Source organism: Oryzias latipes, chromosome 11 (assembly GCF_002234675.1).
Source record: "Oryzias latipes chromosome 11, ASM223467v1".
Lineage (NCBI taxonomy): Eukaryota > Metazoa > Chordata > Actinopteri > Beloniformes > Adrianichthyidae > Oryzias > Oryzias latipes.
Genome location: NC_019869.2, coordinates 15,399,470 through 15,509,516, shown reverse-complemented (window position 1 = coordinate 15,509,516; position 110,047 = coordinate 15,399,470). Strand labels below are relative to the sequence as shown.

At 38.7% G+C, this 110,047-nt stretch overlaps 2 protein-coding genes across 4 annotated transcripts; one reads left to right on the top strand and one right to left on the bottom strand.

Annotated features, from left to right (window-relative positions):
* The first annotated feature begins 16,545 nt into the window (after positions 1-16,545).
* On the top strand, positions 16,546-75,438 carry LOC101164166 (protein FAM131B). Of its 3 annotated transcripts, none has more exons than XM_011480980.3 (11): positions 16,546-16,804; positions 40,750-40,787; positions 60,313-60,348; positions 64,972-65,077; positions 68,224-68,442; positions 69,004-69,144; positions 70,876-71,031; positions 71,117-71,289; positions 72,440-72,574; positions 73,738-73,872; positions 73,983-75,438. In XM_011480980.3, the coding sequence occupies exons 1-11, from the start codon at positions 16,777-16,779 to the stop codon at positions 74,199-74,201; spliced, it is 1,386 nt and encodes a 461-aa protein (XP_011479282.1). In that variant the 5' UTR covers positions 16,546-16,776; the 3' UTR covers positions 74,202-75,438. The 3 variants fall into 3 exon arrangements, with proteins under 3 accessions (XP_011479282.1, XP_011479283.1, XP_004074098.1); XM_011480981.3 differs by having other exon boundaries at positions 16,547-16,804; positions 64,972-65,068; XM_004074050.4 differs by lacking the exon at positions 60,313-60,348 and having other exon boundaries at positions 16,547-16,804.
* A 2,150-nt stretch (positions 75,439-77,588) lies between these two features.
* Positions 77,589-108,765, bottom strand: LOC101174115 (chloride channel protein 1). The gene is made up of 24 exons (XM_011480979.3): positions 108,698-108,765; positions 101,051-101,321; positions 100,837-100,968; positions 100,637-100,765; positions 99,592-99,725; positions 99,442-99,519; positions 99,267-99,345; positions 98,082-98,207; positions 97,442-97,526; positions 96,171-96,272; positions 95,981-96,065; positions 93,652-93,807; positions 90,315-90,384; positions 89,669-89,779; positions 88,621-88,834; positions 88,350-88,483; positions 88,148-88,239; positions 87,323-87,415; positions 86,702-86,789; positions 85,232-85,326; positions 84,311-84,355; positions 82,137-82,241; positions 80,609-80,695; positions 77,589-78,842 (listed from the first exon to the last, which is right to left on the bottom strand). Exons 1-24 carry the CDS (start codon positions 108,746-108,748, stop codon positions 78,393-78,395), a joined length of 3,012 nt encoding a protein of 1,003 aa, XP_011479281.2. The 5' UTR covers positions 108,749-108,765; the 3' UTR covers positions 77,589-78,392.
* Between the last annotated feature and the right edge of the window lie 1,282 nt (positions 108,766-110,047).

The following is a 110,047-nucleotide window of genomic DNA, read 5'->3' as shown; positions in this document are numbered from 1 at the left end:
TCACATGAGCTCTGGGCCAAATGTACTTGATCACAAAGGAAAACAACTGGATTAACAGCTGGCTCGAAACTAGAAGAATGGTTTCACCGTCACCCCATAAACTGCTATTTTAACCCATCTCACCCCCTCAGGATGAAACCATCTGTCTTCATCCCGCCACAGCCTGTGCTTCGGCTGGATCTAAGGGCTCTCCTGGCAGACGGGGAGCGAGCTGACCTTGTCTTGTCCTTTGTTACAGGAAGGAGCCTTTAATCAGCTCTGCAGGGACGATGCAGGAGTAACTGGCATGAAACCAGGTAAGAAAAAGGTAAATGAGATGTTGCTAAGAATGGTGCTGGTTCTCTGTGGGGGTTTGCATTAATAATTGAACAGCCTCTTGTTTGTGTGTCTAGACAGTATATGTAGCATAAAACAAACGAGTGTCTGTGACATTTGAAAGTCACAGAATGGCATTTAAAGAATTGTTTATTCACATAAACAAGCAACAAACAGAAAAAGAGCAAATTACTAATGAACCTTCGCAAAGTGACAGATTATGTTTAATATTAGGGTCAGTTTTTCTACTTTGTGAAAATAAAATATGAAATGTTTTAGTAGCAACCAAATTAAAAGAACAATTTCCAATAAAGTAGAGAATGCTTATCTCACCCCTACAATTGTTGTGAGTCTTTCAGAAGCCTGTGTAGTCCTTCACTGCAAAATGAAGTATCCTAAAAATATGAAAAGAACACTAATCTTATGAAAAAATAAACACTTTAAAGTAGTAAAATTATTTGTGCATGTGGCAAGTCAGTTTTGCCCAATAATACGTTTTTTTCTAGTTCTAAGCAAATGGTTTGTATATTTTAAGTTTTTATGTACATAAATTTAGTTTATTTTGGTAATAGTGACAAAAACTAGTGTAATAAGTAGAAATTACTCATTTTAGAACAAAATGAGAATAAACTAAGAATACAAGTTTAGTACAAGTTGGCCAATGTTAGGTAATCCTCATAAAATCTAAAACTAGCACTTATTCTCAGAACATAAACCAAAATCTTTGTTTTCAAAATAACAATGAATAGCTCTAAAATTTATTGAACTTTAAAATAACACTAATACCAGTTTGAACCAAAATCATTTTGCTTCATAGTAATAATAATTTCCTTATTTCTAGATCCAGCTCTGTAGCTTGTAAAGGTGTAGAGCAAAGAAAAGTTAAATCCACTTCAAATATACAAAGCAAGGTTTTGAATCTTTGCAAGTATCAAATAGCAGGAAACTCTTGCAAACATTGGTGGTGGACGTGAGAACTTCATTAACCAAGATAACTGGTTAATTAAAGCCTGGAATCACAGGAACATTAAAAGCAGTGCTTACCACGTCCATGGTGGGACTTTTCTTTAACATGTTTTACTCGTCAACCAAACCAAATTTCCCTTGTCAAATGATAAAGGCAGCTATAAACACCAGTTTAAAGAGAGGACAGTGAGCTCTGAGGACCAGGATGGGAAACCATTTGAGCCTAATGTGCAAACAGGTGCAAACTTTTGCAGGTCTGTCACTCAGATCCCTGCCGTACAGAAATCTGTGTCAGATTGTTTATTATACAGTAAGTTAGCTTGAACACAGTCACCAGAGCTGCTTATTACGTATCTTTTAATGTTTCCCTCTCTGCAGTGGACTCCTCTGTCAGTATCTCCTCCTCTGCATCATTTCTCATTCCTTCCAGCAGGTTGTCACTAATCATCTCTGGGATCGTATACCATGTCTGCTGTCTGTTCTGTCCTCTCCATTTTTTTCTGACAGTCTCATGCTCACACCGTTGCACAACTATATTTCTACTCCTGTTCCTATTTTCAGAGAAATATGAACATCCTGCGTCTCACAGTGTCATTTTCAGCGGTCCAAATTTGAACGTCTGTACTCATCATCTGCTGCTAAAAGCTATTTTGTTCAGCAATGAAACTTTTTGGACTGGTGTAAGCTTTTTAAAATAAAAATAAAAGATATAAATCAGCACTCCTTGTAAAATCACAGAGAATCTTTCACAGCGCCACCTGCAGGCTTTATTGTTCAAGCCACTGGAACAATAAGGCCTTGGCAAAACGTAGTTTAAGGGAAGTTCTTGTTGTTCACTAGCCGTTCAGTAGTGAACCACAAGTAGTTCAGTCCTTAGTCTACACTAAAAGTGAGGCAGTTTACTTAAAGTTGACTTTTTAAATACTAGCTATATATTGTTAACTCAAAATGTCCCAATTTAGTCTAAAGAAGTACTTGGTTCGTGTACTTCCTTGATGACATGTACAAAGTCTGTAGTAAACTTGCATGTACTTATACTTAATTATACTTCATTCAATTTCAATTCAATTCAATTCTATTTGTATAGCCCAAAATAACAACAGTCGTCTCGATGGGGTTTGTGCGGATAAATGTTGGGTAAAGCATAAAATAAAAAGGATCATGAATACATACATTTCAACAGAAAATTCTAAACTGAACTAACTAAACTAAACGGGCATCCCTGCCATTAGACTCTCCTACACAGTAATAAAAACCTCCAAAAAAAAAAGATTCCGGAAAAAAAGAAGAAAACCTCAGGGGTGTCCTCGTGAAGGAGGGATCCTCCCCCAGGACGGACAGGCAATGCCAGAACTCATAGAGAAGAGTTAACTTGTCTAACTCTACAACTACATGTGTAAAGTCCAGCTGACAAGCTTCATCCAGATGGAGTCGGTAGACGGCTGGGGCCGCGAGACGAGCCAGAGGCAGGATCCACAGCCAAGAGCATGAGCAGCAAGAATAAAATGCACTTCAAATTTAATTCTTTTGTTTTTATGATGAGCTGCTGCTGTGCAGACAAAAACAACAAGTTATTGATCTGGTTTCATGCTCATTCAAAGATGGCAGCCATGTCATTTGTGCCGGCTCAGCGCATTTCTTTGCAAGCGATCATTATCCACTGATGACTTCATCGATTTGATGCGACTCTACATTTGCCATTTCGAGACAGACAGTGATACTACAGTGTGACGATGATGATGAAGCTCAGATAAACGTCGCTGAGGCTCAGCGGCTCATTTTCAGCATCTTTTAAGTAGAACTGGAAAAACAGATCTCGTGGAATGGAGTCAAATTTTTCAGCTTTCTAAAAGGAAAAAGAAAGAAAAAGATGTCAGACTTGGTGTTATGTTTAACTTAATGCCAACAACCGTTCTGTTAAAGATGGTCAAATTTATGGATTTTTATTTAAAATTTGTGGATTAGTCACAAATTCTCTTTACAGGATCAATTTTAATTTGATATTTTTGTTGCTTAACAAGTTTTTGTGTTGATTTCAGGTATTTATTTTAAGTAAAATAAGAATTTCCTATTAGAGTTTGTCATCACAATTTTTATATTTATTATTTATTTCAAAAAATAGTTGTTTTTAGAATGTAATTTTAAAAAAAATTAAGAAAAGACATTTTTTGAAAAACATTTTTTTTTGCTTATATTACAAGTCGTTGCATTTGTGGACATCCTTTTTTGTTTCTCAAAACGGAAAAACAACTGTGGAAGAATCACACAACTTTAGATTTTTTGTGTAAATAGATTTTATTTTTTGTAGTCATTCTTTCAGAGTAATCCTTGCTAGGATGCTGCATTTCTATAAGAGGTGTGTTATGGATATATTAGTTTTAAACTTTGATTTAGCTGTAATAATCTCTGGCTTTTTAAATGATTTGATAAAGAAATTCATTTTTCTGATCAACTAAACTCTCTGATTCTGTGTTCTGATCGACCCTGAAGATGTGTGAAAGGATTAGGGGTGGTTTTGATTCCATTCACTGACGTCACTGGGAAGTAGCGTTCTCTGAAATAGTTCACGCTGCTGGTGGAAGTCTGACTGCAGCGGAAGGATGACACACAGCTGTGAATCACAGCAGCTATTCTGACGAGGCTAAAAAACAAAAGAAAAGCTGTCAGATTTCATGAAAACAGTACAGACACACGGATTCTGGCTCCAAATCTGTCACTGTTGTGTTTCACTAATTTCATCTTCGCTCTTTATCTATAGAATATAGAAAGATCCATCACCATAACCCAATTCCTCTATTCTGTTGAAATTGTTTTGAAGGTAAACGTTGTTTAGAATATTTTTGAAGTATATCTTTTTGGTTTTACAAATATTGTTTTAAAAGATTTGCTCTTTTCTCATCAGCATTTTAGGCAATTTTATTAATATTTCCATGAAAAACAATTGATCAGATGTTATATAAAAACCTTAAAAAAGCTTTAACAGATGTAAACTCTGTTTTCCTTTCTTGAGATTTGAATGCACATCATGTTTCCATGAACAGACTTGGGTGGGAAAAAGGGGGGGGGACCCAGTAAAAGATCATAATTTCTTTTTTTTAAAAGTCTGTTTTAAACAACTAAACACAATTTTAGATCTATAAATGTCACACACTTTCCTGTGTTGTCACTCATGTGATTTAGACAAGAACCGGTCTGAAAGGAGCTATTATAAGAAACTTTACAGAAAAGAATAAAAATAAAAAGTTGATGAGAGAAAAGTTCAATATTAAAATAAATAAATAAGAACAGATCAGAGTTTAATATGAGATTAAAAGTCCAGATAGAACAGAAGCAAATCAATAATTGAAAGAGCTAAAATGTTGCAGATGTTTCTAACTAACGCTAAAACAACCGCACAAAGTTCACATAATTTAAAGGTTCAGAAAACCTTTGCAGGTGTTCAGAGTTAATTAGCTGGTTAGGGTGTGATGCATAGAGTTCCCCCATTAAATCTTTTCCAAAATATAGCTGAATTTTATGTCTTCATTGCCTACAATAAGCCAATTTCCTTTTCTGAAAAGAGTGACTACATATTCAACTTTTTCCCAGAGTGCTACCTTCAAATAAAAAGTCTACGCACGTGATTGTTCGTTTTGGGCTTCCGTGCTCAAAACGTTTGCGTTTAAGCATCGCTACTCAAGTTTCTACCACCGTTTATTTTATGCTTTATGTACAAAACTTTGAAAGTTAAACCAGGCTAAACTTTGACCAATCAGGGACTCTGATTTGACTTGGTAGTGACTATGGATGACATCCCCCTTTCATTCACAGAAGTGCCAATTGTTTGAAAATTGATCATGAAGAAGAAATGAAAGTTTGTGGTTTGTGCCCGGATGGAATTATATGACAAAGTCTTTCATTTATTGGAATGCAGCTGTTGGAGAAAAAGCCTGGAGAAAGAATTGCGAGATTTGGACTAGATCCCTATTGGATCCCTGGAACCAAGATTCTTCCAAATGCAAATGGCCGACATGCACTAGTAAATAGTAGAAAAAGAAAAAAAGAAGAAGCCCCTGCCTGCTTGGCCAATGTAAACAGCATCTGCTAAATGTGTGTTCAAAAACGTGTTTTTAGCGTGCTCTTGAACACACATCACATACTTAGAGTAAACATTGTTTTAGACTTATAGAGCTCTCAGACATGCTTTTATTTTGTTAACAGTAAAAAAGGGAAATGATCTCTTTAAAAGTGACACACACTTTCACACACTGATGGTGGCGCCGCTACCCAACACTGGCACCAACCTTCCACTGGAAGAGTTCAGTATCTTGTCCAAGGTCGAAGTGGGCAGGACAGGCGGGAATCAAACCTGCAAACTTCTGCAGAGGTAAATCATACAAAATGAAGAGAAAAAAAATATAATCTGTCAAATAATGTGAAGAAAAGTTTATCAGATTTTTAGGAGCCCAGCATCTTTGTGAAGCTTTAACCAGCAGCTGTTTTGCTTGGTTTAATCTGGCCTGGCGGGCATTCTTAATGCAGCCTTAGAGGCTTGTGAAGCATAAAACTAACAGCATCGATTCTGCTGGACGCAGCTCAGGGATCGATGCTTATGACATTTACTGTGAGCTCTGTGGCGCTACAAGCTGCTGGACGGCGTACTGTGTCCCTTTGAGTGTGTGTTACCACATGATGTTACCCATGCTGTTTGTTTTTGCCAGAAGGTCATTCAGAAATTGCACCGTGCAGAGCTACAGAAAAGCCTTTGACCTGTTCCAATTATTCTTTTTTCTGCACATTTCTCTGATATTTCTTTTAAATATCCAGATATGTATCCAACGAAAATACCACAATTAATAGAAATATATTTTGATTTGGGATTTTTCAAGCAAATGCTGTGTAATCAGTCAAACTTGAAGCTTGATTTCTGGATCCTCACTGAACCTATCACCTTCACTTTTCTCTTTCATGGTAAAATGTGCCGTTGAATCAATGATGACAACTTCCAAGCAACCCCTGTCACACTTTTAAGAGCTTTTCCTCAGTCAGCACTCACTCTGCCATGAGAACGAGTGAAGTGACAAAAAAAAAATGTTTTTTTTTCTATTTCTTTAACAATAGTCATTCAACAGCTTTCAGCAAGACATTAACTGGATTAAATTGATCAAAGTAACCTGCTTAATGTGCTCCCCTGTTCCCCCGGCTCACCTCCCATCTGTGCTCCAGAAAAAGCCCTGAATTCAGAGGTCAGCCGTTCAGCAGTGAGTCCTCCGGTCCAACACCAAGAACCAGATTCACTGCAGACGTCTTTGCTTCCACTTTCACCCCCCCCCTGACCTACACGCCGTTTGAGGAGAGACTCTTCCACTCCCGCCTGAACTGACCAAAAACCCCACACTTAGGTAAGCTTAAAACCTCCTGTGAACAGCCAGGGGGCGACGCCTCAAACGGTAACGACAGCTTTCCGTGATCCTCTGAAGCAAGGAAATCAACTGGGAAGTGAGGGAACAATCTACTGCAGTCATTATTAAAGTACTTATGCAGTCTAGCACATGATTATTGTATGCACACACTTCCTGTTACCATTCAGAGCCTTGACTGCAGAGGTCTGAGAAAACAGATACTGAAGGGGTCACTGACTCAGTTAGAACTCTGATTTTGGACCACCCACCTTGGCCTTTACCTAAAAAAACACATTTTTCCGGCCTGTTCAGAATGATTCTGTGCTGCTTTGAAATAAATGGTTATTTCAATAAATGGTTATTTACATCCACAGATAAGAAGGAAAATATCATTACAATTCTAAAACGGTCCATTTCCCTCACATTTCTTGAGAATAATTCAAAATCAAACAAAGACATCTAAATGATGTATGGAAAAGAGGCACTGAAGTCCCACATGGCTGCATCTTCTAACATTACTGTGTTGTATGATAAATCACACCGTTAAAAGATCTGCTGCAAGTGATTATGAAAAGCATCTGTTTTAATTTAGTTTGCCATCATGACTGATGAACAAAAAGAGAAGATGACGTGACAGACAGGAGAGAGTAATCCCAGGTTTTAGAATTGAAAAGCAGAGCAAATTAAAATAATTTAAACGATACTTTTTTATTTATCAGTGTAACATTTTGCAATCAGACCGGCTAGTGAGAGGCATCAGGCTGATGGGTGACTTGCAGACAGAATGCGCTGATTGGTTTAGACTGAATATTTGTGTCAAAAGTCTAAAGTTGTAACTTGAGTTTTTACAAACGCTTTTAACGTCTATTTGGCTTCCAATTCAATTTCATTTTCCAGTTTTCCAGCATTCTGCGTGTTTTATAATTTCATTTTTAATTTTTTTAAGGCTGTAAACCACTTTACGTTACTGTTGCCTGAAAAGTGCTTTATAAATAAAGTTCGATTTGATTTAATCTGAGGATGTGAAAAATATTTCTGAAGTTTTTGCATGATTGCAAAACATTTTTTAACTGTTTTTATAATGCAAAAATATTTTTACAGTGACAATTTTTTTTTTGTACACACAAACTAAATGATTTTTGCAGAAAGGCACCACATTTTTCCGCACTTGTACCATTTTTTTCTACAGATATTTTCCTTTTGTTTACAGATGCAAAAGTTTGTTACAGTTGTGGACATTGATTTATGACCATAAACTAATACAGCTCTATAGGGACAGACAGGTGTTTTGGAAGGGTCCTGCACCTTTTGTCTTTATGAATCCCTTCAAACCTACACAACTCTATAACTATTGTCGCACACTAACATTCAGAGAAACTGTTGCTGCGATTAAAAGTTGGCTCAGTGCTTGTCTTAAGGACACATCTCCTCCTATCATATCCTATTAATATTTGTCTTTTTCTCAATATACCTCACCTGGTTTTCTCGTCCACCCTTCACCAGCTCCCTCAGAGGGAATAATAATTCTCTTTTTCTCGTTCCTTCTTCCTCCATTTTCCTTCTGCTCATCTCAAGACTTTTATTTACTTCTACAGCAGCTTTCATTCCCCATAAATTTTCTCTGCTTGAATTCTTTCTCTTCATCTCCAGTATGAGTCATAGACCGCCCCCCTCCTCTGTCCTCTTTCCTCCTTTATCCCTCCATCTCTCCAGTTTCTTGGGTGACGCTCAGATTTTACCTCCCTGTTCTCTTTCTGACTCTTACTTTCTTTCTAAAGCTTCTTCTCACTTTCTGCCTTTTTTTCTTCATCTTCTTTAAAAAAACGTTCCAGCGTGCCCCTTATGTCCTCCACAAACCAACTTTAACTGTGAGCTGAGATGGTTGTCTGCTCCACAGGGCATGCAGCCCCCAGGATGCGGTGTCGTCATTTTAATGTACGTCTTACAAAGGAATCAGTTAGTTCAAAAGGGGCCCAAGTCCAAGAGGTTTGTTTTTCCAGGAAATGATTTTAATTGCATAGCTTAAAGGGAGGCTACACAAAAAGATTAATACTTTACCCAGATTTAGCACCAGTAGCTTATAAATGCTATAATATGAAAGCAACTCACTTTTGTCATTTCAGAGGACTAGCGAGCTAAAGTCTCTGGACTTGGGCCCTTCTTGAATTAAACAGGGGTGCTGCCATATTGGATAACTAGTGCTGCCATCTATGGGATAAAGCAAAACCCATGCAAGAGAGGCCCAAGTCCAGGAATTTTGCACTTAATGCATTTTAAATGTTGGGACCTTTTTTGCACATAATCAGATAGTTTTCCCTTGAAGATCATATCTCTGTTTTGAAAAATTGTGGACTTGGGCCCCTTTTGAACTAACCCATTCAAATGTCAGCCTGAAATCTGTTTCCAATTTTACATTTCTGACACATCTCTGCTTCCTTTGATTTTAGTTTCTTCCATAGCTGTGACGACAAGTCCTTCACTCTCAATGGGGAACAGATTCATCTCTTTTTTGGCTGTCAGGTGGCTTCAAGCAAAATGAGTCACTGTGTCTAAGGAAGTGGTAGAGCTTTGTCTGAGCTGATCTTCAGCAAAGAACATGTGTGTGCTTCTTTCAAGAACCCAAAGTAAATCCTTATCTCTAGATTTCAGATGCTATTTAACTCATTCTGAAAGAATCAATTCAGGAGAAAGATCTTAAAGTGTTAAAAATACGAGTGTTTTTCTATGAAAATTAACATTTCTACATAACTGTACTGTGATTTTATTTTTCCAAAAACATAAAAATTTAAAGGATCTGTTTTAGGATTTTTTTATTCATTATTTTGTTGATTAATAATAGTTAAACCTCTGTCTGAAAAGTGTTCATGCTGCCCTTTATTAGACAAAATGACATGATAAAGTTGCAAAAAAAAAGAATTAGGGCACGTCATATTAAACATGACAAGCAATAAACTGCTACATGCAAGAACAAATACAAAACAAAAGCTTGGTGTTGCTGAAGTTAAAGGTGCCCCAATCCTCTCTGTAAAAACGACCACTCTGTTTCAGTGGCAAAGAGCAACACAATAAACATTTTAATTCTTGGAATTGGTCTTTCCTTTAATGTCACTCCACTGACAAATCTTTGTTTCTGAAATTCTAAAGTTTTTTTCAGCTAAAAAGCTTGTCAGCTCACAGTAACAGTCAGCCAGAGGTCAGTCTATGATTCATGCCAAACACATACACAATAGATTTGCAGCAAAGTCATTTCGACACTGGAAGAAATCAAAATAAATCTTTTAAATGGCCCAACATTATTTGAAGTGAGCACATACCTTTTCTTTTACTTGTTACCCATATTCTTACAGATTTGGTGTTGTCTTACCTGTGTTGTCATTGTTGTAACGTCGCTTCATTGAAATAGACTTGATGGACTAATTATTAGAATTAGGATTCGTTTTTGAAAATAAATTTGAATTCAAAGTCTCATATACAGTACAGAGGTTCTTGAATCTGAAATGTTTTTCAGCTTTTTTTAAAACAGCATAATTTCTTTGAGTCCTATGTTTCTCTCTGACCTCTTCAAGGTCTTTGACGTGTGCCATCTGTGTGATGTGCACTCCAACACCCTCATGCCATCATGTTGGCTGGTTTTAGAGCATCTGGAAATGTGGACGCGGCTTCTGTCGCTTTTCCTGAGTGACTCCTTGTCAATAACTAAGAAAAAAAATCACGCCAGCATAAACTTTGTTCTTTTTAACTGCATTTTATCCTTGTTTAATATTGAATACCTTTTTGTCACATTTCATTGCGGATTAAGTAACACCGAACAGAAAATAGCAAGCAGACCTAAGAGTTTGTTGATTATGAAATCTATATTGTAATAAAACAACAGTAAGTTATTGATCTGATTTCTGGTTTCATGTTCATTTAAAAGCAGCAGTGAATGTTCCTTTGCCTCTGATTATTTTCCACTGATTGCCATATTGATTTGATGTGACTGCACACGTTCCCTTTCTGTGACAGACAGTGATACTACAGTGTCATGATGATGATGAGGCACTGATAAACATCGCTGAGCCTCAGCAGCATCTAGAACAGGAAAACAGATCTTGTGCTTGCTTCTGTGCTGCTGGGGGGTTGCATTTGCAGATGACACATCTTTTTGTTTTAGAAAAAAATGGCTGTAAAGTCAGTCTGTTTAAGAAACTGGCTTCAACAATTAGTTCCTGCTTCACAAGAAAAACATCTTGCCTGGTGTCTGTGCAGCTCTGCGGCTCATTTGTGTGGATTTATTGAGTGTGAAGCTGCGAGACTGAGATCCAGGGTCTCTGCTCCCTGTCTGAAATGGAGATGCAAGTTAATAGAATCAGGAGCGGCCGCTGTCCGTGCCGGCCCGCTCTCTGCAGCTGAATGATTGTGTGTTTTCTTTTTATGTGAGATGAAGGAGGGGCAGCTGGAGAGGCAGAGAGGAGGTGAGGGCAGAGATGTCAGGGCCAGGGGAACAGCTGTGCTGTATTGTTAGGCAGAGAAAGGAGGGCAAAGAAGGCCTGGCTGCACACTCAAACTACATGCAGAGTTCATGCAGCAGAGATGTAGAGTAGAGTCACATTTCCAGACTGTCTGGTGACAATATAAACCAGTGGCCTGAGCATGGAGGTACAGGGCAGACCAGACATCCTCAGGAAGAGTTTTTTATCACACGTAGAACAGCTGGAGCATTGCTGAACCTTCAAAGAGACTGAGTAACCAACATGACTGCAAGGACTCGATGAGGACTCATCCAGGAGATCATTTAAGAACCAGAACCACATGGAAAGAACTACCGGACTCAGAAAAACAACTCATAATCTCATCTCACATTTGACCAAAACGTCATCCCCCAAAACTTTAAAATATCTTAATCATTTTATCATTGTGAACATCTAAATGTAGACTGCTTTAAGGAAATAACTCTTTGCAGTGTTGTACTTGAGGCAGCATCCATACAATCCCACTCTTTTTTTTTCTTGCTGTTGTCTTCTGTTTGGTTGACCAATCTTGCTTTTCAGTATTTGCACATTTATTTCTTATTAGCATGATTCTCCTGTGGATAAATAAATGGAGAGAAGATTGCTTAAAAACATGCTGTCATGCTTTCTTAAATTGGAAAATGTATAATCTTTAAAGTCATCAAAAAAAAAACATTGTTGCATGAACGACGCTGCAGAAGAACTTGACAACAGAAAAATTAATTTGAATCTCTTTTGGGGGAAAATCCTAAATTAAAATGTCTTCCATCCATTCATGAGGCTGAAGAACACCTTTGTGTCAGGAAAAGGGTGGAGAAAAACAAACTTTACTAAATTACCTTAATCCTATAGAACCACTCGTATCACCCAATTCTTAGACCCATGTCTCATTAGAATGATCTAAACTTTCATATCCCTTGTGCTATCCTAGCCACTATAACATTGGGAGTCGGGTCATCTAGACCAGTGTTTTTCAACCAGTGTGCCGCGGCACACTAGTGTGCCGAGGGAGATGGTCAAGTGTGCCGTGGAAAATTGCCCTCATTAACTGATCTAAAAGTATTTCCCATCTCCAGGAAATCCGCTCTTTGTTCATCCAAACAGGTCCTGATAAAACACTGAGTAGTTAGGAATATAAACGATCATAAAATACTTTTTTCTTTGTGTTTATTTGATTCTATTAAAGACATTTTGATAAGAATGACGGTAACGCGAAATAGCTGCAGCTATAACTGTGTAGGAAAAGTCCCGCAGCTTTTACTGTCTCCACGACTCCACCAATCATTCTTGAAGGCTTAATCACATGTCATCAGTCTGACCAATCAGAAGTGGTTAAAGTCTCCACTTCCTTGTTCCAAATTAGCTCATAACTCAGTCAGTTCCGACAAAAACACCAGCTAAAGCTCGTCTTTAGCGGTGTAGCTTTCCACAGAATCCGGTATCAGACCGTGGAACAAGTGAACAAAACCATGAAGCTCAGAGACGCGAGTCTTTCTGCCGTTTTCTCGCAGTTTTCACACTACATCTCCCATGATGCATTGGCTTAAAGGGACAGCGTCTTGAAAACACAACAAACATACAGCTTGTATGTAACTTAACTTTTATTACATCTTTTAGAAAAACATCTGCAACTTCCTGCTTTTTCTGCCACAATTATCACAAAAATGCAAGTCAGATTGCCGGGGGGGGGGGGGGGGGGTTGTAGATCAAAACAGACTATGAGTTTCTGCTTTTTTTTTTTTTTTGGGATGCTGGTGTGCCGCGGGATTTTTGTCAAGGTTAAAGTGTGCCGTGGCTCAAAAAAGGTTGAAAAACACTGATCTAGACCCTTCAAGACAGTGTGCTGAAGCTCTTTTCTTCAATGATTTGTGATCTTCACTGGTGTCCATGGATTACAAGAAACACTCTCCACATTTATCCACCTTTGTCATGGTAGGGAGAACACGTCAACATAGGGTTGGGGTCATAGGATGGCACAAGGGTTAAAAACCCATAACTTGTTTTCTGCCCTGTAGTTCATCATTATTCCACTAGTGGCAGTAGAGGGTCTTTTTGGTGGAAAACTTTTGCTAATTTTCCAAACTTTATGGTAAGGATAACTCATCAATTGTTATTCAGTTTTTTAAATGACTACTTGGTGTACTGAAAAAAGATGATTCATTTTTATTTTTATAAAATATTTACACCATGTTAAAACTGTGTGGATCAAATTTGAGACAGTGTGTAAATGAGGTGATTTTTTTCTGAACACTCATGTCAACATTTTTACATCTGAAATTAACATTGTTGTGAGCAAAAACTAATCCAATTACAAAATATGTCATAACTGATAGTATCTATATCTTTTATACAATAAATATTATTTTATGGATTCCATCAAAGGATTTAAATAACATCTCAATAAAAAAACACTTTTTTGATCAATTTAACAGGGTTAGATAAAAGCTAAACTTTAACTTAAACGTGTACAAAACATTTAAACTTAAACATGACAAAACTGAACTGTGATAAACATGAAAAAAGTGGTATGAAAGACCGACAAAAGAGTTGACCTGATAATAAAATAACAGTTTTAAACCCTATAAGTTTAAGGAAATAACATAAAGCAGCTGAGTTGGTTCAAAAATGTTTTCAAATACATCTTTAAAAAAAAATCACATACCTTATACCTGAGGAGTTTTAATTCCATCTTTTCATTAAAATCTACAATTAAACCATTTAGTTCTCATAACTGTGTGACTCATACTCACATTCATTCTCTGTGATCATAATAAAAGGTCTCAAAATGTGAGATTACTGAATCAAAGGCTCAAAAGACATGATTTTTACTAGAAAGGAAAATGCCTTTTTTCTCAGTTATTGTCAGTAATTACCATGAGGGTTCCACCACTGTAATCACAAAAGACAGGAGAGTCTATCACTGTCCTAAAAATGAGCCACTCAAAGGAGCTTCACAGGCAGGTGGGTTAGAATGTAATTGGGAAAAGAAAGAGTGTGCTTCCTGATCAGATGGAAATGTTTATGTTAAGAACTGCTGTCATTTTAAAGATCGTTTTATAAGCAAATGAGTCTTTAAGTTCAAGAAAATTCAAAAATTAAGGTGAAAATACGTTTGGAACAGTTTTTAAATTCAGTATTTTTCTTTTTTAATCACTGTTTTCACCCCCCTCAAAAATAACGTTTTTGTTTTTCAAACAAAAACACAAAAATTACAAGTAAAACCCCTGATTCAAACCCTAAATCCCTCAGTGCTCCCTTATGATAATTTTTGGAAACTTTACTTGTTAGTATAACTGAATATTAGGGCAAACACAGCAGCAGGGAATGGGGGGAATTTCATGATAAGGTCCTTAACAGACGAAAATCCTAGGGGTCAGTTTGTGCTGCCTTTGTTAAAACCTAGCAACAATCAGAAGACTATTCAACTCGACATCTGTGCAGGTTGCCGTGACAACAAACAGTCAGGGCTGCAGGACAGTATGATGTTCATGTACCTTTTTCACATTAAAATAAGCACGAGGATCAGAAAATTCTTGTGCTCACAAAGGTTATTGCTTTCAAATATTTGCCTATACATTTAGACATTTACTGAGACTTCATTTTAGCAACACTGCTATGTCAGTAAATATTTGGAGAAAGCCGGGCGTTAGATCAACCTTCAAAAAAAAGGCCTTCAAATCGGTATGAGAAAAGTGAATGGGAGTGTGACACTCCATCTCTCAGTGAGCGAGGCGATGGCAGCAGTTGCATCAGCCTGTGGCTGCAGGGGCTGCTCATCGTTGAAACCATGACAGCGTTATGAAATGGAACAGAAACCAGAGTTTAATGTTGACGTGTGGTTTTAATGGTAAGGAGGCTGAACGTGGAGGCTGAACCAGGTGGATACTCGTGATGATGAAAACCAGAGAGTGAAGCGACAAGGCGAGGTAAGTACGAGAGAAACTTGAATCACAAGGCTTAACTTGGTGACCAGGCATAAGCACCGATTAGAAGAAACGAACTGGCGATGAATGCTGGATCTCCTTAACCCTTGTGCTATCTTAGATGACCCCACCCTTACATTGACGTGTTCTCCCTACCATGACAAAGGTGGATAAAGGTGGAAAGATTTCATGTAATCCATGAACACCAGTGAAGATCACAAATCATTGAAGAAAAAAGGTTCAGAGCACTGTCTAGTGGGTCTAGATCACCCAACTCCCAATGTTAAAGTGCCTAGGATAGCACAAGGGTTAAGAAGGATGATGAGGTGAGTATCCACAGCTGGTTCCAAATCAGCAGAGCAGAGAGGGGAGGGGAAGAGTAGGCTGCCAGAGGCACCATGACATGGGGAAAATTATAGTCACTGATTCTGCAAGTTGTCCCACTTAAAATCTATGTTTATGATATAAAAAGTATGCAATTCATTAAGCATAATTTTTAAGGATATGATTTGTATAAAGATGCAGAAAATAAATATTAAACAAAATAATTCTGTTCACAAACCTGTAAAGCTCTTCTATTTACTTGTTCCTGTTGTCATCTGTTTGAACAGTTTTTCTGTATAAAAGCAGCTCTAAACTCCATTAAACAGTCAGACCGACATGTCTCCACAACAAACAAGACCAAAGAGCCATCAAAGGACACCAAGGATGAGGGTGAAAGATGAGAAAAAGGATGAGATTTTGTCTAAAACCTCCTTCCATCAGTGCGAGCACTGGAAATAAAACATGATGGATCATCCAGCATGTATTTTGTGGATTTTAATGATCACAATAGTCTATCTTTTCATCTCCACAACATTCACGTCTTTCTTTACTCAACTTTGTTGCTTCAGCCTTTTGTGAAGTCTAAGCTTTGTTCTTTCTTAAAAGGGACTTCTTCAGTAAGTGTCAGATAAGACAAACAAGATGTGAGTTTTGGAACAGAGATCCACAAAACTCATGAGAATCTCCTCCCAAAATTCCTGCAAGGTGGCTAAACCTGAAAATAATCAATGATGCCAATCAGCTGAAAACCTTTAAGATTGTCATAACAAGTATGAATTTAGGCAAATATTTATTTGCTTAATGTTTAAAATTCAACTAATACAGAAAAGACATTAGATTGTCTTGCAGCTTAAAAGTAGGAGCAAAGCTGTAAAACCTTATTAAAAGAGGCACAGTTTTCAGAAGAAAAGAATGGAGGGAATCTAAAAAAACTATAGGTGTGAGGCTTTTGTTTTCCTCCTGATTTCATTCAGATTTTATAGTAATTATTGTTTGATATTTAAAAAAAGAAATTCAATTTGAACTGTTTTGGATGCTGACCTGCGTCCTCTCATGTGACGTACCGCAAGTGTTTGTTCGTTTTGCGTCACATTAAAACAGGAAAGTTGGACGCGTCAGTGAATGTCAGTTTGCAGCCCTACTCCCTCTGAGTTCCAGAGACCAGAGGGGGAGAGAAAGCGACGCGGATGACACACTCGCTCACACACACACACACACACACACACCCTCCCCGCTTCTCACGTACAGAGGTAAGGAGGACGGAGAGGAGGACAGGGTGGAGAACACGGGAGACCAGGACAACGAGATTGGGGGGAGATGCCCGCTGGACTGATGGATTTTATTCCCCCCGAGCTGCACGAGCCTCTGTAAGACAACATGGGCTGCATAGGATCCCGGACGATCAGTAAGGACACGCCGCCTCACAGAGATGTGCAGGGACGCGTGGATGCGAGCGTGCGTGCATGCGGGGAATGAAAAGCAGTGGAATGCGTGGTTTCAAGGCACTTTGGCGCGGAGTTGCGGCGCAGCCGCTGCGCTTCCCCCCCATGTTATGGGTCTTTATCCTGACAAAAGAGGTGGACAGAGGGATGAGTGTGGGGAGGTAGGACAGACAGGCGGCGAGGATGTGAGCGGAAGATGCGGCTTGACGTGTGCGCGTCCACATGGATGAAAACCGGGGCCGTGTGCGCGCGAGACAGGGACAGAGAGGAGAGAGACCCCCGCCTTGACATGAAGCTAAGGTCAATGGGTGTCTGAAATAATCCCCTATCTTTCCCCCCATTTTCTGCCTCCTCCTCTCAGCTCTCCTTCCCTCCATCCTCTCTTGTCTCTTTACTGTGCGTCATGGAGCGACGTAATAAATTGAGGATGCAAGCAGAGCACACAGGGCTTCTCTGACAGGCTGGCTCGTGCAGGATGACTCAGAAGCTGGATGGTAAACTCAGGTGTGAGTTTGGTCTGCTTTTGCACATTTAGGTCATTTCTGAAAAGCCAGGGGTGCCCTCTGCTACCACAAGCGAACTGCACCCCCCTGCACGAACAAACAGTTTAAATGTATGCTGATCATTTTAGTTCTACATCTGTGCTCACAGCCAAGACACTGAATCTCTACTTAATTTTTGGACTCCAATTGGGCTTTTAGAAAAGTTTCACAAGTATTGACTGCTGCAGGAGAGGATTCACATCGAGAGAAGGGTTTTTGTGCACCCAAAAGAAAAAGAAAAAGATTTATTTGGGTGTGGTTGGACAACACAAAAAGGTTTTACACTTACAACTGTTAAATGGCCTTTTGATAAGATGTTCACCTGGTTGGCCCCTTTTATGCATCCTTTATGGATTTAGAAGTGCAGATTTATTTTTGAGTTTTTTTGGATATAAGATGCAAGCAGGATGCATCAAGAGAATGATGCAGATTTGTGTTGCTGCTTGTGTGAGTTTCAGAGGATATCTTGTCTTGCAGCTTTGTCAGGAAAAGTCTGCTTTTCTTAAACGACTTGAAATTTAAAATTTTAATTTTGAATTCTAATTAATTGATAGTTATAAGTAAACAGTTGAAAAAACTGTTTTTTTTTCCTACTTCAACATCAAAGTGTTAAACGTATAAAGTCTCATGTCTTTGAGTTTAAAGCCCTATTTTAGGCTTTAAATATTTGAGTTCTTAACACGCAGCGAGAGTCCGGCTTTCTCGTGTTCATATGAACGCACCAGCAAAGCTTTGTCTCCTTTCTCGTGAAGGAAAATAGCAGCTGGGAAGGTAAGTGTGACCTTTGTGAAGTAAGACGCAGCGTAAAAGTAACTTAATAATTAAGAATGCACACGTTCAGAATTGATAAAACTCATAGAATTTAAAAACATTTCTGATTAGCGTGTAGTTTTAGATTTTTGACTCCCATGTTTGAGTTCGATTGAAGCTGCAGCTTAAATGCATTTAAAGCCAATCTCCAACTATTTTGTTTGAGTCTGTTTTTAGAGATGTTTTATCCATTTCCACGGATAGCCCCTTTTGTTCAACAGGTGGGAAAGCTCACCTGGACTTTGGTGTGGAACTTACAAGTGAATCCTGGTCAGTCTCCACTAAGTTTTTCCGCTGTATTTATGCAAACAGACTACTCAGTGGACCAAAGCTTGAAAGTAAAGGAAACAGTCATTTGCATACAGCAGTGAATTTAAAAGGCGTGATAATTAAAGGACTACCAGGTTCCATGTGTTGTTTTTTCCTGGTTGGGTATTATTTCAGGAAAAACAAGCAGCTATTTTTGACAACCAGCTGTTTCCAGGTCTGCTTTTAAAAATGTTCACTGTGGAAGCAAAGCAGATTTAATGAAGGCATAAAAATGTGTTGTTACTCCCCCTTTTACATGAACAAAGTCTGCCAGACCATCCTAGTTAGAAGTCAAGATTCAAGATTCAAGATTCAAGTTTTATTGCCGTTTGCACATGCGGTACATCGGAATTTTTCTTTGGCATCTCTCATGTCAGGATAAGTTAAAAAAGGACAAAAGAAAAATTTGAAGAAGAAATAATAAAGAAAATAAAAATAAATAGAATAAAGTTAAAAGTCAAAATTAGACAACAAATTTACATGGTGTATAAAAATATAAATATCAGTAAAATATGATAATGGATATTGCAGAGACCCAATCTGTACAGAAGCATTATTGCACATAGAATTATTGCACATATTATTGTTTATTGCACTTAGTATTTTAGTCCAGTCTTCTCTCTCTGATGTCCTTAGCCAGCATTCTGATTGCAGCTGGGAAGAAGCTGTCGTGGAAGCGTGTGGTGTGTACGTGGATGCTTTCAGGCCTGCGACGCCTGAGGTTGTGGCCTGAGTCCACGCATTGGATCAGTCCATGAGCAGGGTGGTGTCTGTCTCTGATGATCTTAGTCACTCTCCTCCTGCAGCGCTGTTTGTAGATGGTGTCCATGGATGGAAGGTTGCAACCTATGATTTTTCCAGCTGTATTAATGACCCTCTGCAGCATCTTCTTCTCTTTTAAGGTGGTGTTACTGAACCAGGCTGTTAGTCCGCTTGTGAGGATGCTTTCCACAAGCCCCCTGTAGGCTTGGGTGAGGGTCCGGCGCTTGAGACCGGCCTTCTTCAGCAGCCTGATGAAGTACAGCCTCTGCTGGGCTTTCTTCACTGTGGCAGCAGTGTTTCTTTCCCAGCTGAGGCTGTTTGTGATCTGCAGACCAAGGAACCGGTGGCAGTCGGTCCGCTCCACCACAGTCCCGTTGATGATGAGCGGTTGATGTGGCGGTGCTTTCCTTCTGTAGTCCACGATTATCTCTTTTGTTTTCTCTACGTTGAGAACAAGGTCGTTGTCCTCTCCGTAGATGGTGATCCTGTGCACAAGGTCTCTGTATGCAGACTCGTCCCCTCCTCTGATGAGGCCGAGGACGGTTGTGTCGTCTGCATACTTAATGATGATGTTGTTGGAGTCGGGGGAGGTGCAGTCGTGGGTGTAAAGTGAGAAGAGCTTTGGACTGAGGCAGCACCCCTGTGGTGTACCAGTGCTAACTGTCAGCTCAGCAGAGACCTGCTTTCCCATCCTCACCACCTGTGGTCGGTCAGTGAGAAAGTCAAGGATCCAGTTTCTGGTGGGTGTTGGTATTCCCAGATCTGCGAGTCAACCTAAAAGAAACTTTTTTAATGGTTAGGGTTGGTCAAATACAGCATTAAAAATCACTACTGGCCTGCTAAAGCCATCCATCAAGCACAAGGAAAAGAAAAACACGGGGCAGAGGTATTATGGTGTGGGGATTTGCTACTGTAGAGACTTGAAACTTTGTTTTTGCGTTGGGGATCAAGAAAAATTAAGATTTTGTTTAGAAATGAAAGGGAAACAGTAAAAATGTCGGCTACTGATAAAGCTTAAGATCATCAAAAAAAAGAAATAAATAAAAATAAAATCAAGGCCTGATTTTGGGTTCTGCCAAAGTGCAGACCTCAGTCTGGCTGCTTACGGCTGGAAGGGTAAAACATGCATGCCTGCAAAACATGAAATTTAGAAAACTTAAAACAAGGGAGGGGTGGGGATCATTGAAAGTTAGGAATACACCGAAGATTTTCAAAATTGCATTTTCAAAATTCATATTTTGGGATAGAGACAGCGAAATGTGTAAATTTCTCAGTGGCAAATAAATAAAAGCTTCATCCAGGAACAAGAACAAGAAACATCGATCAATTGTAAATACAGTCTAATAGCTCAGCACAAATCAGCTGCGTCCTAATAGCTGTTCTTGGCACCAAACTATTTTCAATTTGAAAAACCAAACCTCCTTGTTCTGGTTTTTGAGTTTATTAACATGGTGAGTTTGAATCCAAAGCATGTCAGGCTCTGTCAGTAAAAGGTCAATGATAAGAGTGGGAGCAATTTATTTAGCAGAAAAACCATAAAGCTTTTAAAATACTGGCTAAACTATTATCAATTAGGATAATTGCATGTGTACATGTACACATATAAGTAGTAAAGGAGCACTCTTGTTCTGAGCGCTAAATCTGCCAAGACACACATTATCCTAAAAATCCCAATTTACTGACATGGGTTTTTCCTTTGAGTTCACAACATTTCCAGTTTTCTTTCCTTGACTTCTTCAATCAAAATCAAGGAGAGAAAGAACAGAGGCAGATGTTTTTTGGAGAAATCTGAACCCATACTTCAGAAAAATAAAAGTGTTGGTTTAAAAGCAACTTGTTCATGTTCTTGAGCTAAATTAACTAAATACCTCAATAGGGGTTGAGTTAGGTGGTTGCTATTGTTGAAGAAAAGCTGTGTGACCCTGGTCCCCTCTTTCTTCCTCTCGTCGCCTGCACAATATTTCCAGCTGTATTTTCTGTGAGGAGAATCTATTCTTATATTAGGGCTAAGTGAGTGTGAGTGCTGCTAAAAATAGATGTGGGTAAAAGAGGGAGGTCAATGAAAGACGGACGAGCAGCATGTTACTGTAAATATTGGACAATGGCTCTCGCACATCTCTGCTCATCAGACGTCTGGTGTTCTGCAGACGCTCTGCTAATGAGGAGCCACATTTAGTTAAAGTTGTTCCTGTATTCTCTATTATTGCTGTGACTCTGCTGTATGGGGGAGGTTTGGTCTTTCCAAACTCAATCTCGTCCCACAGCTGTGTTTCCATCAGAGTGCTGTTTAACCAAATCATCGCTGCCTGTTATTACCTCCGATCATCCTTCACTTTGAGTAGAGCTCATGCTTGCTGCAGTACTCAACACTCAGACAGCAGGACTTTTATATAGAGAGGGTTCCAGGCAGTTTGTGCCGCCACTTTCTGCAAGCTGGCTTTGAAAGGCAATGCAGAAAACACATACTTACAGAAATGACCAAAGCGATCGATTTGCTGCAGCATTCTTTTTGTTCAGAAACTCCAACATTGCAATATTTGTAATCACAGATGAGGATTCTTTATAGTGAAACCTTGTCCTCACTTACAGTGTCAGTTTAAGCTGCTTGGGCTTCGCCTATGTTTGTTGGGAAGTGTCGATTTAACCTTCAACACAGGAGCTGTCGCCGTAACTCTTCGACCATTTACGTGATCAACAGGAATCACCTGATTCTGACTCAGAGAAAAGCGGCTTACGTTGGTTAATGTAAAGTGTTGCATGTCGGCGCAAAATCGCTTTTCTCCATGTCAGAATCAGCTGATTCACGCTGATTGCGTAAGCACTTTACTACTGTACAGTGTTGCATTTCAGTGCAAAGCTGTGTTTTCTCAGCCTCAAAATCAGCTGGATTTAAATTAATTGCGTCAACAATTGAAGAGTTATGGTAGTTACAATAATGTTAACACTGGAGCTAAAGCTTTGGTGTTAAACGGTTAAAGTTTGGTTTATGTTAAAACAAGGGCACTGCTTTGCTTGCAATGCAATCTTGGTGCCATTTACTACAATGTAAATGGACAAAACTAACTATCAAACAGGTAAAAAGTTAAAACAGGTGTAAGTGGTACAAGGAAATTTGGAGTGCAAATCAAGACAAGTTAGGAACTGCAATGGAGGAGTTTAGAAAAGAGGTTTAATGACATAATATATATATATATATATATATATATATATATATATATATATATATATATATATATATATATATATATATATATATATATATATATATATATATATATATATATATATATATATATATATATATATATATATATATAAATTTATATATATATTTATTAAGCTTATTTTGCTTATACCTGTCTTGGATAAAATCACCCTGATAATGCTACGGTCACACCGGGCATGTGTTGTGCGTTCAGGAACGTGCTATGCGCAATTTAATGACACGCATTCTGCCCGTGGTGTTGACACCGTTCCTGAACTGGACAAGCAGGGAGTGGCAATTTTCTACTGTTTTCTAGTTCCTGTCCGCCATGTATTTGGAAAAGGTTTGGTGTGAAATGTTGAAATGGTTCAAATCTTCTGAATCTTGCTCCAGGGTTTTTCCTTCACGGCTCAATTCGGATATATGAAAGACTTTCGGTGTCGCACAAGTGTGGCAAGGCACTAACCACAGTTAATGAATGTCTTCTCCTCCATATTCAGTACAATGGTTGGCACTTCTGTTTTTTGAATAGGATAGTATCCACAAGTTACAACCAAATTAGACTCCGTGTTTGGGTTCGGCTGTTTGAAGTTCAAGCGGTCGACAGTTCAGCTGGTTGAGGTTTCAGCATGCAGTCATTAATCACCGGTTTGCATGTAGAGCCTGAAAACTGACTTAAAAACTCGCTAGCGTTGCATGAACTCAAAGGTTTTTGAATGTGGAAGCCCGAAACACGGTTTTACGGGCGTTTGCGTAAATTTTCTTCAAAAGTGGCTGCTTAAACCCAAGTTGCTAGGGCCGGTGTGACTGTAGCTTAAGAGCAGCTGCTTAAACTGCAGTGTGACAGCAGAAATGAATGCCTTGGTAATTCTTACTCAAGTGCATTGAGCCTATGACTGTCTATATGAGCTGCAATGTCAATTCTGGGACAACGGCATAGACAACCCAGTTAAAAGCTCAGTTGGACAACAAAATCCACAGACTTAAGGACACAAACATAATTTCTTTTTAAGGTATTTGTCAGGAACTGGAGGTGTGGCACCTAAAAAGCAGGAGGATGGGTTTGGTGGCAGAGCCTTAAACATTTAATAAACAAACCCAAACATACCAAAACTAAGGGAGCAACAAAACTTGTGACAGAGAAGCTGATCTGAACTGAAAACCAGACCCTTAAAAGTTCTGCGGACAATTAAAAGAAATGAAGATAGCTGTGGATGATTATTAACATGAACCTGGAGAGACTGATAAGGGAAAACTCAAAACAAAACATAACTGAAAAACTAGAGAGCACAATCCTCACACTTTTGATCTGGCCGCACAAAAAAATCTCATGAATTTTGCTTCCACTTACAGATTTTGGTTGAAAAACCAATAAATGAACCTCAAATTCAGAAGGAACAGAGTTGGATTCATGCATTCAGTTGTTCCACAGTGATGACAAACTGGGGTTGGTGGTTGTCTTTTTTGAATAGTACCAATCAGTCATTAAGTCCAAGATGATACCCCCAAAATTACTGGCAAAGCCTTGACAGTTGGTCCAGTGTATAGATGCTGAGTCACTGCTGCCATCTGTCACTGACTGTTTTCGTACCTTACACAGATGATATTGTCTTGAGGCCTTCAGACTGTCGTCATTGGGTCTACAACTGAGTATGAAGCTGCTGGGATGTGGGTCACCATTAGAACTATAGAATGAATGGACTTTGCATTGCAGTTTACCTAAATATTGTTGGAATTTTGGTCAAGAGTTGCAGGTTCCAACTCTTATATGTATGAATGTTTGACATTTTTTATAAATATAGCTAATTTTAAGATATAAGAACTTTGTGACAATGGGATGGTTCTGTGACTTTTATTTGCTTTCGGGCAAATAATGACTATGAAACGGAAATTGTCATTACAGTGAGAGCTGTTCAAATGTTTATGTTACCTTCATGAGGTTATGAATGTCAACACCTGCCCATTATACGGACATTTGTTTGTGGTATTTGAGCTGCGCAGCGATTCATTACTGAGCACACGGTTGTTTTTACTCCTGGGTTTCATTTAACAGGGACAGAGTAAAGAACGCTCTCAGTTTGGCAGATGGCAGCTTGATTTCCACATAAACAAATGCAGGTTGGATAAGTTAGGTTGCATCTGATGTGACACTCAGCCTGTGCGGTCTTCATCAGATGCAGATCAGAGTCCTGCTGCTTTTATTTTTAGCCATATTGATTTAGGGAAGTAATGGAAGCTGAAGCCGACGCCTCCTTCGGGCTCCGTTTTTTTTTAGGCCCTTGTTTTTCAGTGTCTCCTCTGGAATTGAGCTGCATCGAGTCTGCAGCTTCGGCTTCAGGTTGTCAGGGGAAGCGCTGCACTGCCCGATGAATGTCAGCTCCGGCAGGGAGAAGAAGTTTAAAGTTTTAAAACTGTAAGCTAAAGAAAAACATTTAGACAAAAAAATAATCCTGCACAGTGACGTCTGGAAATTGCACTGCACTGTGGGTTTTTTGATAAAGCGACAACACAATTTGCATCATGTAAAAGGGAGAGTTTGGCTTGAGATCTTCTGAAGCCAAAACTGCCCTCGGACATATCTTAATTAATTGAAAGAACCCACTCGCCCTCCTGAAGGGCACAGAGGGTCTGGAGCCAAATCCTCACACACACTGTGCTCCAAAGACAGCCGTCAAGACAAACACCACATCTCTCCACACACTTCAACTCTTTTCTGTGGTCTTACTGTCTGATGTTTTTGTCACATGTAAGCTCTGAGACGGACATTTTCTGTCTTTGACTGACGATGAAGAGTGGCAGGTTTCCAGCTTTGTGTTCGCAGTGAATGTATATGCTTGTAGATAAAGACACTGATGAACTTACAGAGGAAAGAACTCTGTCTACTGAGAAATCTATTAGTAACAAATCTTTAAAGAGGCAGAATACGTTTAGGGAACTCTACAAGCAGCAAGTCATTAAAATGCCAGAGTTTTTCATTTTTACAAAATAATTGTAACCTTTTTCGAAGCCGTTATGAATAAAAAAAATCCTCCATGTTTCTAGTTCAGAGACGTAAACCAATCTCTGCAATGATTTTTGGTTCCAGCAGCTTCTGCATCTTGGGATCTGAGGGGTCAGACTTCAACCTGGGTTTGTCCAAATGCTGTGAAACTCTAACTTCTATCTTTTTTGTTCCTTTGTTTTCTATTTAAACTGTTGGATTTAAATGACTGGCACCTTGAGATGAAGCATCTCATTTTGCAAAAGGGTCCTTTATTCCAGATAGATACAAGCACAAATGGCAAAAACAAAAGGATAACAAACAAACAAATAAACCAAAAATTTAAATCACAACCCCTTCATGTTGTATGTCACTAATTTGCAACTTACCATTAAATCTAGCATTTCATTAAATTTAGCATCACCTTGAATGGAAAAACATTGAAGAATATTTTTTACATAATTGGACATAAAGTCAGGCATGAAGGGGCACATTTGAAAAAGCCTTCTGAAGACAATTAAAGACAAACTGCTGGCTAACAACAGAAACTCAAGATCTTACAAAGGGTTTTGTCACATTTTTTGAGAGATTTTCTGATCTTCCTTTATGGAAGTCACTACCTCTTAAAAGGTAATTTCCCCCTAAGATGAAAAGACTTCAACATGCCTTCTTAAAGCTGTCGCTGTAAGAAATGAAAACAAAGGATTGGATTATTTTTTATCCTAAAGTTTCCCTTAAACAAGGGATTGGAGCAAATATGATCAGCATAAAATAAAATTGAGACAAAATGAGGCAAATGTTCTTGGGAGTGTTTTTATAAATATTATCTAATTTTACATTTACATTTACAGTTACATATAGGGCTTTAACGATTCAATTCATGCCATAAATTGTGGTTGCTGATACGTTTCATAGTCAATATTGGTTCATTTTGAATGACCCAAGACATCTTTAGCCAAAACTTCAACCACTGTGACTCAGAGATAAACACCTGGGTACTAAACAGTGCAGTTTTCCAGATTCCTTTTATAATTTTGCATAATGTAGAATCTCTTTTCAAGTGAGTCCTGACTAGGAGGAAACAATGAATTACATTTACAATAAAACTGTAAACATTAAAAACATAAAATTAATCAAATTTGACTTAAAACAGTTACAGTTAAAAGTGACTTTTTTGATTCATTGATTAATCGATTTATTGTTACACCCCTAATTACCAATATTCATCAAGAATCATCACAAAAAATATCTGTGTCATATTTTCCCCAAATTTCTTTAAACATTGTGTCTGGAAAAAATATTTTGTGCTAAAGTTCACGAGTGAAACCAGAGGCAGGTGGATTTGTCCCCCTTTCTGCTCCGTGTGTGTTTCCTCTGAGAAGCAGCACTCCTGCAGTGACAGTGATCCAGAGCGAAGTCTGGAGTCTGACTCACCTCCGCTTCAGCGCCGGGCCAAGTGAGCCAACACTGAACTCTAAAGCCGCCTTGCTCAGAATGACTCCATTGGGGTAATACTTTCCATCCCTTCATTTATTCCTCTGACTTTATGGTTATGTCCTGATAGATAACACGTTTTGCATGATAAATTATACAAGATGGAAGTGGTTGGGAAAACAGCCAAAGCATATTCCGCTTCCAAACTTTATTTATGTAGATTTTCTAAATTACCAGGCATTTTCCATTTTATCTTTTGCTTTGCTGGCTAATTTAGTCAAAACAAGTCCAAGCTTGGACTGAAAATATGCTTCGAGGTCTTCACTCCTGCAGTACGAGGACGTTCCAGTTGTCAAAGTTGTTCAGATCTCCACATCCAAAATGATGAATACGAGAACTGTTGAGCGACTGAAGGAGGCTGACATGTGTCCGTGCTTCACTTCCTTTCTGAGTGGTTATAAAATCTGACAAGTCCTGATGGCTCTCTGCTTTACCTGATTTTACCACAATCTGATGATGTCCTTATTAAAATTTATACAGGGAAGGTAAGAATTTGCATATCTGCTGCACAAAACTGCAACTCTCTCAGCTCTTGCCCTACAGTGCAAGCTGTTAGCGCTCTGCAGCAAAGCACTCATTCCTTGGCCGGATGAAATACAGCCTGTCCTACGTCCATCCATAAGTGACAGATATGTTGTGAGTGGTCAGTATTGGAGATGACAGCCGTCGAAGAGCATCTCTGAAGGACAAGACGTGCACATAGGAGTTTTAAAAATAAAAAATGATCTCATCTGTCACTCTGGAAACCTGCAGGATTGTGTAAACCGTTTGAAGATGCTGCAGAGTGAACAGATCTGGTGCTGAAACAGCCTGCACTCATCTGTCTTAAAGCAGTTCATCTGGTTTGAACCTGACTGCCTGGGCTTCTCTCCGTTTCAGTCACTAGAGCATTACAGGTGATAAGAGCTTCCTCACAGTCAGAGCTCCATAAGTGAGGAAGGTCATCCTAAAGGTGTGGAAAAACCTGCTGGACCCTTGAGTTTCATAGGAGGAAACTCCTCAAACTCCAGACACGCACAAGTAAAACAAATATTCTAAACTTTTTTGTAGTTGAAATGATCAAAACCTTTCTGAAAGAGATTGTAAAAAACAAAATATGAAAATGGAACAGATTAAATAAAGAGAAAACACAGTTTCTGAGTGAACCTTAGTCTTTTTGGAGTGGCTTTAAGACCATTATGTCTTTCTTATAAGAATTTTCATGAAATTATAACTCTTTTTAGTCTCACACCAAAGCTTTGACTTCTCTGTTTTAACTTGGAAAGCATGTTACATTTCATCACTTTTTCCCTATAAATTTTTTTTTTTTTTTTTTTTTTAAAAAAAAACAGCTTCTATTTTTAATCAAATCCCAACCATTACCTAAGCCGTCCTTACATTTTAATTCTGCTATTGTGCACCTTCACTTCATTTATTTGGTCCATCCATCCATCCATCCATCCATCCATCCATCCATCCATCCATCCATCCATCCATCCATCCATCCATCCATCCATCCATCCATCCATCCATCCATCCATCCATCCTCTTAATCCGCTGAATCCATTTCGGGGTCACGGGGTTGCCAGTACCTGTCCTGTCTACTGTTGGGCGGAGGCGGTGTACACCTGGGACAGGTTCCCAATTTCTCACAGGGGGTTTATTTTTGTAAAATGTTAATGTTGTCTGTAGGGACTTCCTGATGCTTTTTCATCATCTAAATTAAGATCATATTTGGAGATTTCAACATTAAACTCCTAGCTTTGATAGTAATATACATTTGTTTTCTTGCAATTTCATATAAAGAAATCAAAATTCCTTTTTTTTCAGGGATTAGTAATGCTTTTTTTGGCTGCAAATTAATAACGGCAATATGAAAAAATTCAAATAACTATATAATTGCTGGATTATCAAATGTCTTTCATTGGAATTCTCATGAGTAGCGTTAAAAAGGCTTTTTTCTGTATCTAGGCACTTAGAGTTTTTTCACAGTTTGAGGAAAGGACAGTAAATGTGTTGCTTTCCCTAAAAAGGAAGACAAACAGAACCTACTAATGCTTTCAGGACTTTGGTAACATCTGAGATGTTGTATAAAATAGTAAAGAGGTGGGAAGGAGTGGATGGCTGATGGGGATTACCCCGACCAACTGTCCAGAGTAAGACTCGCTTAGCGTTCAGAGTGGGCTCAGAGCGTCGGCCACTGAAGCGGAGGTGAGTCAGACTCTAGACTTCACTTTGGATCATTGTCACAGACTGTGTGTCACTTTACACGCAACAGAGTGCAAGCATGCACACGAGAACACACAGAATTCCCAGAGCAGTGGCAGCTGACAGGCCAGGCTCTGCTGGAGAGAGCTGTCAGGACCTATTGTTGGTGCGTGACACAGTGCCACCCTTCCTCAGACGCACACTTGAGTGTTTGTTCAGTAACGTGCAAGTGCAGGTGCAAGTGTCTTTTTTTAAATATCGCTTGAGGAGTTTACTTCCAAATTTTTTGTCTCCTCTCATCAATATGTTGCATTCCCATCTTCTGTTCTCCTACCAAAAATGAATGTATTTGAGTTCATTAGCCCTCAGGGAGAAGCTGAAAGTTTTGTACCCTCTGTCCTTAACATTATGCCCTCTGTTCCCCTTTTCTCTGCAAGCACTAAATACAATAGATTTTTCTTGGATAATTATCAGAAAAGCTTTATCATAAGTGCTTTTAAAGAAAAGCTGTTGAACGAATGTAAAACATTATTCAGTAAGATATGGAAATAAGAGCTCCTTCTGGAGGTGTGGCAAGTGTTCTGATATGTCTGATCTTTTGCCACCAACACTGCAAAAACAAAATTTAAAAAAAGAACCTTATTTTAAGAAAAAAACATCTCATTTTCTGTCTTGCAAGAAAAATAATCTTATCAAGGAAAATGAAAATGACAATACTTTGAAAAAAAAACAAGTCTTAGAGACTATTATTTTTATCCTAAAATAGAAATACTTGGTAAGACCATTAGTCGTACCCCCTTAGAAGATTGTTTTTTTCTGTAAGAAAATCTCCTAATAGGGGAAATTTTTTTACTTATTTCGAAGGAGCTTGTTTTTGCAGTGCAGTAGTCTGACCAAAGCATATTTATTTTTGTATAATTAAATTGATATTATATGTTATATTACTGACTAAGCAAAAACCAGCCTGACCGCTGGCATTGCAAACCGATAAATGGTTGGACTGGCTCCAAAGACTTCTGATGTGATGATCAGGGACCTTTTCTTCCTGCAGAGGAAGTTGTCACTGGTCTTTTATTAGTTCCCAGTTTATTTTAGGGTTGAAAGTCCCACACCAATCATCTTTTGATCTATTTTAAATGTGTTCCCAGTGGTCTTTTAATTATGATTATGCCATTTTTAGCCAAAATAAACAAAAATTTGGTGTCATTTTCAAGGACATAATTTTCTGCAGAGCGTTGGCGAGGAGGAAGCCCACCTCCACATCCCAACATCTATCTGTTTAGATTCACCCCAGCTAGCTGTCTGTCACAACCCTGACTTAACATTACCGGTGCAGCAAAAATGGCGAGCAATATTGGAGCTATCCAACAAACATTGATCTATTTGTTTGCAATAAAAGAGCAGAGCTGGGAGCTTGTAGCCTCTGATTGTAGTTTGTATGTAACAACTACAGACTTTTTCAAACCACATTTTTTTCTTCTGCTTCTGATTCATCATGATTTGAATAACTAAATACTGAGAAAAAAAAGTAAATCTTAATACATGTCCCCCATCATGAGAATAAAGGACACAAAAACATGTTAAAACACTAAGAACACAATTTTCATCGGCGTAATCTTTAAAAAGCAAAGTAAAAATCTGACATAGCTGTCTAGCTCACAAATCGATGTGAAAATCCTACGCTGGAAATGACAAGGCACTAAAACACAGTTATTCATTCTCCTGTAATTCTTTCCTTTTTTTCCCTTATTAAATTATTTCCAGTCTTATCATTTAAATGAATGAGCTATTCTAAAGAAAAGCAACCTTTATTTCAAAGAGAGAGAAATCTTGAAAGGACAACCAGAAAAACAGCTTTGTCAGAGGATCTGTGAATGTTACTCGGCTACTCTTCTTTCTGGGAGACTTCGCTGCAGACTGTGTGGATTCATGCACAAAAAGCTCATGACCTCCTTTTTCCAAAGGTTAAAAGCCTTGCACACATTGTTCTGAAACTTGGAAGCTCTGAGTTTCATCTAACAAGCCAACACCCCCCTGCAGCCTCTGCAATTCATCATCTGAATCACATTCATTACCAGATTTTTACAGTTATTGAACAAACATGAACGTCAGTTTTTATAAGGAAAAATCTCATTTCAGTGTGAAAAGATCATGTGATCTAAAGATGGATGGTTTCAATTTTTTAAGATGTTTTCGATAATTCTCCTTGTTACTTCAAATGAAATCTTCATGCTTTGTTTTTTTTGTCCCTGTACCAGGATAAAGTTTTTTTTAATATTCTACTTTAGAGGAGCACTTTCTTCTTCTTCTTTTTCATTTAATTATAAATTTTACACTCTTTAATAGTGCACCTCATAAATTTAAGGGATGGATAAAGCTCCTCTGAAAACATCATTTGGATCAGTACCAGAAAGAAATTATTCAAATAGCCAACATTAGCCGTAATGAAAACTCAACAACAGAAACATAATGAAGACCTCTGCTTTGTTTTTCTTTGTAGAAACATTAAGCCTGTTAATGAATTGTTTTACTCCCCCAGACTTTCACTAAAGACTTAAACAGACTTTGTTAGCTCAAGACCCTTCAGGGGACTCCGGATAAATGTCCATCAAACCTCATCCAAGCAGCTGTTAAGATATTTTCAGTAAAATATATTAAGTAAAATATTTTTTTCCTCAAAGGACATTTGGTATGTTTGGTTCTGGATTAACATCTTCAAGCAACACTAAAACTTTATCTTATACCCACACATTTTTATCATGTTTATTGTGTTTCTTTTTTTGCCGAACTTCCTTCGGTTTAGCGGATTAACTTTAAAACAATATCAGATTTTGCAATGAAAAATTGACTGGTGGTTTACCATAGAACAATAAAAAGAGTTGAGCCTGATATCGATGCAGACATTCAAAATTGGTCAGCAAAATATAAAGTTTGATTAAGTGAACTATCTCAACAACGATTGCAAAGCGCAGGACTTCCATAATTTCTCCCTCCAGTTGCTTTGCGCCACCCTTGTAATTCCTGGTGATTGAATGAAGAGATCTTTACTCACATGGTTTTGTTTACAAAGTTTGGTCTGGAAAGTCCCCTTGATGGCAGTCTGAATTCAGACCAAACGCAAGGTTCGGGACTAAATCTGGACCAAATTAAGCGGAATTTTTTCCAGTTCTTGCAAAACAGAAAATAGAACAGTTTTTCTTGAAATGAGGGTCTTTTTTACTTTCTTAAGATTTAGTTTTTGAAGTATAATGTTTTACCTTTTATTAATTAATAACAAAGATCCTTAAAAGCAAACTTTTTCGTCCTAGCTCATTTTACCAAGAGCCAGTTTCTGGTTTCTTCTCTCCAGCTCTGACATTTCCTCTCCGGTTCTTAGACTTTTCTCTCCCCCTCACCGGCTCACCTCCCTTCTGTGACTCTGACAGGAAGCTCCATCAACCCCATAGGTCCAGAGGTGTGCGTTCAGGAGACTTGATGATTTCGTATGTGTCTGCATGAGTGTGGATGGCTTCCGTAAATGGCTTTCAGGATCCTTTGGGTTTTCTTTGAACTGTGCTCACAGAGAGTTGCCATGACTAACCCAGCATGCCTTATATTAACACTGAGGAGGAAGTTGAAGATGTCAGGAAAAAGGGTCCCTTTTCAGTTGAAGTGAAGTGAGGCAATGACCAGCCAGTGCTACCGCTGTGTTGATAAGGAAGTGGCAGTCTGGAGAAGAGTAAACATTCTTCAAAACAAGCTGAAGACTTTTTCTCATTTACTGAAAAGATTGCCTGTAAAATGAGAGATCTCTCTCACATTTCAATTAATGGTGCAGAAAACAAAACAAAATAAATTATTTTGATCATATTCTAACCCATTTGGGTCGCACGATCTGAAAATATTGTCATGGTTCATATATTTTTTTATGTTGTTGTGAAACAAAGCCAAGTCCACAACACATGTTTTTTCCTGAGAAAACGTCATCAATTGAAAGACCACTTTCAAAATAGTTTAAAAGATGACATGAAAGTCACGTGTCACTAAGATGCAGAGATGCTGGTAGGAAGTTTGACTTTAGATAAAATATTACTTTTAGATGAAGGAAGCCCATTTTTAATTGTTTTCTAAATATACTAAATATTAAGCTTTGCAGGGCTGCACGGTGGCGCAGTGGTTAGCGCTCTTGCCTCACAGCAAGAAGGCCCCGGTTCAAGTCCCGGCTGGGGGACATGATAAACTACATCAACGGGGGACCTTTCTGTGTGGAGCCTGCATGTTCTCCCCGTGCATGCGTGGGTTTTCTCCGGGATCTCCGGCTTCCTCCCACTGTCCAAAAACATGCTACATAGGTTAATTGGCAACTCTAAAATGTCCATAGGTGTGAGTGTGAGAGTGAATGGATGTGTGATTGAAGACATTCTACCCTGCGACAGACTGGCGACCAGTCCAGGGTATCCCTTGCCTACGCCCAAGTGGCCGGGATAGGCTCCGGCAACCCTGTGACCCCGAAAGGGAATAAACGGTCAAGAAGATGAATGAATGAATGAATTAAGCTTTGCAGCTTCACTGGCAGTTAATCAAGCAATAAATCAAGCTCTTTATGACTTTCTTTAATGATCACTATATTTAATTAAAAAAATGTTACTAAACTGTCTTAATTTTTTTCTGTTTTTTAATCTATGTATTTCATCATTTCTGTAATGTGTTTGATACATCTGTGTGATTTTTTTTATTGAATTGTCCACAATTAATGCTTGAAATCAATCAATCAATATACAGAAGGTCTAAGGATTAAAAAATCTTTGCAGATTTATGAAAAAGTTCTCTTTTTTTGAAAAACATGTCCTAATAGGAAAAAAACACCAATAAACATTTAAGTGGTGACGTAGTGTATATCTCTGACCTTCAAACCTCAAAGTGGTCAAAGACAAATATTACATCACAGCTGGCAATGATCCACAAACCACATATTCAACTTAAGTGCATAAAATAAATCTCCCAAAACAAAACATCAAAGTGGGCAGAGAGGCTGTTAAATCTTAGAAGGATGGTACAAAAAATTGTTTGTTTTGAAGTGAAATAAGTTTTTCGGTAACTTAAAGTGACAACTATCTGTACAATGCATCATTAAAAAATACAGTTCTGTGTTTAAAGCTACAATCCAACTGTGATTAATGATCAAAATATACCATAAAGACGACACAAGAGCTCCTCCAACAGTTCCAGAAAGGCCATATCCTTTTAACCCTTGCGTTATCCTATGGGGTCCAGATGACCCGATCCTTACATTGACGTGTTATCCGTACCATGAAACAGGTGGATAAAGGTGAAGAGGATTTCATGTAATCCATGGACACCAGTGAAGATCACAAATCATGGAATAAAAAAAGTTCAGCTCACTGTCTTGTGGGGTCTAGATGACCAAACTCCCAATATTAAAGTGCCTAGGATAGAACAAGGGATACACTGATGAAAGCATTTATGCCCACATGTAGTGTTGCATGATATTCTTGTCCCATTCTAAAGAAGAGATCTACTTCAACTATAACTGTTTTTGCTTTTCTCTTATTTCCTCCAGTATTTTTCTGGTATTATCACCCATTTAAAAAAAAACCATCTTTATTCCGGTTCCGGTTCCGGAACACCTTCCCATTCATTTGAATGAGAAGGTGTGTCCAAACTTTTAGTCTGTACTGTATGTTCGTTTATTAAGCCAAAAAGCCAATTTATCATCCCTCAAAAACATGTTGCTATTTAGAAACTTTTCTGTTCCACATCATTTTAAAGAAAATGATGATCCACTTCACTCAAAGCTGCCCTATGGTCTTCTAGTTGAAGCTGTGCAGCAAATAGATTCAATGATAGTCCTTTTTTTCTTTACTTCAGTCTAAATCCTTTTATGCTCTTTTCTCAGATGAAAAAAAGAAAAAGTCACTTCAACCTGAAAGCAAATCTTACTTGGAAGAAAACACATTTTTGAAATCCAAGTTAAAAACTGAAAGACTACATCCTTTAAATACGTAGGTGGGTCTTTTTCAAAAAGGACTTGACTGGCATTCACAATATTATAGCTGGTTCTTAGCATCCCACTCTAAAAACCCTTAAAGGGGAAAAAGCACATATATAATAAGAGAAAAGTAGGGAAATCTAATACTATTTGATGACTTATTTTTTCAAATAAGTCATCCTCAAAAGTATCTTTTGATTACCCACTTCATTGTTAAATATCAGAGCAGCATTGCCTCTCTGCTTCCTTTCAAGTGTGGCAAAAAATTTGAAAGAGTCATTTTGCTTTTGATGTTACAATGAAAAGACGGCACAATGCGGGCAGAGAAATTATGCTTTACTGCAATGGAAACAGGACAAAAACCTGTGGAAATACTTTTTTTTATCACAGTTTGCTTGTTTACCAAGAGTATAGAAGCTCCTCGACTCAAATGTGAATCTGAGCCATCGCTATTTCCACTTTGGGACTACAGGTGAACTTTGCCAAACTGAATCCTAGAACTCTGAGCCATTGTGAAAAAATGCACCCCACCACCGTCTGCAGCCATTGCCTTGTATAGTTTATTAACACCAAAGTGGATTGAAAGCTTTGGCCTCTAGTGAGGTATTTTTAGCCGCTCCCTTTTGTGGGAGTGGGACTGGTGCAGAGCATGAAATCGATGAAGGTGGCATGGGTGAAGATGTTGAAGTATTTGTTGAGACTAAAGTACATTTGATACACTGGCACTTAGCACAAGGTAGACTGATAAGTGAGTCATTATTGATTTCAGCTGTTAGATTCACTTCCATCAACCTTTAACAAAGAACTGAAAGGAAGAAAAGGGACTGATATTTAGGTTGGGATGACTGGATTTACCAAAACGTAGTTTTATTCATTTAAAAGTGTCAGGGTGACATTCAACTGTTTAATTTGTGTTGCATGCAGTCTCAAGGAAGGACCTTGTAGAAAACTTAAAGCTTATGTACCTCAGTTCTCCTGCAGATTTGAAACAGGAGCTCAGCAGCAGCAGTTTCTTCAGCTCTTCCTTCCACTGAATATTACAGATGTGGGCTATTATTTCCTTTCATTTCATGCAGGTTGTAGCAACCTGCCACCAAGTCATGGTAGGGATAATCTAACTCCAGGACTGGCTTTTAGAGGTACAATGTACATATTTATACATCTACTGCTTTTAGATATACATTGTATTTTTATCCACTTACAATGTTTATCAGTAACTACTGCTCTATTAACGTTAAGATGTTACCCGTTAATATTGTTTCTGTTGCTCATTTATATTTATACTGTATTTTTACCCTTTAACAATGTTGATACTTTTGACCTAGGAGAGAACTGGACTAAACGACCCCTCACTCGCACTCCAAATAGAAAGTACCTGCTGGCTCCAAGAACTTCTATTGAGAAATAAACAGTTATTACTCAGTCATTATGTTTGTCAGAATAACCATTCTTGCTCTGATGCCTCTTTTTAACATGTTCTTGCTTATCTAGATTTTTTTCATGATGTTTTTTCTTTATTGCAAGTTATGCAAGTTATAAACTGACCAATCAGAAGCCTCAGTAAAAGCATGTGGTGACCGCTGGCCCCCACGTTGAACGTTTGATTGACAGATTCTCCTGAGCCCACTTTCAATAGAATGATTGTGGACTTCCAACATGCTTACTCCTGATTGGTTACAGCAGTTGCCGTAGAATCTTTAACTCAGACAAATTACTTTTGCCTGGCTCCAAAATGGTGATGTCTGTATGAAAGCGCGTTCAAGACTGCGTGGGGTGAACATAACATTAATGAAAGAACATACAAGATCCAGGTAATCATTAGCAGGTAAATCAGGTAAATTGGAAAACCAAGTGGGACAGTGATCGTTGAGTTCTCAATAATGGGTTTGAGCTTTGGGTACTGGATTATTCTTCATAGAAATTATGCCACTACATTCAATAAATTAAAAACAAATTTGGTTTTAAGCATGAAATTATTCATCTGCAAACTATAAATTGTGTCATAAATCCGGTGCAGACACACAGACTGAAGCACTAAACTACCACAGAGTCTGCATTGCCGTCTGCACACAACCACAGCTGCCCGGTGACCGCACTGGCATTCTCACCTTTGGTCCTGCACTTGCCAAATGGCTGTAACCAGAAGTGACAATGCCAGCAGCTGCTGAAGGGGCCTTTTCTGAAAGAATGCTGGACAGACTGCAGTAATCTCTGCAGGTTTAAAAATAGCAACACTCAAACCTGCGTTCAAGTAAACGGGTCTAGGTGTGTGTTTGTAATGGGCAGATTCATTTTGTGAGCCCTTTTCTGGTTTTTGTGGTCCTGGACCTGTGCTTTGTCTTTACTGAAGACCTCAAACAGTACTTGGAGCAACATTTGATTGCAACTTTATTCTGTCACTTTGGATATTCATTGGGTTTGCTCCAGGGCTTTGGCCTACAAAGGACCATTTGTCTACAAACAGGAAAAAGAATTGGGTTGCATTGGTGTCATTAAGATGACTTGTGTCTTGCGTGTTGGACCTCCTTTAGGGTTTCTTGGTCTGATGGACACAAGTTGCTACTGACAAAATAAGTAGGTGAGGTATAGGACTCAGAGGATCTGTTTTTTCTTTATGCAGATCGATTGGTTTTGTTATGAAAGCAGTTTGGAACCAACTGTAAAGCTGCTTTGAGAAAAAACAGCACCTTTTAAATGACCGTGCTTCCTTTGGACCAGGAATGAGTCACTCAGAAGTCATTAAGTAGAGATGTTTAAACCAGTAAGTTTGATGTCTTTGTTTGATGTCTTTTGAGTTTTGTGTGGGACAGATGCACATAAGGATTATTGTCTGCAGATATTCAAATTCTGCTGGTCAGAGAGAAAAAGCTCAGCAATATTTGGCAGGGCAAGATCATTTACGGAATTATACAAATAAATCAATTCTAAAAAGAACTGTAAAATGCACAGGAGGCCAATGGGTGGAAGCCAGTAGTGGTATATGTGGTTCTAAATTACTACATTCAACTGTGTCATTGACCATTTGGAGAGACAAAAGGGATCGCTGTAGGACTCCAATATAAAGTGAACTGGGCAAGATGTTAGGAAAGCCTGGATAATTGGAATGGGATAAAAACTGTAAAGACTTTATTGACATAATTGTTGTAAAATATAATTTAAAAGCAGTTCTCTTAAAAGTGGACACATACTTTAAAGCCTCATTTTGATTTAAAACAATTGCTTCACCTTTTACTAACTGTCTTATGCAAAAGAAGCTAGACTTAATCTGATCTAATTTGAAGATCAAGTTTAAAAAAACTCTCCAGAACATCAGTTCTGATTTAAAACCAGACTGGTTCACAAACAGTTCTGTCTGCAAAAGTCTGATTTAAACTAATCAAATGCTGCACTGCAAACCCTAGCAAGTTATGAAGCCTAGACATTCAGACCTTAATGATGTATCAAATGCAGCAGATGAGTCCAGCAGTGCACAGATCACATAATATCTTGCATGGGTTCTCCAGAGAACTTAATATAAAACCATCAGCAAAGCAGATTCTACTCTGCAAAGGATTTTGAAGGCAGACTGACACACTTTCAGAACATTGATCTTGACCATTTTTATGTTAAATGTAGTTTGAGCCTTAAATTAGACAACACAGAGAAATCCAATCTCATGTTAAACATCATGTGTAAAATTTGCAGGTACCAAATCAAAAAATTATAATTTGGTAAATAATTGTCAGAAATGGCTGCTCAAAACCAAGAAAGATGTTGGTGGTGGAGTGTCCACCAATCTCCAGAGGCAGATGGTTAAATATGGCTGACAAATTCTCTAAAACGCTCAAACTTCCTAAATACAGAGGGAGTAACATGAGAGGAGTTAGTCTGGGCAGCAGCAGAGATCACTGTTGCTAAAGTGATGAAGATGTTCAAAAGGTTATCTCACATTTCAGGAAATGCATCCCGACACACAGATAAAACATGCAAGTAAATACTTTCTTATTATGTTTGAGAGATTTTCTTTTTAGTCTTCTGTCACTGATGCAGCTTGTGACACATTCTGCTTTGTGACACTACTCTTATTGAACCAAGTCCCTATGATAGATTATCAAGTAAAAAAGTCACATCTTGTCGGTTTGTAATTTTGTTGCAACATTGCTTTTTGTTTTCCTTCACTCATCCATCTCCCTCATTAGGGGATGTGGCTTTCTGTTGTTTCTGCAGACCTGCTTAGAAAGGCCATTAGGAGAGTGAATGGATTGTGTGATATGCTCTTAAGTGCTTTTGGACAAAACTTCTGCAAACTGATCAATGGGGAAATTAGATCTTAAATGTTCCATTTTCTTCTGAGGCTGGCATGGCGATGGGTGTGAAAAAAGTATTAAAGTGGTGCATTCTGAGAAATTTGTGGATTAGTAAGAACTGAAGTTTATAAATGATAAAATACGTAGTACTGTACCAAGAGTCTAAAGGAGCGTGTTGGTTAAAAATGCCTTTTAATAACAAAAAAACAAAAACAGAATGAAGTCATGAAAATTGTAATTATTTTGTGATCAGGAAGAGCCCACATCGTCACACTCTGACTGCCAAATTTATTTGCTGTTTTAATGCTCTTGATTTTTCTCTGTGCTTTTCTGGAGTCTCAAAGCTGCAGAAAGCTAATTCATTAATATGTCAGGGACTTTGTTCTTAACCCCTTTACACTGGAGATGTAGCCAACGACACCTAATTAACACACATTCTTTGACATGCCGTAACTCCTCCACCGTTTATACCATCATCATGAATTTGTTATGTTGTGAGGTTGGTGCAGGACCCAAATGCAGAGACGGGAGGCAGGTGGTTCCAAAAAACAAGGGATTTTTAAAATAACAAAAGGCGCTGCCAAGCAGGGAAACCAGAAAACCAACTGACGGGGTACACTGACAGATTTTTTTGTGAGTAGAGATTACCGGTAATAAACTTGCTCTCAGAGCGGTATATTTTCACCCTGTTTGTTGTGCAAAACCCATATATTTCATGATTTAGGAGTACTGAAGCCAACAGACATTTAATGTGGACTATTCACCATAAAGTATTTGCCAATGATCAGATGTGGTCTGATTTTGGATTTTCAGTTTGATATACAGGCTGCTGCCACACATTTACTTTTGAACTTTGCAGTTAATGTGTTAAAAATGAAATTCCTACTTCTCATGGAATTTTCTTGTCTGCCTTTTGTGCTTTAGCAGAAACTGCAGTTACTAAATCATTAAAGCGGTCTTCCTGACAATATCAGAGAAAAGGAAAAATATTTGGGGGTGATTAAGCCAATTTGTTCTAAGACTTGGCTGGATCTTTTCTGCATGGACAATTGGTCTAATTTAAGCCCTTTGTGTGTATGTGTAAGTGTGTATCAGAGACATGCTGGACAGTGCTGTCATTTCCTCTCAGTGAGGATGCTGCAGGCGGCCTCAGCTTGACACACTGTAATCTGCCTCTCTGTCAGTGTTTCTGCCTCAGCTCTCTCATGGACAATTCAGACAAAACAATGCTCAGCTTATCTTGTCTACTTCTGTGCATCCATGTGTTTTTTCTATGCTTGATACCTGTAGCACCAAATCAGTCTGATACTAGCTAATAACTACACTTTCTTTCTCTCTCCCCAGCGGCGGATGCTGTGCCAGTTCGGAAAGATGGGGATCAGGTGAATATTTCAGACTTTTTAGTGCGTCTCAGCCTGTTTTTCTAATTTACTGGAAGAATCAGTAAGAATCTGAAAACTCTGTTGTGAGCAGTGTAACGTTGATGAAAGATTTGAGGTTTGGAAGTATTAAAAAAAATCCACTTCAAATACATGCTTAAAACATTGAAACTCAAATAGTTTGGTGTTTAACAAGTGTTTCTGTGAGGGAAGTGAGGGCAAACCTGAAACATTCTATGTTGTTGTTTTGTGGTAACTTATGCCATAACCTACAACAAAAGCATTTCACTTCCAACAGCTTGAATGGCCTTTATGTGATGCTGTTTATATGTTAGGCTAACTGTTTGAATTTCATGCATGGCATTCAATATTCTCTGTTCAGCGTTTGTATGATTGAATGTCAAAGCTTTGGACAGCTGAGACTGTTGAGTGTCATGCAGTTCTACCTGAATGAGCATCATATCATTTTTCTACATTTTGTAATGAAACAGAAATTAACTTAAAAACTTAAGAAATGCAGAACTAAGCTTACTTTGGAAATTTTCTGCATTACTCATCCAATCAAATTAGGTTTGCTGGAATTTGCTTGTTTAAAAACATCCCTAAACTGATACAATCTGTTTGTCTAACCCCTATGTGAGCATTATTTTTTTGTGTGCCCAAAACGCTGTGTTGTATTCTGTTGTATTTCTGTTGTCTTTATCCATCAGCACTAACAGAGGGGATTTTCCACTGTGTAATGGCCCGGAATGTGCATGCATTGAGTTCAGGAATTGAACATGTTTACTGAATTATAACTGAAAAACTACACATTTTTACACTAGAAACACTTTTTTTTCTAAATTGTTGTGCTCTTAATGTCCCACTCTGATCATCTTTTGATCTATTGTAAAAGAGTACCCAGTGGTCTTTTAAGTATGATTATGCTGTTTTTTGGCAAAATTAAAAAAAAAAAAAACTTGTCATTTTCTTGGACAAAGTTTCTGCAGAGCAGCAGGAGTTCATTAGTATTTTGCCTGTCCATGTTTCCCATCATCCATCTGTTAACACAATCTCCCACGTGCTATAGCATCAACCTAACATTAGTGGTACAACGAAAATGTTGAGCAATTTTGGCGAATCCAGTTGCATGTTTTTGAGCCAGATACCAGCTTAGACGAGGAAAACAAAGACGTACATGGATCTATGTGTCTGCAAGTGGATGAACGGAGTGGAGCAAGGAGCTTGTGGTCCACCGATTGTAGCTTTTACATCATAGCTGCAAGCCTTTTCCAACTGGATTTATCGTCTGCTCTTTATTTACAGAAATGCTATTTTAATCTTAATTTTCCTTATACATGTCCTCCATCATAAAAAAATTAAACAAAACTATGTTAAAAACACCAAAAACACAATTCTCGTTGGACTGGGTTTGTAAATTGCTGGTTAGGTCATTCAGAAATTAGGTTTGTCCCCAGAAATCCTCAGTTTTGAAAGCAAGCACATGATGCACTGAAGCAATGTTCAGTTAACTGGACTGATCTGAGAGCAGGGTCATTCGAAGTGAACGGCGTGATTGAGTGAGATGCATTTAGCTCCTGCAGTGAGCTGGTTTTGCAATCTGTTGTTGCTGAAAAAGGTAATAGCACTCAAACACAAATCTAACTTATTTGCAGAAGAAGCTAGTGAGTTATTTCATTCTGATGCTTGATCTGCAGGATGTCTTTACCAGGCTGAAACTAGTGAACTGACCCCTATTCAAACGATTATTTTTAACTCTGAAGAAAAGCCCTGGAAGCCTGTCTGCTCTGAGGGTCTGGCAGCATCACTGGGGATGTCTGCAGCACACACTCAATATAATATTATTAGTTGAATGTTCCAAGATTAACAGTTAACGCATATGAAGAACTCTTACAGGAGGCCTCCTTCTCTGTTTTGCACAGTTAGCAAGTTATGTGCAGCAGTTTTGTTATGGGGGCCTCTTTTTGGGGTATCTTTGCCTCGTTTGAAATGTGCTTTTTGTAAAATTTTCACACAGATTTTAAAATCCATAAACAAAGCTATCACAGATGAAATTTAAAGCTGCATAGCTCAATGGCTAACTGGTTTTGTGTCTACTCAGAAACTGGTCAAATCACATTTCTCATCATCACACAGTGAAATGAAACACACTGTTTTATGCAGATGCATAAGAGCACTTTTTAAAAGTAGAATTTACATGTTCAAAGTTGTACTTTCCCTTTTTTTTGAGTAGGATTTTTTTTGTTTTAAATGTGAGGCTTTACTCTAACAACATATGACACAAAGTGCCTCACAGTCCTGAAATCAGCTGCTTTAACCCTTGTGCTATCTTAGACACTTTAACATTGGGAGTTGGGTCATCTAGACCCACTAGACAGTGCTGTGAACCTTTTTACTTCAATGATTTGTGATCTTCACTGGTGTCCATGGATTACATGAAATCTTTCCACCTTTATCCACCTTTGTCATGGTAGGGAGAACACGTCAATGTAAGGGTGGGGTCATCTAAGATAGCACAAGGGTTAAGATTATTGACAGACTGCTGCGTCAGTACATCAATAAAAAACACAGAATCTGTCTGAACCCTGAAACTTTAATTCTAACAAAGATTAAAAACTGACTCTGAAACAGTTACAGTGCAGACCAAAAGTTTGGACCTTCCCATTCAGATGAATGGTCTGTTTTTTACGTTTTATCACATTATGGAACAGAACAAACGGAAAAATGTGTCAAATCACATCAGATCTGATATCTTATATCCACATGTGAGGAGGCATTCATTTTAGTTACAGTTGTTTTTTGTTCCAACCTTTTCATTTTGATATCTGTCCTGATGAAGACTTACATCAAAGCCTTAAAACAACTGATTTTCTGCTGTCACACTGGATCTCAGTGTCAGAAATAAATCATTGGTGCAAATATAAAAGGTTGTTAATCCAATGCATTTAGTATACTCTGTAAGGCAGAACATTTTACTGTAGGAAACACAGGGATCTATTTCAAGTTCCACTCTTGTCCTCATAATATTTCTTCAAACTATTAAAATTATTGTAGTTATTTGAAAACGATGTCTAAATCTATCTGCTAGAAGCTTTTTCTTGATAAGTTTTCTATGATGCAAGTTTAATTTTTCTTTTTTCTAGGGTAGGTCAATTTTTAATGATTAGATGAAACTGATGCAAATATACCTTTATTATAACTATAACTATATTTGCATTATTTTTGGAGTCATTCAGTCATTTCAATAAGGAGAGATCTTCGGAATGCAAATAAAGAAATTTTATTTGAGACACCAAAGATTTTGGTAGAAGTAAGTCCATAGTTGTTGGTGCTTGGCCTCTGGGCCGATGGCGTCCCGCATTCATAGATGAATAAACTCTACAGCCGAGACACTGATGGTGGTTGAGGGGTAGTGGATGTCAAAGTTTTCTTCCAGGAGGAGGACGGGGTGGAGGAGCGCCAGCAAAACCGCCTAGAAAAAAGTAATATAAACGTCCGTGAACTTCAAAGCAAAAATATGACTGATTGGCTGAGAAGAAAAGGTGAGGGATTTAGTGATTGGTTTGACCCTTGTGCTATCCTATGACCCCACCCTTACATTGACGTGTTCTCCCTACCATGACAAAGGTGGAGAAAGGTTGAAAGATTTCATGTAATCCATGGACAACAGTGAAGATCACAAATCATTGAAGAAAAAAAGTTCAGCGCTCTTGTGGGGTCTAGATGACCCAACTCCCAATGTTAAAGTGCCTAAGATAGCATAAGGGTTACAGTGATGGCTTAATGGATAAGTGGCGTACAGAGTGAATGACGTAAGAATGCAGTTTACCTGGAGGTGAGGTAGATCTTCCTTATTAAAATTGTGTCAAAGCCTCACTTATTTGCTGTTGACATTTAAATATGGAACTTTATCAATATGTGGCTTAAAAAGTGTGTGATCAAACTTGCTTATAATATTCTTATCTTAACCTAACTTGTTTTAATTTTCCAAAATTAATTATCTGACTTGTGTCTTTTAATTTTTAATTGTGAAAATTGAAATAAAAACATAAAGAAATATACTATTTTGTGCTTCTACCATATCTGATGGTATAGAGCCTCTGGGTGCTTAAACTTTTAAATTACAGCATAGTTAATTTACTTAATCCAAATTTCCATTTGAGAAGCAGCATATTGTTGAATTTTTGGATCATATTTCCTTTTTTTAATTTTATCTTTAACATCTGCAAATAAATTCCTGTGTTTCAGCTTTTTAGTGTCTCAATAGCAACAAAAGAGTTGATTTTTGTGGCATCACAGGTCTTATTAATATATGCTGCATGTTCCCTGCTGCTCTCTGGAGTCTGGTTGTGCTTGACTTAAAGTGAAGGTGGGTCTGTTGATAGCGTCTTACCAGGGCCACAAAGCCGCTCTCTCCTGGGCTTAGACTATTACTGAGCCATGTATCAATTCTCAGTCGCAAACTCTGAAGAGACACAGTTGAGAGGAAGGCTTTGTAAGCCGAGGAAATGACTTACATTCTCTTTTTCACACAAACTTTGTTGCTTTGAGCCTCATCCCTGAAAGGAAAGACAGGCGTTACAAATGATTCCTGTCTTTTGGCCGTCACAAGAAGCCTTGACACATTTGACACGTTTCAATTTCAGCCTCAGTCTGGGCATTTGGTGGTGTCAGAGGCAGTTTTCAGTTTTGATTAAGTGCCGATCCCTCGGCAGCCTTGAAGTTGTTTACCACGCAAACATGCCTCCTTTTTGTAATTTATAGGCCCACAGAGAGAGGGAGGCTAGCAGGTGGGGGGTGGGGTGGGGGTTGGAGGTATTGACAGAATCGAACACAGAAGATGTAATTCCCGCTATGATGCAGAAATTTAACCAGCAGACTGAAATACATCACAGCTCAAAGGCATCACCAGTTTCATCAGGACAATAACTGAACGTCAAAGAGATTATTCAAAATGAATAAACAATCTTCAATGAAGTAGCTCCATTTTAAAGTTATTTCTTCCTCTTTTGGCTTTTTCAATGTGTGATAGCAGTGGCTTAATTTATAGATTTTTGCATGCGTTTCTATCATCAGACAGTTGTTATGAATCTTGTTTAAAAAACAAGATGGTTTTAAGGGAAAATCCGTCCATACCCGAGTTAAACATGTTTCTTTAAGTGTTTAAGTATGATCAAGGTGTCTAATATTTGTGGAAAAAAGTAGTTTCACATGGATCTTCTGCTAGAGGATAGAAATCCTGGATCCATCAGAGATAACAAGTCGCCCATGTCCTCAAGCTAAAAAGCAGCCCCATACCATGAAAGTTCTTTTTTGCAGTGCATGTTAACAGGACACACCTCTTCTAGAAAGTTCCTCTTTTGTAACAGAAGTCCAAAATTTTCTGCAGCAATCCAGATATTGTTTTGTCAGTGGTGTCGTTTTTTACCCAACTTCTCCTTTTTCGGAAGTATTGTTTTCATAACAGCTCTTGGAGTTATGTAATAGCTTGATTTAATCAGAAAGCCTTTGCTCACAGGATTTCTTGATTTAACAAATCTGACAGTTGTCAGGTCTCAGTGTAACAAGAGAAATTTGACTCAATTTTAAAAAAATGGTGGAGTATGATGGATCGTGTAGAAGAGATATAACTTTTTAACACAGGGCGAAGCAAGTTTAAACAACTATATTTCAAAAATTATCTTTTAAAGTTGCATGAGAAATACATGAAGGGTACACATCTGTTTCACGGCACCAAATAACAGACATTCAACTGAAAGTTCTAGCATTTCATTTCATGTCTTTGTGCAGATGAAAATCAAAGGTTTGAACTGTTCGTTTTGTTCCCGTCTCAAAAGAAACTGAAGTGACAAAATTTTCCTCCAGAATCAGAGAAAAATGAAGGAGCTGAAACAAAGACTGTTCCACATCAAACTTTCGATTCATGTCCAATTTCTACAAACAAACAAAAATTAGACTCAAAGGAAGCAGAGATATGACTTATTTCAACTTAAATTAAACTACATTTTATCTTTGTTGGACTTTTCTTCTTTTATAAAAACATTATCATTACAATATTACAATTCAAGACTTACTTTCCTTTCAAATCTCCACATCCTTTGGGATTTGAATAAAACATGAAAGTCCTATTAAACCACACTTTACTCTCAAACAAAGAAGAAAAAACTAAGAATAAAACTATAAATATGACACCACTGCATGGGTTGGTGCCATCCTTCTGGAGTCACTGCAGCACATGTTCAGGGTAGAAACATTCTCCGTCACTTTGCAGTTTTTCCTCTGACATCCTTGAACCCCTTGCTTCTTCAAACAGATTTAACCATCATAAATCACCACATACCTATAATTATTTGTTTGTCTATTTAAAATGACCTTCATCACTGCTGGATTTACCTGATCTGAATTATTTAGAGGGGAGAGCAGCGGCTTTCTGCTCAATGGAACTGAAACTTATCTGCCAGAGTGAACGTAGTGATTGATCAGCATTTCAGCCCCACTGGTTCACAGCAGCACAAATCACAGCCATAAAAAAACAAAAAGTGGTAAGCCATCATAAAATGTAAATAATAATGATAATAATAATAAAAACTGCAGTGATTTGATTAAAAAGGACATCATTTGATAAAAGCCAAGTGAGAAACGTGGGGCATACACGCTCTACCTGGACAAGACAAACCACTTAGAGAATTGTGGCCTCTGACTTGATGTTTCACACTCAACTGCAAAGTCCTTCAGTGCCCAATGGAGGTCCTGGTATGATAAAACCAGTAGTAAAACATAATCTGCAAAAAGGACGGCCCTTTGAAAGCCCCAGACCTTGTATTCCCATAGCACATCCTACAGATAACCTAGGGCAGGGGTCGGCAACCTTTTTTTACTCGAAGAGCCATTTGGGACCGCCCCTAATAAAAAAGAAAGCACCCGGAGCCACGACCCGTTTTGACATCATTATATATATTATTCATGTATATATTATATCAAGGGTGCTCATTACGTCGATCTTCAAGGACATGAGTGTAGATCGCGGGCCAGAAAATATATTTTTTTTAAAAAGTACTTCTTTAAAATCCACCAAAGTCCTCACTGAGAAGTACGGGACTTGATTGACATGTACATTGGCCAATTGGACATCGTCTGAAGCATACGTCGCTGCAAATGCACATTATGTTCTCTAAGGGTTGATACCGCGGCCGCGTGTGGGAGGAGCTACTGGTTCTGGTCTGATCGCTGCATGGAGCGATGTGTTTGTCAATGCATGGTAGACACTGAGAATGTGGAGAGATCAGGTTTATTATTTTGAAGAGTTCTACTTGGTAATCATGTTTCCATGTTTGAGTTCATAAAATCATCCCAGGGAAAGTCTCTGCTTCAACTCCCGCAGTGAAAGCTGCGTCTCAATCTGACGCTGTGTTTCCATCTCTGACAGAGTTTGAAGGTAAAGCCCCTCCTCCGCCTCTCCACCTGCTTTTCCTCTCTACCTGTTCAGCTGTTCACATCCTCTGCAGCTGAGATTTTTTTCCCCCGCGCTCCTCAGTGTGTCCTACACAGAGAGCGCTAAATACGATAGTCGGGTCGCTCCAGCGCCGCACAAGGATGAAAGAGCCGGACGCAGGTTATAGCGGGGGATAGAGCGGGTTAAGCAAATGAATGAAAGAAGGCGCTCCGGTGAAGAAATATTCAATATTGTACACATTTTATTATTAGTCTGAACTATCTTTTATTTAGAAAAATCTTTTATTTTATCAGTCCAGTACGGAAAAAAACATCAACAAAAGCTGTTTTGGGCGGTTTTTGGCTGGGTCTGGCGGTTTTCAGATGACTTTTCGGCTGGAAAACTGTGACTCTATCTGGCAACACTGGCGCGAACTCTCAGTCTGTCATCAGCGAGTTGGTCTCTGCCCCACGGCACGTCAAGTTCCCGGCAGAAGATCGGAGTGTTTATTGAAGCCACCCCGATAAATACGAGCTCATTACGAAGCTGTTTTTTACGTGGCTCGCGCTTCGTGCGGGGCCATCTGCGCCTTTTGAAATGCCATGAAAAATGAAAAAACTAAAATAAAATTTAATTATTATAAAATACTCATTATTTTCCAAAGTCACAGGGAGCCACAACAGATGGATGAAAGAGCCACATGTGGCTCCGGAGCCATGGGTTGCCGACCCCTGACCTAGGAGGATATGATCGAATGTTTTCTCCAAATTCTCAAAGAACTGAATGGGAGAACTCCCTTTAATCCTCAAATGCTTTGTGTAAGGTTTAGGGATGATACTATGTTCTATGATAGGAGCAAAGGCACATTGGTCCTCTTGATTTTGATTTTTGATTACTGGACTCTTTCTCTTCTCCAGCACTCTGAAAAAAACTTTCCTCCGTGTAACCCCCCCTTTTGTCCTCCAGTTCCCTTTCTTGCAAGGAGGGTTCACCACCCTGGTCTGCCAATCCAAAGGAATTGTCCTCCACTGTCTATGTCCATGCAATGGTACATCATCCACAGCCCCACAACATTCAGACCTCATCCACCTCTGGTATCTTCCCCTGAGGAGCTTTTTGAGTACGTATGTGACTTCAGTTAAAGTGATAGAGTGTTCCACTTGGGTTTGAAGACAGTTCACCTCTCACAAAGATCTTCAAGTTGGGTCAATAAAGCACCACCAGCACTGTAGACCGTGTTGGCAGAATTTCTTTAAGGCTGACCAATAGTTCTTCTCTGTGACCACTCCAAACTTCCCTCAGGCAAGAGTTTTTGCCTCTGAATTTTCTGGCACTGCATGCTACCTGGTCTGCCAAGACCTGAAGCATCACTTATTTGCTGCAACCACAGCTGGGTTTGTGTATTGCCCCCCTGACTGGTACCAGAGACCTGACAGCCACAGCTTTGAACAGCACCATTGACAATGGAGGTAGATGAAATAGACTCGGTATCCAGCCTCTCTTGATACCTGTTTAATGTTCTCTCTGATGTGATCAATGAAGCTTGGATGGGTGGTGAAAGGTTTCAAGAAAGAACATTTTAAGTCCAGTTCCTTTGACTCAATTTTAAGACAACTCCACTTAGATGAAAGAGAACCTTCACCGACTCAGATATGAGAGTTCAAGACCCTGTTGACAGTAGCCTTTGCCAAATGTACTCTACAGACTCACAAAATACATTTGGGCCGATTATGTCCACTGTTTTCCTTGATCAGTGAATCATACTCATGACCAGTTGGTGATCAGTAGACAGTTCCGGCCTTTTCTTAAAAGTTAAAGTTATAGTCCCATTATCTGTCACACACCTAGGTGTGCAAAATTTTTTCTCCGCATTTGACCCATCCCCTGGGGGAGCAGTGAGCTGCAGAACAGTCGTGCTAGGGAACCATTTGGTGGCTTAACCCCCAATCCAACCCCTTAATGCTGAGTGTCAAGCAGGGAGGCATTGGGTATGACTCGGCCTGGGTTTGAACTCCCGCTCCTACACCTGGCTGTGGATCCTGCCTTTGGCTCGTCTCTGCTCTGTACCTGACCGAGTACCTCGTCTCTGCTCCTGCTCCTACACCTGGCTGGGGTTCCTGTCTCCGGCTCGACTCGCGCCCTTGACTGTCCCCCCAACCACGGCTGGATGAAGCTCGTCTGCTGGACTTTAAATATGAAGTTGTAGAGTTAGATAAGTTAATTCTTCTCTAAGAGTTCTGGTAAATCGCCTGTCCGTCCTGTGGGAGGATCCCTCCTTCATGTGGGCACCCCTGAGGTTTCTTCGTTTTTTTTCCGGAATCCGTTTTTTTAGGAGTTTTTCCTTACCGCGAAGGGGGGTCTAAGGGCAGGGTTGCCAGTATAGCTTAGTCAGTTTGTTAGTTCATTTTAGTATTTTCCTATTGAACTCTCTGTATTCATGATCCTTTTGAGTTCATGTTTCACTTCGAAACCCATCGAGACGACTGTTGTTGTGATTTTGGGCTATACAAATAAAATTGAATTGAATTGAACAACCTTCCACTCTAACCACAAGGCCACTGTGCTGGCTCGCCTGAATCTCGAAGACACAGCCATAAGTTAAATGACACAACTACAAAGTTGATCATTGACTTCCTGTTTCGGACTTTCTGGTGCCACATGCTCTGTAAGATCCTCCTGCTCATTATTCCTTTACCATGGAAACAAACATCCTCCATGGATTCACACTGATGCTTCAGAGGCAGAGAATGAAGCCAACAGCTGACAGGCAGAATTAAACTTTCAATTTGCCAAATCCTCCAGACTTTGAAACCAGATTAAAAATGTTAAACAGATGAACAAGGCCTAAAACCAAGTCAGATCCAAACCCACAATCACACATGAAGACACTGAGCCTGGAGAGTAACTATGCCCTGATTAAAGCACAAACGAATGCTTATACACAGGCCAAACTCTTCTTTTGTGTTTTTAATCACTGCCACTAGCATTTACTTTGTTTTAATGAAAACTTTAATTGAGGATAAATATGGTCAGTAGACTTTTTGTATTCATTTTATATATCAAAATCTTTTTTCGCTGTCTTCCAGTCAAGTATATTTGAGAATATGAAACGTCTAGCTGTAAAATTTTGATTTCCTTTGTGGGTTAAAAAATGACACTAAGAACATAACAAGGACTTGCTCAAGAAATCCTTAAAGAACCAGAAGAAGATGGAAAGAGCCGCTGGACTCACTTGACTCAGTTAAAGTCAAAGTTTAGGATACAACAAGAAGAAAGAGACTTTTGAACAGAAATGGAACCATGGGAGAAATCGAGGAGAGAAACCTTGTTGATCAAAAAGAACACAAATACTCATCTCACATTTAATAAAAAGGGATAATCTCCAAAGCCTTTGAACAAATATTCTGTCAGCTGAAGAGACAAAGGTGAAACCTTGTTCAGTCCTAAGGGGGAATGTCCTGATCTGCAGCAGAACTGTGACCGAGCACAGTGGCAAGTTCACATCTGAATGGATTAAAAAAATGAAATGGTGGACTGTTTTTTCCCCCAGCTACATTTTACAGGTCTGCACTCAAATTGCACTTTCCTGCCTGTTTGGTACTCAAAGAGCTTATACACTGTTTCTCAATTACCTATTCACACGCAAATTGAATGGTGAACAATCTGGTTAGTGCCTTGCCCAAGGACAATTTGACATATGACTGTGGTAGCCTGGAATTAAACTACTGGCCCTCAGCTAAGAGATCCAGATCCAAGCTATCGCAGGCATCATTGGTCCCAGCACTTCAGAAAAAACACGGTAACATAGACATGTTGATAATACAAAAGATTCTGTAAATGCTTTGATATTTAGATGCTGTTTTGTTTTATAAAAACAATGTTTACCTTAAGGGAAACAAGATTTCTTTTTTATTATTAATCTTTTTTAAACCAGGAAAAGGCCACCAAGATTACCAATCAATTTTTCAAGGGAGTCCTGGCCTTGATGAAGGGACCAATCAATGCAAAGCTTTAAAAGACAACAATACAACTCAAAGATTATTTGTAGTATTTACAAATTAAAGATCTAAATTTCTCAGCCTTTGACCAAAAGTTTGAGCTTATTCCGACCAGATTTTTCAATTTCCAGTCCTTGTGTACATTATTCCAGGGTGTGGGGGCAGAGTACTAAAATGCAACCTTACCAGCTTCTGTGTGAACACTTGGTACAGTCAATAACAGTAGTCTTGAGAACATAAAGAGTACTGTCCAGCTGCTCTTGGTTTGATGTATTCACAAAGGTATTGGGGGAGCAGATTAATAACTTGGTTACATTAAGTCAACACTCAAGCTTGTCTGATGAGGTTGGAATGAAGGTTGTAGGTGTGATGTGTGACAAAAGAATGTGAGATATATAAGAAAGGAGTGAGCAGAAACGTCAGTGGGATTAGGAAGTAGAAGAAGAAGGAGGATAAAGTTTTAGATTTACTCTGATATGATGTAAAGGAAAAAAAATTCTTGCATCTCTCATGCACTCTGATGTGTGCTGTTAAAGGGTGCATATACACTAGCAAGCTTACAATGTGAGGGGAGAAGCTCTGCAGGACACAGTGACAAAGGCCCCGAAGGGAAAAAAGTAAACAAACAAATAAAAAATTACATAAATAAATGAAAACCCTTTGACAGCTGTCTGCTCAGATGACTTAGACTGGAGCATCCACACATGCCGACTGTGCTCCTGTGACTCTGTTCTGGCTTCCAAGTGATGAATATGCATTACTGTGCATGTATGTCATTTGAGGATAGAAAACAAATAGTGTGAAGGTTTGGTTACCCAGTTTTAATGTTGCCCCTAGCAACAGGATCACTTCAGAGTGGTATCCAATGGATACCTAAACAACGCAATGAGTGTGGAGAGACAGAGGAACGATGCAGCATCTGTATCACTGCTACTGTGCTTCATTTAAAATTTGAATGTAGAGCAACTTTCCAGTGGATCAAATTATGGATATGCTGTAAATGTGTGCTTTTTGATAACATCAACGACCTACAGTTTTTATACATACTTTATGAATTAAATTCATTTTAAGAAACTTCCTGGTGGCAGATGTCTATAACTTAATATGAACTTCAGCCAGGCTGTTACCTATGTAATGTTTTTTCATCCTTGTCAGTTTTTCATGACAAGGATGGCAGTGTTCATGACCTTTGCAGGCAGTTTGGTTCATGTGTTTAAAAAAAAAGAAAAGAAAAGATGAGCCAAAATAATAGATGAAGATTTAATAGATGAAGTGTTGGAAAAAAAGATGAAGCCCACTGGTGTTAATGAATGACGATTTATCGTATTTCGGGCAGATACTCGAAGCAGTGTTTTCAGGTAAATACCCCAGGGCGGTTCAGTTAATTAACTCACCTGCTCAGCGTCCTATTTAAGCCAGGTGCGCAGTTGTTCATTCTTTCTTACCTTCAGCGCTCATTCTTCGCCGGTCTCCGAGGCCGCGGGTCTCCGTCTCTTTCGGCGTCTTGCTGTGTTCCCACGTCCTTCGGATGGATGATCCCCATCTTTCTGATGTGGGGGTTTCGTTTCGCCGCGTCTGCTCTCCTTAATTTCTCCTCCGATCCGCGGGCGGCTGACGGCGCACAGCGCGTTCGTTTCGCCGCAGTCGCGTGCATCTGCAAGGGGTGTGCTTTCCGCGATGTTCTGGATGTCCGTGCCCCCCGATCAGGGGTAGTCCGGGTCTTCTCGTCTGCCGTGGTCACCCCAATTATCCACGGTGAGCGTCATGCAATACTTTTCCCGTGTAGTTTTCTATGGCTGCGTCTCACTTCCTGTTTACTTCGGTGACGTCACGCCCCTAAGGACCCTGGGAATTGTGGTTTTGACTCCGGGTCCTTCATGATGCACTTCTGATTCCTTTTCTGCTGCGTAGTTCTGTGTCGTCCGGTTGTTTTTTTCAGGGGTTGTGGGGTCCTTTCTGTGGTTGTGAAGGCTGGCAGTCCTCGTTTGGACAAGTTTCTCATGCTGGCTGAATTTATCGTGGCTTTTAGCATTTGTTTTCTGTTGCTCATTTGTTCTTTGGGAGCTGTGTGTAAATCTTATCTTTAATTTGATGCTGGCTTTATTATTATGGCGTTTCTTCTGTTTGTTTTCTTCGTTGTTGTAGCTGCTGGTTAGTTAGAATGTGAATCAGTGTCTCTTGGACCCGTCTCTGCTCTGTGGACATTTTTCCCTATGATTGGTCTCTCTTATGCAGCGTCTATGGCTCATTTTATTCACTCAGCGATCCTCGTTCATTGCCCCCGCACGTTCTGCATCTGGTTCTGCTTCGCCTGTTTTTTCCCCGCTCTGTGTACCCCAGTGGGTCCTGCCCTGTCCTCAGGGACTTGCGTCGGCCGCATTAGTGAGTGTGTCGGTCTCGTCGCGGCCTTGTTTTCTCGGCTGGACAGTTAATTTGTTATTCTCTCTCTAGTTTGGTTGGAGGTTTGTGGGGCCTATGTGATGGATTCTTCCGGGGCATCGTTTTCAAAGCCGCCACTGAGGGTGGCCCCTAGGAAGTGTTCAGGTTGACGTGACTTGATCTGGACCTGTTAGCGCCTCGCAGTTAATCTTCTGGGCATCAGTGGCCTGGTTCCCCATGCGCCTTCAGGATTAGTATACATTTTCTTCAGCTCCCCATGCTGTCTCCACGATTTTCCTCCGAACGCGATATAAGGCTGAGGATTACTGTCACTGATGGTCTCACTGTTCTGCCTCTATGCCTCTCAGTTGCGTCTCTTGGCCTTCAGTTGGCGCTCGAGGTGTTTGCCGGTTTTACCTTTCCGTTGTCGTGGCAGTCCTCATAAAATCGACTTTATCGCCCTGTACTGGATATTTGTAGGCGATGGGTGCCCTTCATTTTGCATGTTATCGATGATTTCTTGGTGGCCAACTTTCCTCTGTATCCCTGGTCTTTTGAATCTCTGTGAAAAAAAAAAAAAAAAAAAAAAAAAAATTATTTTCAAAAATTGGGTTTCCACGTTATCTATAATGTACGGTCCTCCACCCGTCCGGATTTCTTTTTCTTCTATAGATTTGGGTGGTTCATTGATGCTTGTCTCTCCCCATTATGTCATCTCTAGCTTTTGTGCAGCATGTCGTTTATTCAAATTTTGGTTGGATATGATTCGTCAATGATTGGGCCACCTGACATTTGCTGTAGCTTTGGTCCTATGGTCATCCGTTCATCTTGTGTTCTTGTTCTGGGTTGTTCGATCCTGGGCCACGTGTTCCTGTTCTGGATTTTCGTGTTTTGTTTGAGCTTTCCCTCTCTATGCCTGGAGTGGTTTTGTGATACCTGTTGTGTCTTCAGGCTCCCTCCACTTGTTCTCCTGAGTCTGCGCCTTCTGGTTTGGGGGAAAAGGATTTAAGAAGAGTGGTTTGTGTTTGTCCGGCCGCCAGAACCTACGGCTCTGATGGTTCTTAAGGGGTCGTCTGGTTATTTCATCCTTGGAGATTATATTAAGGCTGTTTCAATATTAAATGATAGTATTGTGTCATCGGTTGACTTGGTTAATGTTTAAATAACACCTTGAGCAACTTCTACCCTGACCGTAGGAAATATATATCACTTGCGCTCTCAAGCTTAGTTCAAGAGTTAAATCTTGTGTCCGCAAGTCAGTCTTCTATCTGCTTTTTTTTTTTAAGCAGATGGCACTCTGCTAGATGCATCCCCATTTAGAGGCTTGTTATACTCCGCCTCTAAATGCTTAAGGTTCAGTCTAGCAAAAAAAAAAAAAAAAAAAAAAAAAAAATACTATCAAAACCTATGATCCCTCATGGCTCTCAAGTTCTCTTTTGCAGTATCCAGTCACCCTTGGCTAATTAAAAAAATTTGAGAACCACTTATATCAATTACAAGGCATCAAATCCAGCCGAGCTGTAATCCTTTGCCACGTGGGATGTTGACCTTCCTCATCTACAAATCTCCTTGGCTACTCTTCCCATCTACTACTCCTCGATGGCCTCCTGAAGGTGCGTCCCTCTGAAACTGTCAAAGGTTACTTTTCTCATCATTGGAATATATAAAAAATTGGTGTTAAGATTTCGTGCAGGTTATATATTTCACTATCATTTCACTGTTGGAATTTGTAATTATGGTGGTTTCTAGGGTGCGATAAATCCACAATGGGTCTTTACCTTTACTATCTACTAAATTTCACTTTCTCAGATTTGTTTTTTAAAAGCACTGTTATTTAATTTATCTCAATCATTTTGAAACTGATCAGTTTCTGGGTTATTTATATATTCTTGTCAAGACTAATACTGCTTTGTTTTTATCTATGCATCGCATCCTGAGCCTGCGAACACCTACGCCCCGATCAGCTTCTCCGTTTCCAGGAAATGATGTCACCCATGCATTCCCTTGATCTGGTGCTGCAACGATGACTGCTCGACGTACCTATTGCTGCACTGAAAGTGACGGGGCGTTGGACCTCCTCTGCATTCCAATGACCCTTCTGACTGAATTAATGAATCAATGTCAACCGCAGAATGAATGTAAATTCTTCGATTATAGATGTTAAAAGAAAATTATAGCCAGGTGGAAGCCTCAAAATTTAGGTTGCTCTAAGTTGTATCATAGTCTGCGAGGAGCTCGAATCTGGTTCTTAAGCTCATTTGTTTGTAGTATGCCAAAGAAGCATAGTAATTATGGGCGTTGAACTCGTTCTTAATATTGGGATGGAACCTCATTATATGGATGTTCCTTGAGCGCTTATAATTGGTATGCCAAATGGAGAAAATTATGGCTATTAAGCTCGTTCGTGGTACTGTCGTTGGGAGCTTCGAAATAATGGATGTTACTTAAGCGCGTGTATATATAGTTGCCAAAAATGGAAGAGTTTATGGCCATCAAACTTGTTCTTGGTTTAATAGAAGTTCCAATAATGGCTGTTAAGCATGTCATACGCCATCGGAAGCTTTGGATTGGATGTTAAGTTAGTGTATCATACGGGTTGTTTGGCGGTTTAAATTATAGTTCTGCACAGCGTTTTGCGGAAGTGAGCTTACGTTCTAAGATCACGTATAAGTAATTTTATGTTGGCTCCCCTTTTATTTCTTTCCCTCTCTCTTTCAGATAGTATGTTCCTCTAGTGGTTTCCACGAACGGGAGCGACCCTACGGTCAATGGTGCCGGGTCACACATAGCAGATCCACTAGATAGCATGTCCCCTTCGTGGCGCTGTACTCGAACGGGGCGGCCCAACGGTCAATGGTGCCGGGTCACACATAGCAGATCCACTAGATAGCATGTCCCCTTCGTGGCGCTGTACTCGAACGGGGGCGGCCCAACGGTCAATGGTGCCGGGTCACACATAGCAAATCCACTAGATAGCATGTTCCCTTCGTGGCGCTGTACTCGAACGGGGGCGGCCCAACGGTCAATGGTGCCGGGTCACACATAGTAGATCCACTAGTTAGCATGTTCCCTTCGTGGCGCTGTACTCGAACGGGGGCGGCCCAAACGGTCAATGGTGCCGGGTCACACATAGCAGATCCACTAGATAGCATGTTCCCTTTGTGGCGCTGTACTCGAACGGGGGCGGCCCAAACGGTCAATGGTGCCGGGTCACACATAGCAGATCCACTAGATAGCATGTTCCCTTCGTGGCGCTGTACTCGAACGGGGGCGGCCCAAACGGTCAATGGTGCCGGGTCACACTTAGCAGTCATACTGGGAAATGAAATGAAAATGGAATGCTGCCGAAAACACACCCCATTTTATTACACACTGATTATACATTCACATTTTCTCTTCTTCTGGATGATTTTAGTGTTGGGGGTTTTGTTACCCGAAAGTTTTATGGAAATTTTATGGAATTTTATGGAAGTTTTATGGAATTGAACGGAGCCTTATGCCAAACGAAAATATGTGAATGCCAACTTAAAGAATGTGGAAAAATGTCAAATAAATATTTCTTACTGCAAGAGTTGTCTGACTGAAATGACGATTTATCGTATTTCGGGCAGATACTCGAAGCAGTGTTTTCAGGTAAATACCCCAGGGCGGTTCAGTTAATTAACTCACCTGCTCAGCGTCCTATTTAAGCCAGGTGCGCAGTTGTTCATTCTTTCTTACCTTCAGCGCTCATTCTTCGCCCCACCCTCCTCCCCGGCTTCCACCTGTGGGCTCCGTAAAGGGGGGTTTTGTTACCCGAAAGTTTTATGGAAATTTTATGGAATTTTATGGAAGTTTTATGGAATTGAACGGAGCCTTATGCCAAACGAAAATATGTGAATGCCAACTTAAAGAATGTGGAAAAATGTCAAATAAATATTTCTTACTGCAAGAGTTGTCTGACTGAAAGTTATTTATGCAAATGGCACCAATGGATTATGCCCCTTGTTTTTATTACTGTAAATAATTTCCCTCTGGTATTAGGTAGCAGAATACCCAAATAACATATTTTGTTTTATGAAAATCAACCAAAAGCTACAGTGGTATTGCTGCTGTTACCATCTGCAAATCCAAAGGGACTTTTTATATTTAGTTCTCATGTTTTTTTTTTTTAGATAGGATGCTATACACCAACCCAAGTGCTAGTTTGACTCAGTTAAAGTTGGAGTGAATTACTAAATAACCCAAAAGGAAAAAAAATGAAACCATTGAAAGTTTAACAACATTTCTGAGGAAAATGAACATCTCACAATTTTTTTTTTCACAAACCAATCTAGAATCTCTTCAAGAAGTCTGGACTAATATTCTGTGGACTGATGAGACAGAAGTAGAACTTATTTCTGTTGTAAAACTAAAAGCATTTTACAGAGCAACATTAAAACACAGTGGTGGTAGTATGATGATGTGGGGCTGAAGGAACTGCAAGTTCTGTTCACTAAAAATATATCCTGAATGAGAATGTCCTCCATTAGTTCATGAACTCAAGAGCTCCTAAATTCTGCTGTGGAATTATAAACCAAACACAGCAGAGCGTCCACCTCTGTTCAACATCTACACTTAAATTAGATTTAAACTCTGTTTTTTGTCACAAAATATTTTTGTCACATTTAAAGGCAATCAATGATCTAAATTAGTTAGGTACAGTCATTGGTCCATAACCTCCAGTCTGCAGACAGGTACCAGTCTGTGAGGAAAAAAAGAAAAAAAAAACATTTTTTCAGTTTTATTTTTAATTTGATTCTGAAGGAAGTTTCATTTCAGAAAACTACTGGATTCTCCCAACCACATTCTACTGACTATCGACCCTATGTCAAGTTGCCTGATCACGTGTCAAAAATCCCCCCACTACTTTCCAAAAGCAGCTGCGCCAACCGCTAAATTGAAACCCCCAAGGTAGCAAAGTTAACAAAAGACAACTATTTTTGGAAAGTTTCTTCTTTGAGAAAAGAATTGGTGAGTAAACAAAAGAGGTGACTTCCACTACAAAAAACAAAGAAATCTGCATTTAACAGACAAAAACCAGGAGCTTCTACTCCAGTTAAAGATTTATTACGACAGTTGTTCCTGCACACCCCAATAATAATGCATAATATTCAGTGACCGGCTGTCTATGTTATGAGGATGCTGCTAATAAAGTTGCTCAAACTGTGTTTTCAAGTTTATGATTACATTTAGAAAATCGTTTCGTTTCTGTTTTTTTATCTGTCACACCTCTAAAGTTGGACATGTCTGAACTCTTTGTCCGATGTTTTAGCTTCCACTTAGATAGTTATGGGTTAAGGGAAAATCTATATCACATCTTAAGGTTCCATCACAAGATAGTTGGACCGTGAGGGAGCTGCAGATACTCTACAGAGGACAGAGATCAACTTTCCCCTTAAAAGTCAAGGGAAACGGAGGCTTAAAAAAAAATGGACGCCCTCTTCAGCCTCATACTGGTCTGTGAAAATATTGTCTGACATTAAACCTGTCCGTGGCCAGAAGTAAAAGTTAGGAACCACTGAGTTAGTTGACAAATATATTAAAAAAAGAAGAGGTAGAATGATTTTCCAGCACTTAGCAAAATCTTCAGTTCTATAAGCTCATTATTCCTCAGCTACTGAAGTGTCCCATTTTTAAATCTCCTTGTTCTCTTTCCTCCTTCGTTTTACCTCTTCGCCCTTCCTTTCATCTCCCCCAGCATGGTCGTACCGAGTTTTCCTGGGAGGGAATCAATGTAAGTCTCCTCACTTAACTCTCCTCACACCCATTTCCCCTTCCATCACTCACCGGCTACCTGAGTGTGAGCTTTGAGTGCAGACTGGTGAGTTGACATCCTTCCAGTATCTCCATCCGCCTCTTCGAGCCGCTCATTTGCTCTTGTTTATCTTTCTCTGCCACTGCCTCCCTCTAAACCCAATTTTTTCTTCCTTTTCTGTATCCCTAAACCCTTTTCCACCCATTCTCTCTTTCAGCCCTCTGCTAATCTACTCTACTGCTAGCTCCACATACACAGACCCACAGATAACAGGCTGTAATAAGCTTATCTTTCCCGAAAACAGGGAACAAAAAACAAGCTCTGCAGCCCAACTATATGTGTACCGTCAGCAGCGTTATTTGTGCTTGGAAAGCTTGTTTGTCTCCAAACCCCCTTGAAGCACAAAGCCTCACAAAGCTGCACGTTACTGTTGCAACACAGATTTGAACCCAAAAGGTTTGAAATGCAACAAAGAAAATAAATGTTTTGGAAAGGAAAAACTTGTCATTGTGTGTAAGAATCACTCTTAGGCTACAATTGTCATCATCAGATTTGAAAGTTTTTGAAAAACAGTTTTTAGAAAGTGCCTTTTCTCTTTTCCCAATTTAATGCTGTGTATTCAAAATGTACGGTATTTGGCAGCTACAAGGTTTACATGGTAAACAAAAACATTCATGTCTTCACTTTTAAACCAGGGTTTTTGAATGTTTAATAATGAATACAATTTCAAAATAAGTCAGAAAAAGCATAGCAGAAATCACAATGACATATTTTTAAAAGACTTTGCTAGTGGTGGTTGTACTGGAACTTTTGTCACATTCATTTTTGGAATATTACATGAGGTTTTTGGGAGATGAAGTCCATCTAAAGCTTTTCAGCTCCAACAACTCCGGACTTTGAAAAGATTTAACAGTTTCAAACTGGGTTATTTTGGTTTGTGGAATTTTAAGAATCAGAAAGTGACCAGGATCCAAGCCCTTATCATGAATCCCCCACCACTTCTTGTTCCTGTATTTCCTAAATCAAACTCCTTTGGAGTATTATCTAAATGATATAATCTAATTAAAGTCACACTCTGATCATATTTTGATCTGTTGTAAAAGCATTTCCAGTAGTGTTTTAATTATCATTAGGCAGTTTTTGACCAAATTTTAAAACCTGTGTTGTTTTCTAGGACATTGTTTCTGGAGAGCAGGAGAAGTTAATCAGAAAAAAAAAAATAAGCTGGCCCCTTCTTTCCAACAGCCATCAGTTTACTTGCTCTCAGCTCTTCTCTTACAGCCCCTCACATCCCACCCTAACATTACCGGTGCATATAAAAAGGTGAGCAATATTGGAGCTATCCAGTCGCATATTTTGATCCAGATGCACGCTTGGATAAGGAAAATGGAGACATTCATGGATCTAGTCATTTACAAGTGGATGTATCAGGATGGAGCAGAGCATGGAGCTTGTGGCCTGCTGTTGTAGGTTCTACATCACATCTACGTGCTTTTCCGAACTGCATTTATTTGTCTGCTTTTTATTCACAACCGTTTGAATAAATAAATGTTCTTGATGTGTCGTCTATCATGAGAAAATGCCACAAGAACATGTTAAAAAAAAGAAAAATCTGATTTTCCTCTGTGTGGGTCTTAAGGAATCCAAAACAAACTGGAAAAACAAATAAATTGCTGACCATCACCTGTAAATTAGATTGAATTTTGCCCTTAAAATATCAACCACATGGGGGCGTGCTTCCTGTCAGGTTTTAACAGAAAGTGGTTTTCCTACATAGTTATAATTGTCAGTTTGGATTGAAGGAGATGCAGTTAATGCTTATTAGAAGTTTCTAGTGGCAGACCAATGTTCTCTGCCTTCTGACTTGAAGACAAGTAACTTCAAGCTGACAAAAAATGAAAAAATTAAATAAAAATAAAAAACACAATTTAAAGCAGATTCAAGAAGGTGGCAAAGCAGATGCCCTGAAAAGGACAAACTGAAATAGCAGTCACTTAAATACAGTGATGACCATTAGCATAAATCAGGACAGCCGTGGATAATTGACAACCTGAACCTGGTGTGACCGACAGAGGAAGAACATGAAAACAGAAAATGACAAAAACCTGAAATAAATAAATGCATCCTCTTTTGTTTTATCCGTGGATTTCATCTTAAGCCTTCCTCCTTTTTTTGTCAGACTAATGTCAGCTTTAAATGTCGCTCTAAGTGCTTGCTCTTGATCCTCTTAATCCTTGTTATTTCCTCCAAAAAACTTCAACATCTTCAGTCCTTCTACCTCCAGCTCTACCTTATGTGCTTTAATCAAAGCCCTTATCCTGCTCAATCACAATGGTATATTCAGTAAACCATATAGCATCACTGCGCCTAACTTCCTATAGAGACCTGCCATAGTCTGCTGACACTCTCCTCTTGCTTACTTTTCCACATTCTCTTCAAGTTTGGATTTTTAATCCTGTTATTTCTGAAACGTTCACCTCCGTTCTCTGTAACTGCAACATCATCTTTATATACATCCAAATGCTCTTTCTTACTTCTCTGAGCAAACCTGCACCTCCATAGATTTTTCTCCTCCTGCTTTCTTTCTTCATTGCTGATATTGTCATCCTCAAATCTGTCAACCAGTCTGTGGTGCAGCACATTGAATTTTAACAACTTCAATATAGCCTGATCTGTCCACAGAATGTTACTCTGCAGTATGTATCGACAGTGAAGCCTGAAATTCTTCATCCTCCTGACAAATTCGGACTTAAAAATATATATTTTTTCCAAAGAAGCAAGTTCATTCTTGATTATGACTAAAACGTCCCCCAGAAAATATTCTGACGATGTACAAGAGGTGTAATTGAAAACAAAAATCCATGCTTTCATTTATTTAAAGAAAAACACAATAATCTTTTAAAAAAAACAACAACATTTGTTTCAACTTTTTTCAGCTATTGTAAGGAACCTTACCTTTGTAGAGTCTAAAATCAAGAATTTGTGTTTTAGATTTGTGTCTCTTGTTTTGGACAAAGCAGTTTATTTGATGTCAACACCTGGGAAGACTAAATACGTTTGAAATGAAAACTTGTTTCATGGAAGGATCAGTTCATCTGATTGACTAAAATGCAGCTCTTTTTTTCTTGTAGAACGGGTACAGAGGTAAAAAGTTCATGGTGACCAACCAGTCGATCATTTGAGATATTTTTTTTCTAAATGGATCCTAGAAGATAATTGATTTGTTCATAATTCTGATGCTTCTAAGAATGCATTTCTCTTGAAATGCTCACACGATACAAATAATTTTCTAAAATCTTCTTTCTTTGTTCTTAAATTATCTAGATTATCTAAAACTTTAGGATCCAGAGTAAGTTCTTCAGTGAAGATTCTATTTCTGAAACCTTTGGAGGCCTGATGATAAAAACCCCATCAGTAAGCTTTCAACGTGTTGTACTCAGTACTCAGAGAATAAAGGAGAAGTTCTTCTGTTTTTATACTATATTTTAGCATAGTAGGAATAAGTAGTAGAAGTTAGATGCGGTGGTGTGCAGAGGATGTGCAGCAGGTTGAACACCACAGTCCCTTTCAGAGGCCGGGTAGAAGCTCAAAACCTTCATTTTGTTCTGTAAACAATACCAGTGTTTCATGCTGTAATTAGCTGCTGGAAGGAGATCATTAAGAACCAGACTCTGTCTCTGTGCTCCTTGGTTCTGGGATTAGTTTGACATAATCTCTGGCGCCAGAGAAAACAATAGAAATCACAGAAGGACATGCAGATCTGATGCTGCTCGGACCAAAAGGAAATCTCATATTTCTGACAGCTCATAAGTGATACGCTGCCAACACGAATATTCACGCTTCACTCTGCAAAAACTCAACCGTAAGAAAGTAAAAAGACCCTTGATTAAAAAAAAAAAAATCTTTTGGCTTGAAAAAAAAAGAAAATAACAAAAAGGTTTTCAATAGCAAAATTATCTTATTTTACTTTTTTTTTTTTTTACAAGGGGCCTGTTTTTGAGGTGCTAACTTGTTTTAGATGCTGTTTATTTATTGGGGCTTCTTACTTTTTGTGTTTGAATAGAATAAAATAAGCGATCGTCTGGTCTGATCGAATGAACTACAAAAACAGAACGATCCAATAGTTTTTTCATGGCAAGGCCTTCCTGTTGTTGCTCTGAAAAACGTCATTAACAAATATCTTTGTTTGTTTCATTCATTCATCATGAAGCACTACTTTTACACTTGTAATGTTTGTTGGTTGCTGTTCAAGTTAAGTTCCTTTTTCATCAGTGAGCAATTATCTATCTTCAGAATAACTTCATAACAAAACACAAGCTGTGCTGTTTTTCCTGCCACTTCATTTTAAACAATTTTCTCTGAAGGCAAAATAGACCTATGACTCCCCTCTCCTCATAGTGATCCCCTTTTTCCTCAAACTGCATCTTTAATCTTCAATAACCTGCAAACTTCAGCCCCTAATTTTTTTCGTCCTGCATTTTTTTGTTGCTTTTCTTTCCTTCATTGTTTTCTCTGTCCCATCACATCATTTTCTGTGGAATCAAAATTTTCCGTCTTCATCCGTCTACCCTCCCTCTTCTCCTCCCTGTCCTCTCTCTTCAGCTGTCCGTGGAGGACACAACGTCCATTCTGCCTCGTCTCAAGAGAAAGCCTGCCAACACCTATGGGATCGGTGCCCTGGCTAAGTCCTCTCTGTCAGGTGTGTCAGGTGTGTGTCTGTGCTGCTAGATGGTAAAACAGCCCCCATGTCGGCCCTCAGCCTCCCGGTCGGGTCAGTTGTGAAGTTGTTGCTGCTGAGCTCAGACAGTGCTCAGACTCCCTGTGGAGTCACAGATAATTTTGGGATTTCTTTGTGTGTTTTCTTTTTCCTTCAAATACTCGTTAGTTATTGATTTTGGATTTAATAAATTGAACTGAATAAAACTTTTGACCAAGCAATGTGTTATTAATGAAAAGACTGTAGTGCAGAGTCAGTGCTCTGCAAAAATCCTAATAATCTTGTAATGAAATCTTTTAGTTTATATTATCCAAAAAAAAAACACAAACGTACATTTTTATTTTTTAAATTAGATTTTTACTTCATGTTTGTTGAATAAAATAAGGCTAATTTAACCCTCCAACTAATGAAAATGTTTCCAGGCAATGACTCAAACTAAAGTCTAATGTTTAAAAATGTAAAAATATATGTATTTGGTCTCTTTAAAAAAATTAAATATGTACAGTTATGAAAATAATCATGTAGTGTGATATACAAATAGAAATTCATGCAAACCAACTTCAATAATGTGGAAACATTTAGTTATATCTATAGATTTTTTAATCTAACATGTATTATTTTATACATAAATAGGCGTAATTTGGGGTATTATATGAAGAATATTTAACATACATGGAAACATTTAGCCAATAAATATGATTCAATTTTTTTTTTTTTTGCATTACCTTATAGTCACTTTTTCTGCTTCTAGTCAAACTTTTTAAAAATTACTTTCAAACCAGGGGAGCAAGTCTGACAGTTACTTTAACTTTGCTTTTATTTGATTTTTTTAAATGTTTTTGAAGGTTGAAAAAAAACTTACAAAGAAGTCTCAGAAATGGTTTACATTTCAAAGTTTGTTCAACTTAATCCTGACTCAATGGACAACTTCACTGTTGAACAGAAGGAGGAGGAGCTTGGAGCCAACATGCCCACCCCTGTGGGTGCCCCTCTTCTATATCAACCCCTACTTTCCCTCCTCTTCCATTGATACCAACAGCTGATGTCAATGAAACCTTCGGGGTCATTGATGGAAATCCATTTGGATCTTTGAGTTCAGACAAACTAAAGTAAGTGAGGTTGCTTACTTTGAAGTCCTCCTGAAGCATCTCCACAGGCGTGTTGGGGAATGTGCTCTGTGTTGTTAACGTGGCGGTGGTGCTGGTGGTGGTATCTCTGTGCCGTCTCTCGACCAAAATTGTGTTTTGTGCTTTAGACTGTAGCTCTGTGCGCTTGTTGTGTCTAGTCCTTAAAGCAAGTATCTTGTTTTTTCTTTTTAAAGCGACACTTTTTGAGCCTTTTGGAGTGATCTGGGCCCCAACACCCTCCCTCATACTTCATTCCAATTTTTTCCATTCCTATTTTCACCGCCAATTAGTGGAAGATTTGATTTTTATTTGAGATTGGTTCTCTTTGTCCTGGGTGGGGATGGGGGGGGACACTGTGTCTATTTATAATTTTCCCCCCTTAGACCAGGGGAGCAATTTACAAAGCTCTGCCTATTCATGCCAGCTTGATTTAAATTAAATGTTTAATCGATCAGCCGCTGCACGCAGGATAAATCTCAAATTTGCATCTTAATTGGGCAGAGATTTGCTGGTGAACCTTTCCTAATATTTTACTTACACTCTAGGAATTACTAAAGCTTTTTTCAATTATAAAAAGTTTAATGAGTTTTTTTTTCTCCAAATAAGCAGGTTTATTCTTGATTATAAATGACAAAAAAGTCCCCCAGAACGTATTAAGACAATTTCTAGGAGAAAATAATTGATTCAGTATTTTTGACTGTTTCCGTCAAAGTCTGTGTGTTTCAGTTAGAATCATGCGAGTTGCTTCAATTGTGCTGACTCATACTTCCGTCCCATATAGTATGTCCAGGATACATATTGAACAAATTTATTATTCTAGACCTAAAACAACAGGTACAAATGTTTACATTTAACATGATGAGGTAAATGGTTAAAAGGCATTTAGGAAATGTTTATCCTCTTCCAGTTTCCAGTTTAGATTTGCATGTTTGCAACTTATATGACTTGGATCATACAATGTTTTAAATGATAATTTTATTTAATAAAAGAACAAAATAAAACAGTCCAAACATCCCTGGATGTGAAAACTGACCAAATCTTGTTTGTATTTTCCTCAACAGCAGAAAATGCAGTTGAGACTTTCTAATATTGGTTGGTGAGGGTTTCTTTTACACTCTTCTTTGCTAGTTTGTCTAAATCCAGACACATCTGAAAATCTTCCAGCATTAACTGTTTACAGTCATAAAGCAGAAACTCATTTAGGAAATATATACTCCTAAACCTTAATGTTGATCCATTAAGGGATGTTTAGATCATTGGCTTGCTTCAGAACACAAGTTCTTTTTAGCTCATGACCGGAAGGAAGATTGTTGATTATTCCTTCAAGTCCTTTAAGCCCCACACCATCACACCACCACCACATTTGACTGTTCCTCTCAAGTTCTTTCTCTGAAATGTTCCTGTTTGTTATTAAAGGGGACTCATTCTTTTTCAGAAAGATTCCTTTTATTGACCAAGTCTTGGAGATGATACAGAAGTTTTTGACAAATACAAAAGAACTCTTTAAATTGTTTTTTGCCAGCAGGATCTTTTTGCTAAAACTCTTCCATAAATCCAATTTAAATTTGGAGAGGATGCATTTAGTTTTCTACAAAGATTCAAGGAGGTTTAACAGCTATAAATTATAATAAATAATATGCATTTTCTATAAATTTTAGTCATTTTTGAACATTTCAAAACAAGAACTTAGAAATCTGAATCATTAATCATTTAAAATTACCTAGAGGGGCAAATACTTTTATATGGGATTGTTATATGTTTTTGCACTGCGTTTGTACTGTTTTACTGACAAATTATTTTAAATCCTTCATCTTATAATTGTCAAATTGTTCTGAATTTAGTTGTACCAAACCTTTCTCACCATCACCTTATAGTTTGCATTTTTTCAACATTTCAAACATCCCCATTCTACTCCCCTCAGAGCCTCGGTTGGAGGGGCATTCAGCTCCACAGGCCAGTAGTGATATTAATGGCATTTGTTTCTTGGCATACTCCTTATACCTGTTGTAGGTGTGACCCGCTCCATGAAGGACAAGGTGACCAAGCCCACTGCCATGGCCCAGGGTCGAGTGGCTCACATGATCGAGTGGCAGAGCTGGGGGAAACCCTCTGCAGGGCCGCCTGGAAGCGCGGGACGCAACAACCTGCTGAGGGAAAAGGAGAGGAGATTGGAGAACGACTTCTACAGCGACCTCAGCGATGGCGAAAAAGAGGCTCGCTTTGCTGCAGGTGAGGCACCAAAATCTTGTTCTGCGACATTTCAGTGCCACTACTTTGTGTTGTTGGTGACACTGGATTGATGGTTTTCTATAACGAAGATAGAAGTTTTACTTAAGATTACATTACTGTAAGTGCTGTGATAATTGTGACAATTGAACAATAGGTGGCAATTAAAAATGGTGCCAAAACAATCCATTTTTTTACTGTTATTTCTAAATAATGTTGAGCTATTGCCTTCTTTGTGTTATGACAAGCTTTAACTAAGTCCAAGAAAGTCTAACCTTCAGAGCAAACAATCTTCTTCGTTGGCTTTATTTGTGGAAAATTGATTTTTACTGCCATCTAGTGTCTGAAGTTTTTATGCGAGCAATAATAAGACAAAAATGTATGGCTTTTTAATAGGTAGCAGATCCTGTTTTTTCCATAGGCTCCGCCCACAAATTAATCATAACTGTTTAAATGTGGACAGAAATGTTTTCTGCACTTTCTCTTCAATGACTACTTCTTGTGTCACACTAATTTGGCATCACTCATGTGGGCACAGCAGCTCTTTGTTGTCATACCTCCCAGGAATCATGCAACAGTTTGCAATCTCTGAGGCAACCCTGTTTGGCTGGAACTCCATGGACGGTGACAGTATGGGAGCTGGCTCCAATCAGGGCAGCGTAGCTCACCTTAGTGAGGTCAACCAGGAGAGCATCACCAGCAGAGGTAAACTACAGAAACCTGACCCTGAAAGACAGATGGTTTGACCTGCTATTTTCTATTTCGGTTGGTTTAGAAGACCTACCTGATTTGATCAGACGAACAGAGATCAACTGACGCTTTCCTCTCAGTAAACTGGCAGTATTTCTGGTATGTTTTGCTTGGCTGTTCTGATGCAGATGAAAGTCAGTCGTGTCATTTACACCCTCATCCGGCAGTCAAGAACTTTTAGAGGACAGACACTCAGCTGCATTTATCCGCCTTTCACTCCTACAGGCCATTCAGATCCAGATTATGCCCCATCATATCAGGAACAGCAGATGGGATTTCAGTTCATCAGAGAAGGAAGAAAAAGCTATAGATGTCAAAAAATGTGATGCTTAAATGTTGGGGGTTTTTAGGAGTCCGCTTTCTTTGTGGCTCTGCTAAATGAAAGTGATGAAGCCATTTCATTTGTTACCGTGGTTACTGCCTCCTCTTCCCAATACAACAAACTGGTTCATCTTTATTTACTGTTTGTGTTTGGGAACTCAGGCCCTGTTGAGCTTTGGAGGTTAGAACAAGGGCTCTTCTCTGTTCCCACCACAGCATGGGCTGTGCTCTCACAAAAACTAAAACAATGTCTGCAGGGACCGTCTGATTACTTACAGAATGCAACAAATTAAACATCAGCTTTCTTAACTTTGACCACCAAACCTCAACCGTCAATCGAGGGACATTTTTAGGGGTGGTTGGCAAACATTTTATCCACCAAAGATCTTGTTCTTTTACCATGTTAAGCAGAAAGAAACACAACTTTTTAAAAAAAATTAAAAAGAAATATTTTAAAAAAGTAAAGAATGTGATGGACATGCACAGTGCCGAATCTATATGTCGTAATATCTCCTTTTAAATATGTATTTTTGGCCATTTAACTCCTTGTGGTCTTAAATAGAGCATAAAATAAGTTCAGAATCTTCAACAAGGTCATCCTGGAAAGCTCAGCAGTCAGGAGAGGCTTAATCAAAGAGTCAGTTGAGGAGGTTCTAACATCTGGACAGGATGACTCCAGGACATCTTTATGGTTGTGTTAAGAGAATGTCTACCCTTAAAGGCTTTACTGAGGAACACAAATACTGTTGAGGAATCTCACATCCTCCCTTTAAATGCTTGTTTTCCCTTGCCTATTCTTTGTCGATGGATATGTTGATCTGACATTAGTTTATCCATAGAATTATATGACAGGCTTTTAATGTTAACTTTAATTAAAGCAAAATTATTAAGCTTTTTCTTGCATCAATTAAATTGTTGAGCTTTTCTGCAAACTGAGCTCTCATTTCCATGTAATACAGTCTTAGATCAATCAAATCTAAAGGCTAGTCAAATTAATCTAAAAGATAGTTTCTGTATGTATCATCTCTAACTGGGGTATCAGTCACAGTCATCTGCACTTTCTTACAGTAAACTACCAAGTTTAGGATTAAAAGCCCACAGTTTGCCCGCTAACAGGAAATAAAGCGGCGCACAGTGTACAAAGGCAAGACTTTCAAAATAAACCAAGAACTCAGATGTTCAAAGCTGCAAAAATGTTTTTAAAAACTGAAATAGTTTCATGCAGATTGCTTCTCTGTTATAATCTTCCTTATTGAAATGCATAAATGCTTTTAAGGTTGGGATCAAGTCAATCCCAAAATATTTGATTTCTCAGGAAATGAATTAATGATTTTGTGGCTTTTGCACATAATCTCCCCCAAACAGACCAGGTGCTACATCACTCCTCTGCAGATGTCTGGCCTCACACCTACATCTCACAAGGGTTATACTGCCTGTCATCTTCTGACGGCTGGGACCCAATCACCAGCCAGCCCTCGGGCGTGGCCTCGCCTGCTGCAGGCTCTTTCATCATGGCTGCTGGTGAGGAATTGTCCCCCTTATACACCTTCTTTTTTACATCACAGTCTGTACTCAACTGTTGCTAAATGATTTATGGCTGTTCCAGGCGGCAGTGGGGCGGGAGTTACACCTGGCGATGGCTATGAAGGGACAGTGGGCGGTTACCTTCAGCAGCACCATGCTCAGCTGGCCTTCCAACAGCAAGGTCAACTCCAGCAGCTCCAGCAGCTTCATCATTATCAACAGCACCAGTATCTGCAGTATCAACAACAGCAACAGGTTTGTGGGCCAAAGCGTTGCAGAAAATGTAGAAAACATGGATGTGCATAGACACAACAAAGTGGAGAGCAAAGGCTAACTGTTGCTAACGTGGAAAACATTCAGTTCTTATAGACCCAGTCTGATTAAAAAAGGTGTTTTGGGTGTTTTTAACATGTTCTTGTGGCATTTTTAGATGCTGATGGACATGAAAAAAAATTCAAAATTGTATTTCTGAGTATTTCTTTATTTAAATAATGAAATCAGAAGCAGATGAAAAATATTCTGTTTGAAAAGACCTTACTTGTGATGTAGAAAATATGCTTGGCGGGCCACAAACTTCAAGCCCTCAGCAATGGAGAGGGGACTCGGGGGTGGGGTTGCTCTGCACAATGGTCCCACAACTTAGAGGTGAACTTCTAATGAATTTCTAATTTCATAGAACATGACAAAATTTTTTTAGCTAAAAACAGCCTCATCATAATTAATAGAACACTGGGAACGCTTTTACAATAGATCAAAAGATGATTGGAGTGGGACTTTGTTGTAATTATAATGTAAATCCCCACTGACTAATATGTAGATTGTTAAAAACATGATACATTTTGTGTTATTGCACGGAGTGTTACATCAACCCCTACATAAATGCTTGCACTGACTGAAACTCTTTCAAGTTCTTCCAAACCTTTTCCCTACCTTTTTTCTGTAGATAGTTAGTGATGATAAACGGTGACACCAGAGCAGTCTGTGACTTCATTTCTCAGAGCTCATTAAAGCACCTGTGCGATCACTTTAAAAGGTCAGGGATTGTTTCTTGGAAAAAGTGTCCTGATCTGACACCTGAAAAAAATAACTTCATTCTGGACATTATGTGGCTCTGATGAAAAATAACGAGTCTGGATTTTTGGTCAATTTCCTTGACATTTCTTGATACACACAAGCCTGAAATATTTCTTCAAACGTTGCTGATGGAACCATCTTATGATTTAAAAAGAAATATGAATTCTCAGGAGCCTTAGGGATACAAAAGTAAACCCACTTTTAGACTCGACAGTGCGGAAAATAAGATACCCAAGCATTTGGCAACATGCTTCTAGTTGAAAGTATCTCCTCAGTTCTGATTTTAAGGATATATTTCATTCTTTCTTTCTTTCCTTCTATCTGACTTCAGTCTTTGGAGCCCAGGCTACACAGCAACTCCCATTCTCTCCAAGCCACTCCCAACAGCACCATCCACAGCCTTGGCCCACCTGCTCATCCTCGGCTAGCTGACCTCTGGGGAGCAGCGCAGGTCGAGGCACACCAGGTAGGCACAGCCCCTCTTGAATCCAAATGATGGGATATAGAGCTGGCAGACTAGGTGTTGCTCTGATGCAGCAGGTTTTACTGTAATACAAGGACATGGAAGGTCAACACAAGGAGATGTGATCTGCTTTCACATAAAGCCCAGTTTTTTATTGTTTGATCCATCAATAAATTGATAACATAAAGATGCGAGACAAATATATTTTACTTTGATATCCATATATTTTTGTCTTATGGATCTGGCTTTGTTTACATCAGCAGGCCTTAATGGCTACATCTGTAGAGCAGTGAATGGTGAGTTGCCAGGGAGGCCTTCAAGGTAGGAGACAGGCATGGAGCACCCCCCAAGGCCTGCATGAAAGCCTGACATGGAACTGATGAATTTTGAGTAAAGCCATGGGGGTATCAACTTGGTTGCCAAGGTGGCATGTCCCAAAGCCAGCAGGTTTTTACAACTCTACGGGTTGATATTTTGCTGCACTTGCCTGAACATCTGTCTTTTCTCATTGACGGTCAAGCTGGAGAAACCAATCATGCCAGAAGTGAGGAATTTGTCGTCTGCTTGCACATCTTTATTTCTGATATTGTTTATTTTTCTCTTGCTTGTTGTGAAGGAATTCGGGAATTCAAGAATGATGTATGTTTAATAAATAGAAACACCTGTACAGTGCTTCAAAAAAAAGTATTTGACCAGTTTTAAAAATTCATTCCTAAAAATCCTTTTCAACAAAAACTGTGTAAAACTACTGGGAAAGAACTTAAATTGGCAGAGAATGTTTTGTCTTAGTATTTTTGGTGAAGAACACAATTGAAAGTTGCATCAAAACACAAAATTTTAAAGTTCATTAAAGTGAAAAGCTGCCCCTCTCTGTACTACACTACCACTCCCATGCTTGAATGTTCTTTTGGTTGTCTTTTCCAAAATACTCTGTAATTAGGGGAAAGTACTTTTTATTTGAACCCAGGTAAGGTCGTTTTTTGATGCATAAAAAACATAGGCTCAGTTTTTTTTTAAATTATACTTTAAAAGGGTTATTTATGAAAAAAAAACAAGAAAAAATCTGAAAGAGAGCAAATACTTTTTTGGCAAGCACTGTATACACAAAAGTGACAAGCAGTTGAAAAGTTTATCTTTTGTTTGTTTGTAATGTGACCTTTAACCAGGTGGAGATTGTTGGACAGCTGAACTCACAGATGGTGGACATGGTTGGAGGAATGGTGGATATGGTTGGAGAGGAACCAGAGCTCAAATCTGGAGGCATACCAGAGCATGAAGAGGAAGAAGATGAATACACAAGAGTGAGTTATCAACTTTAGTTTTCCCTTTTTGAAATGTTCTCACTTCAGCATAATTGAAGAGGATCCACCTCTTCAGCAGCTCTCACAGCCTCCAATTCTTGTGACTGCAGCTCGAAGAGGTGACTTTAACCCTGGAGCCAGAGCCGTGTTCTCTGACGCCGTCCCCACTGAAGGAGGAGGCGTCGTCCACCAGAGGTTCCAGCCCAGGAATACCAGCACAGACTACTGAATCCATTGCAGAGAGAATACCATTTGACGTCTTGCCATGTGGCATTGCCAAAGATGAGGAGGCAGAAGAAGGCTCCATGGTCATTGTTGCAACCAACTGAACTACAAAAATACAAAACTGCAAATGCCCCAGTAATCAGTCAAGCTATTATCCCCCACCCTCACCCGTATATTTACCCACATGGAGCCACATGGAGGAATTTTTAGGGAACGTTGGGATGTAATGTACACAACTGTTTTTCTCTTCCCAATTTAGTGTGAAAAATGGGAAACAGACAACAGGATGTGAACTGAGTAATGGACTCTTCCAAATGTCTGGGACAAAGTCAACCGAAGAGCCAGGACTGAAATGCAATATCCTCAAGAAAACAAAAACATGAAAAGCAAACAAAACAAAAAAGATAAAAAGAAACTTTTAAGGGCCTATCTGAGATTTCAATGCAATATATTAAAAAAACCACACAAACCTGGATTGGATTCAGAGTGCTTGGTTCCATGCAGAAACAGAAGTGTTCAGCGGATCCAGCAGGGGTATGGACGTTTTTCTGCTCCATCAGATTCTGATTTTTGTAAACATTTGAATTTTCTTTCTGAATTTAAAAATAAAAATAAATGTTTAAACATTTCAGACAGAAAATTTAAGGGTTCAAAAAATTTAGATGGAACAGAAAAACATCCATATAATGCCAGGAAAACCTGATTTGCTGCATATTGTGTTTTGGTTGGAATGCAGAACATGTGAGTGATGCACCTGCACACACAAAGAAGCTGACCACAACCCCCAAAACATGCATGCTTTTTAACAGTGACCCTGCCCCAACATTATAACGCAGTATACAAAGTAATACCATAACAAATTGCTTTTTTTCTTTTTTTTTTTTTTTTTAGAAAAAAAAGGTGGAAAACCCCCCGGATGTATTTGTATGAATGTCAGACAGTATGTAAGGTTGTATGAATGTAGCTGCTTTGTTTATGTGTAAAATATATATTTATTCTGAAAAACAAACACAGAGCCTTCCTCTTTCAGTGATGCAAAGGATCAAACTCATGCGTGTTTTACTTCGAAAGATGTTTCTAAATAAGGGACATAATACACAGGAAGTGATTAAAAATAGATTTAATTGATCAATGCGACAGGAAAATTTATATTCAAATAAAAAGGAAATATGATCACTTAAATCCAGTAATTCAGTGTTGTTTACATTAATTTTTCATCGTTTGCAGAGTTAATCACATTTTTCACTTAAGTGGTCTGCAGGGGGAAACCATCAATAACCAAGAGGAAATTTTATTCAGATTTAAAAAGAGGGAAAATATGAGTAGTGAGATAAAGTGAAAGAAAAAAAAAATATGACGTTAGTTAAAACATATATACAGGTTTAATTGGTTACAAATGAAAGAAACCCTCCACCACCACTACTGACAACAGATCATCCCCACCTTTTAATATAAACCACTTTCTCATTTGAAATGTAAAAAAATTTGGGGGGAATTTTTGAATTGCCATCCTTTTTTTCTTGGGAAGAGCAGGCAAAAACCAACATTTTTAACAAACTATTTTTCAAGCGCTAAAGGAAGTGTTTTTCAACGTTTTTTGAGCCAAGGCACACTTTAACCTTGACAAAAATCCCGCGGCACACCAGCATTCAAAAATAAAAATAAAAAAAGAGGACAAATTCATAGTCTTTACTGATCTACAGTCCCTCCACAATCTCACCTGCATTTTTGTGATAATTGTGGCAGAAAAAGCTGGAAGCTGCAGCTGTTTTTTTCTAAAAGATGTAATAAAAGTTAAGTTAGAAGATTTAAAAACTGTTTGATTTGTGTTCGTTGTGGTTTCAAGATGTTAAGAGAAACTCGTTTTGCGCCGAGACGCTCACGCTGTCACTTTTAACCCAATGCATCATGGGAGATGTAGTTCAATAATCCGCCGACCGCAAAAAGACAAGCGTCTCTGAGCTTCATTGTTTTGTTCACTTGTTCCACGGTCTGACACAGGATTCTGTGGAAAGCTGCACCGCTAAAGACGAGCTTTAGCTGGTATTTTTGTTAGAACTGAGCGACTTTATCAGCAAAATTAAGAACAAAGAAGTGAGGACTTTAATCACTTCTGATTGGTCAGACTGATGACATGTGATTAAGAATCCAAGAATGATTGGTGGAGACATTTAAAGGGGCGGGGCTTTTCCTAAAACAGCTGAAGTTGCGGCTAAATCGCGGTACCGTCATTCTTATCAAATCATATCTTTAATAGAATCAAATAAACACAAAGAAAAAAAGTATTTTACGATCTTTCATATTCTGAATTTCTAAGTGTTTTATCAGGACTTGTAACGATGAACAAAGAGCTGAAATCCTGGAGATGGAAAATGTTGTTAAATCAGTTAATGAGGGCAATTTCCCACGGCACACTTGACCATCTCCCACGGCACACTAGTGTGCCGTGGCACACTGGTTGAAAAACACTGCGCTAGAGGTTATAGATGGCTTAATAGGGGAAAAGAAGGATTTTGTGGGTGATCCGGTAGGTAATGGGTAGCAACTAAGTGATGATGCGGGTGGCAGAGTTTTGAACCACTTGAAGTCTGCGGAAAGTTTTTTCTGGGAGTCTGAAAAGATGTCACAAGAACCCTAAAAAAAGTTTCCTATCATGTTTTTTTTTCAGTTTTAGAGAGTGATTTAAAACACTCAAAAATTTTTTGACCTTTTTTTGGTCCATATCTCAAGCTACACACACACACCGCCTTCGGAAAAGCGTGTTCAAGAAACCCCTTTCAATGAAAAGTGTATGTAAAGGCCGGAAATGTGCGTTTTGAGCTTCCACATTTACAATTCTCTCATTTATGCATCACTATGCCAGTTTCTACTTACAAAACCAGGTTGAACTTTGACCAATCATGGACTTGGATTGGGAGTGATGTTTGGATTTAATTTCATTTCACTGAAGTTCCAACAATTGATCATGGAGGAGAATTTAATAATTGCAGTTTATGAACAGCTAGAATTCTATGACACCAAGTCTTTTATCAGAATAGAGCTGTGAAAGAAAAAGCCTGGAGCAAGATTTGGGAGATTTGCACCACTCTGACCAAGCCCCTTCCAGTGGCGGACATGTGCCAGTATTGGGTAGCGACAGTCCAGTGTGAACACCGTAACAAAGTGCTTTTAGCATCACATGCCTGATGTGAATGTAGCATCAAAATGTTGTTCTGCCTCTCAGGCTAGCATGCACTTTATGTGGCTGAAAGCGATCAACAGTAGAAACCGTCAACTCAAGAGAAGATGATGTCCACACCGTAGACAGGCTTTTATGTAATAGATTTTTTTGTAAAGTTTTTTAGTAATGAAAATTATGGGAAATTCCACTTTATCATAAATATTGTGTTGAGTTATCATCGTAGCAACAATATCTGAGCACTTTAGAGTGTAAAAAAAGCTTTTCAAAAAAGATATTATTTTTATGGTCAAGTTTGCTAAGTACAAAAATCTCAAATTTGAAGGGACATTTTTATTCTGCCATATTGTTCACCGTTCTATGAGCTTCAAAAACCCATTTGCTAAAGTACACTTAAAACAATTGTTGGCAAACAAAAGAGCTTTGGGGAAAAACATTACACTTAACAAATAAATATATTTATTCACTCATAAAAACTACTTCACAATACATGATGTTAAAGACTTATGGCAGCACCTGAGAAACCTGGGGATGCATCCTGTTGGACAAAAATGCTCTGCATGTAGCTGCTTTCTTCATTAAGTAAAACATGATGGCATAAGCTCTGAGGATGCATTGTGGAGGTCAAAACAGCCAAACGTCACCTACCACTCCATCACTTTTCTTCTGTCTGGATGCTGACACTCAAAAGGATGATTCACCTCTGCTTCTCTACTCAGAGCAAACCCCTTCTTTAAACTTTTAATAATCAGGTATTGAAGAGAAAATATAAAGTTATAGACAACAATCTTCGTATACGAAATGTTTGAAGAACTGGGACTGAAATGGGATGAATGTCTACCTCATAAAGTCTTTGAGATGAGATGAGCTCAACTATCAGCGAGCTGATGAAGCGATTTGGTACAAAGGGAAAAATAGTAAAACCCTGAAAATGCTTAACTTAGTAAATAAACTGAAAGTAAAACAGAGCAAAAAGTTAAAAAAATAAAATAAAAAATACAACACAGATCTTTTTATAAGATGGAGATTTGAGGAGTGGACCAACTGAGTTTGGAACCTAAGAGGTATAAGAAAAGAAGAAGCAAGACGTTAAAAAAAGCCTTTCCATTATAAAAAGCTATACCATTGGCTCATCATCGCTGCCTTCATCCCCCTCGCAGAGTCCTTGTGTGACCCTCAAGGTAGAGAGGGGGAGGGAGGATGAAGGAGAGGGAGGGGGGGATGTGGAGGGAGCAGGGACTGGGGGAGGAGTTGATGAAGGAGGCACATTGAGGTTGCTCGTGAGGCTGCTGTCTTCTGAGCTGGCCCTCGCCTCCCTGTCCACCCCCTCGATCCACACCTCAGTTTCATGCTCATGGTCGAGAGGATGGTGATGGTGGCCGGTGGTTGATGCAGAGGGATTGTCAGGTACCTCTTGGAGGGAGAGAGGGGAGGTCAAGGTTGGAGAAGGAGCAGGGGAAGAGGCGGAAGGTTTGGGGACAGGCTTGTGGTTGCTGTCGCGGAAGCTGGCCAGGGGTGGGCGGAGGCGCACGCCGTAACGCGTGGAGCCTTCGATGGCCCTCTGAAGCTTTTGTGAAGGAAAGCAGGTGGGGGGAAACAAACAAACGAGGATAAGAAAGGTTAACATGCACTTTTTCTTTAAAAGCTACTTACCAAGCCTCCCTGCTGTTTCAAGGCAGGAATTTCAGACTCAAGACCTCGAGGGCCAACATCCTGCTGGTAAGAAATCCTGCTTCATCTGGTGCTGATTACCTGACTCAGGTGTTTTTAGCCAATAAGGAGCTTTAATGGCAGGTTAGTTGGAAAAGATGTAGGACACCTTGAAGACTAAAGTTTGAGACCTGCATTTTAAGGGGTTTGAACAACTACTGGACTTTAATTTGCCCTGAAACTGCAGGGATGCTATGATATCTATCAAAAAGTGCTGCTTCTGAAAGGGAAAAAACCCACAGAAGTCTGTTTTTTTTTGTATCTGGAGTTCCAACAGCTTTTTAAGTCTTCATATCAAGCTGAATATGACAATAATATTTAGTAACTAACTTTGCTGCATCGTGATCATGCAAACATTCAATAAAATATGGATGCTTGTAGGTGTTTCCTCCTTGCCGCTTGGTATCAGTGTGTTGGAGAATGTGAGTTAAAACTGAAAAACTGTCAGAATGATGCAAATGTTTATTTAGTTTTAATGCCTCCATTAAAAGTTAAATCATAAACATTTATACTCTAACCAGTTCTGATGTCACTTATAGTTTACCGAAGCCTGGAACGGCCAGATTAATTGGACTCATCTAAGAACATCACTAAAACACCTCTTGTGGTTATGTGAGGCACTGCAGCATTCAGTACTTCTGGGTTAAAGGGAACAGAATGTGGAGCTTGAACAGAACAAAGGGTGTAGGTGTTATATCTGTTGAGTTTTTATTATTATTGTGTTATGGGGGTTCTGAGCTGCTGCTTCTGTCTTTGCTGCTCCGCTTGGACTCAGAGCCGCCAGAATTGTTTAGGGACCAAGCAACTTCTCCTGTGACAAGAGTCACATTGGTTACAGCTGTCAGGAACTGGAGGTTTTTCATTGGTAGTTTATTTTTTAAATTTCAGAGATGTTTAAAAGGCCTTTTGTGCCCCTTCCCCTCTAAAATCCTGTGCACGGCCCTGCAAAATGCCATTAACTTTCATATCTGGCGCACAATAGTTATGTTTCAAAATGTCCAACATGTCTACATATTTTTAAAACTTTGGGTAAATTAGATGTTTTGTTATCTCCAAAGACGACAAAAATGTTGGTGTTTCATTGCAGATAGTCACAGAAGCACAACTATGGGGATGAGGCCTAACTAACGGACCTCACTAACTAAGGCCCAAATAAAAGAGTTTCAAAATCGGTTAAACATAGTTAATTTATGGTTTAACAAAGGTGGTAAGTAACTTTTTCACTCAGGCTGGCACCTGTTGTCTTAACAAATCAATGCAAGTATAAATATATATTTATTTTATAAAATTCCAATGGAATTTACCACTGTAATCTCTCTCTAATATTGAAGTTTTACTATCTGAATTAATCAATAATTCCAGTCAATTTCAAAAAAGATCTTTGAGGTTAATTACTTCTTCACACAAAGCCTCTCTGGCATCTAGAAAAAACTGCTCCTGATTAGTGGTTTGAGTGTTTAAGTTCAAGCGTTTAATCCTTTTATTAAATCCTTTCAAATGTGCTGAATGACATGAATATTACTTTGCTGAATTAAAGAAAGAAAATCGAAGGAAAAAGCAGTGAGTAAAAGCTGGTGGTAAAAGCTGCAGGCAGTGTTGTAAAAATCAAACTTGGTTCCTTACTTCTTTCAGGGCCACCACTCCCACCAGTTTGCCGATGCTGGTCACATAAGCGTGACTGAGTCCGAGCAGAGAGAACAGCGTGTGGGTCTGTAGAGACGCAGCAAGAGGGAGAGCTCAGCACACTTAACAGAACTTTCCTCACACTTGCACATCCATGTTTCTATTCTTTTTGCCACCTTTGAGAATTCACAGTCTCTGTGCATCTTTAAGCGTTCTGTCAAAGACAAAGGAAAATGGTCTCCTGGTGAAAAGAATACTGGAGAGTCCTTGAGTGCATTTAAATTGCAAACTATTGTACTTATAACCCAGCTGAGGTCACACTGTGGATCAGCTCTCTGTATGCATCAGCACATCCCATCTCCTCTGCCTCTTTTCCACACGGATACACAGAACACCATGAGGATTACTACCAGAACGAGTTTACAGGGATGCAAAAAAAAGAAAAGAAAAAAAGAGTGAAGGGTGTTCATATGCCTCAACATCATGAAAATATGAGGTCACTTTCAGGTTTGTCCCAATAAGATTGAGTCAAAGACGAAACACAACCGAGGAAGAAATAAGAATAAATGAGACAGTGTGCAAAAGTACCAAACATCAACAGATCTGCAGGAATGTAGAACATTTATAGGAACCTGTGAAAATAGTCTGACAAGTATATAAAAATTATAAAGAAATGTGATGACTATTCTATTGTCAACATTAAACAAGTGTTAAACAAGTATCTATTCTATACAATCTATGATTAACTTTTTAAATTTGTGAATTAAACGCAATAATGTTGTACATTATCAAGAAAAAAAGGCAATGCACGGTAAAGGTGAAAGAACACAAAAATTTACCGGTACTCAAAAAATGATCAACAAGGTTTGTTAATGAGTATGAAGAAAATCTTTGGTTTAACACTCCGTGGATCGACAGGACAAAAGAGGACATTTCTAACTTAACGAATTAGTATAATTAATAGAACAATGATTTCTGTTCTCTAGAAGAAAATCCTGAAGCAGGATGCCCTCCATCAGTCAATAAACCCAAGCTCACATCACTCTGGTTCTGCAACAGAACTTTGAGTCCACCCCTGAGTGGATGAAAAAATGAAGAATCTGGAGTGTTCTGGTGAAAGACTGGACTTAAATCTGAGATTCTGCTTAAAGCCCTCAAACAGTGAGAGTGAGAATGTATGTAGAGGTTATGTGAGTGGTTCAGAATGAAATCTGTCTTTTACGACCCCTCAAAGTCCTCTGTGTCTGATTTTAAACGACTCAAACTACATTTTTCCACAAACCTCAAAAATACAATTATGAAAACAGGATTTAAGTTGTTTTCAGTGATGGTGACACAAATGAGCTACCAGGTTAAAGGTCAAACACTTTTCATAAAAAATGTAAAGATTTGGACAGGTTTCTTTCCTAAAAAAGAAAATCTCTAAATAAAAACTGCTTTGTTACATTTATCAGGCAAAAATAAATTTAAGAAACCTTCAAAACATGAAGATGCATGAGCTTTAATGATTGTGTGGAAGCAGATGTACCTTGTGTAGCGACGTCCTCTCCACCAGCTGGAAAGGCGATGGATCGACACGTATCTCATCGATTTCGACTGGTTTGTCCATCTCTGCCTCCTCCCATGCTCTGATCTGAAGCAGCAGAGACCAAGGCCACAGAGAAGGGAACCATAATGAATCATGAAACAAATAAATCAAGCAACAACAGTTTCATAGGATGCATGTCCTGTATGGTACCTGCAGTTTGTGGTTTTAGGAAGCTGACAACAATCATCTACGACTAAGAAGATCCTTGAAAACTTAGTTTTGTCCTTAAATGTCCAGTTCCCCCCTTTGAGATTTAAGATGTCTGACACCTTTTAGCTTTTCCATTGATTTTTCCTACGAGGTCCGACTGTTGTGACAAGGACAGCAGTCTCGTGGAATTACAGACCGATGTTATGTCTTTTTGTGGGAGTGTGCTGCCTAAGGGAAGGGTAGGTAACAAAAAAGGAGTGGAAGATATTTTTGAAGGGTGCTGAAATAAAAAAAAAGTTTCAGCTAAAAGTTGCGATTAAAAAATGTTGAATTCAACCTTAAATTTTGACAACAGGGACATTTGTTTGACACCTTGATGCTGTATCTTCTCTAATAGCATTACCACTACTGATAATGAAGGTAGAATAAAGGAAAATACATTTTTTCATGAAACCCTGATGTCAACAAAGTCCAGGTTAATCTTAACTAGAGAAAAACAAAATGAGCAACGTTTAAGTCAGAAATCTAAATTGGAGTTGTTCAATGTTTGTCATTAGATGACGTGAAAATGCTTCACAATGGCTCATATTGAACTCATATAATTGGTGGTAAACTATACAAGTGGCAGGTGTGGTTGATTTAGATGCTACTGCGTACTTTTAGGGTCTAATATGGGATCTAAACCAGTTCTAGAGCAATGAACACCTCCTGCTTAGTTTAATATTTGGAAGGCACCTGAAGAAATCTGAGAAATTCAGCTTTCAGGCAGACAGCAGGCTCTATGCTCAGTGAAAACAGTGATATCTAATAGCAAAGGTGATTCGGCCGATAAAAAAGGAAAAATGTCAAGTTTGTCACAATACTACTATTGTTCATGACAGAGCAGCCCTACTCCTTCAAAGAAAACCAATAAAAGGTGATAAAAACAGTTAAGCTTTTAGTTGGGAATTGAAGGGGGCTAAAGTTGGGTCATTTATGGGTCTTAAATTACCTAAAAAACACTTCAGCGGAAGCATGAGTCCCACCTGGTACGTTTCAAAAGTGTTGCAGTGCTGTCTATTTGGCTGGTGTTGTAAAATATTTTTACTCTTTAGTCACACAAAGCAAAGCAATGTTAAGGTTTCTTTAAAGTTTTCTTGTCCTCTAACATTTTGGCTTTCAAATAAGAATTTTTACCCATAACCCAGTAAGTCAGGAACATAGATGTTCAACTGTGTCTTTGTTTTGTGTCCTAATGGGGACTGTGACCTGATGTTATGTGCATGTGTGTTTTCATATTATCATGGGGACAACAGGCCAGGACACCACCATATGGGACCTCTTGCAAAGTAGAATGTAAACATTTTTGGGCATAACAAAGTTGACGGTCAGTGTGCTCCAACTTAAGAAATATGTGTTATGGCTGCAATCAATCAATCAAGAAATACATTAACAACAAGCAGATTATTTTTAAGGTTTAAATCCCAGCATCGAAGGGGGGGGACCCAGCCTCACCACACCAAGGTGGCGATGCAGGTCCCCATATAGAGCTGCAGTGGCTGAACAGCAACCGACCCAGAATAATACTGTGTAAAAGAACAAAACATAAATACAAAAAAAAACAAATAAATAAATAAATACATAAATGTATAGATTAATTTATTAAAATTAATTCATTAAACAGCCTCATGGAATGCCTGCACAAATCTAAGAATTTAATTATCATGTCTCTGACTGATCACAAAACTCATGCCGCTACATTTCTGCCTTGAGAAAACACTGCATACAGTGATTATACTCTTTTTTTATTTTTTTATTATTTTAATTTATTATGTATGTTGTATTTGCATCTTCTTCTATGGACCGCACCTGAGTCTGATATAAAGTGAATTATTATTAATTAGAGCGGAAAGTATTTATTTATTGCAAATAAGCATAAATTCAGCAAAAATGTGAAGATGTTTTGAGGTTTGTCTTTTTCATACCTCATCTGGTGTCATGGTGTCGGAGAGGGGGGGAGAACAGGGCTCCTGGAAACAAAGAACCAAAGAGCACAAATGTACACATTTATAAAGCTTTTTCAGCATTGAGATGTTCTCTAATTTATAGAACTGAGATTGTAAATGGATTATATGGGAGAAGCAGAAAATAGAATTTTGAAGTAAAGTCTTTAAAAAAGAATAAAAAAAAGAATTGAACCTTGGCAATAAGATTCCCAGTGCATTAATTTAAGTGAGCAGGGCTATTCAATTTAAAAGTTTACAATCTAGTCTTAAAATGATGACCTGACATGTTTGAGATCAGATGGAAATTGTCCATTTAATCTTTATATATTAATAACACAGTTTTTGCATTCAATGTGAGTACAATTTTCCATAATAAAAAGAAGCTAGGAAGGAGGGACAGACTCCAAAAACGTCAATGATAATCAGATTTTTAAATTCAAGAGGCGTGGAAGGAGGGGATGTAGAAATGAAATTCTGGTTTCCCAATTTCCAAAGCTCTCGCATCTCATTCCTGCAGGTGTTTTGTTTTTCTTCACACTCACTGCTGAACTGAATAAAATAACTCTGCCTCCTCAATGCAGTTTTTAAATTTCCATATGAGAGAGGAAAAAAAATACACTCCACCCGTGGGAGTTAGTCTGAGGCAAAGGAAGCAGCTGCGTGTTTGCAAGTCCTCGTCAATCAGATGCAGTACGTATGCATGAGTGGGGAGAAAAAAGCCCTGTGCTAAAAAGTTGACAGAACAGAGCTACAATGGAATCATTTTTATAGAAAGGCGTTGCTGTATTGCAGGATTTCTTCAAAATGTGTTGATCAAAACTATAAAAAAGAAAAGGTGGATGTCAAAAAGGTTTAATCTGACACGTAGACATGCAATAAGGTCAGCACTCACACACAGACCTGTGGCTCTTTCTCCAGCCGCCTGCTGTTGGAGGTGAACAGATTATGGAGCGTTTCCCTCACAGACCGAAGAGGATTTTTCTCGGCACAGGCATCTAGAGAAGCACAGCAGGAGTTAGTAACCTCCTGCAAACATACCCTAATTGCTAGAGGGATTTTTTAGAGTCTGTCAAAAATAAAGAGACCCCTCATTGTTGCGCCCTGGAAACAATTTCTCTGGGAGGCAGTTACTTGTTGAGTGTGACAGGCTAATGATGAGTTCCACCGCAATGAAAACAGCATCTGGTTTGTTGAACAAATCCCAGCTGATGTTAGGGTTACAGAGGTATTGGCTCCGATCATTTGGCATCTGTTGGGCTCATGGAAGCAAATGTGTTTGTATTCATTTTGCAAAAGGAGAAAGAAAAGTAGTCAAAGCATTGACTTGTGAGCAGTAGCTTAAATATTGTATAATTTTTCCAAAGTTTGAATAGAAATAAGGCCTGAACACCATCTGGGATAGGACTAAATATCTAGTCATCTGTTCTTTTTTGGTGAATTATCGAGACATAGCAAGAAGCTAATTCTATAAAACCCCTTTTTAGGCAAATTGTGTAAAAAACAATCAATCTTGTGGAGAAATGCAAACTCCAAATCTTCACCAAAAGCACAATAAAACACGAAAACTGTCATCTACCTTTGCTTTGAATCACGGGAAATTGATTAATGTCTTTGCTGCTTTTTACGTATTTTTGCTAAATTTCTCCAGCTTCATACATGTCTGGTACATCAATGCCCAATAATAGTACAGCACAAATGTCAAATGCAAATTATTATCTCCAGAGAATCAGAACTTAGTTTCAATGACTCACAAGGTTTCTGGAAATTCCCACAGTTTGAAACATTTTGGAAAATCAATTGGCTACCAAAAGGTCGAGCAGCTTCTTCTCGCATGAGCAGCAAAATATCTTCTAGATGAACTTTTTTAATCCTGTTGCCCTGAAGGACTAACATATGTATTAAAATTGCTCTCTTCTGAAACCAGCCCCACATAATTCTTTGGTGAAGTGCAACATTTGTCACTTTGGGGTTTGCTTCAGACTTGGGAACAGACTGTCAGAGCTTGCTATGGTGGTAACAGACTGAATGGGTGCATCTGAAATATGGGGTTTCTTTCTACTCATGTATCCTCTTTCTCTGGGGAAGCTGGTGCAGAATGCTACATGCAAATTGTCTCATGCAGCTTATTACCACATGCTAATCTTTGAACAAAAGAATTAAAAATTTGGCAAATTAAAACAATGTGCCTATACTTAGCCTTGCTGTTAATTCCACTAGTTCGCATTAGTTAAAAATGTCGCCCCTTTTTAAGACAGATAAGGAGCTTTTCAGTGGAGCTAAATTATTCTAAATAAAAAAGTAATGCAGCTGTTGTTCTAGTTTGTTAAAAATAGGATTTTTTTTTAATCCACCAAACGGTTTGATCCTCACCTGCAGCTGATGCAGTGTGGTTTGATGAAGGCTCTTGTGGTTTTGGTGAGGTCAGAGGGCCGTTCCTCTCCTCCTGAACCAAATTATCCTGCAGTCAAAGGAAGGTGGAACATCAGCTCTGTCAGAGTTTACAGTTTTACAAATACAAGAAGAGTGAAGGCAAAGCAACCTACAAATGCCAAACATTGATGAGAACTTCTGAAGAATATTTCATTTCTATTGTAGAAAGATTGTCATAATTGGGTTAGAAGGTGTCTACTTTATAGATTTAGAAGTTTAAAGTACAGTTTGGTTTCTAAATGAAAAAATAAATGTACATTTTAAATATAAATAGATTCAAATTTCTTTTATTTGTAACTTCAGTGGCTTGTTTATACCATTTTACAACTTTCAGAAATATCGTGGGGTGTTCTGAAACAAATTGCGCACAAACACACGGTCACAGAATACTACTGGTCTGTATTTATTCCTAGTAAAATAATTTGAATTTCTATCAGTATAACAGTTTTTAACAACTGCCAGAGCAGATGGCAAATGGATCAGGACACTGAAATGATGAAAATCAATTATGACTATATTACAAAAACAAATATATTCACAAATCAAAATTTAGAGTGACACCTTCTCTTTTTCATCTTCTTCTTCCTCATCCACGAAGGCAAAGGACTCCCAGCTGTGTCTTGGACACGGATTCTGCTCCTGTAGACTGCGACCCTAAACTCCCGTCCAGAAGAAAACACACTGAAATGTAAAGAGTATTTATCATTCTGAACGGCTCATGACAGCCACCCATCACCTGTTGTGGAAAGTGTCAACTGTGCTCAGTTTGAGTGCAAACTAAAGGAAACATTGTTGAATTTCATTTAGCATTCAAAAAGAATTCAGTGTATGTTCACCCCCTTAACATATTCTTTATGTAAGTTTGCATTTAGTAAAGATTTATCAACATTGGATTACCACATTTAGCATCCATTTTTAATGCCAGTTTGGATTTTTATTAGCTAATGTAGTATTTAGCGAAAGACTAACCTTTGTTTCAATAATTGTTTTAATCTTTTTTTCCAGCTGTTCCTAACCAAACATTTAAGAATAATTTTTTTAAAGCCTTGGTCTCTTTTTATGTGTTTTTTTATTTAGGAATTTAGCTTTAAAAGAAAAAAAAAGATAATTAATTCAGCTGACTTTTACCTTTTTAGGTGATGAGGGATTTTATTCTGTTTGTTATTCCATCACCTGAAATCTTTTCAATGCAACACATTTTGTAATCTAGTTTTAGTTTAGTTTTTCTCTCTAATCATTCTCACGACATTTACTGGATACACCACATTTTTAACCATTGACCATGAGGTCTATAGTTTTAGTTTTTTAATCTAGATTAGTTTACGTGGAATAAAATATTTGAGCTCTAAGGAAAGGACTTGACAAGAAAAAGGCGAGCGTTCTCACCAGCATCAGGAGTCTCCTCTCCGGTGACAACCACCAATCACAAAGAGCCAGAAGCTCCAAGCGGTCGATGCTGCCCAGCAGGATCATGGAGTCTTGAAGGACAAATGTCAAAATTGTATTTTGCAGAGTTGTAGATATTGTAAATTAAATGTGTATCTTCATTTTTAAAAAAAGATTCACTCAATTTAGAATATTTTTTAACCTTTTGAGTCCACCAGGGGGATAGTTTTAAGTGAGGAGGAGTCCAGCAGGTGTTTGACTTCTCTGTATGTGGACTGAGAAGAAATGAACTTCACCTTTCGGACCATAATGTTCTCCACAAAGGTGTTGTACTGGCTGTGGAGGAATGCACACAAATACTGCATTAAATGAAACCATTTCTATTTTATCTAATTCTATTCCAGGACTAATGTTTTGTATGATGTATGCGTTAATCTGCCGGGACGTTTTTCCTCTGTGGCGTTCAGACCGACCTCATGTGTCCAAAGCCGAGCTCAGGCAGGTAGGGGAGCTTTTTGACCTGGATGATGGAGTCGTACAGGGAGGGCTGCAGTCCCTGGGCCACCATGTTGGCCAGGATTACCGCCACCATCATGGGGAGGATGTGCGAGATTTGACCGGTCAACTCAAAGCAGATGACAGCTGTGGACACAGTGTGAGTCACCGCTCCAGTCAGTGCTGCCGCTCCTGGAGGAGAAACAGAGGCATGGACGGTGTACAACCAACATGGGTGGAAGGTATGATAAAGGCCAGTTTAGACACTAATGTTTTAAGGCCAGGATTATGAAACTGTAAAATATAGAAAAAAGTTGAAAATACAAAAAAGAGTAAACATGTAGAGACTGAACGTCATCAAAGAGGATACACCTGAAAAACAAACACACCTTATATTCAGAGAATAAAAAGATATCAGGGGAGTAAAAGGAGGAAGAGATCAAAAGATGAAGAAGAGAAACAACCTTTGCAGGACTGCTGGATTGAGAGTGACTGAAGGCCACATTTCTGGGTCATCGGCTGAGGTGAGAAAGGTAAAACAAACCTGCGGTGGCATTTAACTGTCAGAGCAAAGCAACCTCGGATGGAAGGCAGGAGGGAGAGGAGGACCAACTGGGAGAAGGGGGGAAATTAGATGAGGAGGGGGGGAAAGAGCATGAAGGATGACTGTGGAGTTAAAGAAAAAGGACACTCGACCTCTGGCTGGTCGATTTAAGACACTGACGGTCAGGAGGGGAAGGAGAACTAACCAAGCATAGTGGGCATATTTATAATCCAGAAAAATACCTTCCAGAATAATACCTTATACTTTAATAATACCTTTGCAGTCAAAAGGGAGTACCACTTCTCATTTTTAGGTTAATTTGGGTTGGATGCTTTAAATCAAACTAAAGATGAACCATAAATGCACATTGCTCACACCTTAATAAACTCCAACACTTCTAAAATAATGAAAATCGAACCAATTAGACCAAACTTTTTTTACAGGTCCAATCCCAGATGTAGAAACAAAAACTGGAGACTAACCGATGACTGCGTACCCTCCAGGGATGATGCGGTACAGAATGTCATCAAACACAATCCCATCGGGAAACAAAGTGGCCATGATCTCCCCCACCAGCCTGCCAAACGCAGCTCCTGCAGGAAGGAAATATGGAGGAAAAAGAGAAAACCTCAAGATTTCACAGAATTTATGTCTATATCCTTGGAGGTATAGAACAATAGGTGATCTGGTTATTGGAAGATGATACAGAAATGCAAGGATTAATCTAAAAGATTACGAAAAAACAAAACAGACAAAAATACTCTGGGCAATGTATGATGTGGGATAGTTTGTCATCAAAAAGGCTGGTAAACTGAAACTATTTTATAGTGCATTTTACGACTATGAATAAAGGAAGAAATAAAGTTAGCTGCTGTAAAAAATGCAGAAACAAAGCTGGAAATTTAAACTTTGTGCTGTCAGACACCAAACGCACACCAATAGGATGTTTGTTGTTTAACCTGGAAATGTTCAAGTATTTAGTTACATCAGAATTTCAAAATAAGAGAAAAGTAATCAAATTATGATGTATAACGAACGTATCATTTAAAAAAAAAAACTGAAGCTGTTGTGCAGGAATTTATTTTTGAAATGAATTATTCTGTTTTTTGAAGAGAAGCTATTTCTCACCAAGGATGAAGACCGGCATGAAAGCCCCGGATGGGATGGGCATTGTCGTGGCAACAGCAGACATCCAGAACTAGACAGGAAAAAGGAAAAAAAAAATCTTCTTTTTAAAAATAACTATGTTTGTGACCAAAAAACCCCCACACATTCAAAACGTCAGAGTAGTTTTTCTAACCACACTTTCATTTTATGTAAAGCGCTACATTAACATTTTTGCAATTCATTTTATGATTTACACATCCTTTTTTATTATTGTCTGGCACTGAACCTTCAAAATAAAACTTCAGGGTTGCTGTCCTGAAGACAGAACTGAGCTCAGATTTCTTTTCTTTTAATCCTGAAAGTCAAAAATCAATCAGTCCCAGACACACAGCTTTAGTCAGTCCATCAGCTCCCAAATCCTCAAACAGATGGCTGATGCAGCACAAAGCAGAGATGCTGCCGAAGACTCAGAGAGAAGAAAGCAGGAAGACTGGAAGAGCTGCAGATGAAGGGATGGACAGGAAAACGAAATGTAGGAAAGTATTAACCCCTTCAGTTGTTTGTATCTTCAAACATAGTATAAAACAACTACATTAACTTTTATAGGTAATGTCAAATTAGGTTTGTATAACAAGTTAATGTCTTTACAAAAACCTGTTTATATTCCTTACATGAATGTGAAAAAGTAACCGATCCTTTTGCAAAATTGCAATCAAATCGAACTTATAATTTCTTCAAAACGGATTTAATTCGCTTTTTTTCACACCAAGACATGGTTTCTGTCAAATTTGTTAAAATATGAAATCACTGTAACAACAGACTGTCTTACAGAAAGTCAGGTCAGTGTAAAGAGTACAAATAAGAACCCAGTCACAGGCGTCCCTCACCCTAAAAGGGTTACAAAGGTATCTAAGCAGTTTTCACAGAACCACAGCAAGATTGATTCTATTCAATTACAGGAACCCTCAGGAGTAACCAAAAGGATTCCAAAAGAACACAAACCTAAGGAAGAAGCAGAACCACACAGACAGAACTGAAGTGACACAGGAGACCAGGATTCAACATGAAAGAAACTTCTGAACAAACATAGGAGGCAAATAGGGGGCCGGTTATGAAAGTAATCATACATTTTGAAAAAAAGCATCAAACTTGGCATGAATGCCCCGTAGGATCCCTTTTTTTCAGAGAAGCGTGTTATTCACAAGAAAATCTAAGTGTAAGTGCAGTGTATACAAATAAAATCAATGGGTTCACAGGTTCAGGACCTATAGTCTCGTTACAAATGGCGTTCTCTAGTAGAAAACGCTAAAGGAGAACGTTCTCTATCAGTTGAGCTGAAGATTATTTGGGCCCTGCAGCAGAACAATTATCCAAATGCAGCAGAGTTCCCCTCATCATGGATAAGCAAATGTTCTGGAGGATTTCAGTTAGAGTGAGGACCCTCAATGTGTCTGAATTTAAACATATCTCCAAAGAAGATCTAGAAGACGAATGACTAAAGATGATGACTTCTGGATTCCACTAGTTTCTGCTTCAGTGGTGCAACATATATTAATTTTTCAGCTTGTTTCAGGCACAGCATTTTTTAAAATTCTGTTTAATCTTCTTTTGTAGTCACGCAGGCGTTTATTTAAAATTTAGTTTGATATTCGAAAATTGTAAATAACTAAAACAATCCACAAACATTTCACAATGGATTAACAGAATTACATCCTAAGGAAAAGTTCAACTCTATTGGAGATTAGAGGGGAGTAGTCAGCACTCACACTTGTCACTGAGTGAGCGTCAGTCCTTTACAAGCTGGAAAAATGGTTTCTCACTACCATGCAGCGCCTGGATAAACCTGATCTGAAGCTTTGAAGCACTTTGCTTCTGAACAACAGGATTCAAGCAGATTCATCAGCAGTCCCTTCATCAAGAGGATATGTTGTTGTTTTTTTTAAATGAAATAATAAATTTAGCCTTTTCATAGAGAGTTTGCTCTTTTGGTTTAGAATAACTCCAGCCAAACTCCAGCCAAACAGACTCCAGCCAAACAGACCTTGCGTGTCCTCCTCAGGAGGACACGCAAGGTCTGTGCGTGTCCTCCTGAGGAGCAGAAGGCAGCAGAAGATGACAGGAAGGCAGATGAACGTGGTGGATAAGTTGAGTTTGAACAGAGAGCTGCGCTCCGCTTCAGAGGAATTAAAGTTTCCCGGCTGGGTGCCGCTCTGCACAACCGACGAGCTCCATGATCTAGCTGCTGCTTGACACTGAGCGAAGGGCTTTAATACGCTCCTACAAATATTTATATATACAGGCCTGTGCATTTCAACCAGAAGTTGTTTTTTTATGTGTTTGAAAGCTAAATACCCTAGAAATGCATCTCGGGATATTGGAACAACAATAATAATGATAATAATGCATCTGAAGGGGTCATGAATATCTTTTTTAAAAAGTGTATGGTTTTCCAAGACAGTCTCTGTAGAACGGCAGTAGTTCATTAAAAATTCACCTCTTAGTTGTGGGCGGGATTGTTGGTGTGGAGCAACCCCGCCCCTTTTCCCCCACCCGTTGCAACGAGCTCAGAGCTGGGAATTCGGGGCCAATCCAGTGTATTTTCTGTCACAAAACGCTCTTCTTCAAATCTTATCTCAGCAGATGACTTCTATTCTGCATAAAACGGTTTGTAGGGATGCATGTCATTTTCCACATATGCTATTTAGCTTCAAGTTATGCAGCAAATACTGTAAAAAATATTGGTTTTCAAATTTCAAAGAAAAAACAACAATGAAAAAAAAGCCCTCTGTCTCATTTTCAAACACGCATGGCAGAATTGGACGTCTGTGCATCTGCCTGAGGACTTAGGCCTTAAAAAAACCTTAAGCACCTTTTTTTTATTATGGGATGAGTGGAGGTGTCTTGTTGTCTTTAGTGTGAAACTGAAGGGATACATCAACCAGCTTGTAAGTTTTAGTGACAGTACAGCTGCAGTTTCTGCTTTTTCTTTACTTCTTTACTGTAAACAACAGCTGCTTAATGTAAACCTTTCACTGAGTTTAACAAATATTTTGCTGACTCATTTAACAAATTACGTATTTTGCAAATGTGCATTAATAAAAATCTACAACGATTAGGATTCTCCAGGTTGCGGGATTGCAAGTTTGACCTTGAAGAAGGAGAAAATGAAGACACCCACACCCACACTCACAGATGCTCCTCACCACCACATAAAATGAGTGACCTGCAACAAAAGTCCCTAATGAAGGAGATGATGACGAGAGTTCTGACGTCAACAGGAACCAGACTTCTCCACAAGAGGGAGGCGGGAGGTGGCTTGTCCTCAAACAACACCCACATTTTCTCAGCAGCCGCATACCTTCATTACAAAGAAGAGCAGCAGCACCACAAAGACGCTGACATCGGGGTGCAGCCAGGCAGCTGAGCGGCCCAAACCCACAGGCGGGGGCGACCCCCAAATCTTTGTCCATGTGAAGTTGTCAAACAGCGAGTTGATGCACTCTCTGGGCATCAGCTGGAGACAAAAACGACAGAAGGAGAAGGAGTTAAAATCTAGAAGGATGATGAGCAGTCAGTGAGAAAAGATAGTGAATGAAAATATCTATAAAAGCAATAAAAAGAAGTGATAATAATGAAGGAAAATAATGGAGTCTAATGAAGGGACAGAGGAGTAAAAGGAATAAAACTGTGTGAGTTGGGGGGGGTCAGACGACACAAAGAAGCTGAAGAAAGTGGTGAAATCTGAATCGGAATGACTCATTCTCCTTAGATGACTCACATGATGAAGCACTTAAATTATGTTGCTCCACATTTGCATAAATGTGTCTTTGCTCACGGACACTAAATGCTGTTGCTTTGGTCCAAAAGCACCATTCAGATGACTCAGCGCTGAGTCAAGATCCTTTATATTTGTGTTATGTGTGGAAACACAGAGGAGAACCAGAATTTAGTTTAACATCTGAAATTTGCACTTAAAGTCTCTAAAGCTACAGAAGTGGAACACACACATATTCTGGCTTCACTGTTGTGTGGAAAGGATCAGGATTTGAAGGTGTGAACATTTTTTTCAATGAGGCCTTGAAGCATGTTCAGACGCTACTGAATGACATATGCAGAAACGCACACACCTGGTTCTCACCTAGGGATCAATTCTGAGCATGTGCGAGACGCACGGCGAGCTCTGCGCTCTGGGTTGGTGAGCTGTTGATGCAGAGATATCTAAAATTTCACCTTGAAACTCTGCAGAGACGTCTGCAAAGCAAACTGACAGCACTTGTGAAACATCTGCTGTAGAGACGTATTTACTCAGGTCTGGTGTTTGTTTGCTTTATTCTGAAGGGAGAAGTGATTAAATAAGGACAATTTTCCATGATACCATGGAGTGAAAACGGTGTGCCTAAACAAAAAATATGGTGTTGTTTTATGATTTAGTGTCTTACAAAGAATAATTTCAAGATTAAACTATCAAGAGACAGAAAAAGTGAAAAATAAGGCTTGTGTAATTTGATACAAGTCCAAAAAATGTAAAATTGTTGGATTTTCTTTTAAATGTATATTCACTTGAGTTTAAAGCTATCAAAAACAGTTTTTGTTTTTTCTAGGCAAAAATCCCTTTCGGCCCTGCACGGTATCAACAGTATACAGTGTATAAAGTAAAGTTTTTAAAATTCACGTGCCTGCCAATTGAGAAACCCCGCCCCTAAACATGCTTGAAGTGGACACCCCCACCCCATGAATAATAAAAAAGCTTTAAACATCAAAAGGTGTTTGACAGCAGGCTGGTAACATGTTTATCTTTAGTGTGAAGTTGGAATTTTTAATAGCTTTATTTCTTCTGCAACCAGCCTCCAGTGATTCTCTGAGGAGCTGCAACACTCGGCACTTCCCGGTTTGTTTCAAGTTTAAAAGAGAGTTCGGGGGACTAGCTTTGAAACAATCACAGAAAGCCACACCCACCTCTCTCCTTCTAAGTCAAAAGCCACACCCACCTCTCTCCTTCTAAGTCAAAAGCCACACCCATCTTGTCTATTTGGGGTGGGGTGACTCCAATGAGCCTGTCTTCAGGCATTGGTGCAATTAGACTTTCAACCAAACTCTCTTTAAGGTTTGATCAGAGATTCTGCAGTTGTTGGAATCCTCTCTTCATTCTACCTTTTGTAAAAATGGAGACCAGTTCATTCATTAAACCCCTTTACAGAACTTTGTGCAAGTTTTCTCGGAAGCATTTAACTTTGAAGATGAAGATCAATCTGATACAAAGATCCACATTTGTAATAATTAGCAGCTCTTAATGTTAAAAAAAAAAACTATAGTTTGTTGCTGTTTGATACTCATTGAAGCAGCAGGTAAGCTTTGGATTTATTCTAACAAAGAAAGGTCACAGTTTGATCTTCAGTGCTCCTGTGATGTGAGGCCTGCTAGGGGAAAGCTGCAGGCTCATCTTCACCAGGTCAAAAAAAAAAGATGCCCTCAGTTTACTTTGTACTGCTTTAGTTATGCATTAAGTTCACTTATATATAATTCAGCAAATAAACTTCCCTGGCCATGCTTTTGAAGTCGTGTAAATAAGTTGTTGGCGCTGCAGACAGGTGAGCATGTGAAGCATTCTCCTGCTCTGCAGACCGCCCCAATAAAAGCTGAGAGGATTTCTGAGTGACGGGATGAGTTGGCATGATTTAAAGTCTGACCTCTCCTGCCATGAACTGTCCAAAGCCAGGTGGGAAAGTCAAAGAGGCGATGACGAGGGTCACCACCGCGGGAAATATGAGCCGGCTGGGAGGGAGAACACAGAGATGTGAGGAGTTCATTTCCTACAAACAATACATCCAAGCTCAGAATGAAAAAAAAAGACTTTTGGATTCAAAGACTCAGACTCACTGTTTGATGAGGAAGCGGGTCATGGCGTTCGGCCGTCGCATGAACAACACAACCTGTCTGTTGAGATAGACGAAAAAAGCTCCCAGAAACCCACAGGATATCCTGCAGAAAAATGGATCGTGCAAGAAAAAAAAGATAAACCTATTGCCATGTATTTGTTTGCAAAATGGCAAAAGTATATGTCAAAAGGAAGAGTGTAACAAGTCTGTTGATGCAAAACAGTAAAGGGGAAGAATAACAACTGACTTAAAAACTTAATCATTTCTGATTAACTGTATGTTTGACTTTTAAGAAGAAATGTTGTAAATTTGAGTTTAAACACGTCCAGACTTTAAGTAGAGCTATCTAGGACCTTCATTCATTTATTTGATTTATTCTGGTGAGTTTGAACCTTTGTTCTGCGGCATTACATAAGTGCTCTTGAGCTCAGCAACTGATGTCTCCTTCAAGAATTATTGGAATAAAAGACATTTTTTGCTCCATCATTCATAAGAAGTCCTCCAGGTCCTGAAGCTGTAAGGTAGCCCACACCATCACACTACCACCGCCTGTTTGACTGTTGCTTCGATGCTCTCTTTTTTAAATGATGTTTGATTGACTGCATGGTGTAACTGCACACAAACTTTCTGGTTTTGTCTCATCAATTCTCCGAACAAAATTCCTAAAGTCTTGGAGGCAATCCAGATGTTTTTGTCAAAAGTGAGACGAGTCTTTGAAGAGTAATTCTCATGGATCTCTTTCGTCTAAAAGTCTCCCTCTTAATTTGGGATCATCATCTCTAACTTTAGCAAAGTCAAAAGGGACGTGCAGTTTTTTCCAATTGGTTCTGCTTGTTTTATGTTATCCTGGATCCGTATTTTGTCTAACAGTTCTGGGTCTGACATATCTGAGTCAGATATCATATCTGAGTCCAGAATTGCACTTTACAGAATAAAAAGTTAATCAGGTTAGATTTTTTCCTCTCTAATCATAAACTCAGTTATGTACTCAAATTATATTTTGACACATAACTGATTGTTGGCACATTTCTTCAGGCATTTTAAGCAAAAATAAAAAATAAAAAAAACATCGAAAGGCATGCTTTTGCATAGCAGAAAATGACTTTTTTTTCAAAAAAATCACACTAATACCTGAAAAAGTAAATAGAAGAAAACGTCTAATTTGATTTTGAATTTAAATGCTGAAGCTCTGCCACACTTAGACACATCATTAGGCATTCACTGAAGCCATTTTCCTCTGTGAAAAATGGCTTCAATGGATCAATAACTCACCCAATAATAGCAAATGCTGGAAGCTCCTGCAGGTCAAAGGGAAAATCCATACGAAAATTGGTCCTAAACAGAGCTGTGATGGTGACTGCCGTAAAAAGAAAAAAGAAAGGCCCAAAAAATTTTGATAATAAAATCGAGTATTTTACAATCAGAATAACTCTCATAACTATTAATTACTCCCCAGCAACCTACTCCTTTTTGATTTTTTTAAGGAACTTAAATTTCTGCTTCAGAAATCTGAGATTTTTGGACAAAAGTTTGTTTTTGGAAACTGGAGTAAGGGTGCCCCCTAGTGGATATATTTATATATTTTTACTAATTAGAATATAAAAAGCATCTGGTTCTCTTTTATAATACTTTCTTATAATGACACAAACTATCTTTAAGTTATAGTTGAAAAAACACTAACAACATTATCTGAAGTAAAGTCACATAGAAAACATAAGAGCCTGGTACAATAAAGTCAATGACAGTTTGGTCTGGTTTTAATATAATTTCATAATTTCTGAAGCCAAACCCATTGTATCAGTTGTCCTGTTAGATTTTAAGATGAAATGTTGATTTCCATCAGTAGATCTTATTAAATATTGAAAAACAACCCAAACAAACAAACAAACAAAAAAAACATGACAATCTGGACCTGCATCTTTGTTGAACACAGACAGCACTCTGAAAATGAAGGCGCTGAACGTAGCGGCAAAGTATCCTCTCCAATAGTTCCTCACTGCAAAGTATGTGGATGTTACCTCAATACTGAAGAGCACGCCTGCAAATAAATAAAGATGAAAAGTCAGAAAGTGGCCTCAAACAAAACAGTTCTGATACACTTTGTTTGGCTAATCACAAAATAAGGTAGATAAACCCACCATTCTTTCAAATGACCAACACAAAAATTACTATTGCTGATGAAAACTTTAGTTAAAACTACTGCTAAGAAACTTTTATATATAGTTTTATATTTTCAGGAAATTCCACAGAAAAGAATATTTACTGATGCCCTACTGGATCCTGTTGGACCTCCTGTGGATCGTCTTAGTCTGAAACCATTGCTTTTGTCACTCAATCCTTTTTTAATAGAAACACAGTTTCTACTCATATATTTTGTTTGTTTGAAAGGCATGTTCACCTGTTCTAAAGAGGAGCTCCTCCTGTTTCTTATAAGATATCACTTATGACACAAAATGTATTTTGGTGAGAAATCTACCAACCAACCTTTTGTGTGTACCTACATGTTTTTAGGCCTACTACCATTTTTGCTTTATTTTGTCAATACTGTCTTAGTATCGTGCTGACATTTTGTTTTGACTAATCTTGTGACTCTGTTCTTATCTAATAAATCCCCAATAGATGAAATCAATTAATGAAAAAAATAGTTGACTTTTCGACCAAAAATAAAACAATCTCCAGCATTGTTTTTTTATTATTGATTAATTTTCTGGCTGTTGCTTTTGTACGTCTCTCTGTTTAAATAATGTAGAACTTAAAAAATGTGCAGAATGGCTTTTCCTCATCAACTGCCTGTCGCTGGACTCCTGAGCTGTGAAATAAGACAATAAATACAAAGATTGTGATTATTCTCTATTTGCCTTTATATTTATTTCACTGAAACTTGTCAAAATTAAAGTGAACTTAATAAGACCAAAGATGTTTTGCAGCCAGCGTCTTTTTTTTCAGTTTCAAACTGTAAAGGTCAAACTTAAGCTTGTAAGATGCTCCCAAGGGGCGTTTGAGGAACTGCAACTATATGGTTTTTCCTTCTTCAAGATCTTAATGCACAGACACTCCTAGCATACATGGATTTCACCAGAATGGACACCATGTTTACCTCCAAGCGGAGTACCAAAGCAGCAGCCCACCCCAACAGCACAGCCCACCGTCAGGATGTCTGTGTAACAGTATGGGTTCTACTGATCCAAAGAGAGAGAGGGGGGAGATTAAGGGGTCAACCAGAGGTCATCAAAGACAAGATGGGATTTAAGTAAATGTTGCCCTCAGCTCACCTGATAAACCCCTGAAAAGAAGGACATAAAGCGGCTAAGAACAGCTGCACAGATGCTGGCTATGTGGACAAAAGGACCCTGAGAGAGAAGAACATTTCATTCAAATAAACAACAAGAAGAGAAGAGGTAATAAAGAAGAACACTTATCACCTCCTTTCCGACTGGCATGCCGCTGCCCAGAGCGGCAGTCAGACCGATGACTTTAGCAATAAAGGCCTTGAGGGTCAGATATTCCTTAAGTACCACCCCTCTCAGGATGGTCTTCAGCTCTGGAATACCAGAACCTTCACCAGAGGGTGAGGCAGAAACGAAAAATTAAAATAGAGCACTTCAATCAACTTACATTTGCCACTAATTATGTCAGTGGTTGTCTTATAACACGCTCTTTCATAGACTTTAATGTTTGGCTTTCTGCAGTGTTTGAGTGAATTGATTTGTAAATGTTATAAAAATACAACAAGTACATGACGGATTTGGTCAAACTTAGGGAACATAATAAAGAATATTAAATAGTAATTTTTACTTTGTAAGTCCGAGCATTATTGCCAATTGGCTGGTTGGGGAATCAAATCCCAAACCCAACACTTTCAATAAAAGCATATCCATCATTTTTAAATGTGAATGCTTCGGAATTTCCATGAAGTCAAATTTTATGCAAAACAATCTAGATAATCTATTAAATATTTGGACAATTTTTCTGTGCAATACTGAGACAAAAGAGATCCTGTGTTCCACTACAACTAAACTTCATTAAAGAACATCAGAGCTATTGTCAAACAAGGTGGTGATAGTGTGATGGTGTTGGTTTATGGAGCTGAATCCTGTTCTACTAGTAAAAAATTCTAAAAAAGAAAAATGGCCTCAGGTCATGTAATCTCATCAAAGCAGTCATGACAGAAAAATGAACATTTACGAAAAAAGTGCAGCACTTCCTATTGGCCTGGTGATGAATGATGTGTCAACCAGCTCAGACTTTTGTACATTCAAATAAATTATATATATTATCCATCTTGGTGGGATGAAGGAGCAAAAGTGGTGAAGTATGAAACCAAATGAAGCAAAGCAATGATAAGGAGCAATTGATCTCCTTTAGGTGTCATCACATCAAACCCACAGGATGCTAAATAAGGAAACAAGAGAAGTTTGCTTGATTGATGGCATGTCTGGATAGAGACAAAAAGTAGCTGGTACTGACCTATAGCTTGAGGAGAAACCAGGTGACAAAAAAGGGAGGCGAACAGAACAAATATCAAAGGATAAGCGACCCAGGCCAGGTACTGCAGGGGGATGTTCCCCCTCAGCTCTCCATGGATCCATTTATACGCTGAAGAAAATTAACATGAGAAAATAAAGTCAAGAAACAGAGACATTCTATGATCAAATGAATAGTTTTACCTTGTAGACTCTTCGCACTGGCGTAGTCCATCGTCCAGCTGACCAGCGCCATTGTGATCCCAAGCAGAACCAGGAAAATCCAGTCCTCCCCCAGCCTTGTGACAAGGAACCGTTGCACCCGGGCTATGCAGTCTGTCCAAACCAAACAGCAGAGCCAATCACAGAAAAGGGAGTGAGACAGCATCACCTCACTGCCTTCCTCAGCAGCTCTCACCTCTGCATTTGGAGTAGGAGCGCTTCTTCTTCAGGGAAAAGATGAAGTCTTCTTCAGGCGGTTGCTCATCGATGTTGTCGTTGTCCATGTTGGCATTATGTTTAGCCCGCTGCCTGCTGTGATAGCCATGCTGATGTCCGTGGCTGTGATGGGCGTGGCGTGTCTTCCTGTGGTCGTGTCTGCCGTGTTTCTTGATCTGTCTCTCAGTCAGCAGCCTCGTGGCCTCCCGTCTCCCCGATGCCCCGTGGTGCTCCTGGTACTCCCCATAGAGCTGTGAGCCAATGAGCAAATGGATCAATGACAGTCACAGTTCAAAGAGTACGTACATGCACAAAGATGTACATGACCATCAACAGAACCTCTGTTATGGATCAATGAGGTTCCATGACCCCAAATGTTTAATTCTAATGAAATGTGGATCTTAGTGATCTTTCTTTGTGCCAATTTTTCTGTTTCTCCTCAGGAAATCAAAAGCATATTTTGAATTTGCATTGATAATTATGCTCATTGGGGGGGGGTTCAAATTACTTGGCACAAAATATGCAATAATATAATCCCGGGAAAAAATGTAAGTTCTAAAAATTGCATTACATGTTCTCTTAACAGAAAAAAAAATAAATAAAAGCTTTTATGTAAATCGTGTCAACGCCCCCAGGCTCTCAAAACCATTTGCTCGTGGCTCATGCCCCTTCTTGGCATTGAAACCGCGGTGTGGACAAAAGCACTTCAGGAAGCAGCTTCTGATTTAGCAGGTTCGTGGACCGGCAGGTTGAAGGATTAATGGTTTGAGCCAGTGTCCCACACACAAACACACACAGATGCTTCAGTCAGGATGCTGTGCTCGTGTGCAGAGATGCCAGTCGTTGCAGAGTGAAACATGAGCAGCAGAAAAGCACTGTGAGCTGCAACTGCCCACCTCCAGACCGAGAAACAATGAAAGCCGCAGCTGCTTTGACTCGGCAGGAAGTCAGTCGACACAAACAACACATTGCTTATACGGCTATGAGAGATTAATCATTGAGCTTGTATTTGTTTACTTCTGTCAGCTGTCTTATGTTTAAAGCTAAGCTTATGTTTTTATTTTTGTTGGATTTTATTTGCTTTTTGTGATGCAGCTTAACATATTCTGAGGCTTCAGAATAGATATTAGATTTAAAAAAATGAGTTAAAGATATTCAAAAAACACAGAAATGAAAAACATGTCAACCGTCGAAGTTGGTACTAACACTGAAGGTCGGAACCACAAGCTGGAGGGGCTCACAATAAGGAAGAAGGTTAGAAAAACATTGTCATGTCAGATCATGACCATGACCAAAAAGGCATGAATCCATTCTGCATTGCATCAGTGGTTCAGGTTGCTGATGGTGGGGTGATGGTCTGCTGATTGTTTAGCTACAGAGCATGTCCATCCTTCCAGAACCACAGAACATCCAATGGCGGCTACCAGCAGGAGGATGCACAATAAAACAAAGAGTTGATTAAACACCAACTGCATCCACTGTCACCACCTATCAGTCCACTTGAGGGATGTGATGGAACCAATTACTTTACTCAGCTCATTTCCACAAGCCCTGCTCTACACTAGTTTACCAAGCGAACAAAATATTTCACAAAATATTCCACCAAATGCAGTCAATTCAGTCGTCATTTATTCACGGTTTTGGCGCAAAACATTTTAAACATTTGACGTGGCTGCCAGCAGGCAACACATACGTTTATGAAGGCATCTGATTGGTCAGTTTAAGATTCTAACAACTTGCAATACAGACAAAAAAAACATTAAAAATGAATTTAGCAAGAAATGGGCCAAAACAAAGGTACCAGAACAAGAATGGTTACTCTGACAACTGTAATGTGCGAGTAGTGCCTGTTTATTTCTTAATGGATGTCTGTGGGATTTTGGCTTCTAGAAGTAAGCGGGTATTTCTTTTTTGGAACGTGAGGGGGGAGGAGTCAATGGGGGGGGGGGGGGGGGGTCACCCTGTCCAGTTCTCATATACAGTCAATGAGAGAAACCATTTCAGATAAAGACATTTACTTTGTCTTGGAATGAATGAAGACTGACTTGCTTGTGAAACAAGCCTCGTAGTGGTTTATTAAAGAACTGACCAGGTTTATACTAATTTCGGTTTGGGGGTGCTTTAATCTGTAATATAAGGAATTTCTAAGCATTGATGCACCACAAAGACAGTGTTTAAGAATCCGCCATTACGCCTTTGAAAACAGTACTTACAGGCTTATAAACTCAGCAGTAGAGCTCAGCCATTTTATGTATTATGATCACATTCTGGAGCTTTTTTCCAAAAAAAAAAACAAAAAAAGGCAATAGAGCACTTGGTTTGTTTTTAAATTAAAATATTTTGATTAGGTGATTGGATTAGATTGAGTTTCATTGTGCTCTCTGGTTTTCTTAGTTTTATAATCTAAAATTCCATCACAGATTCATCCAAATGCAGCCTGCAGATCAAGCAATCTCCATGTGTCGCCCTGGCCCACCTTCTTCTTGTTTGTCTCTTGGACTGGTGAAACTCTAATGTGTGCTACTCTCTTGAACCCGTCCACTCTTGCCCTTCATTGCAGTTTACTCCTGATCCTTTCTTCCTCTCACACTCTGCGTACGGCTGAAACTCTACTCGACTCTAAACTTAGCAGCCGTGTGATCCAATATTCCTCATCAGACTTCCCTCACCATCAGGATACCTTTCAGAGCTTCCTCGTGTTTCTCAGTTCCTCCATGTCTCGCCTTCTTTTGCACAATATTTTTGTCGCAGTTTGGTCTCTCAATAACTTTTCTCAGGCAGACAAAATCATAGAAGCTTCATTAAGCTACAAAATATCTCAGTTTTTTAACATAAAATGTCCCAAACAATGTTATTGTGTCAGTTAGTTAATGGTTTATCTAAAATCTTTGGAGACAACATTTAAAATCAGAAAAAAATGATATTTTTTTAAAAACTCCTTTTCATTATCCTTATAGATTGACCAAACTATGGAAAGTTAGTTTAGTCCTTTAGTGTTTTAAAACAACGACACATTTTACCTTCCATATTCAAAGTGAACTTATCAACTATTCCAAGAGAAAAATAGATGGATATGTTTCCAAAAATGTAAATGATTTGCTCTGTTTCAGGTTGGATTTCAGATAAACACAAAAGCACATTTTTGTTGAAGATTAGGGAAAAGAAATAGAAAATATTTGTATTGTATGACTTAATCAAATAAATTAATTATTCACTGAAAGGTTACATTTTAAAGCACAAGGAGAAGTTTAAATGCTGATATAATTTTATTGCGTTACCAAGAACAGTATCCTCAAAATTACATCGTCTCCTTGCTTTGCTTTATTTGGGCCTTGGCCACCCAAAGTCTATAAGTTTGTCTTTGCCTTTAACCAACAATAGAAAACAGTACATTGGATCTTTTCTGTGCCAGTCAGAGATTCATCACAGGAGCTGCTCTTTATTTTTGCATTTATAAGGACCGCACAGGTTGCCATATTTGGTTTGCAAAACCCTAAAACAAATGTTTATTGATATACCTGCATTAATTTGTGTGTTTCTTTTTTGTGTATGTGAGTGTGTAAGGAATGTCAGGTGGTTTTGTGATTCGAAATATATGAAAAAGTTTGCTCGGTCCAATGAGCCCAACATTGCAGAAAGCCTGAGACCTCAAACAAAGTTTCAGTTAAATAGAAGAGTGTTTTCTGTGTTGAGTAATAAACTACTGCATACAAAATTACTTTTTTTTGACCAAGTATTTCATTTTATCTCACAGCTGCCATGATGACAATACGCCCTTAGCAACCATAAAGTATTTTGCACGTCTGGGACTCATGAATATGTTTTCCAATTTTGTGCTTTTACTCTAAACTAAATTTTCATTTCCCATTGCAACTATAAATTGGATTTGGCTTTTATATGTTGTTGTGTTGTAAGTTTGAGTTGTTTTTCATTGCGTAACATTTTGACTCAAGATAACATTGCCAAAATCATGCGAGGAACATGTTTTTCTTGTTGCTGTTTTTGTGTGAGACTGTTGAGGCGACAACATGAAAGCAACAGGTTTAGTAAAGAAGCATTTTGATTCAAACTGGAATCTCCATGATGACAAAGAGTCTATAGCAACCAGTCAGCTGTAAATGTTTTAAATTATTGATCAAAAATGAATTTGTGTCTTTACCAGTGTTACAAAATACTGATTTAATTTTGATTTACAAAATTTGACAGGACTAAATTTATTATTCAGAATGTTTTTTTTATCAAAAAATGATTATTCAAAAAAATGATTAGAAATAGTGTTTTGGACTGAACAAAAAAAGCAACCTTGGCACAGGAAATTAAGATATTACATTTTTTTTCATTTTCTTAACCGTTTTATCCCTTTCGGGGTCACGGGGCTGCCGGAGCCTATCCCGGCCACTTGTGGGCGAAGGCAGGGGGGACACCCTGAACAAGTCGCCAGTTTGTTGCAGGGTAGAATGTCCTCACTCACACACCCATTCACTCCCGCACTCACACCTATGGTCAATTTAAAGTTGCCAATTAACCTATGAAGCATTTTTTTGGATGGTGGGAGGAAGCCGGAGACCCCGGAGAGAACCCACACATGCATGGGGAGTACATGCAAACTCCACACAGAAAGGTCCCCCACTGATGTTCTGTTTTTCACGTCCCCCAGCTGGGACTTGAACCGGGGGCCTTCTTGCTATGAGGCAGGGGCGCTAACCACTGCGCCACCGTGCAGCCCAGATATTACATTTTAAAAGCAAAAAAAGTTTTTGTTTGCATAATTGATTTGATAAATGGTCTATGATTTTTCTGGGATCAAAGTAGTTACATTTTGTCTCACTTAAGCCTCTATTTTTACATAAAAGTGCATTTTTTTCCATTTGAAATTATATATGTTCTTACAATTCAGCAAGGTCATACTTTGATTCAAGGTGGCAGCCTTTGAGACTGTAAAATCCATGGCAACCATTTGTTATCAATGTCAAGGTCTAATGATTATGTAAAGTAGTAAAATTGTCAATTTCCCGCAGCTGCCATGATTTACTCTTTTTTAATCCTCACAATAAAAAAATTAACGTATGGTTGTATCTTAAACAGGCTTTTTGGCCTTTGTGCTGATCAACATGAAGAAGAATGTTTACATTTTATGGACCTTTTATCAAATGATTGGCCAAAAGAGCCCACCTTTGTTTTACCTTTTTTTATCACGTTTGCGTTCCAGGAACATTTCAATGAATGAAGGACCTTCAGATCTTCACGTGCCGCTTTACTGTATAACATGTGTACGAATGAATGTCTGTGCTCGTCACTGGAGGGTGTCATTTGATGTATGCACACAAAGGTCTTTTAAAATAGAGAAGGATTTAGCTTCATGCATTCCCCGGATGGCTGCTAAGTCTTTGTGGTAGGGAGCAGTTGGAGGGGCGATCACCATAATTACATAAAAGGTGAATAAAGGGGAGCAGACCTCTGTTTATATCCCGCTATCGTGCCACGCAGCGTAAACAGAGGTGTTACCACGGCCTCCAAAAAGCACACACGGAGGTGACTTGACACTCTGTGCCGTCCACAACTCTGCAGTCTTCCTGAACATCGGCCTTCACACTCCAGCATATTAATGCCATAGTGCCCATACAACTTTAAAAGAAGAAACATCCAAGGATTTTCAAGAGATACACGCTAACTTTGTTTTTTTAGACAATTTGCAGCAGAAAGTGCAAAAAGAACATGTTTTAATCTTTAAAAGGCATTAAAATGACAACTGCTTTTAAGAGGACACTTTAAACTTGATTAAACGTTTATAAAACAGGTACAAACAAATGGAAAATCTGAAATGATCATTAAATTCTATAAACTGGGAGATGGCACAACATTGACAGTTTTGATATTGACAGTGCTGATGAGAACTAAAGCATCAAAATTCATTTTTATTTGCTTCTTACTTAGCTTCAGGAGCATAAAAGGAGTTTCACTCCAGAAAAAAACAGCTAAAAGAAGCCAGGAAATGTATAAATCAAAGTTTAGTGTAATAATGAATGACAGCCCAGTGATAGGTTTTCACATGAATCGATCAATTAAAGGGTTTCTCATCTTTAATGTAAGATAGAAGGACATAAAGAAGGTGAAAGTAACAAGAAAAGAAGTGAAAGTGAAAAAGACATGTTTGTAAAATGAACATGAAACTAACAGCTAAATTGAGAAATAGAAGAGTTTAACTGATAAAAAAGAGTGAAAAAACATGTATAATGAAAGAAATGCACTGTTTTCAATTTTGTTTAAATGTACTTTTAAAAATATTAAGAAAACCATTGTTGTTTCAAATTTTAAATGTTTTCTAATTCCAGCTCTGTAGACACAAAATATATATTTTTTGCTTCAGTTACATCTGAGTTTGGTTCAATTTCTGTTAATGAGATGTTTCATCGTCATTTCCAGTGATTTCCAATGTATTAGGAAAACTTTCAGGTTATATTAATTTTAAAAGCTGGATCACAAAACGGAATGAAGGTGTTTGAGGGTGTCACCCTGAAAACATGAGCACTCCTGATCCGTTTTTACTGGAGTCACCTGGGTGAGTTCCCAAACATTGAGTAAATGGTGTTAGAATGTGTAAAAAAAGGCATTCAAGCTGCTGCCTTCATTGTTTTAAAACATAAACTTCCATTTTACATTTTTAACTAAAACGGATCTAGAGTATCTATGATATCTGTCCTGCTATATGCTAGATAAGGTTTTTACACATTTAAAAAAGAAAGGAACTTGAGGCTTCCTAAATGTTTGATATTTAAGACACTTGTAGACGCTTTGTTGTGGCTGACAAAACAAACCCAGATTGAAACAATTTAATAGAATTCTGATGTCTGTCATCACCTCCATCTTTGTTTTAGCATACTTTTTCTGATGTTCACCCTCATAGCTGTGAGGCTGATTTGGTGAAGTGATAAAAGACACAAAGCTGAGCGTGTCAGACAAAAACAGAGCAAAACACAAACAGATGACCCTCAGGAGTTCATTCAAAATAGTTTGTGCACCCATGAAGCAGAAGCTCCAGATGTGGAGGCCTTCTCATATAACTTTGTCTTCACATACATCACCGGTGAGGACAGAATCTGCTGCAGGAGCACGATCAGGTTTCTCTTCTAAAGAACGCACACAGAACACACAAATGCGAGCACAGAGAGCTACGAAACTGTGTAAACAAGTCTCTACATTTTGGCGGCAAAAAAATGTGAAGATCTCATGAAAAGAGTTAGAAGAGGCTTCCAAAAAGGTGTTTAGAGTAAGAGTAAGAAAGGGTGAGACGCTCTCAAAAAGTGTCACATGCACAAGTGTGTGCAAATTGTGCATGTGCATGTCAAGTTCAGGAGTTAAGAAAATCTCAGCACCTGTTGCCGGACTGTGTGTATGACCCTGATGTTACATATTAGGTAAAAGGTGACCACAAACCTGACGCAGACACGGTTCTTTAAGACACTTTTCGAAGTGTGACAGTGGCGGTTTCCAACACAGGTGGGTGAAAAGTTAGGCAAAACCACAACAGACACATAGGCATTGACGAAAATGTGTCAGACGAGGCCTGGCATGCAGCCTTTGGGGTAGTAAACATAGAGAAAGGCGAAGAAACAAGAGGAACACTAACCAGGGTCTGCTTGTATCTCAGAGCCTTCCTGTCCGATGCATCTGCGGCCATTGACACACCGTCACTGACCCAAAAATAAACACTGCCGCTCACCGGGTGTCTCAGGATTACCAGGAGCGCTCTCTTACACGCACACACGCATACACAGAACCAACACACACGCTCTTGCATTCTGACATTCTGTTTAAACTAGCTCAGTTACAGTAACCCCAGCTTGCTGCAGTGACATATAGCAGTCAGGTACAGGAGAATAACAGGGAACACGCAGCTAGACGAAGAACACTAAATATGAAGGGTGTAACCATTTATTTTAATGATTCGATTCATATCATAATTTGTGGCTGACGGTACGATTCATCGTACAATATTGGTTCATTTGGAACAATCTGACACGATCTGATTCACTGACCTAAAATCCATACAGGACATGTTTTTCCAAAGCTTCAACCAGTGTGACTCAGAGATAAATACCTGGTACTGAACAGGCGCAGGTGGAGTTTTCCAGATTCTTTGAATTGCTTGTAAAATAATGAAGTATAAATTAAATGTGTACAAATAAGTAAAAAAGAATTGATGGCAAATCCACTCACATTTTTAGTTTCATCAAGTTCAGCCAATTGTTTTTTTCCACATGAAAATAATACAAACGGATATTATTAGAACATTCTACCAAAGTGTATGGTCACGTCTGCAACATTTAGTGTTTCCACAAATTGGACTGATGACGGCTTGATCGTTTTTTTGCTGCCATCACATGTGTGTTGTCCACTGTTTTTACGCTATAGCAAAATAAACCTCAATTCAAATGGTGTTTTCCAAGATCCATATCAATTTGTTTTATTGAAACAATTTTTTTATGGTAAAGGTTTTTTCAATTTGGAATGTAACTTGATTAATCGACTAATAGTTACACACCTACTAAATACAGAACAGAAAATAAAAAAAACCACATATACCAATGTATATCTGAGGTTTTTCAGAAAATGGTTGTTTGTTGTCTAGGGGGCCTAGAGGAGCATAACATAAAAGTCAAGTTTTTGCCCTGACTTAAATTAATAACAAAACACCAAAAGATTGTCTCCACAAAATAACACATTTCTTTACAAATTAATAAATACCAGACAATAATAACTTAAAGGTGAAGCAAAAAGGCTTCAGGGTGAACCAAGGCCAAAATAACAAACAAAACCCCACCTAACTGAAATCTTTCCTGTGAATGAAAGAAAATGGAAATCAATGACAAAACACTACAAACAGGAGAAAATATGTGTGAAAGCAAATGGCAGTTCATCCCCAAGCTTCACTTCACAAAACCACAAAAACTACAAAGGACAACACAAACTACAAAAC

Bases quoted from the DNA above. Each gene is read 5' to 3' on its own strand.
- LOC101164166 (XM_011480980.3), top strand. From the start codon at position 16,777: ATGGGCTGCATAGGATCCCGGACGATCA. The intron at 69,145-70,875 runs GTAAACTACAGA...TCCCCCAAACAG, and splicing joins GGAGAGCATCACCAGCAGAG to ACCAGGTGCTACATCACTCC. The intron at 72,575-73,737 runs GTAGGCACAGCC...ACCTTTAACCAG, and splicing joins CGCAGGTCGAGGCACACCAG to GTGGAGATTGTTGGACAGCT.
- LOC101174115 (XM_011480979.3), bottom strand. From the start codon at position 108,748: ATGGCCGCAGATGCATCGGACAGGAAGGCTCTGAGATACAAGCAGACC. The intron at 88,240-88,349 runs GTTAAAAAATAT...TTGTCCTTCAAG, and splicing joins CCCCCTGGTGGACTCAAAAG to ACTCCATGATCCTGCTGGGC. The intron at 86,790-87,322 runs GTGTCACTCTAA...CTTTGACTGCAG, and splicing joins AAGAAGATGAAAAAGAGAAG to GATAATTTGGTTCAGGAGGA.